The following is a 144,179-nucleotide window of genomic DNA, read 5'->3' as shown; positions in this document are numbered from 1 at the left end:
GAAATGCTTGTTTCTCTCTATATAAAATACACACACACACACACACACACACATATATATTAACATTAACATTCATATTTTCTTTTTTTAGGGAGGGGCTCTGACATTGGCAGTTTGTTTTATTCTTATCAGTAAAGGTTCCTTAAACTAAGGCTTTCCAAATTTGACCCTTAATATGATGGGAATATGATTTGTAACCTGTCCTCTGTTTTTATGTTTTCTATTTTCCTAATAGGTAACAGTGCAGGTTAAGGGCAGTAAACGTACTCCCAGGATGGAACAGAGGAAGGTGGAGGGAAGGAGAAAGAGAGGAAGAGACAACCACACTGTCATCTGTCGGAGGAAGAGGAAAGCTGTAGCTCAACGACCCCAATCAGAGGTAATTTCTATGTCCAAATCGGGTCATCCCAGATGAGTTACTCTCCTGACCTCACCCCAGGCCAAGATATTTCAAATAACAAGACACGTACAGCCCAATGAACATCTCATCCCTTCCACAGAACAATTTCCCCAGCGCAGACACCCACCTCTTCTGAACTTATGCCCCATGTTCTTGTTTCTCCAAACTTCACTCAGGGACTCCTGAGAGAAACTCTTCTTTGCACGAGGGGTCACTGAATGGTTTGATGAGTATGAAAAGTATGTGAATCATATGCTATGGCCTTCACAGTCAACCCAATTGAACACCTATGGGAGACTGTGGACCGAAATGTTAGACAGGGACTCCTGAGAGAAACTCTTCTTTGCATGTTATTTATTTGTTTACTTTTTACGTTTGTTGCTTTTTATGAACAAGGTTCCTGGTTTTCTGGGATTCACAAAATTAAAGTTCCACGATTAAAATAAAATGTAAACATTTCAGATTGTTAAACCAGAATATACACAAAAACAATATATTGAGTAAAACAAAATGGTTATTATTCAAATGTTAATAATCAGAGACCATAGAGAACCATCACCCTAAATAAAAAAAATAATAAAAAAATGAAACAGGCTATATACATTTCAGCAAACAGTATTCATTATTGTCTTTTGGAGAGAGAAAAAAGCATCGTTTTAGTATACAAACAGAAATAGATGCCTAGGAAAATGCCTACCACAGCATAACAGAATCTCCAGACCCCCCTCACTGTAGGGGTCCAGCAGTCAGGCCTGTACTGTTCTCTTGGTGTCGAGAACACTAACCAGTTTTTGTGACTGAAGCGGCTGCCATTCATGCCCCAATAATAACCCCTCTTTTAAAGTCATTACAATATTTGTCATTTAGCAGATGCTCTTATCCAGGGCAACTTACATTTGTACCCATTTATACAGCTGGGTATTTTACTAGAGCAATCTAAGTGAAGTACCTTTTCAAAGATCCTTTACTCTTCTCATCTTGATCCAAAATCAAGGTCTGGGCCTGCTCAACATTTTTATACATGCCACAGAGCATGATATGATGTTGATTGCATCATGCAGTACACCTCTTTGGAGTCATCTGCATTCATTATGCTCCTCCACTCATTTATTTTTCCTTTAATTTGTCACCTGTCTGTGTGTGTGTATATATATATATATTGAACCCATGACCCTCCACTCCAGAGTCCAGAGCCCTAACCACTACTCAACACTGCTGCTATATATATATATATATATATATGTGTGTGTGTGTGTGTGTGCATACGTATGTATATGTGTATGTATATATATATATATATATATATATATATATATACTCACCTAAAGGATTATTAGGAACACCTGTTCAATTTCTCATTAATGCAATTATCTAACCAACCAATCACATGGCAGTTGCTTCAATGCATTTAGGGGTGTGGTCCTGGTCAAGACAATCTCCTGAACTCCAAACTGAATGTCTGAATGGGAAAGAAAGGTGATTTAAGCAATTTTGAGCGTGGCATGGTTGTTGGTGCCAGACGGGCCGGTCTGAGTATTTCACAATCTGCTCAGTTACAGGGATTTTCACGCACAACCATTTCTAGGGTTTACAAAGAATGGTGTGAAAAGGGAAAAACATCCAGTATGCGGCGGTCCTGTGGACGAAAATGCCTTGTTGATGCTAGAGGTCAGAGGAGAATGGGCCGACTGATTCAAGCTGATAGAAGAGCAACTTTGACTGAAATAACCACTCGTTACAACCGAGGTATGCAGCAAAGCATTTGTGAAGCCACAACACGTACAACTTTGAGGCGGATGGGCTACAACAGCAGAAGACCCCACCGGGTACCACTCATCTCCACTACAAATAGGAAAAAGAGGCTACAATTTGCACAAGCTCACCAAAATTGGACAGTTGAAGACTGGAAAATTGTTGCCTGGTCTGATGAGTCTCGATTTCTGTTGAGACATTCAGATGGTAGAGTCAGAATTTGGCGTAAACAGAATGAGAACATGGATCCATCATGCCTTGTTACCACTGTGCAGGCTGGTGGTGGTGGTGTAATGGTGTGGGGGATGTTTTCTTGGCACACTTTAGGCCCCTTAGTGCCAATTGGGCATCGTTTAAATGCCACGGCCTACCTGAGCATTGTTTCTGACCATGTCCATCCCTTTATGACCACCATGTACCCATCCTCTGATGGCTACTTCCAGCAGGATAATGCACCATGTCACAAAGGTCGAATCATTTCAAATTGGTTTCTTGAACATGACAATGAGTTCACTGTACTAAACTGGCCCCCAACAGTCACCAGATCTCAACCCAATAGAGCATCTTTGGGATGTGGTGGAACGGGAGCTTCGTGCCCTGGATGTGCATCCCACAAATCTCCATCAACTGCAAGATGCTATCCTATCAATATGGGCCAACATTTCTAAAGAATGCTTTCAGCACCTTGTTGAATCAATGCCACGTAGAATTAAGGCAGTTCTGAAGGCGAAAGGGGGTCAAACACAGTATTAGTATGGTGTTCCTAATAATCCTTTAGGTGAGTGTGTGTGTATATATATATATATATATATATATTATATATACACACACACATATATATACATATACATATATATATATATACGTATATATATATGTGTGTGCATACTTATATATATATATGTGTATATATATTTATACACACACACATACATACATACATATATATACATTATATTTTATTATACATATCAGTAAATATTTCTGTTTAATTGTAAAGATAGATTCAAACTATTTTTATTCATAAGAACTGAAAAATGAACTTTGTGGACAGCATAAAAATGATCTTGAACTGAAACTGATTATCCCAGTTATTGGGGACTTGCCTTGGTGAGTAATTTTTAGAGTTCCCCTTGTTAACTTCTTACAATTCCTGTACTGTGTATAAGTGTATGCGTGCCAGCTATGTGGGTGTGTGTATATGTTTATGTATGTGTGTGACCTAGTGTGTGCATACTTGTGTTACAGAATAGCCTTTTATATCTTTTGTCCTAAATGCACCTTCTCATTTAGACATACAGATGGGTGACAAATTAAAGGAAAAAACAGAATAAATGAGTGGAGGAACATAACGAATGCAGTTGTACTGTATGATACAATTAAGCAATTAACATCCTACCATGCTCTGTGGCATGCATAAAAATGCTGAGCAGGCGCAGTTGACCTTGATTTTGGATCAAGATGGCAGTGCAGAAAACCCCTCACTACAAAGATAAATGCACATTTGAGAGGTCAGTGGTGCAAAAACCATAGGCACTGATCTACAGAGATGTGTAAAAAAGTGATATGGTCAGATGAGACATCCTTCACCATATTCTCGACAAGTGGGCGAGTGCATGTGTGGCATCACCAAGAGAACTGTACAGGCCTGACTGCTTGGCCCCTACAGTGAGGGGGTCCGGAGACTCTGTTATGTTGTGGGGGGCATTTTCCTGGCATGGTTTGGGTCCACTTGTCCCCTTAGAGGGAAGGGTCACTGCAAATCATGATAAAGTTATTCTGAGTGAACACCTTTATCCTATGGTGAAACATTTCTATCCTAATGGGAGTGGTCTCTTCCATGATGACAACACCTTACTGAGACACTTCATGTTGGTTTTTCCTTTAATTTGTCACCAGTCTGTATGTCTTTCCTAAATTTTGACTGCTACAATTTGCATTTTGTCTTTTATTTTCATCTATGTAGTCTTTTTATTGTGTGAAGAGAGTGACAAATCAACTTCATTTCAATATCTTTCATTTAATTAAACATTTTATTAATTGGACTGTTTGTCTTCATTTTGGAAATACTGATTTGACGTTAAAGATGGCTATATGTCCTGCAGGCTGTCATGGAGTTTGCCCCACTGCCCTACTGTCGATCCATTAATATGACTGAAATCAATCCCATTCAATCCAGTACAGTACAGTCAAATACAGTCTAGTACAGTGCTGAACAGGAGTTTTGTTTTTTCTTCCAGCTGAACTCCTACTGGAATCATTTAATAAATTAAACCATAATTCCGACGCACTTTCACATTCACACGTTCATTTACATTTGCCCTCATCGGCTATGGTGGCAGCAGCGTCAGTATTCAAGACTTCCTGGTTACGTATTTTCCTGTCCGTGCAATGTGATTGATGTTGGCAATAACCAATATTGTCTGTGTTCATACGCCCCTGCTGACCAATCGAAGCAATTTAGCAGATTACCTCCGTGTTGTCCGCTTAGATTTGAAGGGGAGATGGGTTTGGGTTTGGGTTTGGGCAAACGAAACCGGGCTAGGGGATGACTGTGTGGAAGGCGCACTGCAGGATGGCGATGCCTGGGTTATGTCAGTGTGTCGTGTTCGTGCTCCTGCAGCTGGTCCGGACCGGTACAGGTGAGGAAAAACCGCTGCAGTCGCTACAAACACAAAATAGTAACTCAACAATGTCACACACACAGCGGTGCTGAGACGACTATGTGTTACACAAACATAATCATATTATTATTATTGCTAGGTAATTCTGTTGTAGTGTCATTGCAGACAGAAACCGCACACTAGCAATTATCGCGATCATAGCCGATGTAATCCACGCAAACCTCTTTACGTATCAGGCCCATTGGCTCAATTGTTTGTCGGTAGTAATATTATTAATCTGCACGGAGTGTAATTAAGATGCTTACAAACAACGTTGCCACGACGTTGTAGCAACGTAATATTAAGTCAGGCATGTCTGTGGCAGGGTGCTATACATTATGCAGATATTAGAGCTCTCTCTTATTTCTTTCCCCCAAACATTTCTCCTCCTGGCTCTAGAGCTGAAAAGCCTCTATAGCAGGGATAGCGAACCTTTTTTGGCTGGAGTGCCCAAAGTCTGGTTTGTATACTTTGCCAAGTGCCAAAGGGTGCCAATAATAAATGGGATATAAGGGTTTACAAAGGGGCTAAAGGGCTTTTTTTTTTTTACCAGTGCATGATATATATATATATATATATATATATATATATATATAGTTGTAATTAAGTTATTAATCAAACATGCTAACAAAACAAACCACAATATAGAAAAATCTAAAAACTATGGACAGAGAGGACAATCCCAGCCACCCGCCACCTTGAACCCCCCCCTCACCCCTAGTCTGAGAGCAAGTGCAGCTCCAGTCTGCTAATGGGAGTCTGCTGCAGAATATGAAGCTGAATGAAGCGAGGCACACATTCTTCCCAAAAAATATTATAAATATGCAGGTTCCATTTTTCACAGATTATTGTCAATTTACAAATATAAAAAGCAATAGTAATAGCACTTCACTAGCTCGATCATTTTTGGAATATGTCCCTTTTTATTTTGGACAATGAGAATCTTTAATTCTCATTGAAATTAAATCAGTCAACCTTAATTGTATATAGTGGAACACCATGCCAAAGCATGTCACAACATTAAAGAATAAGTGCATCATACAATGAATACATCATTTAAATGGTGCATTAAGTTTGATGATTATAATGCTAAAGTACATTTAAAACCCACAAATCACAATCTACCCCACAGGTTCTCCCACTGCCCTGCCGTTACATATTAGTATACGTTTGTACATGTGGCTGCATTAGTAACCCTTCAATATTGTTTTGTTTTGTTTGCACTTGCACTCAGTCATTACCAATGCACATTTTTTTCAACGTATATTTAATATCTACTGCTTTTACATTTTGTAAAATAACTAAAACTGGTACATTAATATACATTTTGCTTGCAGTGGTATCAATCTACCGTGAGTACGAGTGTGCACAAATGTACAAATCAAAGGCATCAATTTATTTATTTTTGAGAATTTACAGGTTTCTTTTTGCAATTTTATGAAGACTTACAGTTTGTCATCTTCCTCCCGGTCCCACAGCGCCGCACCGCACAGTCATCATAACATTAACACCTCGTCTGTGAAGTGCAGCTTTTCGCAGTTCTGCGCGGGTCTGCGCAGCTCCACCAATGGGACAGCAGGATTCTGTAGTTCTGCGCATAACTGCGAAAAGCTGCGCACAAGAATCCCACCTAAAACATGAATATTCAGACAATAACGTGAGCGCTGTTCAATTACTTGGGGTCGGTGTCGTGACTGACAAATATACTGACTGGTTGTCTAGTGCCAATCAGTTTATACTATTGAGGGGCGGGCTGGCAAAAGATAAATAAAAATAAAGGCACATAGTCGCTCGCTTTGCGTGCCAACCTATAGCGTCTGTTTGTCAGAGAGGTCCTGTCAGCTGTCTCTCACAGTGCACAATGAAATGTCTTGCTTTCTGGTCAGTTCTCCTCCTCTCTTTGTGAAAGCAGTCCTGGCTGTGAACGAGCTGCTGTATTTCCGAGTCCTCAGTCCTGAAGACATTGGCTACATCTTCAGTGCAGCGCCGGCGCGTGATTTTGGAGGGGCCTTTGTGAGTACTTGCCCTGTATCTCTGTCTGTTTGTCTGTCTGTCTGTCTGTCAACTTGTAAGTCTGCCTGCATTTGTCTAACTGTCTTATTCAGTTAGCCAGTCTGTGAGTCTCTCTGCTTATGTCTACCTATGTGCCTTACTTGTGCCTGTCAGCATGTGTGTGAATGTGTTGTAACACACCGTGGGGTGGGGAGTGTGTGTACACCATCCATTAAGAGTAGTGTGGCAAGCAAAGGAAATATATATATATTTTTAAAACTACTCCTTTGAACAAGTCAATCCACAATCCAAGTGGTGCAAGGGGTCTTACACCAACCACCCTCCTTGACTTTTTCCACATGTAGCTTCAGACAAAGACTCTTTCTTACATATCCAATCCCAGAGGTGTGTCAGACTTGTGGAGTGAGAACCACAGAGGGCAATGCATTGACTCTTGCGAGGAGAAGAGATCCACCGCACAATCTGCACCAGGACATGCTTACCCCTGAGAGTGGTTAACATATCTTGAGTTAGCTGATGCTCAAACACAACGCTGTTGGTAGAGTGCTCTTTTTAAAATCACAACATTCTGCTTGTATGGCCTCCTCAGTTTACAGCAGTTGAACACTATACCAGGTTGCTTGGTTTGTCATAAATAATTGCATGCCATTTATCTGCAGGGATTTCAAAGGCATCAAGTGCCTTGTTTAAACTCTGAGCAATGCTAACTGCCTTTCAGATAACTCCTTTTGAGTTAAGCACTTCACAGGGGAATTTGAATTATAATTAAGTGGTTTAGCACAGTTTTCATAATAAAAAAAATATTAATCAGTGTTAATGCATAGGCTACTTTGAGATTTTGTGCTGGTGCAAATTTCTGAACAGTTTATATAGAATGTATTGTTTATTGCAAATGGTTTGCATCTATGTCTGGAAAAATAAGACCTCTGTTCAACAGTTCAATACATCTTAAATAGTGCACAATTTCCCACTGACATCTGACGTGTGATTAAGTATTGTTCCATGGTTATATATATTTTGTTTAATGCAGTGTGAAGAACCTTCAAAGGTTTTAAAAACCTTCCAAGGTGTAAGAAACTTTGAGACCTTCACAAACAAGAAGATTTGAAACATTTGAAACAAAACCTTCTTACAACCTGACAATTACAATCTTTTTGTATTTAGAAATATCTACAAAAGCATGAAAGAGGAATGTTTCTCTGACTTTAAACTTCAGTATGCTTCTGAAGTGTCAGTTAAATAAGTATTGGAATTACAATTTGAAATGGGTATATTGGGAAAGCAAGAAAATAAATCAGGTTTAGCTCCTCTTGCCCTCTCCTCTTACCTAGTGGGGAGAATATTATTATTACAATTCATGAGTTAAATTGTATATGACAGCTAATAATTTGTTATGCTGCTTATTAAAGCTCTTGGAGCTAAAACTAATGCAAAGAGCTTTTTTCAATACTACAACAGCAATAGGTCAATAAAGGAGGAAGTGAAACAGACAAAAATGGAAGTATCTTGGGAAATTAACAAGATGTGGCAAATGTTCTAAGTGAGTATTTCACAGGATTTTACAGAAGAAAAAACAGATAACACCACGGGTTATCAATCAGTCCAGTCAAACCCTAAGAGAGATCAGCATAAATGAGGAGGAGGTACTACAGGGACTAGCAGAATTAAAAACAAACAAATCACCTGGGCCAGATGGTATATTTCCAACAGTACTTAAAGAAATGAGGGAATTATTTATAGGCCACTAACTCAAATATTCCAATTGACACTTAGCACAGGGGATTTGCCAACTGACTGGAAGACAGCAAATGTCATACCATACTTTGCTTTTTCTAATCTATATTAATGATCTGGACTCTGACATAGTTAGCAAACTTGTCAAATTTGCAGATGATACTAAAATAGGTGGCTCAGCAGATATAATCTCAGCAACACAGGCTATTCAAAGGGACTTAGATAATATTCAGTTGTGGGCTGACACCAGGCAGATGAAATTCAGTGTGGACAAGTGCAAGGTATTACATGCAGGTAACAAAATTTTCCACTATAATTACACTATGGGAGGAATAGAACTAGATAGGACACCAAACAAGCATGATGGGTCGAATGGCCTCCTCTCATTTGTAAACGTTCTTAAAGAAAAACACCTTAGAAAGTGTAACGGGGGCTCATTGTGTATATGAGCTTTTTACGGCGAAATAACACCTTTGTGAGATTAGTAGATCTCCCTCCTGTGTCCCTCCCTTTTGGCATAGCGAGTTTCACTCTTCTGTACTGTTGTGAGGTGCTGAGCTCTCGGAGGAGCACCTGTGCAAATCCTGAGTGGGGAGCTTCGACCTTCACTCGCACTATTGCTGCCCTGATGTAGATTTTCCTGTCACTGAGGTTGATGCAGGTGAAAGGAGGAGGAGTTTAGAGGTGGAGTGTGTAACGGTGCTCATTGTGTAGATGAACTCGTTACAATGACATAACCCCTCAATGAAATCAGTGCAATGTATAAACCTCCAGCATTTGCATTTGTGTATGTATGTATGTGCTCATAGTTGTGCTGACCAGGTATTTCAGCTACTTTGCTCTCAGATCAGTCAGCACTGTAAAGGGGATTGGTTGTTATTGCTGTTCTATTTTCTCCCCCAATCCTCAGACCAGTCAGTATGAAGAGATATTCCTGGTGCCAGCTGACCCTCCTGATGGCTGCTCTGAGCTGAGGAATGCTGAGCTGATGCAGGGACAGGTCACCTTGCTGGAGAGAGGGTACATTGCAGCGGTCTCTCTCAGACCCCCTTCCCTTTGTATCTCTTTTTCTCTGTTTTTGGTTCTTTTGCTCTTTAGATAGGATTTGAAACTTGTAAATTACAAGTTGAAATTAAGTTTAAAAAGTATATGCTATAGAGGGGATACTGATGCATTGTATTGATACTACACTCACCTAAAGGATTATTAGGAACACCTGTTCAATTTCTCATGAATGCAATTATCTAACCAACCAATCACATGGCAGTTGCTTCAATGCATTTAGGGGTGTGGTCCTGGTCAAGACAATCTCCTGAACTCCAAACTGAATGTCTGAATGGGAAAGAAAGGTGATTTAAGCAATTTTGAGCGTGGCATGGTTGTTGGTGCCAGACGGGCCGGTCTGAGTATTTCACAATCTGCTCAGTTACAGGGATTTTCACGCACAACCATTTCTAGGGTTTACAAAGAATGGTGTGAAAAGGGAAAAACATCCAGTATGCGGCAGTCCTGTGGGCGAAAATGCCTTGTTGATGCTAGAGGTCAGAGGAGAATGGGCCGACTGATTTAAGCTGATAGAAGAGCAACTTTGACTGAAATAACCAGTCGTTACAACCGAGGTATGCAGCAAAGCATTTGTGAAGCCACAACACGTACAACCTTGAGGCGGATGGGCTACAACAGCAGAAGACCCCACCGGGTACCACTCATCTCCACTACAAATAGGAAAAAGAGGCTACAATTTGCACAAGCTCACCAAAATTGGACAGTTGAAGACTGGAAAAATGTTGCCTGGTCTGATGAGTCTCGATTTCTGTTGAGACATTCAGATGGTAGAGTCAGAATTTGGCATAAACAGAATGAGAACATGGATCCATCATGCCTTGTTACCACTGTGCAGGCTGGTGGTGGTGGTGTAATGGTGTGGGGGATGTTTTCTTGGCACACTTTAGGCCCCTTAGTGCCAATTGGGCATCGTTTAAATGCCACGGCCTACCTGAGCATTGTTTCTGACATGTCCATCCCTTTATGACCACCATGTACCCATCCTCTGATGGCTACTTCCAGCAGGATAATGCACCATGTCACAAAGCGAGTCATTTCAAATTGGTTTCTTGAACATGACAATGAGTTCACTGTACTTGGCCCCCACAGTCACCAGATCTCAACCCAATAGAGCATCTTTGGGATGTGTTGGAACGGGAGCTTCGTGCCCTGGATGTGCATCCCACAAATCTCCATCAACTGCAAGATGCTATCCTATCAATATGGGCCAACATTTCTAAAGAATGCTTTCAGCACCTTGTTGAATCAATGCCACTTAGAATTAAGGCAGTTCTGAAGGCGAAAGGGGGTCAAACACAGTATTAGTATGGTGTTCCTAATAATCCTTTAGGTGAGTGTATATAGGGACTATAGAGGGAGTGTTGACATATTTTATGCCCCTGTGCTACAGAGGATGCTCATTCGTGTCAAAGGCACAGCGAGTGGAGGGAGCAGGAGTGCGGGCGGTATTGATCGCGGACAACGCCCCCGACAATGATAGCCTGTACCTGGACATGATCACTGATGGCCAATCAGAACTGCCAAGCATTCCAGCCCTGTTCATACTGGGCAGAGATGGGTGAGATACTGTATACACTGTACACACTACACACTGTATATTAAAACTATGCATTGTATACACACTGAGCACTGATGTATGCAATGTGCACATTGTACATGACATCCCAGCACTCTATACTGTATTTACACTGTACCCTCAGCTCTCTGCAGTCACCACTGTATCAGACTTGCAGTCCATGCTCTCCTTTCTCCCTTCTCAGGCTGATGATCCGTCGCTCACTGCAGAGACACTCACTACCCTGGGCTGTGATCTCTATCCCAGTGAATGTGTCTGGGCTGGCCTCCTTCCCCCTGAGACAGCCCCCCTGGACAATTTGGTAGAGTGCTGCACCAGAAATGTGACACTTTAACTGTCAATCTTAAGAAAGAGGAAAGAACAGACAAAGACCAGCCAGCAGAAGCAATAAAAGACACATTTTGGTGAAGCAACTTTTATTATAAGTTATTGTTTGTATATATGGAGGAGTACCCAATGCAGACTGAGACATGGAAATGGCAAGAGAGAGGTCCACAGTTTGCCATGTGCAGCCTTCTGCCAGGTGGTATCTGGCACCTAGGAGCCTGACAGTAGTACAATGATGGGCAAACAGGGTTGCCACTCTCGTGTTGTTAAAGAGCAGGACTGACTGAACAGCCTGGCAGCACAGCACTTCACTGTCTTTTTTCACTGAGACTGAGGGAGAAGAGTTGCTCAGATCTCCATCCCCAGGCTAGATCTCTTGAGTATGTGCATTCATGTCTTTTTGTTGCGTGTCAGCCTGTGTATGGGTCACCGCAGCCATCACAGGCGAGTCGCTGAGACTAAACTGACTGGTCCCAAATCCCAGGTCTTGTTCTTTGTTGTTTTTAATCTTGTTTTCACTATCTCAAGCCTTGAATAATTCACGAATAAAGAAAAAAAAAAAGAAAATCAGTTCCATTTATTTAAATTTACTTTTTTGGTATGACTATTGTACACATATGGCCAAAGCATTTACAGCTGTAAATCCAGTGCAGTCACAACAGTGCAGAGATACCATACATTACATTTTCAGATGTTGTAATGTAACAATCTGGAATGAAAATGTATTTGAGATTCTCTCCCTTTGATTAACACCACATAAAAAAAAACCTTGAAGGAGCAATAAAAACATTTTTTACTTTTTTGGTCCTCAATTTGCCAAGTTTGGTACAAATTTCTCCTGAGCATCTAGTAGTATAATAATCTATTTTCTGTATGCAGTGTGCACCAGTCTATCATTGCTATCAAGTCTACCAAGTACTGCCTAATATCTTCCAAGTTTAAAGTCCATAACGATTATGGAGTCACTGCACAAACATTACACCTAATGCTTTCCTAGTGAAAAACAACCCTAGGTGGAATTATCACAACGGCAATGTGCTGCTTGTGCATGAGCTGTAGTTTCAGGTATGAGACAAGGACGTGACATACGATGAACAGTTAGGCGACTGCAAACTGTATCCCCACCAGGGCTGCCACTCCTCAAGATGTCACCTGTCATGCAGTCCTTCCCTGTCATTTGTGATGACTACCTCATCTACCTCCCCAACCCCTTAGTCCACCCTGCTGGCAGATCATTGCTACCCTGCAAAGTGTGCTTTTTTAATTAGTACAAAAAATAATAATCTATATTTAAATCAGTGTTTAAAGTGCTAAAACATGACCATCTATTACAAATAAAATAAATTAGGTCAGAGAAAGAAGGAGAACAATTTGCTAGTAAATATGAATTAATGAAACAGGAATTTGGGGTATTTTATTCGGTGTGGGGGGATCATTTTGAACTTGCTTAAGAAAATAATTCAGCTTTTCTCTAACTTTGGAAGTAAGGTTTGCCTTAAAAAAGTATACATGTTGTTTGCAAACTTCAGAATATTATCTTATTAATCACAATATTGCACTTTTATTATTGATAGTTGTCAGTTATAACTGCCAATCCAGAAACAAACAACTCTTTCTAAAATGTATCAGATAGAAAACTTGCTTTTTCATGATTATCTTTCGTGTGCATCAACCTCTGTCCACATTTGCACCAATTAAAATCTGAATCTCTCTCCCAATTTCAAATTTCATAAACATAGGTGCATTTAGGAGAAGAGAGAAAAATCAATCCACTAAAAAAATGCACCAGTTGAAAATAATTTTAATAGACTGACAAAGATAACATATTTACACATTTATATTTCAATATTGCTTCCACTTAGCATTCACAGGTACAATTGGTACAGTCAGTTCCAGTGTTTGTGTGTAGCCTCAGCACAGTGCTGGGAGTGTCAGGGTAACTGGCCATAGTGCTCCCAGAACTCCGCTTCTCTTCAAGCCTCTGGGACTGAAGGAATGTGTGGGTTTTATTTCAGCCGTGTACATATTTGAGATGGATGTTACTTATAGTTAGACAGATTATACAAACAAAATAAATTAGAGGATGGAGGTTAAAGATTAGAGATTTGAAGATATCTATCATTCTATCGAGAGAGCGAGATTGGTAGAGAAAGAGGAATGGGGTAGGTCAGCAGCATGTTGCAAGAGTCCTCAGGCCAAGTTGGCGATGACGGCTCTGGTGAACTCGTCACAGGATGCATAGCCGCCGAGGTCTCCAGTGCGCACCTGTCATATGGAGAAAGAATATTACACAAAGTGACGGAGACCGAAAATTACAAATGCAAGGACAGATACACACAGTCAAAACACATGGATAAAGTTACACAGTCATAATTCCAGAAAGTCAGATTCACAGCCACACTCCAATTGGAGAATGAGACAACACTGAGGGACAGCAGGCACAGGTCTCAGCTCATCTGCACACTTTAATTCAAGGTATTAAAAGTGCTATGCCACAACTAAGCATACAGCAACTACAATGGTATATGCTAACCCCTAATTTAGCAGCACAATACTATATGGAATGATACTGTGATTCAACACAGAATATCATATTAAAGTATAATATAGTTAGGGTGATGTGTTTCTCTCAAATTGGGTTTGTAACCTATATTTTAGTCCTCCAGCACCAATGCAGCCAGTATAGGCTCCTCCTACAACCATTTATTGAACTATCATCATCTCAATTTGTCATTTTGTTAATGCAAATTATGCACATAGCTTAACAGCAATGTACATGGCTACTGACACAGCTAACCATATGTCAACTTTATTCAAAGGTATTACAATGTGTCAATACATTAAAATGTTCAAGAAACACAAGCTTACAAGTTTTCTTTTTTTAAGGTGGAAATTACTTGTATCAGAAAATCAATATAGTAACATATTTAAGCTTCCCAGTAAACTATATAAATATAATGTAAAGCTTAAAAAAAACTTGTCACTTACAGTTCCTTATTAGAAATGAGGTAGTTGAATAAAACATTTTATTTTGTCATTGACTGGGGTTTTAGGCTGGATTTAGTTTTTTTTCAAAAAGAAGCACTAGTCTGCATATTTCTTCAACTTTACTATTATGATCATGATATTTATTTGTGACTTAACAATAACAATATTCTTTGTTTAAATGTATAAACCACTTATATACTTATATGCTATATACTTTGCACTGCAACTCTTAATCTCTCTTTAAACAATACAATACTCATCATATTTTATTATTATTATTAGTCAGATCTTAATGTGTTAATTTCTTTACAACCATTTGTAGTTCCCTACAGGTGACACTTGAAGGACAATATACACGGTTCGTACAGCTTTTCCAAAGTCAAATTCAAACACCTTTCAAGGTGCATTGTCAAAGCTTTTCCAGCACCTCAAGGGTTTGGTCAAACTAAACCTTCTCATCTAAACTGCACACTTTTCTGCACTGAACTAAGCCCATAAAATTATAATTTTACCACAGTAGGTAAGATGTTATTGTGCTGTGACACCCATGTTTCATGAGAGCCTTCATGTAGGCTTGGCATTCTGTTATGTTATCTGGCTTAGGCCAATCATCACGCAATCAGTGAAACTCTGTGAATTAAATCTGACAGCAATATGCAAAAAAATATATACCAAAAGACTATATATTATTTATATCAATTATCTACATTAATTGAGTAACCTAATCATTGTACACCAGAACCATATGTGAGTAGGCTAACGTACAATAAGCATGAGCACTTAGTCCCATCTGTGAGCGCTGCCAATGTTAAGGCGGTCACAGGTGCCATTACATAAACACCTTAACAAAAGTGTGACTCCACTCTTCATATTGTTTTTATTCCACTGGTAGGCTACAGTATATTACATGTTTCAAAAATGTAATTATTAGGTTATAGGCCTGCAGGTGAACCACACGTGGTGGGCCAGTTGCGTGTGCAGTGCACACACCAGAGGAGGCTGGTCCATAGAAGCAGAGGAGGTTGCTCTTCCTCTATTTTTGAGAGGCAAGAGGGAGATCAAAATATAAAAAAAGAGTAATTGGTTGAAATAAACTATTACCAAATCTCAGTATCATTTTTTAAAATGATTTCTCTCTTCTTCAGAAAAAATCCATTATTGAAATTCTGATTAAAATGCTTCAACAGCGACACCTGCAGGCAGAGGGGAAGGGCAGGCTGTGTGAAGTGGTGATGGGGGGCAGAGGAGGACGGGCTCCTGCTGTCCTCCTTAGGGTGGGATCTCATATATCAATTTAATGTACTTCATTTTTTTTTTCATTCTAATCTGTTATTGGCCAAAACACATAAAATGATGCTCCAAGGGAGGACGTCCTCCATAACCAATCAACAACCAGAATTGTATTGATATTGATATTGCGTTCATCCAATGATAATTTCCAAATTTCATCTTCAATTCTCTACCACTTTATTGTACATTAGTGTGACGAAATGGTGGTAAAGCGATAGATAGCCATAGATACAGTACCATATTAGAAAAGAGAAATCGTAAGTGCAAATTGCAAACCACTTTTAGATTTTTCAGATTTACATTTCCCTTATTTTTTAATCGAGAAGTAGCTAGGTAATGTTAGCTTGTTGTGGCAGCCCTGAAGGACCGTTAGGCCAACGGCTAGAAAGGATGCTAAAGAGGCAAATAATGGCAGCCTGAGTGAGGGGGTCACAGAGAGGCATGGAACCAGAGAGTGGGATAGTGAAGAACCACTTGTGGATTATTTGTTGTCACAGCCATTCCACAGTTTGGATTACACAGCAAAGGTAAGGATTAAGACTGCTGGACGATCGATTCCACAAATAACGATGATCAAAAATGCTAAACCAGGTCACCAGAAAGATTAAAAGCTGAATAAGGTCTGGTATGAGAGATATTCTTGGCTAACGGGCAGTCTCACGACTAACTGACTGTATTGTTGGCCATGCCTTCTGATGGGGAACCCTAAAGCTCACTTTAAGACTTGGTCTGCTCAAGGATTCTGTGATGTTAAGAATTTAGATAGGGCTATGAAAAGGCATGACAAGTGTTTTGACCACATCGGCGAGAATAGTAGGCTGAAGCTTTTTGGTCGGGTGCCCATCAACGAGTTGATTGACGAGGGAACACGTTTGCAGAGAGCAAACTACAATGTTAAAGTGAGACGAAACAGAGATGTGTTAATCCGTCTCATTGATGCGACGGCTTATCTTGAAATGCAAGAGCAATCTTTTAGAGGGCATGATGAGAGGCAGGAGTCGGCTAACAAGGGCAACTACAGGGAGTTGGTGGACTTGATAGCACGCTGTGACAGCATATTAACGGAGCATATTGAAAATTCTAGTGTGTTTGATATCAGCAATTGCATCAACAATGAAAAAGGAGATGTGGATGCAGCTCCCTTTTTTGCATGGCAGATTGACGAAACAACTGATGTGAGCCGTCACTCTCAATTGTCTGTTATTGTCCGTTATATAGACGATAATGGTACAATTCAGGAGTGCTTTTTGGGCTTTTTTGATGTGTCCAGTGGACAGGATGCCCAGTGCATTTTTGAACTTTGTGGAGAAGTTCATTGCACAGACTTATGATGGCGCTGCTGTTATGGCATCAGATCTTAACGGCTAACAAGCTAAGGTGCGAGCGGTTGCCCCCAGTGCAATCGTTGTGCACTGCTATGCACAACGCCTTAATCTTGTCCTCAGCCAAGGATTGAAAAGCATCCCCAAGGCCAAGATTTTCTTTGCTACTCTTGGTGGGTTCAGCTGTTATTTTTGCAAATCAACCAAAAGAGTAATGATGCTGGAAGAATCTGGGTGTTCCAAAGTGCCAAGAAGTGCACCCACATGTTGGAACTTAATTTCTCGTATTGTCAGTACAGTGGCTCTTAACAGAGAAAGCCTGATAGACACATTCACTCGCATTATCGATCATGATGATGATGAGTCTATAAGAACAGCAGATGGGCTGAAGACAAAGTTAGAAGATTTTGAATTCATGTTTTTGCTTTTTACATGTGAGCAGATTTTCTCCCAGACAGATGTTGTGTTTGACGTGTTGCAGACAAAAGCAATGGATGTTTCATTTTGTAAAAGGAGTGTTGAGAGGCTCATGGACACTATGGAGGAGTTAAAGTCAGAGGAGGCATTTGAGAGGATTTTCAATAGAGCAGCAGATGTTACAGAGGATCCGGAGCTCAGGCACAGAAGAAAACGTAGACAAGGTAATGAGGATCCCAGACAAGTTTATAGGTGACTGTATAACTCCATCCATGCAACCGTGAAAAGTCAGATTGGGCAGCAGTATCAAAACCTTGAATGTTTGAGATTCATGGAGCTTCTAGATTTTGGCAAATTTCCATTGTTCAGAATAGACTTTCCCTTTGCTGCATTCAGAAGTCTGACAGATAACTGGACATTTCTTTGACCTGGCAAAACTTTAAGAGTTGCAGGTGTTTTACAGTGACAAGACAATCCAAGGTGGCAGCATTAAGCTTTGTGATTAATTTCAGTCAATGAAAGCCAGTGGACTGAATGATGTAACGCCTGAATTGTACAGACTTAGGTCTCTCATCGCCACAATCGGGGTTACATAAGCTGGGGTTGAGAGGAGTTTCTCTTGTCTGAAGAGACTGAAAAGTTACACAAGGAACACAATGGGACAAGAATGACTGAGGAACTTGGCAATCCTTGCAATTGAAAGGAAGATTCTAAAATCTCTTAGAAAGAATGCTCACTGGTATTTGAAGACCATAGACATCTTCGCCACACAGACTTCAAGAAGAATGGACTTCTCTTTTAAATAAATTTGTCACTCTGCCCCTCTCTCATGGTCCTGATGACAACAGCCTGATGACAACAGCCACTCTGCCCCTCTCTCATGGTCCTGGTGACAACAACCATTCTGCTTTGTGACCTTACAAGATCCAAAGAAAAGGTATTCATAGCTCAAATAAGTTTTTTCCCCAGTGCTTTTTCAATTACTATTCAACTTCCAAAGCTAGATTTGTGTTGATATTTTACGGACTAGACTTATTCTAACCTTACAAGATCCAAAGACAGCCAGCCTTTACTTCTTTCTTGTTCTTGGAAGACTGGATGCAACAACAGGCCAGCTATGAAGATAATCATGTAAAGTGAGTGGAACCCTCCCACAGGCAGAAGAACTCATAACACTTCATTTTTGCTTTGTTTTTAATAATTCCAGATTTTCATGGTTTTTGTTTTTCCTTTTAAAATCAGAGGGTGTTGTGTAAAATTCCCACCGTAATGTACTGGGTGCTGCATCACCCTTAATTGGACTGACAGGCTTCTAGTGAAACATTACACACACACGAAAGTCATTCCCATCCAGAGCCCACAGTGATTAGATGTGTCTTTCCCTCTCGTGCACCTGGCCCCTTTTTTATATTCATCCTTTGTGTTGGAATATGATATATGATAATATGGTATTTGTTCCTTATGGAAGATGGGGATCAACTTTGAGTGCATTATATTACCTTCGTTGTATAGCAAGTTTGCATTAGGTTACTAGTTGGATTATTGCTACATCTGAACATAAGAACATAACGAACATAAGAGACAGAAGTAGCCAACAACTGTAAAATAACAACGCAGTGGGTTGGTTTTCCTCCTGTCCTCCCCAATTTTTTGAGTCATCAGCTGCCACTGGCACACACACATGACAATGATATGCAGATAAATTAATGTGCACAGAGAGAATAATTGTCAGCATACCATCAAATACGGGCCTAGAGTTGCCGTTCCCTGCGGTTTACCTTTGGCATGACTCGACAGCGAAAACTCTCCCGGAGTGACAACTTGAATCTTTCTTGTAGACCTAGTTATATCTAGTTAATTTAATCAGATTGCCGATTTGTTATGACAGTAATTAACAAAATTCAACCTGAAAAAACCACCTTCAAATTCAAGCATTTTCAAGGAATTCAAGCACCTATAAGAACCCTGAATATATTAAATATAGGTCATGAAACAGGTCGACAAAAACTCAGTGCCTTAAATATAGTATAATGCAGTATGATATAGTATAAAAGTGCCATGCCATGGCATTACAGTATAATGCAATACAGATTCTGTATTAGAGTCCTGTACAGTACTATTGTAGAGAACATGATGGCACAGGATGGACACCATTAGTCCGTTAGTTGACTATGGTCGTTGTTCATCTTGTACACACACCGTTCCTGCCTCCAGTACAATCCTGTGGACCATAATACAAGTCAGTTCAAACAGTGCAGGATTCCTAAACAGTTCTAAGAGTCCTGGATGGTCTGTAGCTGCAGACATAATGGGAGTTCGAGAGAGAGGGCAGCGGGCAGCCGGCAGCCGACTGCTGTCGGAGTGCACTAATAATAACTGGAGAGACTAATTTCTCTACTGGACCGAGATCAAACCCACTTGTTAACTTTTAGGATTCCTAAAATACTGAGACGGGACACAGCAGGAGATGGTGCTCTGTAAAACAGACTCTGTGATTTCCTGAAACATACAAACAAAAAAATCCTGATTTTAATGTTAAGACAAAGATTAATTAGTGGGTAAAGAGAGAAATTGAGGAGCAGTCAGACGAGGGGAGCAGAGAAAGGAAAAGCACTGTTAGCAGTAGGAGTGCAATGGAGGGAGGAGAGAGGCATACAGTCAAGAGTTAGGGGTGTCAGGATCAGCAGTCAATTCCCTGATTAAACTGTCCATAATTAAACTAAACTGGCTGAAAAACTGCACAGGCCAGGCCATTTCTCTAGAAACAGAGCTAGGGGAGTCCATTTCCAGTATTCCAGCAGTGATCTGAGCTACTGAGACACACACACAAACCGTAGTTTAAGCACAATTGCCCTGTGAGAGGAAATATTCCCCTACATAGAGCAATCCATTCATGAGATTTCACCAGGTAATTCAGGGATTACTTTGTTAAAATGGACAAAAACTAAGAATTCTCTCACTTATATAATATTATCCATCTTTAATTTAAACTGTTTTTGTTGTTGCATTTGATATCAGACTTTTCTTCAAACATAAAAACAAAATTACACCCATAATATACAGTATACCTTCAGAAATGTTTTTAAATGTGCAGCAAATGTAGTAAAAATGCATCAGAGTGCGTTGTTAAAATATAGAGTGTAATGTAACAGCAATAATAATTTAATTTAAACATTGCATTTATGCAAATACACATATATGGATATAATTGTACAAATGTACTTGAAATGTGCTTGAAAATTGTACATATCTTCCACAGACCTATATCTTCAGTCAGCACTCACTATTACAGCTACAGTTGCTCAAGAGCAGCACAGAAATATGCACTGATATGTTGCTAGTAATGAGCATCTATTGTATTAAAGTAATACGGTATATAAGGTGAGTATCTATTTATGCTTATTTTATGGTAAGTGGAGGCTAACAGCACAGGTCAGTGGAGACTAGTACATACACCCTCTCTCTAGTGGAACATGAATAGAGCCCACCACAGGTCAGGGTCCACAGTGACAGTGATTTAGGAGGGCCTGGAAGGTGTGTGGGTGGGGGCAGCAGGCAGTGTCCAGGTCAGTAGGGTCAGAAGAATGTCTAAGGCTTAGTGGAGTCATGGAGTAGGGGGTGGGGTGGAGGGAAGGGTGGAATTGCTCCTGGTCATCAGCGCAGATGCGGGGGGTGAAGGCTATCGATGACTGAGCAGACAAAATCACCAGTGGTGCAGTAACCCCCCAGATCTCTGGTCCGTACCTGGGAGGGATAGGGAGAGGTAGATGAACGGGGAGGGGGAGAGTTAAGAAAGATGATGGAGGGTGCAATTTCAGCAATGGATAAATTCACACAGCTGTGGTAGTGCTGTTAAATACAGAAAAAGCAGAGCGAGATGATGGCAGGTGAGCATCTAGACACCCTTGAATAAAACACACACTGCACTGCACCTGTCCAACCAAGACCCAGCTCACTGCTGAAAGATACCTCCTTACAACACCCATATCATCAGTGCCATGACCTCACTGGGATTGCTGTAGCCTGACAACAACCAGGTCTAGCTGAAGTCTGGTATAATTAATTGAACCTATGGAGGAGGCCTGTCGCTTAATGCATCAGAGTGGATCCAGTTAATAAACGCCATCACCTGACTCCCCCCACTCAGCAAATGCTCCCACAATCACTGTCACGGGGGTTAGGGAGCCACAGCAGGGCAAAGACAACACAGCAACAGATTCAAAACACACAGACACAGACTTTTACCTTGCCAAGTTTGATGACCCTCTTCACAGCCTCAGTCACAACGTGAGAGTGATACTCCAGACTGCAACAACAGAGCACAGTCAGCAACACTGATAGTTATACTACTCTTTACTAAATATTATTTTTATTATATTTATAATATAGTTGCTTAGCATAAGAAGGCAATGGAAACACAATACTAAGTGCAGGGTATAATGCCAAAAAGGATCTAATTCAATTTATATTTTTTGTATCACTCCAAAATGGTTATAAGAACAAAGGCTCACTTGAGGTGGCGAAGCATGTTGGCGGCGCTCAGCAGCATGGCGGTGGGGTTGGCGATGTTCCGTCCCACGGCCTGGGCAAAAGGGTGCCGCGCACCCTAAGAGAGGGAGAGATAGAAATGATTAGAGCAAAGGTGGTACAAGGACAGACAGACAGGATACACAAGCATATACACACAGGTACAAAGAAAGGGACAAAGAGAGACCACTGCATGGTGACTCACAGGTTCGAAGACGGCATACTCAGCGCTGTAGCTCTCTCCCGGGACTACACCTGCACCCCCCACCAGCCCGGCCGCCAGGTTATCAATGATGTTGCCATACAGGTTGGGCATCACCAGAACATCAAACTGGTATGGGTTCTGCACTAGCTGGGAGAGGACATGGACAGACACAGAGAGAGAGGGCTATGATTGCAGCACAATACATCATAGTATCCCATAATGGACACCACATAACCATGTCTCATGTCTGTATATTTATTAGGGCCTGACAGATATATATCGGAGCACTGATATTAAATCGGCTGATACTGTCAATTTACAGAAAAATCATACACCAAATGTTTGCTGAAGATGTTGACTGGATATCAGCAACCAAAAATGATCTCCAAATGACAAGCAAGCTCGCATCACATTAAACAATCTAAACCAGAGTTTGGCAACTGGTGAACCGCATGCCCCCCAAAGCCCTTTCTAAACTAAATGAGTGGAAAAAATTCACCTCTCAGACAATGTTGAATAAAACTGAAACTATTCATGATATTTATCTATAACCTACATCATGGTTTGGATATGATTCATATTGCAATAGTTTTAACATACCCAAATAAGTTGTACTTTTGAGGTCATTTAAAAAAAATACATAACAAAACTGAGCTCCCTCTTGGGAGAAAATGCACAGAAGCTGTGCTTCCTGCTCTATAACCTGCCACTGTTGGACTGGCAGTATTGAGGACTAAGAAGGACTTGTGAACCTGAGTAGAAACCTGACATGTACAAAGCTCCTGAGCTAGGCCAGCACTTAACACGATTTGTGGTTATTTATGATGAAAATTCACGTTAACTTGCCTTCATTGCACATTTGTCAGTTTCTCTCCAAGAGCCAAATCTGAGGGATGCATGTTAGAAAAATGTCTGTTTTGAATGCTAACAATTTCGGCAGATACATCGGTAATCCGTAAATTGTGCTCTCCAGTTATCGTTATTGGACCTGTATCAGTCAGGTTCTAATATTTATATACAATATCTGAACAGTTGCAGGGTCTGAATATTTTTCATTATCTTAATTTTATATGCAAATTATTTTGCAACAAGGTCATAGACTTGACATGCCAATAGTTTTGAATTTGAACTTAGGAGAGGGACAGTAATTTAATTTGCTTTGGTAAGCAACTAATTTTCGTCCTGCAGACAGTGAATGAGAGAGAAGGACAAGGCAAAGAACAGATGTTGTAAACAGGAAGATAAGACAGCACTGAAAGAGGTGTGTGACAAAGAGAAAGGAGGGAGGTCTGGATTGTGCAATTGAGTAAGTGCCTGAGAAGTATGTGGATGTGAGGGAGAGTGGTGTGTACCTGCATGCAGCAGTTATCGATGATCATGGTGTCGTATTTGATCTTTGGGTACAGCTCAGCCACTTCCGCACAACTCTGCAGGAACAACCCATCACCCAATTTCCTGCAAAGAGAGACTGTGGAGTCACACGGGGAGACACTTACTAAAAGAGTCACTTCCAGACAGACATGCAATATGCATGCACACAGACAGACAGACGGAAGCGTGCACACACAAAGACTGACATTATGTTGGCCTTGTGCACGGCAGTCACTTTGCTGCGACCCTTCTTGGTGGCATAGTCGAAGGCAAACTTGGCGATGCGTCGAGACTTCTCCCGGGTGATGATTTTCAGACACTCGATCACCCCTTTCGCACTCTGACAGGGAAAGAGTGGGAGAGGAAAAGTGAATTTAGAATTTGCATATAACTATATCTTTAACTTTAGCTTCATACCTCTAGAACTCAGTCTGAAGTGTAGTCTATTATCGTACTACACTGCACCACATTGTAATACATAGAGGTACCATGCAGTGTAGCAGCATATTACAGCGCAGTACCTCATGTTCCAGAGAGCTGTATTCCCCCTCAGTCTGCTCACGGATGATCACCAGGTCCAGGTTGTTGTGCCGGGTGTTGTATCCTGGCAGGCTGTTCACATGTACCACATTTGCAAACAGATCCAGTTTCCGCCTAAGACAAAGAAAGTACAGAAGAGCTCAGACAGCTCAGTACAGAGTGCATTATAAAGCACAGTCCTACATGGACACATCTCGGTACAGATTACACTACACATGCATGCACAGGCAGGCACACAGGCACATATGCACACACACAACACAGCCCCTACACAACACAAAAGAATCACTCCATACAATGAGAGGAAGTTCCTGTTACTTGATTCTCTGTATTAGCCTGTTTGCTGTTCCAACACCTGTCTTTTCTCTTTCTAACTCTTTCAGTCCTCTTACAGTCTATCAGGTTTTTGGTTACTGACCGCAGTCTCATCTCATATGAAGCCAGCTCCCCCTTGTACTCCATGGGTGTGTGGATCTTTCCTGCCGAGAGACAGAAGTAGGGAAATAAAGAACAAGTGAGAGACAAGTAATTGGAGTACGTGAGGGACAGAGAGGAAGTGAAGGAGTGAATGAGGTAGCGAGTGAGGGTGAGTTGTAAGTTCAGATCCAGTTGCCCTGAGATGAGAGAGGTACATTTCTTACAGGTCTGACACAGTTATGTGGTTATGCTCACCTTTGATGGCCACCCTGTTGTTCCTCATGGATCCCAGCACCTCTTCCAGTTTCTCCTCACTTGCCATGTTCTGCACTTCACTCAAATGAAACTCCTCAAACTCCACTGGGACATCCCCCGCCTTGGGAGGAGAGAAGACAAACTGCTAATCGGGCAGACAGCCAATGTATCTGTCAGTCAGAACCAGTCTCACCATTTATTAGTCAGTCCAAGTATTAGAGAGCTGGTCAATCAAGCAATTCATCATTCGGGCAGTCGGTCGGAAGTCAGTCACTCAGTGTGTTGGGGAATGAGTCAGTCAGTTAGTCAGAGCAACCTGTACCTTGAAGACTTCCTTGACAGCGCTCATGAGCTCTGGCCCTACACCATCACCAGGGATCATGGTGACTTTAAACAGGCTGTCAGCACGGGCAGGTGGCGCCTCCACACTTGTAGGGGTGGGACTGAGCAGGGCAGGGCACACGCTGAGACTGCGGGAGCAAAGCGGGAGCCATGGGCTGCCCAGACCCTGAAAGAGAGAGAGGGAGCAAGGATGAATAAAAGGTCGTGAAGTGAAAGGCAATATTCCCTTCATGGGTTTGAAAACTCAGATGGACCAGGACAATTCTAGGTGTATACCTAGGCATTTTCAAATGAATTCATATCACAATGACAAATAATCCAAATAATCCCAGAAAGCCTGTAATATTTACATTTTAATTCAAATTAACAGAAAAAACAATAATCTGATTAATTTACAAACCAAATACAAAAAGTACATGGTGTAAAATTCGATTTGTTAACAATATTATTTTTATTATAGGGAGATTTATTTTGTCAGAGACTTAATTGTACCAATAATTGTACTAATAACACACAACCTTGTGTGTTAGCTGATGGTTTTTGTAGCGGGAAACAATTGACGTGCTGCCTTGGTTTGGTCTAGGGGTGGAAAAACAGGCAATCATGAATTACACAAAACAATTACAGCTATCGATCCATCTATAGGGTTGTTGCGATACTAGCATTTTGAAATTCAGTTTCACGATACTAGATACACTTGTTTGGTCCCTGTAATGCTTTTCAATTTTTCATAACCTTCAGAAAATTGAATTGATAAATGGTGATCATATTTTCAATTTTCCGTTTTTTTTTTTAGAAAATTGAAACATTAGAATTTTGGAGAAACTTTCATATTTTATTTTAAAAATATTCTATATATATATATATATTTTAGAAAATCCAGTGTGTGGTGTGGAATTTCTATTTTTTCTTCTACTGAAAGAATGAGAAACGGAACAGTGGCTGAAGTGAGAGGACACTATCTGAGAAATAAAAGGCTCAGAGACGTGCTGGACCACAGCGGCGGCGGAGGACGCGTCTATACTGCAGTCACCTCCAAAATTATTGGCACCCTTAATCAGCTATATTCTCATAGATTGTAAATTAATGTTTCATTGGAATCAACCAAAATAACACATCTCAAATTAATAATTCATTTCCAAAAAAAAAAAAAAAATAAATAAAAAAAATCAATTATTGACACCCTTGATATCAGTACTTTGTGTACCGTCCAAGATCCGAATACATAACACCGAATCAGTTAGGCAGCCAGGCGAACAGACAGGCAAGCTTTCTCAGTTACACCTACACACAGGTACAGGAATTGGTACATTATTATTATTATTATTATTATTATTATTATTATTATTATTATTACTCCATTTCTTTGCAGACACCCTCATCCAGGGTGACTTACAATTGTTACAAGATATCACATTATTTTTTTACATTTACCCATTTGCACAGTTGGGCATTTACTGGAGCAATCTAGGTAAAGTACCTTGCTCAAGGGTACAACAGCAGTGTCCCCCACCTGAAACATGAACAGTGACAGTCCGCACTAACACTGCCCCATCTTTACACTCGTCCCCCTGCACATCTCTCTCTCTAACCCCCAGTCAATCCTCAGCAGCCTCACCTTGGTCAGAACAGAGAAGGTCCCTCTTAATGCAGCCGCCATGCTATCTATCTGTCGAAATGTGTGAATGTGACCCTGACACCGGAAATACAACCGCGCAGCTTCCGGGTCACGGTGGCTGCGTTATCAGAGACACCATAGAATTATATTGTATTGTGTGATGTCTTGATGAATGGCTGCGTTCACGACAGTTTTCTGCCGGCTAGATTTAAGACGGGAGTCTGCGCCCGACGTCAGGGACGCATATAGACAGCTTTGGTAGTGGAAATACATAGCAGACTAATCAAATATGCAGACAGCGTTGAGAGCAATTATAATAGCTAATCTGAAACGCACGAAAAATCAAACAGCAAAGTAATATTAAATCCTCCCTTAGCAAAGTATAAAATATATTCCTGCCTACAAATGTATTGTTAGCACTTCCATTACTGCGATTTCTCCTATGCCTTGCCCTCCTTTTTAGCCAATACCCAGGACTTAACTATAGGTTTGCACTTATAATTAGCTAAATGTACTATGTATTCTTTTTGTACGGATTGTATTACTGCACCTTTGTAATTATTGTTTATTGTCTGATATTGTAAATCGCCCTGGATACGGTTGTCTGCTAAGAAATTAGTAAATAAATGGGTACTACGTCTACTAATACTAATGACAATAATAACTATAAGTTTCATGTAACTCTTGAGGCTTCCAAGCTATATCAGTAGGTTTCCGATTTTAGCAAGCATTTGTAGTTTAAATGCTTGTTATTGTATGCATTTCATTGTCAATGGAGTGGGCTATAGTATACAATTATAATTTTCAGGTGTTTGCCATTTGATGCATGTATTTTAATTTAAGTGGAATGTAACATATTTCTCGATTATATGCTTTGCTATTTAATGTGTTCAATTTAATTTTAATTCATTTTAGCATATGTGTAGTTTTCATGCTTGTGTTTTGCAAGACATTGAGAGCTATTTCAAAACTTGGACACACGATGGAGCCAGAGGTCTATGTTAGGAATGTTTACATGTATTCGCTGCAATATAAAAAGCTGTCAATTAATTGTGTGATGCAACATGGCTGCCATACCATGCATGCAATAGACTTCCTGTTCAGAAGTCTTACAGTAAATTATAAGAGAAGTTCACATTATAAGTTTGGCATGGGTAGAGTAGGTAGTTTTAGCAAAACAGGTTGCTGCAGCGCATAACCAATGGTGACGAAATATACCACAAACATGCATATCATCGCCATTTAGTATTGTACCAATTTTAGTGAGTTTTTTCTTTTTTTGCTGATTTGATACATAGCTTAATCAGGGTGACATATGCAAAGTTTCGGCACACTGGGCCTTACAGTTTCGGAGAAGTAGCTGTTTTAATATGCTCACGTGTAAAACATATAATCCAATATGGTGGCCTAAACTTCATTTTCTGGTTGTAGCTTCAAGGCATGGGCATGAATTTCTGTGTAAAGTTTCATGTGTTTACTGTATTCCATTTTGCAGAAAATGTGTAATGTGTGTGATGCACATTTTTCATTTGTCCATGGCAGCCATGTATAGCAACTCGCCAAAGTTGGTAGTACTTTTCTTAAATTAAGAGGGGAAGAAGTTAATTGAAGCAGTTTATAAGTGTGTATGTGTGTGTGTTTGTGTTATATACATGGATTCACCAACCAAAACAACTAGGAGTGATTTGGAGGTAAAGCATTAGATTGATTCTGGAACACAACAGCTTTTTAACACAGCCGAGCTGATGAATCAGAGGTGTATCAGGAGGGTTATCAGGTAATCAGCCAATCAGATGCGAGAAAAGACCTGTTCACCTGGAGACAATCCAACAAGAACCTGCATTTTACACTGGCTGTGTGGACGAAAGAGTTTTCAAGTAAGACTTTATTTATTTTTGTATGCGCTATTAGAAATGTTGGTATTTGCTGCTTAAATGTTTAACTGCTATATATTGTAACACATTGACAAAGGTAAAACTAGTATTTAAGCATATTCCTATAGGAATTTGAAAAGCATTTGTTAATTTAAATATAAAATTACAATATGACAAACAAATGTAGTTATATACAGCTTATTAATAGCACATGGTACTCCTTTAAATAAAGTAATTTGAACCAACAATCTGTTTGTATGGGGTTTTTATTCTAGGTTCATCCAACAGATATTGGTTACATTTTGCTGATTAAATTGATGTTGAACCAATGTTGACAATTCAACATTGATTCCATTTGCAAACCCAACCAATTTTCGACAAAATTTAAACATTAATAATTCAACATTGAATCAACGTTGACAATTTGACATCGATTCCATTTGCAAATCCAATCAATTTCACTGTGTAACAATTTTTTTTGTTTGTTCGTTCTGTACAATCGTAAATCTCGAAAAACTACTTGCTTCTAAATCTTTTGTAGTAAATTTTGTATTACTTTAGTATAAATACATGTTAATTTGGATTCATATGTTTTTTTTTCTGACTTTATGTGAACAAAAAGACACAAAATCCGTTTTCTCATTGGAAATAGGTAAATTTCAAAGTATCACTGTCCTGGTCACAAAAGCAAAGTTTGTGGGGAATAATAGCCATTTTCTATACTTTTGAGTCATAAGCAATTAGGAAATAACACTTACTACCCAGGAACAAAAATTGTGTTGCATAGTGTTTTCAATGTAAATTCAACATGGAAAAAAATGTTGAAACAACATTGTTTTTAATGTATTTTCCCTGCTGGGATAGCTACACCACTAAATGCAATATGGCGGCAGCACCATGTGATGAGCATGTGCAATTTTCACTCAGAATGTGGGCATCACATGGCTCTATAATACTGCCAAGTATCGTGAGTTTTCATGGAAGTGTTTGCACTGTAGAGGTGTGAGAGAAAAATAAAATCCTAACAAAAACAATAGCCTTCCAGCACTTTGTGCATGGTGCAATTTACACCCTCAGTAGTAAGTGGAGTGAGGTAAAACCAACTGTTTAGTCATAAAATGACACATATCTGCAAATATATTGAGATAACATAATAATAACAAAATCATTTGAAGAGGTAATACTTTGTAAATGTGAAAGGTGTCTTGCAAAACGATCATTTTTTATGTTTTGACCTGAGCGTGGTATAAGGCATCACTCATAGAGAGCTGAACAGTATAGAAAACTTAGCAACAAACCTTTTGTAGGTCACCTGGATGAAAACATCATTGTTATACATTCAAATTATAATCACACCTATGGGATGACTCAGTTTAAGTGCAAGCATGTACCTTTTCTATTCCATTTGATTGCTTTCCCTGCTCACTACCTCTGGTCATGCAACCAAGTTAGGACTACTGTAAGCACATAAAACAACAACATTCCACAAACCAACCAACCAACCAAACAAACCGTACAGTATACTACAATGTTCAAGACAGTGTTTACAACAGCAAAACATGTTGTATACAACCATTTTACACAATGAATTGCTTGCTGATGTTATAAAGTAATTATAAAGTAATTATCAATTAGATTCATATCACGTTTCTATTATTTTATTTTATTTTATTTTAATTACAAATCAGCAACCCCATCTCCACACCTCTCTGTAGGTTTTTGCTTCTTTTGGAGGTGTTTGTCTCGGAGACAATAGCGAGATTTCCATCCACTTATCAAACATGTTTTATGCAACAATTCTTAAGTTTGCATTAAAAAGTATATCCACATTATCCACACAAGCCAAGGTGTTTCCATCCAAACTGACTTATGAAATATGTAAAAATATAAAAATGTTGACATAATTTCTTGCAAAAGCACATTGTCACATGCATTCTGTATTGTCAAATAAAATACCAAAAATGTTGAGTTGATTTCACCTAAAAAGTTTATTTGTGCATAGAAATATTGTCGACACACTTCGACCTGTAGGTACTCCTGATGGCTGGCCAGTTAGCCCAAGGCCCACAAAATGTAGAATGTATTAATATTGGGCAAGTCAAAATATTGATGTGTCAGTTGATCATGCAGGTACATGACAACAGTGCAGTAATACTTTGCCAGATCATGATGCAGGCAATGGACATTTCAGAATGCTCAAGCCTACCTTAGAAAGTTTGTGCCGAGTGATGGGACCTTTTGAAGGGCTGAGAATGCCAAGCCACCTTCCTCCAGTTTCAACCCGAAAGTGCATAGCCTTTGTGCCCTATAAGTTGGCCAGTTGCACAGAGTACAGGGTGGTAGAGGCAATCGGAGTCCGCAAGACCACAGTTCACCGTTATGTATATGTGGTGTGCACTGCTATACGGGAAAGGATGATGAGCAGCTACATCAAGTTGCCTGTAGTAGCAGAGGCACATGCCTGGACATGCATTATCAATCACAGCCACCTCATCTGAGCTATGAAGGTCCACCCAATGCTGAAGCTGTGGCAATATGGGACACACTTGTCCAACACGTTGCACACAGAGTCATCCGCCAGTCCCAAAATGACAACTTGTAATCAGAAGGCAAATCTGAATTAAAGTATTATTTCCATATGCGGAGAGAAACATTCAAGAAAGACATAACATAATGTAGTACCTGGGGGGGGTTCTAAGGACTCAGGCCAACTCAGCATTGTGGGTACAACAAGTCTTCTTTATTTGATTATCCACTGCAACACTGTCCACATTGGCACACTAACTCACTCTTACACTCTGACCCCTCTCTTCTGCTTCCTTTCTCTTTTATCCCCTTTCTTTACGCTACTCCAACTGTACTGCCTTTATCCATTAACCCCTAGTTATACAATTCTAGTATTATACATTAATAGAATGAGTTGCGTGCCGAGTTATCCATTGTGTATTCACTATTTAAATATTATTCCGAGGGTTGTTTTCTAATATTTAAAAGATAGTCCCCAAAACCATTCCTGCTCCTGTTGAAAGTAGAAAGGATCCCCTTCTAAAGGACAGTAGTTTTATTTTGGGGAGCAATTAGTGAAACTGTGAATAGACACCCAAAGCATGTGTCCCCCATGCCTAAATGCAGTGTCTTACAATGGAAAGTGAGCGTTCAGTGGCTGGCTTTTTATTAATTAACAGAACGTCCCCAGAACCATTTTAGGTCCTTTGGATAGTCAAAAGGATCCCCTTTAAACCTACACTAGTGTCAAGCTGGGGAGACATTTATGGGACTGGGAATAGACAGCCAAACTAGTGTCCCCAATGCCACCAGTTTGTGTCTTAGATTGGGTTGTTAGCTTTCCAAGCGTTGCTTTCTAATATTGAAAAGAAAGTTCCCAGAACTATTTTAGGTCCAATTGATAGAAGAAAGGTGTCCCCATCTAAAGTAAAATAGTCTTATCCTGGGGAACTATTTATTTGAACTGGTATTTCTCACCCAAATTGTTGTCCCCTATGCCACACATTTGTGTCTTAAATTGCATTAGGGGTCCTCTGCATACCCCTGAAAGTAAGCAGAAGACCCCCCCTGGCCACAAACTAGATGAGGAGAAGGTTACTGTGAAGCTGAAAAGCCTGTGTGTAGCTGTATAACTGAAATGTAGGTACTAAAGTACTACTGTAGAAGGGGACCCTTTCTACTATCAAAGGGAGCAGGAATGGTTTTGGGGGACACCAGTTTGGGGGTCTATTCCCAGTTCCACAAACACTGCCCCAGCATGACACAGGTTTAAAGGTTTAAATACTATCAATTGGACCAGAAATTATTTTGGGGCCATTCTTCTAAATGAGGGGAAGCAAGCCTTGGAATGCTCACAATGCACTTAAAAATACTCAAAATTCAAAATTAACTAACAAAAGAAAGGCAAACGAATACAAACGAACATACGTAAACGTTTTCTGGCACTCCAAGGGTAACAAAAGGCAGAGATGATCAGGGGGGATCTCCCTAAAAGAATGATGAGGGAGGTTAAATATTTGAGGCACAGCTTTGGTGAGAGCGCCGATTGCTCTAATTTAAGGATGCAGCCTCAGGGCCGACCTGCCACAGCAATTTAAAGCGAAAAACATAACATATTTTTCACAAGTAGGAGGATGTAGCATGTCACTTACAGTTTCATGAAAAACATCCAGTGCATTATATTTTGGTATTTAATTTGAGAAATGTAACCCAGTCTTTTTAACTGGATTGAGATTGTTGTTTGAAAACATTCACATATGAAACAACTTCCTTCATCATCCATAGAATTGGTAACAATTGGTATTTTGTTCCTTTGTTAAATTGGGAAATACCTTTTCAGTATTAATCCAAAATTCAGTGATAGGGTTTCTAGATACAAAGTCCACACTAGATGTGGGTCAAATATCCTTATTACAAATTTGTGAGCTGATTGAATAAAACATATTTTCTTTTTGCAATGTTCAGGGTTGTAGTTTTCATTCATTTTTGCCTCAGAGGAAATGTAAAAATGTGTATAAATCACCTAACAAAGCCTTTCTAGCTTTAATTGCTATATGCTTATACCCAGACTAAAAAATAATGTAGTGCTGGATACTGCTTTTGTGACACTGCAGCTACAGAGAGAGAGTAGTCTCACGTTTTTTATTGAATGGACATTGAAATGAACTACTTGTTTAGCTACAGACTAGTTTGATTTTAGACACATCTGTAGGACAACAAATGGATTACAGCTAAAAAACAAAAAGCAAACAAACAAAAAAATTGTCCCAGACTGTAATTGGAGGGCAGTGCTGGACTCTGCTGCACTGCAGAGCCACCTCTCTCCTTTGGGATCCACAGTCTCAGAAAACTTTCATAGACAGGGAGCCACAGTAAACAGAGCTGGAGAAGATCAAATGAGAAAGTACTGTAGTCATCATGAGGTGACTGAAGATTAGTGATTTAACCTTCAGTAGGCATTGACTAATTGACCCTAATAGGTTCAAGGTATAAATAATATCAAGCTGCTTGATGAATAAGAGACACTGTACACAGACACTGCATACAGACCCACTCAAATACTATGCAGAAGCACACACATACTCAGATCATTAATAATGAGTGTGTAGGGTAGAGAAGGGATATAACGTAAAACTTCCAATACTCGCCGGGTCTCAAATAGCAGCTGGTCTCCAATAGTTGCCAGGTTTATTTGCATAATCATGTAAACAAAAGGGCCTATAAAGTCTATAATAAACGCCGGGTTACTTGACAAAGGGAAATCAATACAGTTTCTAAATATGCATTAACACATTTGAAAGAACCTTCCACAACATATTTACGTAAAATTTTATTTTTAGTTTCTGCATCTCTCTTGTTTTCAGTAAATATATATACCGTATATTAATTTTTAAAAAAACACCATCACGTGTGTTTTTTATTTCTCACTTTAACTATATATATATATATTGCTGTATATTTGTATTGCTGTTAATTGTAGTGATTTAACTGTCAATTGCAACATAAACAATGCATTAATGAAGTATAATGTTGATGGTTTGGTTTAAAGCGTATTTCCACAGATTTGTTGAAGTGCTTTATGTCTATTTAGCGAGAGCTCGCAGTATATCGCATCTTAGACTGCTAACAGAATGAACTTGTTAGCAGTCCAGGTTAAGTGAATAACACTGATAATCTCGTTATCATGGCACCTGTCAGTGGGTGGGATATATTAAGCAGCAAGTGAACATTTTGTCATCAAAGCTGATGTGTTAGAAGCAGGAAAAATGGGCAAGCGTAAGGATCTGAGCGACTTTGACAAGGGCCAAATTGTGATGGCTAGACGACTGGGTCAGAGCTTCTCCAAAACTGCAGCTCTGTGGGGTGTTCCCAGTCTGCAGTAGTCAGTACCTATCAAAAGTGGTCCAAGGAAGGAAAAGCGGTGAACCGGCGACAAGGTCATGGGCGGCCAAGGCTCACTGATGCACGTGGGGAGCGAAGGCTGGCCCGTGTGGTCCAATCCAACAGACGAGCTACTGTAGCTCAAATTGCTGAAAAAGTTAAAGCTGGTTCTGATAGAAAAGTGTCAGAACACACAGTGCATCGCAGTTTGTTGCGTATGGGGCTGCGTAGCCGCAGACCAGTAAAGGTGCCCATGCTGACCCCTGTCCACTGCCGAAAGCGCCTACAATGGGCACGTGAGCATCAGAACTGGACCACAGAGCAATGGAGGAAGGTGGCCTGGTCTGATGAATCACGAGTTCAAAGTGTTGACTTGGCCTCCAAATTCCCCAGATCTCAATCCGATCGAGCATCTGTGGGATGTGCTGGACAAACAAGTCCGATCCATGGAGGCCCCACCTTGCAACTTACAGGACTTAAAGGATCTGCTGCTAAAATCTTGGTGCTAGATACCACAGCACACCTTCAGAGGTCTAGTGGAGTCCATGCCTCGAAGGGTCAGGGCTGTTTTGGCGTCAAAAGGGGGACCTACACAATATTAGGCAGGTGGTCATAATGTTATGGCTGATCGGTGTAGTTCACCATACATTGAATGTGATTTGTTTGCATCTTTGGAAAACAAATTATATACAAAAAATAATAATTAAAAAGAAAATTAAATTAAAGCCTGAGCTATTAGCCTACTTCTATAATTAAGCAATGTTTCAACGCTCTTCTTATCCTGCATGAGTCCGCAATGTCTTTTTATTTATGAATGTTTAATACAATCGCCAGATTACAATTGACACAGGGGCTTCTTGCAGTTATTTGGAATAAACGCTGGGGGCGTAATATAAAGGCAAGAATACCGAGGCTGTTTGTTCCTGACACTCTGGACTCAGGACTCTTTCAGCCCAGCTAATTTCCAGGCTGTCCCAACCAGAGGGAGGAACAGAGCAAACTGTTTGTCTATCTGTGTCTTATCCATGTGTATGTGGCTTTGATTCCCTTTTCGTCTGTGCCAATCTCTGTGGAAAATCAAGGGTACTGGCACATGTCTCTCTTTCTTTTTCTTTCTTTCTTTCTCCCTCTCTCTCTATCTAGTGTACTCATGAATCTGCACACAACTCAGCAGTAAGACAGAGTGAGATGAAGAGGGGGAAGGGAAGTAGAGAGAGATATAGAGGGAGAGAGGGGATGAGGGTTTGATCTTTTACAGAAATAAGCATTAGATAAGCAGCAGCTGTCACATCACATCAGGCTCACCGTCTGATTAAATTGGACTGGATTGTGAGGCCTAGTCTAAGTACAGTGGGGTGGACTGGAGTGCAAGGTCTGAAAAGACCAAAACTGTGGAGCCTAACTCAGCCCATTCTGCACACTCAGGAAAACTGGTGCATTTACTACATTGTGGGTCACAGCAGAATGTATGTGACAGTCATACCATAGAGCTCAGCCAGAGTTTGAGTTTCAGATGGTGAGCAGACAGGCAGCTGTGAACTGAAGGTCGTCCTATGTCAGTACCCTAACACCTAGCGTGGACACAGCTTACTGCCCCCTACCTGACCCTGCTTTCTTTGTAGGTAAGGTTGTTCGGCTGAGTTGCAGGAGAGCTGGTTTGGGGCTGTGATTGGCAGGAGCACAGGTCAGCTGGACATTACAGAGAGGGACAGGGGAGTGGACAGACTATCCAAGGCCTAAGAAGTCCAAGGTCAAATCAATTCTATACAAACAAGTGAATGTACAGGAATTGCAGGGAGGAGATTCCTTTATTCCATTTAGAACCCTTGTTGAAGCATTGGCTTTGTGTTAGTGTCAGTCCTTCAGCCTGTATTTTCAACAGGGATCCCTTTCCTCAGAGGCCCATAGACCCAGGGCATTACACAAAATAGTGCATTACTGTGATCATGCCAAAGAGAGTGAGATACAGTCTGTGTGTTACAGCCTCATCCTTAGAGGAGTAATGAAAGTCATCTTCATATTTAATGGAACATAAAGGTAAGTTAGGATGATGTGATTTTTTCGGTATAATTCAATCCAAGACACTTAAACTCAGGTATAACAGCTCAAGTTTGGTTGTAATAGAGATTACCTCTATTATCTCCCCCACTCCTCATATGCAGCAGATCCTAATAGCCTAGTATTCTGACCTCCATCTTGTCACAGCACAAGAGGGGAGTTTAGCTAGCTGGTTACTTAAGGGCAAGGCTGAGTGTGTAGTTACATTTACATTACAGTTGCATTTTAGCCACACCAGCCCCCATACCCAAACCATAAACAACCATCAAGGTATCCTCTTTTAGGTTTATGTCAGATGGTGACTGTTGAACACTTGCTACAATTACATTGTAATTATTGTTTTTTGAGAAATGCTTAAATAAAGTTTTAAAACCAGGTCTGATAAATATAATACAAATTATAAATTAATTGTCAAAATAGTTATATTAGGTTTTGATTTTATTTTGCGGTCTGCATTGTCTTTTGTGTATGCTGCCACTTACCACCCACAAACTATCTTGACAGGACAGAACATTAGAAATCAGATGCATTTTTAGGATTCGGGGAAGATGGATCAGTGCAAACAATAGCATGCAGTAACATCTTAGTGTAACAGTCAAGGTCCTAAACAGAAGCCCTTCGAAGCAAAAGGGTCTGAGACCCAAGCGCGGGGCAAAATGTAAAGCAGAAAGTAAAGTATAGGAAACAGCAAAGGTACAAGAGGGAGTCCGAGAGTTGTAGTTTACAATCAGGCAGGTGGTCAACGATCAGGCAAACAGGTCAGTATAGGGTAGGGGTATTCAACTAAAATTTAAAGAGGTCCAGTTAGAGAAAATTTCTTGAAGCAAAGGTCCGGAAGATCATAATGTCTAACTATTTAGTGTGATATATATTTAAGTAGCCTAGTAGTTGTATCAACATCTGCATGTAATCAATACCTGCTACTGCACTCATGCATTCTTTGACAACCCCTCCAACAGTAAATGGCTTTTTATGTTGACCCAAAATCCAAGCAACTCTGAGGGAACACTCATGAGTACGTTGTTGGACAGTGAATGTGTGGCTCAGGATCTATTTTCTGTGATCTCACTTCAGATTTGAGTGGGTATGTTTCTTCAAAACCTTTATGTTTTGTCTCATAATGGCGTTTCACATTGGCACTTTTTATAAGTGCCACGGATTCTGAACATATGAGACACACTGGTTTAGTGCTCCCAGTGGGAAGTATGAACTTTTCACCGTCCACTTTTCTTTTTTGGAGAGTGCCATTTGTTCCTTATGTTTCTCTCCCTTTCTCCGTCTCACCTGTCTTTTTCTCAACTTTTTCTGGCGTACTCCCTTTGTTTTCTCTACATGTATCGATATCTTTCTTTTTCTTTCTACCGTCTTTTCATGTGTAACTTGCGTCTAACTCTCATCTGTCTGCACTGTAGAGTCGCAATGTTTACCGGCTGGAATGCACAGACTTGATTGGCTGAGTGGTATCACGTGGGATGGCTTAACTCGCATGCAATTGGTCTGTGCGTTTCCTCATCCACTAAACCACTACCGTAAAGACTACAAAAGCTGCGCCGGTTAAAATAGAAGCGCCCCGTCAGGTTTTAAATCATAACCTTCTGTTTTAGCTGTAGGTCCGGGTCCGTATGGGACAGCTTCTGGGTCCAGACCCGGACCGCGGTCCGCCTGTTAGTGACCTCTGGTATAGGGAATCCAAGAATAGTCAAAAAGAGTACAAGCTGAGGTCAAAAACACAAGAGATCAGTCGTAGGGGAAAAAGGCTCAGAATTGTCACAGGATTGTAGGAAAGATTCACATTTGTGGAACTTGTGGAACAAAGGGGTTTAAATACACAACCCAAAAGGGCGTGAGCTATTGAGACCAGGTGTATGTGATAATGACTAATTAACCTGACTTATTACAGTTAGGTCCATAAATATTTGGACAATTACACAATTGAACACCAAAAGGCCCGGAAGACCATGGAAAACAACTGTAGTGGATGACAGAAGAATTCTTTCCCTGGTGCAAAAAAAACCCTTCACAACAGTTGGCCAGATCAAGGACACCCTCCAAGGAGGTAGTCGTATCTGTGTCAAAGTCAACAATCAAGAGAAGACTTCACCAGAGTAAATACAGAGGGTTTATCACAAGATGTAAACAGGAAACAGGAAGACCAGATTAGAGTTTGCCAAAAAATATCTAAAGAACCCTGTACAGTTCTGAAACAACATCCTATGGACAGACGAGACAAAGACCAACTTGAACCAGAATGATGGGAAGAGAAGAGTATGGAGAAGGGAAGGAACTGCTCATGATCCGAAGCACACCACCTCATCTGTGAAGCATGTTATGACATGGCCATGTATGGCTGCCAAGGGAACTGGTTTATTGAAGATGTGACTGCTGACAAAAACAGCAGGATGAATTCTGAAGTGTTTATGGCTCTATTATCTGCTCAGATTCAGCCAAATGATTCAAAACTCATTGCATGGTGCTTCACATTGCAGATGGACAATGACAAAGCATACAGCGAAAGCAACCCAATACTTTTTTAAGGTGAAGAACTGGAATGTTCTGCAATGGCCAACTCAATCACTTGACCTGAATCCAATTGAGCATGCATTTCACTTGCTAAAGGCAAAACTGAAGGCAAAACACCACCAAGAACAAGTAGGAACTAAAGACAGCTGCAGCACAGACCTGACAGAGCATAACCAGGGATGAAACCTGCAAAGGATTTGCAACCAAGTATTGAAACTCACAATTTAATTCATGATTATGTTAGTTTGTCCAAATAATTTTGAGACACTAATATTGGGGGGAACACATATAAAAATGGGTGTAATTCCTACACCGTTCACCCAATTTGGATGTAACTACCCTCAAATAACACTTAAAGCACATCTTGATCATTTCCTTTCAAATCCATCATGGTGACGTACAGAGCCAAAATGATGACAATTATATCACTGTCCAAATATTTATGGACCTAACTGTAAGTAACAAGGCAAAGCACAGCTCAAAACCAGGAGGAAAAGTATCTAGAATTTGGGTGAATACATGACAGTACCCTCCTCCCCATGGACGGATCCAGACGGCTCCAGACACCACATGTTGTCTTTGGTGCGGCTGTCCACGAGATTGGGGGGCCAGGTGTGTCAGATGGTCCCTGTGAAAGTCCTTGATGAGTGTTGGATCCAGGATGTTGGCAGCTGGCACCCAGGAACGCTCCTCTGGACTGTAAACGGCAGGATCTGAGTAGGGCCTGGACAGAATATGCAGGTCCATCCTCCAGTTCTATGGGAGGTGGAGGAGCTGCAACGGGGTTGGTGACTGGAGTGGCCTGAAGAGTGGGATCAGAGAGTACTGGCTTGAGAAGGGAAACATGAAATGTAGGAGAAATCTTGAAGTGGGAGGGAAGTAGCAGGCGATAAGTGATCGTGTTGATCTGGCACTGAATCTTAAAAAGGGCTATGAAGCGAGGACTTTGTTTACGTGACAGGGATCAGGGAAGCTTCATGTCCCTTGTGGAAAGCCAGACTTCTTACCCAGGCTAATGCTGAGGAGACAATCTCCGATAACGTTCTGCCATGGACTTCTGGCAGTTAATGGCCTGTTGGAGGCGTACATGATGGGCTGCCTGTCAAACATCCTCACTCCGTCTGAGCCAGTCATCAACTGCAGGAAAGTCTTGTGAGTTCTCCTGTCCATGCGAACAATGGGGGATGATAGCCCGTGACAACTTGAAACGGTGTAAGACATAGAGGAACTGGTTAAAGAGTTTTGGGCATACTCTGCCCAAGGCAAAAAACAGCTCCATTCCTGCTGATGGATGCTACAATAGGAGAATAGGAAACATTCTATCTCCTGATTGAGTCTTTCAGTTTGCCCATTGGATTGGTGGTAACCAGATGAAAGACTGACATTTCAGAAATGCAGACCAGACCCATGACGTGAACTGGGGGCTATGATCAGATACAGTGTCCTCTGGCAACCCGTGGAACCTAAACATAAGAACATAAGAAAGTTTACAAGCGAGAGGAGGACATTCAACCCATCATGCTCATTTGCTGTCCATTAATAACTAAATGATCCAAGGATACTAGCCAGTCTATTTTTAAATGTTCCCAAATTTTCAGCTTCAAACACATCACTGGGGATCCTGTTCCACACAACTCTCTGTGTGAAGAAGTGTCTCCTGTTTTCCATCTTGAATGCCTTGAAGCCCAATTTTCATTTGTGTCCCCGGGTGCATGTGTCCCTGCTGATCTGGAAAAGCTGCTCTGGTTTGATGTGGTCAATGCTTTTCATGGTTTTGAAGACTTGAATCAAGTCCCCACATAGTCTCCTCTGTTCCAGGGTGAAAAGGTTCAGTTCCCTCAGTCTCTTAGTAGGACATTCCCTTCAGACCTGGAATAAGTCTGGTTGCTCTCCGCTGAACTGCCTCTAGAGCAGCGATATCTTTCTTGAAGTGTGGTGCCCAGAACTGTACACAGTTTTCCAGATGAGATCTAACAAGTGCATTGTACAGTCTTAACATTACTTCTCTTGTTTTAAATTCTACACTTTTGACAATATACCCTAACATCGTGTTTGCCTTTTTTATTGCTTCCCCACATTGTTTGGATGGAGAAAGTAAGCAGTCCACATAGACTTAATTAATATAGATTAGAAAAAGCACAGGCCCTAGTACTGATCCCTGTGGAACTCCACTAACAACCTCACTCCAGTTAGAAGCAACTCCTCTTATCGACACCCTCTGTTTCCTATACATCAACCAGTTCATAATCCATCTACTTATATTACCCTGAATGCCTACAGCTTCCAATTTGAGGATCAGTCTTTGGTGTGGTACCTTATCAAAAGCTTTTTGAAGTATATCATATCATATGCTTTCACATGATCTACAGCTACAGGCAGTTCAGAGCAGAGCAACCAGACTTATTCCATGGCTGAAGGGAGTGTCCTACTCGAAGAGACTGAGGGAACTGAACCTTTTCACCCTGGAACAGAGGAGACTACGTGGGGACTTGATTCAAGTCTTCAAAATCATGAGAAGCATCAACCACATCAAACCAGAGGAGTTTTTCCAGATCAGCAGGGACACACGCACCCAGGGACACAAATGGAAATTGTGCTTCAAGGCATTCAAGACAGAAAACAGGAGACACTTCTTCACACAGAGTTGTCACAATCTGGAACAAACTCCCCAGCAATATGGTTGAAACTGAAAATTTGGCAACATTTAAAATCAGACTGGATAGGATCCTTGGATCACTCGGTTATTAATGGACACCAAACGAGCATGATGGGTTGAATGGCCTCCTGTCATTTGTAAACTTTTTTATGTCCTTATGTTCTTATGTTCTTATGGGTGCAAGCGCTAAGCTAGGTGAGGGAGAAGAGAGAAATGGGGAAGAGGAAGGTTTCTTTACATGATTTTATGGAGCAGGTATTTGCTCTCACTGCCATTATGGCTTTAACACTCACAACTATTAATGTGAGAAGCATTGCTGAGAGGAAGAAGAGGGACGACGTTTTAAACTCTCTGGCTAGCATGAAGGCCGATATCATCTGCCTCCAGAAGTGCGGCATTCCCTTCCAAAACGAATATAAAGATCTTTGGGACAGTTGGACCCCTGGGACGTGTCCCGAGTGGATGGGATTTGCCGTACTCCTGTAGAACCCTATTACCAATACCCTAGGGTATTGAGGCTGGTAAACGTCTATACCCCCACTAGCCAGAGAGAGAGAGTCCTCTATTTGCCTAAGCTATGCCTGCTCCTGATCGGCACTTTACTAGTTGTCATTTTAGGTGATTTCAACTGTGCCCTGAGGGATGTAGACTGTAGTAAGCCCCGTAATGATAGATCCAGCAGGGATCTCACTGCATTCATGGAGGACTTTCAACTCTGCAACACAGGTTTGGACCTGGTGCCCCAGTTCACCTGCGTGAGTTCTTCTGGCTCCTCCTTCTACAGGATAGATCTCGCCCTCCTCGGCAAGCCACTGGACAGGACCGTCATGTCATCAGAGGCGGTCTTCTTTTCAGATCACAGGCTCCTGGCGACAGAGGTGCTCATTCCGAGCATATAGGAGTTGGGGCCTGGGGTCTGGAAGCTCAACACCTCTCTGCTCGATGACCCTTGTGCCGTTAAGACCTTTGGCAGATGCCTCGAGGAGTGGAGGACCCTGAGGGACCTTTTTGATTCTCCCATAGAGTGGTGGGAGATGGTGAAGGTTAGAACCAAGGGCTACTTCATTCAGCTAGGGAAACGGAAAGTTCACGAGAGGCAGGTGAGATATTCCCATGTGAACGCCCACCTCCAGCGCCCGAGTCTGTTACAGCTCAGAGGCTACGACCTGGCTGATGAGGTGGCCCAGGTGATACTTAGCCTCTCTGCCCTGTATAGCGAGGAGCAGGAAAAGATCAAGGTCCTTTCCCAGGGTCTGTATCATGGAGGACGATGAGAAATGTAGCCGCATCTTCTTCAAGAAGGCGAAGGAGAGGCGGCCTACAATATCCTCCATGATCGACTCCTCGTGGCAAGAAGTGGAGGGCAGAGAGGCTGTCGAGACAGTGGTGCGGGACTTCTACAGGGAGTCTGATCGATCTGATCCATCACTTTCTGTCCCTGTTGGAATCCCGCAAGGAGGGGGACAAAGAGGAGGAGGAGGATCCAGAGATCACCACCACGGAACTCTCCCAGGTGATAAAGAGTCTCATCTCTAGAAGGACACCGGGTCCCGATGGGATCCCTGCTGAATTCTATAAGATCTTTTGGGAGGTGCTTCAGGAAGATCTGGCACAGCTCCAGCTACAGCATGGGTCATGGGTCCCGACCAGGTCTGTGATGACCAGGGGAGATCGGCGGCTGACAACACCATGCTGCTCAGGGACATCGTGGCCTACTCGAATGAGAGAAGGCTTCCCCTGGTCCTGATCAACTTGGACCAGGTGAAGGCCTTCGACAGAGTGGGCCACGAATACCTGCAGCTAGTGATGGAGAGGATGGATCTCGCTCTTGGCCTGAGGAGATGGGTGAAGATCATTTACAGCAGCCTAAGCAGCAGGGTCCTCGTGAACAGCCACCTGACCAAACCATTCCCGGTCAGGTAGGGGGTTCAACAGGGTTGTTCCCTGTCGGCCCTGCTGTACGTCCTCTGTTTGGAGCCATTCATGCAGGTTTCCATCTCCCGGGCGCTGGCGGAGAGCAACTGAAAGCCCTGGCCTATATGGCTGTGGTCTGCACATGCCGTCCATGGCCAGGGTGGAAGAACTGCTGGACGGCTTCTGCAGAGCAATGGGGGCTGCTGTCAATAAGGCCATGAGTGAGGTCTACCTCTCTCAGGCATGGCCTGTCAGCCGGAGCCCACCGACCATGTTCCCTGTGAAGACGGCCATCAAGGTTCTGGGGATCATGATCGACGGGACCAACACAGGCACCCGCAGCTGGGAGGAAGCTTTAACCGAAGTACAAAGGAAGCTCCACGGCTGGAGCACAAGGACCTTGATGATGACTGGTGCTGGTCGTAAAGGCCATCTTCTTCCCTATTCTTCTCTATGTAGGCATGATATTTCCCCCAGACAGCCATACCAGTAAATTGATTACAAGAATCAATTTCGGTTTGTGAGGGCGGCACAGTGGCGCAGTGGCGCAGTGGTTAGTACTGCTGCCTCACAGCTTCAGGGGTCCCAGGTTTGAGTTCTGGCTTGGGGTGCCTGTCTGTGTGGAGTTTGCATGTTCTCCTCGTGTCTGCGTGGGTTTCCTCCGGGCACTCTGGTATCCTCCCACCATCCAAAGACATGCAGGTTAGGTTAATTGGCCATGCTAAATTGCCCTGTAGGTATGTGTGTGTGTGTGAGTGTGTTGCCCAGTGACGGCCTGGCGTCCCGTCCTGGGTGTATTCCTGCCTTGCGCCCTATGCTTGCCGGGATCGGCTCTGACTTCCCTGTGACCCTCCCAGGATACATGGTTTCGAAAATGGATGGATGGAATTCCGGTTTGTCTGGGGGATTAAAATGGAGAGGCTGAAACGAGTGCAGATGGTGAAGGGCACCTTGGATTGAGGTTGGGGTGTCCCTGATGTTGTGAAGTTCATTAAGGCGCAGGGGCTGGCATATGTGGTTAACAACATCCAGGCTTCTGGCAAAAAAGTAAGTTTTATAAACCACTTTTACTTTGTCAGCAGCCTGAGACCACTCGGCCTCTGCACCATGTATAACACCAGGCCGCACTTGTGGGATCCCCTGCTGTTCTATAGGGCGCTCCGAGCCTTTGCACTTGAAGTAGGCCTCCACAAATCCTCACTGGTATAGCAGAATAGAAGATTTTCCTCCTGAAACCTGCAGGGATATCTGGGCTAATGCTACGCACGTTTTGCCTCACAAATATGCAGAAAGATGTCTCCTGGATGGCTGTGAGTCAGTGTCTCCCCACTCGAGTGTTCATATACAGAAGGGGCTTGGCCCTGTTTGACACCAGCCCCTACAAGGGCTGCCTGGGAAGGGAGACGGAGGCTCATATTTTTAAGGAATGCCCCTCCACTTGCAGGGTCTGGCTCTTGTTTGCCCTACCTGCGCAGCAGATCCTTTTTTTAATAAACAGGAGCTGGACCCGAAAGTCATCGCACAGAGGGGCATGGTCCTAGTACCAGATCATGTCAATCTGGAGATCCACCAGAGGGGCAAGGAGGAAGCCTTAAAGAACTGGAAAATTCAAGATCTGGGGGAGATTAGAATCCGATGATGGGATACCACCTCTGGGGACGGATACTCCCCCTGCTGGAGCCAAGTGCTTTTAAATCTATAAATGAATGAGTTTTTATTTGTCTTTTAACCGTTTTAAATAGAAAGACTTCTTTGGTTGTTTGGTGGTTTTGTTTTCTTCTTTTGTCTGATGCATTGACCCTTCTTATTCCTTTTAAATGCATGAGATTGTATAGTTTTTTGTTTTATCTGATGCATTTCCCATTAATTTCAATGTATTAGGCTGTTTTGTTTGTTCTTTTGGCAGTTTGCCAAATTTAAACGCAAATGTATTGTTTCATGCTTTGATGTATTTGTTTTGAACTCACTTTATATTTTGTTTTCTAATCACTAAGATTTTAACAATTCAGACTTGATTTTATAATTGGATCTAATTTTTTTTTAATCATGAGCATTACAATTTTGAATGTTTTTTAATTGTAATGTAAAATACTTTAAACAATAAAACTGTATTTTACTAAAGACTATTTTTTGGTAACTCTGCTTCACTGTGGGGTTCATCTTGCTGGCAAATGATATATCTAATCTTCTAATCTGGCATTTGCTAGAATTAACAGATGGCCAATCCGCCTATGTGTAGAGTGCACATACATGCCACACTGTAGAGTGTCTGATTAGCAGTGCTGTGTGGAAGTATGTCTGTTTCTCCAAGTCTGATTGATTGCACTCCCTTTGTGTCCAGGATCATGGGTGGAGGTGCAAGTGGGAGAGATGGGCGGCAGGCGGGGCAGTATGCTGGGGCCAGAGCGTGCCTCCTCCCCCATCCTACAGGGGGAACTGGAGAGGATCTTGCTGGAGGCTCAGCTGGAGTCTGGAAGAAGCAGCTCCCATGGGAGCAGCCTTACTGGTAGTGTAATCAATAATCACAGATTGATCAGAGAGAGAGAGAGAGAGAGAGAGAGAGAGAGACAAGGAAAAAAGGAAAAAGATGAGAGTGTGGAGTTTCAGGTGGCTTCAGTGTCAGTACTTGCATGAGACATGTTTTGACAGTACGAGAGTGGCACGTCCTGAGAGAAGTGAGACTTCTTTATTTACCAGTCATTATCATCAGAGCTGCAGAGCATCATATATCAAACAAAAACTTCATTATTGTAATTCTAGTAAGGAATGCTTTTGTTGATAATTATGTATTAATGCTGTTCAGTTGAGCTTGTATGGTACTAATGTTGAAACTGTGGTGCTTCTGAGTGTCTGAGCCCGTGTGCCCATGTGAAAGAGCAGGACAGCAGTCAGGGCTGTGAGTTTGTCTTGGGGCTGTGCCCAAGTCCTGCCTCTCACCTCCCTCACATCTTAGCTCCGTGAAGTTGGCCACCCCACTTACAGCACAAACGATAAATTCCATATAATTCGTGTGTGCTACGTTTGTGTCGGTTTGTGCCATGTTTCAGCTATTCTAATATTAAAGATATAACAAAATTAAATTATAATTACATTATTTTTGCTGAAACTCCTATTGCATATGAATAACAAACACAGAGGCTACAGTCCTAGTACTAACAGGATCAAAAAACAATCGGATCCGGGCTGACTAGATCCGGATCATGAAAAGGCTTTGTACAAAGCAGATCGATATCCGGCGGCACAGATCCGAGTGTTTGATCCAGATATTAACCAGCGCGTGTGGTGACTATGAGTTCCCTATTAAACCAGCTCGTGCCTGACTGGTGTTGTATCTGAATATGGCTCTACAGCTACAGTGAAAGACTGAATAATACAACTTTCACAAAACTAACGGGATCCGGGCTCTGATTTTGATCTTGATCTCAATTGTGTTGTACTAAACGGATCAGAGCTCAATCAGAGCTCCGACCTGATCACAATTTGATGTGATTTAATTTAGTTCACCAACGTCACGAATACCACGGATATATAAACACAGGCAAAACCCTTTAGAGGTTTTTGTTGAATAAGGTGTTCGAAAGCAGTATATATTAACACCACGTACCAATGTCACGGAGCTTCACATCTTTTTCTGTCTCTGCAGCCCCTCAGTAGTGCTTAACCCCCGGACAACAACCTCCTCCTGCTCTGAGAGTGAAACAGGTAGCAGCACAGACCAAAGTACTATACAGGTACAACATTATCTATACAAAGCATTATACAGGTATTGTACACAAACCATTGCACATTTTATACACACCACAAAACAGGTAGCACACACTGTATTCACACCACTGTACAGATACAGCACATTGTTTATACAGGTTCTGTATATATACAGTGAGGGAAAAAAGTATTTGATCCCCTGCTGATTTTGTACGTTTGCCCACTGACAAAGAAATGATCAGTCTATAATTTTAATGGTAGCTGTATTTTAACAGTGAGAGACAGAATAACAACAAAAAAATCCAGAAAAACACATTTCAAAAAAGTTATAAATTGATTTGCATGTTAATGAGGGAAATAAGTATTTGACCCTTTCGACTTAGTACTTGGTGGCAAAACCCTTGTTGGCAATCACAGAGGTCAGACATTTCTTGTAGTTGGCCACCAGGTTTGCACACATCTCAGGAGGGATTTTGTCCCACTCCTCTTTGCAGATCCTCTCCAAGTCATTAAGGTTTCGAGGCTGACGTTTGGCAACTCGAACCTTCAGCTCCCTCCACAGATTTTCTATGGGACTGTACAAATTAGCTAAAACAAGTACGGAAAACAATTCCATACCAGATGTGAACCAAGGTATCGAGGCAGAGAGAACACCAGGTGAGCAACAGAGGTCTGGATTAACTGGATAGACATAAATATTAATATTACAGAAGCAGTTACAACAAAATGATTTAAAGTGCTAAAAATACACACATAAACAGGAGAAGAAGGGAGCATATCAGTTCAATAAGAAAGTGTATAAAACAAGATTGATGAGATATCAAGTAGAACTTGGTTGCGGTTCTACAAGTACAGTGTGAAGAGATGGTATTTTCACCATTTAGTGTGGAGAAGGAGTGGACTCTAGAAGAAGGGAAGCATGACAATTTGTCCCCGTCAATTCGTTCTGCGATAATTGGTCCCTGCGACAATTAATGTTTTAGAGGGAAACCCAGATCTGCTGTATTTATGTATTCATTAATTTAACTTGTAAATACGCACACGTTAACTAAATTGTGTTTGCCTTCATACTGATTGTCTCTGAGGGGCTGTTATAAAACAGACCTGCAAGCCATTCACAAAACAACACCGTCCAGATGTTCATAAAATATTAATAAAATCGGCTGCTACTGCGCCAATTATTATCCTTCAGTTTATTTTTAACTAGTCACGGCACTGCACTGGGGTCCTGTGAAAGTTTTTAATACACTTGGATATTAACTGTAAGCAGTAAAACATTTCATTGTTTCTGTATGTGGATTTCACTCCATGCTGCTAATAAAACTGTAATTTCTTCTGTAATCCCAAATGGCATTTGAGATGATATTTTCTGACATAATGTAGCTGATCTCTTCCCTGACTGTCTACAAGTCAAGCACACATCTCCGCTTCTGAAAGTGAAGTATTTCCTTAGTGGACGTGATGGATGCTTATGGCAACGTCTGGCAGCAGATAGTTAACCATCCATAAAACCTGGACGCGTCCAGACGTGTTTCCAGGGGGCATGAGTGAAAGCTCTCACGTTATATACAACAAAGCAGCCTGGCACTATATTATCTGTCATTGACATGTGACTGGAAAAAAAAGTTATAAAAATTAGGTAAGCATAATGCCTTTTCAGACACCACAATTGGTCACAAGTAATCAGCCATTTTAAAGTAGTTGGCAGATACCGATTATTCAATTTCTTGCCTATAATCTGCCGATACCAATTGCTGGCAGATTAATCGGTGCATACCTAGTTATTATCATCCCTGAAAAAGAAAGACAGCCATTACCTAATGGGAAGAGCCTTCTGACCTGCCAGTCATTGCCGGTGCGCCACATTGAGATGGTGGAACCTTGTGAAGGTCTGTTGACCAGACCAGGTCGCAGCATTGCACAGATCTTCAAGTGTGGCACCATGAAAGAGAGCCCATGACGTGGCTTGTCCCCTCAGTGAGTGTGCTGAGATGTGTTCAGGCATGGGAACATTAGCAGTCTCATAGGTGAGACGGATCTCGTCTGCCACCCAGTGCGCCAGTCCCTCTGGTGGTGGAACCATAGCAGACAAACAGCTGACTGGATTTGCGGCTGTGCGCAATCCTTAACATATACAACCTCAAGGCCCGGACAGGACAGAGTGTGTGAAGTCTGCAGTCCTCATCCGATGGAAAGACTCCAGGAGAATAGGTTGGTTTATATGGAACGCCGACACGACTTTGGGCAGGAAGGTTGGGTTCGTCCTGAGAGTGACTCTGTCGTTGCTTTCCGAGAAGATCAGACAGGCTTTATCCACAGACAAGGCATGAATTTCACTAATTCTCCTTGCCGACATTATCGCTACAAGGAAGGCTACCTTGAGCGAGAGGAAGTGAAGCTCCATTGTGGAGATGGGCTCAAAGGGAGCACTGCTCAGTCCTTGCAGCACAAATTCCAAGTCCCAGGCTGGAATTGTGTCCTTTATCGGTGGTCTCAAGCGTCTCGCACCTTTCAGAAACTGGATCGCCAGGAAATGGGTTCCTGGGGAGACACTGTCATGGTATGTTGAGATGGCAGCCAGATAAACTTTCAGCGTGGATGCAGATTTCCCGTCTTCAAGCAGCTGTTGCAGGAATCACAGGATTGTCGATATGGAGCACGACACCGGATCCACACGGCTCTCTAGACACCAGTTCTGGAAAACTGACTACTTATAAGTATATTGGGCCCTGGTGGAGGGGGCCCTGGCCGACTGCAGCATTTCCACAACAGCGTCACAAACCACAATTGTCTCGGCCACCGGGGGGAAATTAGGAGAACTTGAGCTCCTTCCTGGTGAATCCTCTGCAGTGTCAGTGGAAGAGGTGGCAGTGGGGGAAGGCATATAGCAGCTCCTGCGGTCATGGGTGAGCAAACGCATCCACACCCAGGTGGCACTCTGATTCACCTGGATGTTGATGTGTGCGGCTGTAGTGAGGCCGCTCCACACTCCTTTGACTCCCATCCCATTCCAGACAGCGCCCCAGCCTGTTACGGAGGTGTCTGTGGTGATGACTTCCCTTCTGTGCGGGTATCCGTTGAGGTCACTGTCAGTGGGTGGTGTTTGTGTCTTGCTGGGTGTAGCTTGTGGACGTTTACCCAGCGTTGTAATGCCGACATCAGCAGCCCTAACAGTTTTTGGCAGTTGACCAGCTGCATATTTGGATGATGTCTCCTTCGCCTTTACCGACCGTTTGATAGAGAGATCTACCGTCTCACCAAACCCCGGTGATGGGAGCATCGAGGAGGACTTCTCCTTGTCCTGGAGTTTTACCTGTGTCAGCCACAGACGGCTTCTGGCTGCTACCCATGGCCTTCACCCCTTCTCGTAGCAAGTCCGTCATGTAGGCATTCACCAGTTCCATCTCCTCCACATCTGCCATAGACTGCCTGTGATAGACAGGCAGAAGGACTTCGCCAAAGTCCTCCGTGCAGCTGCTGTCCCCCTCTATGTTAGTGTTTAGGTTGTTGACGTCGAGGATCGAGAGGTCGACATGGGTGTCCAGAGGTCAATAGAGGGTGTTGACGTCGAGGTCGAGAGGTCTATAGAGTGGCACGAAGGTCGATGGATGTGGTCGAGCAGTCGACGAAGTTAGTCAAGGTCAACAAGGGATGGAGGAAAGGTGAAAATCCGAGGTTGAGGTTCGACAGAGAGGTCGAAGGATCGAGAGAGATGGTTGATATCGACAGCGTGGTTGAGGGATCGACAAAGTTGGTTGAGGTCGACATTGTTGGAGTTCGATGTGTCGAGTGGTTGAAAGTCCGCCGACAGAGGTCAAGACGGCAGAGAAGATCAAGCGGAATGGTCAGCCGACCAGCCACAGGGAGGCTGCTCCAGCCAGAGTAGTCTCCTTCTTCCCTTCTTCTCCTTCATCTCTCGAATCTGTAAAAGAAAAACGGAGGTACAGGAGGTAATAATCGTACAGCATATCTCAGTAGAGGGACCAAGGCCGGCTCCGAGAGAGACTCCTGCCGCACACTTACCTCTGAAGAGAAGCAATCCCAGATAGCACAGCAGCGTTGGGCCAACGTCAGCCCAATGGATCATGAGTGGTCGGACCGACGTTGGAAGACGACGTTTGGCCGTCGTCTTTTTGCTCATCGAGCCAACGTTGGCCCGGCGATGTTGGCCCGACATAATAGCGTCTACGTTGGCCTGATGAGCAAAACAACATTTGTGTTTTGACCTGCAAATGTTCAGCCCCAAAAGTATCCTTTGCTATTATCCTGTATCCAGTGTTGCTCGTCCTCATCCTGTACCCCGCAGTGTTTCCAGAGCCCATTCTTGATGTTGTAGAAATATATTGCAGAAGAGCAGAACTACAATCACACTTTGTCAGTGCTTCGTTTTCTCTCTTCCTGTGAGGTAAGGATGCAGGAAGCTTGAGAGAGTATTTCTAAAATTTGTATTATCCAATACACAGTTATTTAAAAAGCTGATGTCTTATACATGCTCAACAGAACCAAGCCCAATTAAATAATACATTTGATATTAAATAAGTAAATGTGCAGTAGCCACTTACAGATCCCCAGATCAAAACACAACAGAAAGACATGTAAGATCGTATATTCAAATCACTCAGCAGAGGCATTAAGGAATAATTTACACCAATTTTATTCACAAATAGTAGATGAAACATTTAAAAGAATAAACGACAAACATCTGATCTTGCTTCTCAGTGATCGAGTTCCTGAATCCTCTGGACACGTCTGGCTCAATTCTAGATAAACAGATAAACAAAACAAGAGGCTCAGGAACAATTTGTACCAAAACTTAGCAAATTGAGGACCAAAAAACAGTGGCCAAAATAGTTTAATAGAGGTATGCAAAAAAATATCAAGAGGAAGAAAATAGAATAATACATAGAATATGTTGAGCTGCAAAGAGACCTTAAGAAAGGGATCAGGAAAGCAAAGAGGGAAATAGAAAGAAACATAGCTCTTGGAGCTAAAACTAATGCATAGATCTTTTTTTAAATAAAAAAGCAAGAGGTCAATAAAGGAGGAAGTGAAACAGCTAAAGGGCAAAAATTGAAGTATCTTGGAAAACGAACAAGATGTGGCAAATGTTCTAAATGAGTATTTCACAGAGGTTTTTACAAAAGAACAATCAGTTAACAATCAGTCCAGGGAAATCCTAAGAGAGATCAGGATAAATGAGGAGGAGGTACTACAGGGACTAGCAGAATTAAAAACAAACAAATCACCTGGGCCAGATGTTTCCAACAGTACTTAAAGAAATGAGGGAAATTATTTATAGGCCGCTAACTCAAATATTCCAATTGACACTTTGAACAGGGGATGTGCCAACTGACTGGAAGACTGGAAATGTCATACCAATCCACAAGAAAGGGGACAAAACTGAGCCAGGAAATTACAGATCAATCAGTCTCACCTGCATTACTTGTAAAATGTTGGAAAAAATGATTAGACAGAAAATAGAGGAGCATCTTAATGAAAACCATATTCTTGGAGATAGTCAACATGGGTTTAGACGAGGCAGATCATGTCTTACTAATTTATTAGAATTTTTTTAACATGCAACTGCAGCTGTAGATCATGTGAAAGCATATGATATGATATACTTAGATTTTCAGAAAGCTTTTGGATAAGGCTCACCAGAGATTGATCCTCAAATTGGAAGCTGTAGGCATTCTGGGTAATGTAAGTAGATGGATTATGAACTGGCTGATGTATAGGAAACAGAGGGTGTCGATTAGAGAAGTTGCTTCTAACTGGAGTGAGGTTTTTAGTGGAGTTCCACAGGGATCAGTATTAGGGCCTTTGCTTTTTCTAATCTATATTAATGATCTGGACTCTATGATAGTTAGCAAACTTGTCAAATTTGCAGATGATACTAAAATAAGTGGCTCAGCAGATCTCAGCAACACAGGCTATTCAAAGGGACTTAGATAACATTCAGTTGTGGGCCAGCACCTGGCAGATGAAATTCAATGTGGACAAGTGCAAGGTAATACACGCAGGTAACAACAATCTCCACTATAATTACACTATGGGAGGAATAGAACTAGATGAAGTATTGCATGAGAAAGACCAAGGAGTCTATGTGGACTCCTCACTTTCTCCATCCAAACAATGTGGGGAAGCAATAAAAAAGGCAAACAGGATGTTAGGGTATATTGTCAAAAGTCTAGAATTTAAAACAAGGGAAGTAATGTTAATGCACTAGTTAGACCTCATCTGGAATACTGTGTGCAGTTCTGGGCACCACACTTCAAGAAAGATATCGCTGCTCTAGAGGCAGTTCAGAGGAGAGCAACCAGACTTATTCCAGGTCTGAAGGGAATGTCCTACTGAGATACTGAGGAAACTGAACCTTTTCACCCTGGAACAGAGGAGACTATGTGGGGACTTGATCCAAGTCTTCAAAATCATGAAGGGCATCGACCACATCAAACCAATGGAGCTTTTCTAGATCTGCAGGGACACAGAGAACCAGGGACACAAATGGAAATTGGGCTTCAAAGCATTCAAAACGGAAAACAGGAGACACTTCTTCACACAGTGAGTTGTTACAATCTGGAACAAACTCCCCAACAATGTGGTAGATGCTGAAAGTTTGGGAATATTTAAAAATAGGCTGGATAGTATCCTTGGATCACTTAGTTACTAATGGACACCAAACGAGCACGATGGGTCGAATGGCTTCCTCTCATTTGTGAACTTTCTTATGTTCTTATGTTCAATCATTTAAATAATTTGAAAAAGCCACACCTTATATCAATTGATACCCCCTATTTAAGAGTCAATAATCAATCAATAGTAATTATTCAATCAACGTGCAAATGATTATATCAACAATAAATATGTAAATGTTGTTATAATTAGTCTGTATACCCTAATCTCCATATTTCACCCCTTAGTCAATCATGATCATTCAATTATATTTAGATTAATTCATCAATGATTTCAGGGATCAAGTTCAATAAAATAATTAGCATCCATTACCATAAATAAAAATTATATTACAGTACAACATTACATATATTACAAGAGCATTAAATAATGTGTATGCATATATCTCCTCAGAAGTACAAGATAAAACTAAATTAGCGGACATAGATTGATATCATTGAGACCCAAAGGTTCCAGTGTGTCAATCCAATGTGCTTCTCTACGTAACAGAAAATATACCAAGTTTCCCCCTCTAGCCGGTACATTGACGTTCTCTATGCCCACGAATCTCAGTGAATGCGGAGTAGATCCATGTCCGGCCTTAATATAGTGCTTTGCCATTGCATAATCTTGATTCTGGTTTCGAATAGCTGCTTTGTGTTCTGCAATCCATATTTTCAGATTTCTTTTAGTTTGTCCAACCTGACCTGACTTCTGTTTTTCACTTATGACAAACTAGTTACAAATTCAGATACATTCGCTGCATAATTAATTACTCAACTGGCTATATAATATTGTCATTTACACTTAGGCTTCTAATTTTCTGTATTGTGGAATGGCTATCATTGATATTTTAAAAATGTTATTTTGAAAACAAACACAGTTAATGTGTCATACATAAAACCTGGTACTTCAGACAATTACATATTCTACTTTTTAATACATTTAAACAGTACATTTATATATTTTAATAATAGTTGTGAAGGTGAACTTACTTTCCAGCAGCTCTTCGCTCTGACGTCATCTGAGGAGATGCCTGTGGCCTTGAGGAAGAGCGCTTGAGTGCTTTCAAATAACGAAGCTGAACATTCTGACATTATCAGATATATTTACTATGATTATTATTCATACGCATGATATTTTAAAGTTATATAGGTCAATGCATTAAAACAAGTTGCACTGATATCGTATCTGTCGGCATTTAGTCGGACATGATCCATCTCGACGACCGTAACTGCAGTCCGACCATGCCAACCATACGCTGACATCGGTCATCCTCCACCTCCCCGACCTACTGCTGTCCGAACATGCCAACCATAATCCGACGTAGGCTATACATCACCCCCCCAACCATACTGCTGTCCGACCAAGCCAACCATATGCCGACGTCGTCTATACATCACCCCCCGACCGTGACTGCTGTCCAACTATGCCAACCATATGCCGACGTTGGCCCAACGACCAGTGCTATCTGGGATAGCACTTAAAAAGACCGTAGTCTGAGCTCCGAAGAGGCAAATAACACTCCTTGGAGGATTTAGCAAAAATTAACTGAACTCCAAAGAGCAGGTGAGCAAACTTCTCAAAACTTTAAAGCAATCACAAGCAAATGGCAGTAAAGCACAATCACTGGCAGGTGAAAGAAGAAATGGCAGGGAGTTGCAATTAGGAGTGGACTTTTCACAGACACCGGGGGTGGGTCTTCCTCCTGCCTGCAGGGCCCTTATTGGGCAGCTTTGGTACATACATCCAATGTTTGGCAGGTCAGAATGCTCTTCCCATTAGGTAATGGCTAACTTTCGATTTGAAAGGGGACTATATTTTGTTCCACAACATAATACATAAAAAAATGCCCCTTCTTCTCTCCCTCTCTCTCAGGATCTATATAGGGAAGCGTCTTGTGGCTTCATCCACTGGAACACTGTGACACAGCTGGGCACTCTGATTCACCTGAGCCAATAGGATCATAGCTTCATCTTTGTTGTCACCTCCTCTCTCTGTGGAGCCACAGGGAACCAGTCTGTTTGTTTTTCTGTACGTCCATCTGTCTCTCTGTCCCCGGGCACCGGTCTCTTTGTTGCTTTCTGTATTGTAAACACACCTTAGCGTAGCAGCCCCATACTCCCCCAACCTGTTGTATCTGTATTCCAGATTGTAAAAAGAAATGGAGACTGGATCATACTCACTGGAGAAAGAGGGAGAGATAGGGCAGTGTGCATGTCTGTGTTTGTGTGACTGTGACTGTGTGTGTAGGGTGGGGGGTACTGCATAAAGTACAGAACCTTTTCCCTCACTCTCGTCTGGTCTTGAAACAAAAACAGAGAGACAGAAGGAGGAGAGAGTGCGAGTGTGCTGAGCCAGATAGGTTAGTGCTTCACTGTGGCACTGTTCAGTAGTCAGCAATCAATTGTGTGTGTTTGGTCCCCACTTCCCACTGCCTGACCTGACACAGCCAGTGACAAATTAAGATTGAAGGAACAAGACACACACACACACACTTAAACAAATAATTGGTGCTAGAAGTGACCACAATATAAATAGCCTCAGTCAGCTCTACTTGTCACCTTTTGTGGTTAGGAACAAGGAACAGCTGTGATGGACAGGGGGGTGGGAGCTGGGGGGGTCAGCAGTCTGAGTGTTGTGGTTTGAGTGGAGTGTGGGAGGACAGGGTCCCTGTGGTGTAATAAAGCTCAGGATGCTTCTATGCTGGCCAGTACTGAGCTATATTAAACTTGAATATACTATACTATACCATGCTGTACTGTATTGTATTCATAGGCAAATGCCAGAAGGGACAGTCCATTCTTTAGTTTGGTGGGCTGGACGATTCCCTTTGACAACCCCCCCTGGGCCGCACTTTATTGGGACGCAGACTTCACCAGCCATCGCCCCCTGAGTAAAAGTCCAGGTCCGCTTTTTGGTCCCAGTTTGCCCCTGATTGTATTGTATTATGGTGTACTATGCCACAGCTTTTCTCTTCATAAATACCTTTGCCACTGACAACTATTCATCAAGTGGACTCCCCTTTTCCTCGGTCCCTTTTACACAGGAGCTAATCTCCTCAGTGTGTTTGTCTGCACATTGTTTAATACATCAGTACAATGTAGTACATTACATTATATAATCTACATCCTGAACAACAATATAACTGCCCCCCCACAGACACAGAGCTGACACAGAGACATGATAAAATGTCAAGCACTTTTATTAGGTCTGAACAGTATGTTGCTTAGAAAGGCCATTTGGCATTTACACACACACACACGTACATATGTATGCATGTATACATATACATACATACGTGTGTGTGTGTGTCTGTGTATATGCATGCATGTATGTATGTATGTATGTGTATATATATATTACACATATGTATATACATATACACACACACGTCTTAGACATATACATACACACACACCACATTTTGATTATGATCACTAGATCATAAAACAAAAACACTAGAAAACAATATGTTTTTCTTAAAAAGACAATTAAAAAAACAAAACAAAAAAAACATCTCTGATACAATTAAAAATGGTCCCGGTACAATATTTTATATTTATATAAAACGGAATAAAAGGCAGCAAACTGAAGAATACAATATAAATACCCCTCTGTACACAGCCCGATGAGGGGAGGGAGGGTGGAGACTGCTCTAGTTCTGAGCTTTGGGTGCCTGGAATGACCTCTTCTTCCCATCCCATCTACCACGAAAAACACAGTCCAAGCCAAATGCGGGACCGCTGTGGGCTACAGCTGGACTGGTCCCAAAATAGATGGGGGTTGGGGGGTGCCTCAAAAGAAATTAGCAAACAAACTACAACAGCCAGACTGATTGACTGACTGAGGAACATGGGCTGGAATGGCAGAATTAGAACTGGAATAAGGAACTGGAATAACTGGCACTGCAGAGGAGCATGGAGAGACAAGGAAGCTTCAGAGAGAGACAAAAAGGTGCCATAACTTCCCATGTAAGAGAGGCTCTGCAGTAGAATTGGAGAACTAGAGTAAGGCAAGGGGGCTGGAATGGCACTGAACTGGGACCCAAACTGGTCTGGTACAGGTCTGGCACTAGAAACATAGAAGAGACAAAACTACACCCCATAGCTTCCCCCATCCAAAACTCACACATCATAACTACTCTGATTCAGTGACATCTCAATTGCTCAATGTATGCCAATACTAATTACCCTACTCCATCATGCACACCCAAATCATTAAAATGCAAGTGATCTGTCTCTCTGCACCCTCCCAAACTGCAACACATCCAAACTATGCTCTGGCACTAACACCCCCATCAGTGACCCTTCCTCAAATTACACTTCATTATTGACCCTCCTAAATAGAAATATCACTGCTGCATCCAGACAGCTCCCCATTACTGACACCCCAAAATGAGTACACCACCAAAACACAACTGGTCACTGAGCCCCCTCTGGAACAAACCTTAATCTCATAACAACACTATATTATAACCTATCAATACAATAAAATAACAGTGCATGTGATCACCCCTGTCTGTTATAATGTCATTTTATAATCCTTAACTGGGAAGCCATGGCTCAGTTTATGAAAGTTACACACATACGACATACCCATAGAATGTTCATACAGTGCTTTGAGTCCCATGTGAACCAGCCAATGTCCAGTACAGTACAATGTAGTACATTACATTATAGTACAGTACAGCAGACAGCAGAGCAGCCCTGTGCAAGACAGAACACTTGTGACAATGAAACACTCAGTCCAGCTGGGTCATGGGAAAGGAACACTTACACATCAGTACACAGCTGGGCTGAAGAAGTGGAGGGTGTTGCTGTGGCCGGGCAGGGTAAGGCAGAACACCAGTTGAAAAGGGTCAGCTGTTCGACAGGCTTGAGCTAACACTTCACCCTCCTTCAAAACTTTCCCAGGTCATGGTCCAAATACATGTGGGAGTGAAAAAAACTGAACCAAAATTTAAATACCCATTCCACTCCACTCCCACTCCCCCCCCCCACACACCTCCCCCTCTGAAATCTCAAAATAAGCCTCTATGATATAATATATTTATATATATACCAACACTATGCTACATAGAAAATCTCCACCTAATAATGAAGCCTAACTGTACCAGCCTCTGTAACTGAAAAGGGAGTATATGTACACAGGGTGGAGGCATATTAACAAGAACAATATTACAAAATATTCAAGAAGGCATCTCTGATCTGAACTGATACTCCACAGCACTGGCCTTCCTCTGGTCTGTCCGTCTGACCATTTGTCTGTCTGTCTGGCCTTAGGGACAAGCATCCTGTCTCAGGGTCTCTATTTGAAGTTGGCGTAGTCAGAGAAGGCGTCAATGTATTCCTGGACCACCTTGTAACAGAACTCGTACTGTTCCTGAAGGGGAGAGAGAGAGAGAGAGAGAGAGTCTGAATAACTGGGCTGTCCTGTGCTTGGCTGGACTGATAGAGTTTGGAGTGAGGAGGATAGTAGAGAGTAGTGTAGTACAGTATAACGAAAATGTCATACTTTCATATTTTCAGATACTAAAAAAAGCAAAATAAAAATTATATGGTTTGATACTAGAATTTTTGTCAGTAATTCTCTCAAATGCGTCTCATTAGTCAGAGAATCGAGTCAGTCTATTAGTTTCTCAGAATCAGCGAGAGTGAGTTTTTTTCAGGCTCGTGTATTATTAATATTGCAGACATTTACTGTATTTACAGATGATTATAATAACTGCTTATATGTATTTAAATGATCACTGTCAAAAAACTAAAAGACAAAATAAACATGTATTGATGATAATACAATTACTAGATAGAATATGCTCACACAACAATAAAAATACCATAGAACAACCACAAGCAAGAGAGATGCACCGATACCTTTGCTGCGGCGGGATGTAATTCAGAACTCACACAAAGCAAAAGCATGAAACAAAAACACAAACAAAAAACCTGAGCTTTTGAAATGAGGTCTTCGTTTAACCCCAACAAAACAAAATAATCTGTGCACTACAAAGTATTTACAGTGTAATTTGGATTGGGCTGGGGGAGGAAGTAGTGACAGTTTACAGTAATGCTTCAGCGTGTGGAATTCCTTAGCATGGATTTTAAAAAATATTTACTTTTCGCTCAACATTTTTCATCTGTATGCGAACATTAATCAGCATATTGAAAACTAAAGCCCAGTGGTTATTCTGTGACTTTGGCTAATACGTTGGTTTAATTCTTGGTATCGAGTATCATTTCGGTATCAAGTATTGTGATACTAAAACCAGTATTGGTATTGAAGTCAAAATTCAGGTATTGTGACAACACTAGTAGATAATAGTGCTTACCAGTGTCTGCACCATGTGTGGTCTCTGCAGTCGGAGGCTTTTTACAGTCTGAAAAACATCCAGGATTCCTTCAGCCTTCACTCGCTCCAGCACTGTGCTCAGAGCACAGAACGTTCCTGTCCGCCCAGCTCCCGCACTGAGGGGCAGAGAGGATTGTATCAGTGAATTGTATAGTACAGTGCTATACAATTCTGCTTCACACTGTGACAATCACTACAGTGCTATACAGACCTGCAATGCACAATGATGGGGTGGTTGCCAGACTGCTGCTGCTGTTTCTGTACGGCTGCAATCAGGTTGATCATACCCTTACCATCTGCAGGGATGCCCACTTCTGGCCAGCCATGGAAATGAAACTGACGCACCTGCCGAGCTTTGTTCTCCTGGGGAAAGAGAGAGAGGGTGGGAGAGGAAGAGGGAGGGAAGATAGGTTCAGGAGAGAGGGAACATATTGATAAACATCTCAGTGTGAACCTCAGTAATGAAGAGGAACTGAAGTTTAGCCAAACAGTGAAAAACAAAATCATGCTAACACTATTGAGTCTCCAGCTAGCTTGTTCGTGTGAAACACTACCTTGTAGTTATCAAACCCAGCACTGTTCTCACCCTGTTGTTGGTGACCAGCAAATCCCTCACAGTGTAGCTCTCATTCTCCTCCTCCCTCTTCAGCTCAATGGCCACGTCACCACATAGCAGGCAGCCATCGCTCGGCCAATACTGCGCACACTTCTCCTGCAGGCATGAACATTGAGAGGGATCACACTGTTATACACAATGAGCACAGACACACACACACTATTATAAATACTAAGCCCAGATACACTGCTGTACACACACACAGCACAGACACAGACCCTTTTCCCTCATTCTCACCCCCCCATAATGACTTTATTATGGCAAAATAGTATACATTAATATATGCATATATCCACATACACAATTTGGGCAAGTGTCAAACAATTGCTATTACTCCTCAGTGACAAAACACTCAAAACTCATTATATAGCTCATAAACCAGTGTAACAAACCACATACTTATAACAGAAGCTATAGTTAGCTACTTATCTTATCTTCTTATCATCAAACAAAGTAAAGGAACTAATAACTAAATGAATGATACTAATGTAATTCAAACTCAAAACCAAATTTTGATAAACATGTTTGATTTTAAAACAAAAATCATTGAACAATTTAATCACTGGACGAGTTACATTTCACATGCCATAGAAAACAAACACTTGGCAAAGCAATTATGAAAGTGCCAATTTCCCTTTAAGATCCTATCACTAAAATGATTAGTGTATGTTTTCATGTGTTATTAGGAGTGGATAAGCAAGGTATCTGTGATTATTCTGTTCCAATCTATAGTTTTATTAACTTCAAAAACTTAAAAGTATAACTTACATCACAATGATGGATACTGTAAATACCCCAAAAGAGATCTCTTTGGTGTTTCAGGATGTGATACTTCAATACTTATCAGATAGCAGAAAAGATAGATAGGTATATTTTGTCAGGGTCCAAATTTCTTGGTCAAGGTCCAGACATCAGTGGGGGTCACACCTTCAAATGACCCTTTCCAACACACACACACACACACACACACACACACACACACATACACACACACAATTCTGTGAATTAGTAATATACCCTATTGCTTATATTTAGTACATTCATTTGACAAAGTACAAAAATAAAATGTTAAAATAAATGCATATATTAGTATTAAAATGGTTTCAGACCACTTACATTTTAATTTGTTAAAGATTATTGTCATATAGATAAACATAATAGAAACTTTCAAGCATTTTGTGTCTTATTAGATTCAAGTATTTACCATTTTCCCTTTTTGACCCACTGTGCACTGCACAAAATTAGTGTTGAAAAATGAGTGCAAAGACGATTGAGTAATTCAGGGTGGGGGGTCTGGGGGTCTTCCCCCATAAGATTTTGACAACTGGAGACCTGAAATGAGTGATTCCCAAGTAATTTCGAAGTCAAAAAACATCTCAAAATCTCCATGAAATCAGGCAGATTTGGAATCAATAATATCTTTGCTTCACAACCACATATCACCAGTGAAAAATCCCATATCAACCAACATTATATATGCAAACTAGATGCGGTTTCTGGTGTTTGTCAATCACAGATCTATTTTGGCGATCTCTGTAATTGAAACAGGTGAGGATGCACAATTCTTGACTTGTGCGCCTGCTAGAATTACGCGTCTTCACTGGAAATCATTTGTTTCCACCACTGACGTAGGAGTTTCTAGGTGAACACAAGCTATGGTACCGTGAACCCCTCGGTTGTGTGTATGCACTTTTATATTTTAGAGGCGAGGTTGACATATGTCCACAGGACAAACGATGCACGTTTTAGCTGCTTATTTATAGAAATCGGGAAAACCGAATACCTGTTTTTGTTTTGTTTTTTGAACAAGTACAAACTGATGCTCTTGCCCCAGTCCAGAATGTGTACAGAGATGCCCGAACAGGGAATCTGCGAGCTACCTAACTAACTACTAGCTAAAGGGAACACTAGCTCTATATAGGGCACCCCATATTAATACGTAACATCCTATTGGCTAATAACCAGGAATCGCTGCGACTAGGTTCCACACTATAACAAGCACTGAGTGCAACAAACCTCCGTAACAATACATTAAAAAAAAATATATATATATATTATAAAAAGTTAATAAAAAATAATTCTCGCGGTCCAGTCAAAAGCGTCTGGCACTCCGGATTTGGCCCACGGGCCACCTATTGACTACCCCTGGTATAGAAAATGTGAACTAAAACAAGTACAAAATACAGTACAGTGTTACATCCATTATTCTTGTAGTGGGTAGATCATTCAATCTGATTCAATCTTTGCGGTTTTCTACTCCAGACCACTAATGTCCACTGTGCCACAAATTGTCATGCATGACTCTAGTACAGAGTACTACCAAGGTTGTTAAAGGCGAGTTGCCACAGTGAAAAACATGGGTGTCGTGAGCCAATAAAAGGAAACGTGTCTGATGGCGATGCAGAGCATACATTATGCATTTGCATAACGTGAAACTCTACACATATCTTTATGCCTATGCCTTGAACATAAAACTAGAAAACGATCTTCATGGTTAAGTGCGAATATGAAAACGGCTACTGCTCTGGAACTCTAAAGTCCAGTGCCCTGAAACTTTGCATATCTTACACAGATAGTGCTATCTATCAAATGTGCAAGAGGCAAGTGACTGCATGCAAAAACATGGCAACCACAAGCAAATGAATGTGCATGTATGCAAAATACATGTGTTTATAAAAGCATGAAATTTGACCCCAGAAAAAACCCATAAGCCATATTCAAAAACTCACCAACCTTGATACAATAAAAATTACATTGTTATGCTTGATGGTGGTGAGTTATGTCATCAACGGTGACACAGCGCGGTGGCCACGATGCTTAAGGCCATGTCACATACAGCAGTGAATATCTTCAGAACAGTGAAGCCTAAGGCGCTTAAATTTTGAGTGATTAAAACTAGTACAAACATCTGTCAAAGTTGATGAAGCCAAGTTGATAGGACACAAAACATGGCTGCTGTACACCAATGAAAATGACAGCATTTCATGTCAGCCACATCCTGACATTCCTTATGTAGACCTCTACCTCCATCATGTGGCCAAACTTGGAAATTGCATTCTGCATCTTGAATGCCGAAAACTTGAAACTTTCAAATGTCCCTAAAATGCTCATATATCCATGAAAGCTCACGAAACTCACAAGTGTTGTAGAAACCACTTATACCTACAAATATATTGAAAACTACACTTGCTGGTATCATGGTGTTGCCGCCATATTGCGTTTAGCAGCGAAATTGTGAAATGCCACAAAAATATAATTCTCCAAAACCAACTGACATATGCATATGACACTTCATACGCATGCATACCTTATGCCCCACTATTAGGCTTGTTCATCAGACGTTGCTCGGTCTCACACTTTGTCCGCCATGTAGCGTTCTCTGATTCAAACTATGGTGCCTTCTACTCCATGGCACTTATACCCACTCTGACATAATTGGCACGCATGACACTAGTACAGAGTACTACCAACGTTGTTAAAGCCGAGTTGCCACAGTGAAAAACATGCGTGCTGTGGGCCAATGAATAAGAACGCACACACTGGAATGCAGTAAACACGAAACTCTGCACATGTGTGTTTGCCTCTGCCTTGAACAGAAAACCAGAGAATAAAGTTTGTGGGGTACACGGGTAAGCCATAATGTTGGATTTAACATGACAACGGATAATGCTCCGGAACTATAAAGCCCAGTGCCCTGAAACTGTGCATGTATTACATAGATACTGCAATCTATCAAATCTGCAAGAGACAAGTGACTGTACACGTATGCAAATTACACATATTTATAAACATGCATTTCCAAAAATGTACAAGTCACATGGTGTGGCCACCATCTTGGATTATGCTGAAAACACCTCAGCCACGATTTCTCATAAACCCCTAAACTGGCTGATGTGTGCTTTGGTATACAGTATCTTTGGACTGTGTTCTAGAAATATTCTAAAAGAAAAGTTCCTACATAAAGAAACATGGCAGTAATAAACAAACAATTTAGACTTACTGTAAATTTTGTTCAATTTTAAGACTGACAATTTTTAAGTCTTAAAATTGAACAAAATGTACAGTAAGTCTAAATTGTTTGTTTATTACTGCCATGTTTCTTTATGTAGGAACTTTTCTTTTAGAATATTTCTAGAAGCATATACCACAAACAGCACTGAGAAAAAAGACAAGCCGCTATTTGCCCCTTAGTGATATACTTTGCTTTTCCAGGTATAAGTATATATAATGCACACATCATTAATCAATGTGACAACCAAATGAAACATCAAATAAACATCTAAATAAGGTTTAGAAGCAGTTTCAAGCTGCTTACAGTTTATTTTTATTTGCTTGGCTTGTTTGTTTTCTAAACTAGTACACAAATGAGAAAGGGATTCTTTCAGCTCTAGAACATAGTCAAAAAAATACCAGAGACAAAACGAAAGTGAAACTAAAAACTATAATTAAATGTAATTAACAACACACAGGAATACTTAGTTATTGTTATTGCATGAAGAGTGCATAAGAACATAAGAAAGTTTGCAAATGAGAGGAGGCCATTTGACCCATCATGCTTGTTTGGGGTCCATTAATAACTGAGTGATCCAAGGATCCTATCCAGTGTGATTTTAAATGTTCCCAAATGTTCAGCTTCAACCACATCGCTGGCGAGTTTGTTCCAGATTGTCACAACTCTGTGTAAAGAAGCATCTCCGGTTTTCCATATTGAATGCCTTGAAGCCCAATTTCCATTTGTGTCCCCAGGTGCGTGTGTCCCTGCTGATCTGGAAAAGCTCCTCTGGTTTGATGTGGTCGATGCCTTTCATGATTTTGAAGACTTCAATCAAGTCCCCATGTAGTCTCCTCTGTTCCAGGGTGAAAAGGTTCAGTTCCCTCAGTCTCTCAGTAGGACATTCCCTTCAGACCTGGAATAAGTCTGGTTGCTCTCCTCTGAACTGCCTCTAGAGCAGCGATATCTTTCTTGAAGTGTGGTGCCCAGAACTGTACACAATATCCAGATGAGGTTTAAATAGCGCATTGTACAGTCCGAACATTACTGCCCTTGTTCTAAATTCTACACTTTTGACAATATACCCTAACATTTTGTTTGCCTTTTTTATTGCTTCCCCACATTGTTTGGATGGAGAAAGTAAGCAGTCCACATAGACTCCTAGGTCTTTCTCATGCATTACGTCACCTAGTTCTATTCCTCCCATAGTGTAATTATAGTGGACATTTTTGTTACCTGCATGTAATACCTTGCACTTGCCCACATTGAATTTCATCTGCCAGGTGTCAGCCCACACCTGGATATTATCTAAGTCCCTTTGTAAACTTTCTTATGTTCTTATGTACTGTTCCATAAGAACAGGGTGACTGTGGTCTTTGCTTCTGGGCAGCCCAGATGTGGCCCCAAAGGGCCCCTGTGGTCTCTATTGAGAGCTGGTTCATCGAGGTCCCCCTAGTAGCCCTTACCAGCTCGCTGCCTCCTCCCTTGCGATGGTTTGGTTATGCTATACCCCCTCCCCAATTTGCAGTGCTTCCGACTCGAAAGACAACAATAGGTTGTGAATGCAACCCCGCTCATCTGAGAAAGGAAGCACTGCCCAAGGGTTGCAAGGTCTCTCAACAAAGAGGAAGTTCCTGTGTGTGCGTCACATTATATACAAACAGGAAACAGGAAGGGGACTGTTTGAGTGACACAGGGGCGAACAGGTAGCATTGATGGAAAGATGTTCTGATGACATTCCAATGGAAACAAGCTAAAACCCCTCCCCCTTGGGCAGTGTTTCCTTTCTCAGATAACCAGGGTTACATTCGCAACCTATCATTCTATTATGCCTCTTTGAGAGAGCCATGTGTGGTGGATTAAAGGTGGGGTATCATCATTTTTTACTTTTTTCAGATTTCACTTTTCACAAGTACTGCTGGTAGGTCAAAACAACTATCTGTGTAGTTTTTATGTGTAGGTTTAAACGCTAAGTGTATTAAAAATACATCTGAAATTGACCCCTCTGTGAAAAGTCCAGCTTGCTTGAAGCTACGGCTAATTTATGCGTGACGTCACACCGGGTATTGCTCGCTGTTTTGCTGCATTGATGCTCACAAAAACCTGTTACCAAACATAATAATAATAATGCACCCAGAGGAGAGATACCATGGTAAATAGGTGTATAATATATGGTTGCATCCAGGAATGTAACAGCGTCTCTGCATTATTAAAGCCTTAAAAAAACGTACAGTGAAAAAACGACAAGCCATTTTGTGCAGATTCCCAAGCTGGGAGAGGCACCTCTCTGTGATGCGCTGTAGAGCTGCCACCTGGACCCGCAATCCCGGGACATTGAGACAGGACGGGGTTCAAAATTAGCTGCTATATTTAAATAAATTAACGTGTTAATTATCCCTACACTTGAATCCGGTTTCTGAATGACTGACGGTGCAACAAATAAGTAATTGTGGTGATCAGTTCAACATCCCGCCTCTGAGCAATGTTACTGACTGGGAGAGTAATTGCAATTTTTAATACAGTTTAACAAACAGAAACTAAACTACTTTAACATATTAGTGTCTGCATATGAACAATGGAAATGTTATTATGATTAATGAAAACCTTATCACGTATATTGTAAATATATTATATACATTATTATTATTATTATACCATGATTTGCCATGCATGACAATTAAGCGCTATTATTAATTTGAGCGAAGGTGTAGGAGCTAATTATCAGGTTAATTTCTTTCAGGTAAGGAGTCTGTCTCAGGGTGCTAGGATTACAACAGTGCCCCACTGCATATTAATCAAATACAAAGAAAATAAAAAGTGTATATGTCATCCTGGTCTCCTGTATTTGATGTCAGGGACTGTGGGGTGAATTGTCCTCAAATCACACAAACCTCAAAAATCACACAAAACATCCAACCCAGTAGCATCGCTTTCCTCGTCATCTGCAATTGACCGCCAGTGGCTTAAATCAGTGAAATACCTAGTGTGACGTCACACACTCTCACTCTTCCAGGTACAGGAGTCAGGCTTTTTTAAAATGGTCTAACAAAAAAATAGCTTTTTTTCTATCTTATAAGCAACTGATGTTAATTAAACTTTCAGGGCATATTTAAAAAGTATAGGTACAACTTTTAATGTAAAGAAAATAATAATAATTATGATTAACCTTTAAGGAGCCGCATGCAGCTCAGGAGATACCCATTGGCCACCACTGAGCTAGATCAATATTATAGCCTTTACAAATTCAACCATTAAATTCTATCCATCTTCTGTTAATTTGCATGATTTTATTTTCTTAAAATTATACATTCTATGAAACAAGTCACGCTCAAAGTGAATTAATGCAGATCAACCTCTCCACCTTTCTCCCCCCTCCCCATGTGTACCCCACAATCTCAACTGTCCTCTCTTTTCCTTTCCTCTCTGCCTCTCTCACCTGTCCTCTCTCCTCCAGCTCAGTCAACATGACAATGGAGCAGCTCTTCCACTCCCACACCATCCTCCAGAAGTCCTCAATGGTGTGCTGCAGGGGGCCCTGGCTCGCAATGTATGAGTCTTTCTGTCTGTAGCCCTGAGGGAGGGAGGTAGGGAGACAGTGAGAAGAAATTCGTTTTTAGGAGGAAATTGATTCAGGGTATGTGAGGATGCAGTATATCAGGGTGTCACAGTATTTTGGAAAGTGTGATATTTAAGGTATCCATCTTGGAGAGTCAGTAATTTGGGGTGTCAGTGTTTTGGGGTCACTCACATCAATGAAGGATGCGTTGACGTAGTCTGTGTTCTCCTCTCCTCTCTTCACTGGAATTATCACTCTGTTAAACTCATCTGCAGAGAGAGAAGGGGGGTATGGAGAGTGACAGGGAAAGAGCTGTCAACATATTGCTGTGAGAGCAGTCAGATAAACAGGAGAGTCAAGAGAATTCCCTATCCTCCCTCTTTTTCCTCATCCTCCCACCCCCTCCCCTCCACTCCTATCCCCTCTTTTGTTTCCCATGAGTGTCTCACAGGGTATGATTTGCAGCACTCTGTTCTTCTTCATGTTGGCTGGCAGGTTCCCCGTCCTCATCTTATCGTTCTGGATCTTGATGGAGGTAAGCTTCTGCGGGAAGGGGGAGGGCAAGGAGTCAGGCAGGCAGCCAGTGTGTCAACCAGTTTGATAGTCAATCAGGGGTTCTTTTTCTAATCTCCACACCATCCAGAGAAAGGTGAGACCACCAGGCAGCTTATTCCAGTTCAAACCCCTATTTGATGTTTATAAAATACAATCCTGCTACCTGCATTGAGTACACTGCATTGGTCAGCATTATATACAATGTCCTCCCAATTAATGAATACCCTTGATAAATTGTAACAAAACAAAAATGTTTTGCAGAAATACAAGAAATGCACGAAGTGCTGGAAGCCTATTGTTTTTGATAGGATTTTTCTTCGACCAGAAATTTCAAATGCCTCTAAAACGCTCATACATGCATGAAAACTCACGAAACTTGTAAGTATTGTAGAAACCACTAATACCTCCAAATGCTGTGGAAACTACACGTGCCGATCACATGGTACTGCCGCCATAATGCATATTGTGGAAAAGTTTGAAATCCTACTTCTCCAAAACCAACTGACACATGCATATGCCACTTCATACTGATGCATACCTTATGCCCCAGTATTACGCTTGTTCATCAGAAGTCACTTGGACACACTCTTTTGCCTTCTACTCCAAAACTGCAATTCCCACTGTTCCACAAAATGGTACACATGACACTAGTACAGAGTACTACCAAGGTTGTTAAAGGCATGTGTATGTTTGTGTCTTGAATATAAAACCAGAGAATGAAGATCGTGGGGTACATGGTTAAACCGCAATGTTGGATTTAACATGTCCGTGTGTGAAAAGGAAAATGGCGACATTGAAATACACAATTGAAATTACAAAAGATTGAAAACCTTAAATGTATACCACATTGGATTGAAACTGATAATTACACATTTAATAACACATGCATTTAAACTACAAATGCCTGCTAAAATCTGAATCCCACTGATACAGCTTGGAAGCCTTAAAAGTTGCATGCAACTTCTAGTTATTATTTTTCCGCTGTTTTTATGAAAAGCCTATAAAAACCAAACCGCTGGACGAAAGGTCATGAAACTTCACACAGTGATAGATGGCTATGTAGAGCTATGCCATATGCAATATGGAGGCCATATGTCACATGGTCTGGTGGCCATCCTGGCTTAAAAATCTTTGACGAAACCGCTAATGGGACAGATATGCAACTTGGTGTGTGTTATGTTATGGTCTATATTCAGATTTGTTCAAGACATGTCACATGGTTTGGCAGCCATATTGGATTGGCCGAAAATCTTCAAAGATCTTCTTCTCTGAAACGGTTTTGTTTGAAAACAAAATGAAAACTCATGAAACTTCATCAAATTGTATAGGCTTATGCAGAGCTATGCCACATGGAATATGGTGGCCACATGTCACATGGCATGGCATCCATGCCAAGTTTGGGTAATGTTCAAACATCTTCTCTGAAACTGCAGGTCCGATTGGTGTGAAATGTTTTACACATGCCCTTGGCTGGGTCCTCCATCAGATTTGTTACTAGCAATGTGATTGATGAAACAAGATGACTGCCATGAGCAATTCAAATTTCAGCAATGGTTTAATTGCCTAAGGTGTCAAACTTTAGTTCTGAACTGCATCAGAATGTGTTTGACTCTGCGGTTCTGTGTAGATCTGTACTTGGCCCCCTGCATTGCTGCTTGCAGCTATATTTTCATTATTATTATTAATTTCACTGAGTAGGATAGTCCTCCCCTTCCTCCTGAGAAGCCTCCTCTGGTATGACTACATTTGGAGGCCACTGTGTATACATTATACACATTGATTGAAATTAGGTGTATATTATCTTGTGTTAGAATGGAGGGTGGAGATGTGCACAGTGGGAGATTGCCACTTTGTTCCAGTGGCCCTTGAACCCTGAACCTTGACCCCTGACCTTGAACTCTGCTTCCAGGCCGTTGCAGCCTGAGCTGGGGGGGTGCGAGTACAGCTTGGAAAGGTGCGTCTCTAGAGAGGTGACCTCCAGCTCTGTGTCACCATACAGGTAGTGCTCCAGCAGAGCCTGGTAAATAAACACGTACTGCATCTGTGACAGAGCAAGGGAGAGAGAGAGGTGAGATCAACATGTTGCGGCTGTGTGTGTGTTGTCAGTGTTGTGTATATGTGTGTCAGTCCAATGCGTCACTGGACTCTGGTGTTTGAGTGTGTGTGGTGTACCATACTCACGTCAGTCTGCACCATCTGGCAGCGCTGGGCTCTGATGCGCGTCACCAAGCCGAACACGTCCACCTTCTTCTCTGCTGCCATCATGTCCAGCATCGCGTCAATCACCATGAACGTCCCTGTCCGGCCCACTCCCGCACTGAGGGACATACAGACCAGCAGAGAGAGAGGGGGGAGAGAGATAATGATGGACAGACAGGGTCCTGCACTGCTTCAGGGCAGACATACGGACAAACAGACAGACAGACCAACAGACCGACCTGCAGTGTACCACGATGGGACCCGCGTATTGTGGGTTGCAGGTCTTGACCTTCTTGAGGAACTTGAGCATGCCAATGGGGGTAAAGGGCACGCCGAAGTCCGGCCAGCTGGTAAAGTGGAATTGAGTGACCAGACGCTGTGGTTTCTTCCCTGACACATCACCCACCTGGTGGGATAAAACAGTGACTACAGTGAGATACAGTACAGTGCAGTAACTATAGGGATATTAACAGGGTTCATACACTTATTCTTATGAAAAATTCAAGGACTTTTCAAGGACCATCGAGGACTGCTGTAACAATTTTCAAGAATCCAATTGAAGGAGTTTAAAAAGTAATTGAAGGCAATAAAGTCTTTACTTCCCTAACTTAGCAGCTTTGCAGCTGCTGCAACTTGCAGAAGACCAGACCAAGTAGTACTGTGCAGTGTTAAAATGCATATTTGAATTATATTAAATGTAATTAGCATTTTCCATTAAGTATAAAATATAGCATTTCCCCTCGCTGTCCTCACCTACCATCCTCCTGGGAGACTTCAACATCCACCTCTCCAACCCCTGGCATGCCGCCTGCTAGACCTCATCTTCTCTAGAGGCTGCTCCCTTTCAACACTCTGGGACACCCATGGACATCTCAGACCACCACTTCATCTCCTTCTCCCTTTTTCTTCCCTCCCTCCCCACCCCACCCCACCCACTTCCTCTGTCACCTTCCGCCATAATCTCTGCTATGTCTCCCCCTCCACTCTCTTACCTTCCATTGACTTTTTCCCATCTATCTGTCAACTGTGCTACCTCCCTCTTTGTTCTCCTCCCTCACCTCCTCCCTTGACTCTCTCTGTCCTCTCATGTCTCGTCCTTGTCCGTCCCTCCCCTCCTCAGCCTTGGATCTCTTCCGTTCTCCGCTCAACCCGAACTAGTCTGTGTGCCACCGAACAGAAGTGTAAAAGGACCAAACTCCCAGCTGCCCTCGAACTCTATGGCTCTCTACTGTCTACATTCTGTGAATCCACTATCAACAACCCCCGCAAACTCTACTCCACCTTCTCGTCCCTCTTTGCCCCCTATCCCCCTCCTCCTCCTCCCTCGTCTCTAACTGCTGATAATTTTGCCTCCTTTTTCTCCTCCAAGATCGCAGACATCCACAAGCTCTTCAACAGTCCTCTCCCATCGCATCCAAACCTCCCACCAACCAAGCTTCCTTTTCTTCATTCTCACCTGTATTGGACTCTGAAGTTTCCTCTCTCCTGGTACGTCACAAACCTGCAACGTGCGGCCTGGACCCTCTCCCTTCTCACCTCCTCCAAGTGACCGCTCCTGATCTACTCCCCTTCATCTCCTCCCTCCTCAACTCCTCACTCCTCTCTAGCTGTTTCCCCTCTGCATTTCAACAAGCTGCTTTCATACCACTCTTCAAGAAACCAACTCTTGACCCCACCTCTTCTCAAAACTACCATCCTGTCTCCCTACTTCCCTTCCTCTCAAAGACTCTTGAGCGGGTGGTCCACCGTCAGCTCTCTGCCTTTCTGTCCCAACACTCACTCCTTGATCCTCTGTAATTCGGCATCCGCACAGCTCACTCCACTGAAACTGCTCTCCTGGCAGTCACTGACTCCCTCAGCTATGCTCGGGCGACCTCCCTCTCCACAGTCCTTATTCTCCTTCATCTCTCTGCAGCATTTGACACCGTCGATCACTCCATCCTCCTCTCCTGCCTTGCTGACCTTGGAATCTCTGGAACTGCTCTCACCTGGTTCTCCTCCTACCTCAGCGATCGGATCTCCTCTTTTTTTCCCCCCACTCTTCCTCACCGTCTGCTGATATCTCCATCTCAATCCCCTTGGAATCCACCACACTCTCTCCTTCTTCGTCCGCTAAAAATCTAGGAGTCACCCTCGATCCTGCGCTCTCCTACACCCAGCACATCAACACGCTGACACGCACCTGCAGATTCTTCCTCAGCAACATACGCCAAATCCGTCCCTTCCTCACCAACTACTCAACTCAGCTGCTCGTCCAGTCACTGGTCCTCTCCCGCCTGGACTACTGCAACTCCCTCCTGGCCGGCCTGCCTGCAACTACTACCCGCCGCTCCAGCTCATCCAGAACTCTGCGGTTCGCCTGATATTCTCTCTACCCCGATTCGCACAGGCTACTTCACTGCTCCGCTCCCTCCACTGGCTCCCAATACCGGCACGCATTCAGTTCAAGACTCTGACCCTCACCTAACGCGGTCTTGACCACACTGCACCAAGCTACCTTCAGTCCCTCATCTCCTCATACATCCCCTCCAGATAAACTGCGCTCCTCCAGTGCCAGAAGACTAACTCTGCCTCCTCTCCACTCTCCTTCCTCCAGAGCCGCTCCTTCTCATCCCTGGCCCCTAAATGGTGGAACGACCTTCCCACCGAAGTCATAACAGCAGAGTCCTTGACCTCCTTCCGGCACTTACTCAAAACACATCTTTTCAGACAGTACTTGTAATATTATTCCTTTTACTCTCCTGTAAGATAGTAACTCAAGAAGCATGGTAAAATGTTGTGAAGTGCTAATACTTGTATTATTGATTTCCCCCTTACTCCCTTTCCCGTAGCCCTTGACTGTGACCTAACATCATGACAGCACTTAGCTTTTACTTTCCAGGATGTATGACCTCACCTATTGTATTTACTTGTGTAAATTGTAATTTGTAAAATGTATTATGCTTTGAATAATGTAAATTTCAATTTGTAATGTTTGATGCCTTGTACTGAACTGTATTCTTGCACTTTGTATTGCGCTTATATTTTGTAAGTCGCCCTGGATAAGGGCGTCTGCCAAGAAATAAAAATAATAATAATAAAGCAGGCAAGGTATAAGCTGCAAATAATAATACATTCAAGTACTTTCAAGCACTGAGCAAAATAAATGAAAAAACAAACAAAGTACATCCCCAGCCTTGATTTTGGTATTTGTAAATTCAAGTACTTTCAAGCACAAATAAGAATACACTAAAGTGCAATGACTACAAAGATAGTAATAAAGACAGGTACAGTACAGTGGTTATATAAAGCTATAATCCCATTTGTCGCAGTGCTATGAAACAGTACCTGCTGGATGCAGAACTTGCGGATGGTGTAGTCCACCAGAACCATCATGTCCTCCACTGACACACGTATACTGCCATAGGTCCAGCAACCCTGATCAGGCCAGTACTGAGCACACTTACACTGCAGAGAGAGGGGGAGAGGTAACAGTGAAAACTGAGTAACTAATAACATCATAGGAATGTCTGGTTTACGTGTGTGTTTAATATTGATTATGTCTTATTTTCTTTGTGTGTATCTGTAGAAGCACACTATTTTAATCATTTAGTGTTCTGCATGCACTTGCAACCATAAGGCTAAGGGGATCAAGCCACTGAGAATAGGATCTAAGCAGATCTGGCACCCTGTTTTAGATCATCTTTTAGTAAAGAGTAAACAAGTCTGGTGGAAAGTATCCAACCAGACATTTCCGAATAAGACCATGCAACTTTATGATTGATTGCTCTAATAAGAAGGGAGAAGACACCCCTCTCCCTCTGTGATAAGCCCCTTCTGATGGGTAATATAGCTGTTTGAAACTAGGAACCCTGCATATTTCTGTTGGCTAAACTTGCTGTATGGTCTCTTTGTGGATCCACTTGAATAAAGCTGACTGACTACAGCTCCTGCCCCAAAGTTTCATTCCAAAGTAGTGACAAAGTGGCTCCCTGATATACTCTTAAGTGGTGACGATACATTGAACTACACTCAGTAGCTATTGTTTCACAGGGCAGTGCCTGTATTTTATTATTAGGATAGTATACAAGTCTCAAGTAAGCACCAGAAGTCAAGTCAACCAAAGCAGGGGTCAAGCAGAGCATGTTCTTACTTTTCTTTGTCTGCAAACACACAGAGCCTACTCCTCTACTAGCACAACCTTTCCCTGTTTCAGAGTGTACCTTATATAGTCATCAGTTGTCAATTCCTGACAGGTGTGTCTGCTTCCCACCCTGAAAATGTCCATATGCTTTCTGGGAAGTGTAGTTTCCTAAAGGCATCTATTTTCAGATTTGTAGTTTTTAGGCAAAAGGCCATTTAGTGCATGGGCAAAGAACCTCATGAATATTCAACCAATCTATTACTTCTACCTCCCTCTCTTTCCTCTCTCTGCTCTCCCTCACTCACCTCTTTGCGCTCCTTCAAGTTGGTCACCATGACAATGGTGGCAGTGTTCTGCTCCCAGATCATCCTCCAGAAATCATTTACTGTCTCTTCCTTTGGCCCTGAGAGAGAGAGGTATAAGGAAAGGAGGAAAGAGAAATGGAAGGAGGGAGAGAAAGTAATGTGATTTGCTGTGCTCACTGTGAGATTGGACTGCGCGTGGCTATGCATATGAATGAAAGCAAGAGATATTAGACACGATGGGTATTAACAGTTCAAGGTTTTACAAGTGTGGGATATTAGCGATGGGTGTATTACCTTGTGCTGCGATGAACTTGTTCTTCTCCTGGTATCCCTGAAAGCAGAGGGGCAGATATTACTCCTGCTGTGATGAACACTACTCTCAACAATACCACAATCTACAATACTACAATCACCCAGATTTTTTCCTCATTTTCCACATCACTCCCTCTGTCTTTCCATTCTACTTCCCTTTCTCTCCCTCATCTGTCTGTCTCCTGTCCATACTATATGTCCACCCCAATGCCATCTGTACTTCCCTCTCTTCCCCTGTATTCTCACCCTCCTCCTTCCTGTCACTTACGTTGATGTAGGAGGCATTGATGAAGTCTGAGTCTGGGACACCCTCTAGTGATGTGAGGTGGACGCGTGAGTGGTCATCTGAGAAGGGACGAGAGATGATTCAGAGTGATACATCTGGTGACTATTTGTTGAACCTCCTCTTAGGAGGTGACGACATATAATGTTACTGTGCAGGGACAGTTTATGCACGGGGGGTGGAACATGAAATACAAAGTCAGACTTTACAAACCCAACAAAATAAGAATTACTATCGCTGTATTGTGAATGAAGCAGGTCTATATGTGCAAAAAATAACACATTTACAGATAAGAAAACATGCAATTTTTCCAGTACCAAGAACAGGGAATGTTGCTGTTGCAGGGAATGTACACCTTTAAGCACTGAGAGCACGAGATGCATCAAATAAAAGCTTAATATAGAATAGACAATGCCATTGTGTGCTATCTGTTTGCAACAGCAGAGCTAATAGCAGGTGTATCGGATTCAGCCGTAACATTTGGATGGCTCCCAGACGCAGACCCTTGCATGAGGTAGCTTCTTTGTGGGACTCACTCACAATTACACTTTTTTTGTCTCGATCCTTACGTTTCTGGGCACCAGACTTGTACTTTCTATCAATTGTTCCTACAAGTTTTAGCTAGGGTACACTAGCTAGCTACTGACATGCATGCAGCAGACAATTAGACTGTAATAATAAATTAACTGTAATAAAATAAGTGCAGCAACAAGGATATTAATACCCCCCCAGCTCCGCTATGGTTACTGTGTGAAGGAGTGCTTTCCAGTACTTTTTAGTCTGGACTTGTTGAATACTGCTAAATTCATACAGCTTGCACATTGTAAGGATCAAAGTACACATTGTTGTTCAAATAAAAATAATAATACTTGCTTTGCAGTGTTCCTTAAACTCTAGTTAGTTCAAATTAATGAATGCATTTTGATTTTACTAAAAGCTATAACTGCATGACAGTATTGCTATTACAGTGCATTATATTGTACAATATTTCACTGTACATTACTGTATGGTACTGATTAGGAGAGGGGGAAAAGACAGGGGGACAGAGTGGAAAAGAGAGGATTTAGAGAGGGTGGCAAAATGAGAGCTAGGAGGAGGGATACAGACAGACAGGGAAAGAGGAGTGCAGACTCACAAGGCAGGATGTTGACATATCTGTTCTTCTCCTTATTCTCCTCTTTAGATGCAGCATCACAGGAGGCCTGGATAGGACACACTGGCAGGGCCTGCAGACAGACATTGAACCACTATGTCTGTGTGCAGTATAGTGTTGTGTACAATATAATGTGGTGTAGTGTACAGTGTAGTAGTGAAGTAGTGAAGTGTACTGTGAAGTGTCTAGAACAGTGTACGGTGAAGTGTGTAGTATAATATATAGTGTATATTGAGCCTCACATTGAATTCTTCTCTGAATAGCTTGTTGTCATCGGCCATACGACGGTTGATCTCCTCCTCCAGCTTATCCACAGGGATGGGCGGATATTTCCTGTTAGTACTGGGGGAACGAGCCAATAGCGGCATACTCTGGAGCTCTGAGAGAAAAACTGGAGTTTAGCTGAACAGTGTTTCTCAGTGGTGTCTGAGGTAGACAGACAGACAGACAGACAGACAGACAGACAGACAGACAGACAGACAGTACCTGTGTCATCTGCTCTCCCATTGGGCAATCTGAAGGAATTTGAGTGGATTCCAGCCTGCTTGTACTTTTTAAACCTGCAGAATACAGGCGAACAGCACTAGACATGTAGTAATCTTATTATGAGTGTCAGTTTATCAGTGTATATGCCGTGTCTTAATATCTCAGTGTGTCATGCCTCATTTCAAGACCTGGTGCAGGTATATTGGTGTTTCCTCACTCTGAGCACTGCCATAAGTGTAAGTTCTTTTTTAATAACAGTATGATTATGAAATAGTATGGTGGTGTCTTAAAAAAAAATATATATATATATATATCTGTATCTTAGGGTTGTCAGGTGTTCTGCCGTTTCAAATAAATAATATATATATACGGTTTTAACTTAAAACGTTTTTCTTACATTTAATACCATACCAACCACAGTCTTTTTTTTAAATTATTGTATGGTTTTCCACATACATGATCAGTTTTGTATACTTAGATACAATTATGTTTAATTACTTTTGTTTTGTTCAACAAGTAGGCTAATCTACCTTTTGACTTGATCAAGAACCATGGATAAAAAAAAAAATGTATACTACATGAAAATGATGTCTCTTTCTAAAATAAGAACATTGTTAGTAACGGCATGACTATATTTGGTTACCCGACGGTATTACATTTTATTGTCACAATAAAACAATGGCCAGTCATTTCAATGAAATACAAAGGGCAAAAATAGGTTGAGGATTGCATAGCAAATTTTAATGATTCAAAACAATTTGTTTCTTAATAAATTAAATATAGTACATTTACCTGACATATTGCAGATTGTATCATTATTTCTCTTGTACACAATATTATCTTAGGACAGCAAAATTGTCATCTGCCTAGCTAATAGACATCTGTCCAGCTACATAGTGCCTGATTTACATATTTGTTTAATTAGCAATTGTAAACCATAAATCTGATATAAGTTTGCACTCAATAACACTGAATTATACTTTAACATACATTTTGAAGGTTCGTGTTCCATAAATGAGATTGAAATATCCAGATGAAAATATTAAACTTTAGCATCGAGATTCTGATGACAATACAACATTTTTAGAAATTATTAAAATTATTAAAAATAATTGCATGGATGTTTGCATATTATTAATATTCTTAGTATTCATCTGCTATGGATATAGCTTCTCTACATACAATTTAGATGCATTTTGTGTTTTAAAACATAATAAATCAACTGCCTGAAGTATAATGGTTAACAACAGTTATACAAATTATGATTTTTTCCATCTCAGTTAATCAGTTAAATAGTATTTAGCTAATTTTGTCACTCTACCAATTTAGAGGTGGCTATAATTTGTGCATTTATTTAATATGGGCAAATTGCATAAAATGTCTTGAATAAAGTCGTGCATTAGTAACATAGGCTATGCATTTTCCATTATTTTCAGCAGGATATTTCTTTCTTAAGTATCCAAAAAAAAAAAAAAAAAAAAAGGTTGTGCACTGCAGGATAATTTTAATACCCTACACACCTTACACCTACAATGGCAATGAGACAGCAGTATCAAAGTGTGTCAGTCTTACCTGAGCATGTACAGCACAATAATGATGAACACAATAACCAGCAGAGAGGACAGAGCCACCGTTACTGCGATTATCGGGGTATCATCTGGAGAACAAGGGACAGGAAGAGAGGAGATGAAAAAGTGAGAGAGAGGGTGAAAGAAGTACAGAGTGAGGGAGGAAGAGAAGGAGCTTGAGCAACACCTGTTTTACTTGTCAAAAAATGTATCATTTGAACTTGAACATAAGACAGAAGGGGGGCACAGATCTGGAAATGGAAAAGGGAGTGATTAATAGACAGATGTACTCTTTCCCTCTATCCGTCAACTGAAAGAGAAAGAGCACACACACAAACCTATACCAGCTGTCACTCACATTCACAGCTCAGCATGGATTGTAAAACAGAAAGAGAGAGATAGGAGAGAGAGTAGTTCTCAGCCCAAGCACTTAATGAATCTGACTCATTCGCAGACTCTGGCAGAGGGAGAACATCGGGAAACACATCAAAAGAGCTTACTTATAATGACACACACACATTATCTCTAGCATGGATGGCAGCCCGTCAGTGACAGGGCAGTGTACTATGGGCAGTTTCTCTTACCTGAGGTGTTCTCCCCATCTGTAGAGAAAAAAAAAACAAGCATCAGGGATCAGCATATCACTTTAGAAATGCTTACACAGCAGGGCAGAGTTCCTTGTGACAGCAAGTTCTGCTATTACCACAGCATCCTCCAGCTAGGCAGTTTAACATAAATAACTTTTTGTCACGTCACTGAACTCTACTGCCTCCTTCCTGTTGAGGAACCTGCAGCTCATACAGTACTGTGCAAAAGTTTTATGCAGGTGTGAAAAAATGCTATACAGTAGGAATGCTTTCAAAATAGACATGTTAATAGATTATATTTATCAATTAACTAAATGCAAAGTGAGTTAACAGAAGAAAAATCTACATCAAATCAATATTTGGTGTGACTACCCTTTGCCTTCAAAACAGCATCAATTCTTCTAGGTACACTAGCACACAGTTTTTGAAGGAACTTGGCAGGAAGGTTGGCCTAAAGGGAAACTACATCCCCAGATGCTCCTCTCTCTTCATGTAATCCCAGACAGACTTGATGATGTTGAGATCAGGGCTCTGTGGGGGCCATACCATCACTTCCAGGACTCCATGTTCTTCTTTACACTGAAGATAGTTCTTAATGACTTTTGCTGTATGTTTGGGGTCATTGTCATGCTGCAGAATGAATTTGGGGACAATCAGATGCCTCCCTGATGGTATTGCATGATAGATAAGTATTTGCCTGTAATTCTCAGCATTGAGGAGACCATTAATTCTGACCAAATCACCAACTCCATTTGCAGAAATGCAGCCCCAAACTTGCAAGGAACCTCCACCATGGTTCATTGTTGCCTGCAGACACTCATTCGTGTACCGCTCACCAGGCCTTCGGCAAACAAACTGCCTTCTGCTACAGCCAAATATTTCAGATTTTGACTCATCAGTCCAGAGCACCTGCTGCCATTTTTCTTCACCTCAGTTCCTGTATTTTCGTGCATAGTTGAGTCGCTTGGCTTTGTTGCCAAGTTGGAGGTATGGTTTTTTGGCCGCAAGTCTTCCATGAAGGCCACTTCTGACCAGATGTCTCCGGACAGTAGATGGGTGTACCAGGGTCCCACTGTTTTCTGCCAATTCTGAGCTGATGGCACTGCTGGACATCTTCCGATTGCAAAGGGAAGTAAGCATGATGTCTTTCATCTCCTGCAGTAAGTTTCCTTGGCCGACCACTGCGTCAACAGTCCTCAGCGTTGCCTGTTTCTTTGTGCTTCTTCATGAAATGCCTGTGTGCCTTGAAATTTCTGCCTGGGAGAGACCTTGCTGATGCAGTATAACTACCTTGTGTCTTGTTGCTGTGCTCAGTCTTGCCATGGTGTATGACTTTTGACAGTAAACTTTCTTCAGCAACCTCACCTTGTTAGCTGAGTTTGGCTCTTCCTCACCCAGTTTTATTTCTCCTACACAGCTGTTTCTGTTTCAGTTAATTATTGTGTTTCAACCTACATATTGAATTGATGATCATTAGCACCTGTTTGGTATAATTGTTTCATCATACACCTGATTATATTCCTACAAAATCCCTGACTTTGTGCAAGTGTACCTAGACAAATTGATGCTGTTTTGAAGGCAAAGGGTGGTCACACCAAATACAGATTTGATTTAGATTTTTCTTTTGTTCACTCACTTTCCAATTTGTTAATTGATGAATATAATCTATTAACATGTCTATTTTTGAAAGCATTCTTACTTTATAGCACTTTTTCACACTTGCCTAAAACTTTTGCACAGTATTGTATATTACACAATAACTGCACTTTCTCCACAACCTGCACACAACTGTGTTGGTCCATGAAGAGAAAGTGATGGAAATCATCTTACTTGTTGTAGTAGAAGATTAAATATCACATGGTTTAACACAGGGATCATGAGAAACAGAGAGAGAGATGATTGTAGTTATGGACTACTTGGACATAAGATACAGCTTTATTTTCCTCCCATTTCTATTTCTATAGAGAACTTATAAACTACATTGATAAATATGTTGGTGTTAAGTTTTTACATTTAAGTCTCTATTTTTATAACAAGTTCTAGGATTGCTTCTTATGTTCAGAAAAATGCACCATTATTTACAGTTCAGAAATTCATAAAACTAGAATGCATAGTACAGACAATATCAAAAAAATATATTTCTACTGGGGGATTTATTTATTTATGTATTTAAAATAACTGCTCAAACTTAAACTTTAATTTTCAAAGGTTGGATACCGATATTTCTCACTGCCCAAATGTTACATTAACCATTATGAATAAAGCTTAAATGTCAGACTGTTTCCGATTAGCTAAAGTAATATATATTTTCCAAATAATTTAAATATACCATGATTATAGATAATGTCCTATGTATGTCCTATTCATAAACAATATAAAAAATGATAACGCCATGATACAGGTGGAGCAGGTTTACTTTAAATAAATCATACTGTATCATATGTTGAGCAATGTTAGTACAAACTAGCCATGACAGATAAACTGTCTGTGAATTACACGTAAGCGCAAATATACAACTTTGGACACCCCAGTAAGACTAAAAGAATATAGGCTATATACACTCACCTAAAGGATTATTAGGAACACCATACTAATACTGTGTTTGACCCCCTTTCGCCTTCAGAACTGCCTTAATTCTACGTGGCATTGATTCAACAAGGTGCTGAAAGCATTCTTTAGAAATGTTGGCCCATATTGATAGGATAGCATCTTGCAGTTGATGGAGATTTGTGCGATGCACATCCAGGGCACGAAGCTCCCGTTCCACCACATCCCAAAGATGCTCTATTGGGTTGAGATCTGGTGACTGTGGGGGCCAGTTTAGTACAGTGAACTCATTGTCATGTTCAAGAAACCAATTTGAAATGATTCGACCTTTGTGACATGGTGCATTATCCTGCTGGAAGTAGCCATCAGAGGATGGGTACATGGTGGTCATAAAGGGATGGACATGGTCAGAAACAATGCTCAGGTAGGCCGTGGCATTTAAACGATGCCCAATTGGCACTAAGGGGCCTAAAGTGTGCCAAGAAAACATCCCCCACACCATTACACCACCACCACCAGCCTGCACAGTGGTAACAAGGCATGATGGATCCATGTTCTCATTCTGTTTACGCCAAATTCTGACTCTACCATCTGAATGTCTCAACAGAAATCGAGACTCATCAGACCAGGCAACATTTTTCCAGTCTTCAACTGTCCAATTTTGGTGAGCTTGTGCAAATTGTAGCCTCTTTTTCCTATTTGTAGTGGAGATGAGTGGTACCCGGTGGGGTCTTCTGCTGTTGTAGCCCATCCGCCTCAAGGTTGTACGTGTTGTGGCTTCACAAATGCTTTACTGCATACCTCGGTTGTAACGAGTGGTTATTTCAGTCAAAGTTGCTCTTCTATCAGCTTGAATCAGTCGGCCCATTCTCCTCTGACCTCTAGCATCAACAAGGCATTTTCGTCCACAGGACCGCCGCATACTGGATGTTTTTCCCTTTTCACACCATTCTTTGTAAACCCTAGAAATGGTTGTGCGTGAAAATCCCAGTAACTGAGCAGATTGTGAAATACTCAGACCGGCCCGTCTGGCACCAACAACCATGCCACGCTCAAAATTGCTTAAATCACCTTTCTTTCCCATTCAGACATTCAGTTTGGAGTTCAGGAGATTGTCTTGACCAGGACCACACCCCTAAATGCATTGAAGCAACTGCCATGTGATTGGTTGGTTAGATAATTGCATTAATGAGAAATTGAACAGATGTTCCTAATAATCCTTTAGGTGAGTGTACAGTTGTGTTCAAAAGTTTGCATACCCTGGCAGAAATTTTGAAATTTTGGCATTGATTTTGAAAATATGACTGATCTTTTATTTAAGGATCGTGATCATATGAAGCCATTTATTTTCACATAGTTATTTGTCTCCTTTTTAAATCATAATGATAACAGAAATCACCCAAATGGCCCTGATCAAAAGTTTACATACCCTTGAATGTTTGGCCTTGTTACAGACACACAAGGTGACACACACAGGTTAAAATGGCAATTAAAGGTTACTTTCCCACACCTGTGGCTTTTTAAATTGCAATTAGTGTCTGTGTATAAATCGTCAATGAGATTGTTAGCTCTCAAGTGGATGCACTGAGCAGGCTAGATACTGAGCCATGGGGAGCAGAAAAGAACTGTCAAAAGACCTGTGTAACAAGGTAATGGAACTTTATAAAGATGGAAAAGGATATAAAAAGATATCCAAAAGCTTTGAAAATGCCAGTCAGTACTGTTCAATCACTTATTGAGAAGTGGAAAATTCGGGGATCTCTTGATACCAAGCCAAGGTCAGGTAGACCAAGAAAGATTTCAGCCACAACTGCCAGAAGAATTGTTCGGGATACAAAGAAAAACCCACAGGTAACCTCAGGAGAAATACAGGCTGCTCTGGAAAAAGACGGTGTGGTTGTTTCAAGGAGCACAATACGATGATACTTGAACAAAAATTAGCTGCATGGTCGAGTTGCCAGAAAGAAGCCTTTACTGCGCCAATGCCACAAAAAAGCCCGGTTACAATATACCCGACAACACCTTGACATGCCTCACAGCTTCTGGCACACTGTAATTTGGAGTGATGAGACCAAAATAGAGCTTTATGGTCACAACCATAAGCGCTATGTTTGGAGAGGGGTCAACAAGGCCTATAGTGAAAAGAATACCATTCCCACTGTGAAGCATGGTGGTGGCTCACTGATGTTTTGGGGGTGTGTGAGCTCTAAAGGCACGGGGAATCTTGTGAAAATTGATGGCAAGATGAATGCAGCATGTTATCAGAAAATACTGGCAGACAATTTGCATTCTTCTGCACGATAGCTGCGCATGTGACGCTCTTGGACTTTCCAGCACAACAATGACCCTAAGCACAAGGCCAAGTTGACCCTCCAGTGGTTACAGCAGAAAAAGGTGAAGGTTCTGGAGTGGCCATCACAGTCTCCTGACCTTAATATCATCGAGCCACTCTGGGGAGATCTCAAACGTGCGGTTCATGCAAGATGACTAAAGACTTTGCATGACCTGGAGGCATTTTGCCAAGATGAATGGGCAGCTATACCACCTGCAAGAATTTGGGTCCTCATAGACAACTATTACATTATGACTGCACGCTGCTAAAGGGGGCAATACACAGTATTAAGAACTAAGGGTATGCAGACTTTTCATTTTTTCATTTCATTTTTTTCGTTGTTGCTATGTTCTGTTTTATGATTGTACCATTCCGTTATAACCTACAGTTGAATATGAATCCCATAAGAAATAAAAGAACTGTGTTTTGCCTGCTCACTCATGCTTTCTTTAAAAATGATACATATATTACCAATTCTCCAAAGGTATGCAAACTTTTGAACACAACTGTATATATATATATATATATATATATATATATATATATATACATACAGTGAAGGAAAAAAGTATTTGATCCCCTGCTGATTTTGTACGTTTGCCCACTGACAAAGAAATGATCAGTCTATAATTTTAATGGTAGGTGTATTTTAACAGTGAGAGACAGAATAACAACAAAAAAATCCAGAAAAACGCATTTCAAAAAAGTTATAAATTGATTTGCATGTTAATGAGGGAAATAAGTATTTGATCCCCTATCAATCAGCAAGATTTCTGGCTCCCAGGTGTCTTTTATACAGGTAACGAGCTGAGATTAGGGGCACTCTCTTAAAGGGAGTGCTCCTAATCTCAGCTCGTTACCTGTATAAAAGACACCTGTCCACAGAAGGAATCAAATAATCAGATTCCAAACTCTCCACCATGGCCAAGACCAAAGAGCTCTCCAAGGATGTCAGGGACAAGATTGTAGACCTACACAAGGCTGGAATGGGCTACAAGACCAATCGCCAAGCAGCTTGGCGAGAAGGTGACAACAGTTGGTGCGATTATTCGCAAATGGAAGAAACACAAAATAACTGTCAGTCTCCCTCGGTCTGGGTTTCCATGCAAGATCTCACCTCATGGAGTTTCAATGATCATGAGAACGGTGAGGAATCAGCCAAGAACTACACGGGAGGATCTTGTTAATGATCTCAAGGCAGCTGGGACCGTAGTCACCAAGAAAACAATTGGTAACACACTACGCCGTGAAGGACTGAAATCCTGCAGAGCCCGCAAGGTCCCCCTGCTCAAGACAGCACATGTACAGGCCCGTCTGATGTTTGCCAACATCTGAATGATTCAGAGGAGAACTAGGTGAAAGTGTTGTGGTCAGATGAGACCAAAATCGAGCTCTTTGGCATCAACTCAACTCGCCGTGTTTGGAGGAGGAGGAATGACCCCAAGAACACCATCCCCACCGTCAAACATGGAGGTGGAAACATTATGCTTTGGGGGTGTTTTTCTGCTAAGGGGACGGGACAACTGCACCGCATCAAAGGGATGATGGACGGGGCCATGTAGCATCAAATCTTGGGTGAGAACCTCCTTCCCTCAGCCAGGGCATTGAAAATGGGTCGTGGATGGTATTCCAGCATGACAATGACCCAAAACACACAGCCAAGGCAACAAAGGAGTGGCTCAAGAAGAAGCACATTAAGGTCCTGGAGTGGCCTAGCCAGCCTCCAGACCTTAATCCCATAGAAAATCTTTGGAGGGAGCTGAAGGTTCGAGTTGCCAAATGTCAGCCTCGAAACCTTAATGACTTGGAGAGGATCTGCAAAGAGGAGTGGGACAAAATCCCTCCTGAGATGTGTGCAAACCTGGTGGCCAACTACAAGAAACGTCTGACCTCTGTGATTGCCAACAAGGGTTTTGCCACCAAGTACTAAGTCGAAGGGGTCAAATACTTATTTCCCTCATTAACATGCAAATCAATGTATAACTTTTTTGAAATGCATTTTTCTGGATTTGTTTGTTGTTATTCTGTCTCTCACTGTTAAAATACACCTACCATTAAAATTATAGACTGATCATTTCTTTGTCAGTGGGCAAACATACAAAATCTGCAGGGGATCAAATACTTTTTTCCCCCACTGTGTATATATATAAGGGCTTCCTCGATTAATCGACTCTATTATTCAACTAATAAATTGATTGACGATCAATATTTTCTATTTAATCAAGCAGATTATTATACAAAATATATATTATAATGACTGGCAATTATATGGATTATACATTTCAAACTACCTACAAGAGCCAAAACCACTTATTTTAACCGATAGCTCTTTAAACGCTGTGGTATATGAAAGACAAATGATCTAATAAAACTAGCAACAAATGGAGTAGGGTATATAAATGGAAATATGACCATAAGACATTAAAATGATTGGTATAAATAACAAAATGCTTTTTTTCTAAATGTGTTTGCACAATGAAAACAAATAGGTTAAATGAAACAAGTGATTATTTGTGGCGTAATGCTATACAATGCATGTGTTTTCAAGCACATGAAAGACTGTAGACAGGTGAGAGACTGCGATTTGAACTTGATTTGCATTTATGTAGCTAAAACGCAGTAGGCATATTTAATACACATATATAGGAAAAGTCACGAACAGGTATGCGCAGTGTATTCAGGAACACAGAGTAATTAAACTGACCACCTCACCGTTTCTAGTGTGAAATTATAAAGGTGAAAAAGTACAGTCTAGCTTTGGATTCAAACTGGATTGGTAAGGAAACATTGAAGACAAAGTAAAGTTCTTCTGTTTCATTTGCAAGCAATGCTTTTCTTACAAGGGCAATGTGAGTTTACAGTATCATTTGTGAACAGACCATTCATTTGCTGTAGCAATTATAATTTAGTTTGCTGATTAAAATTATTTAGGTTGGGTTTTGTTTATATACATTTCAGTTTTTTTTAACCAATCAAATATTTTAAAATTGACAGACATATATATATATATATATATATATATATATATATATATATATATATATATATATATTCTCAAGAATTAATCAATATTAATCAATATCAATCACATATTTGCCATAGTTGCAAGAATTTTCTGGTTCTTTAGTATAACTATCCTGAAAAAGGTGCCCTGTAAATGCAGTTCAATAATCACATTAAATTAAGTATACTGTGCATTGTTCTTGCTGAGATTTTTTTGTCTTCTAGTTTGAGGCGCAGACCAGGCACATTGACCTCCACCCTGGAGTGGTGAGTGCTACATTACTTTTATTTTGTGCATTATTTATTTTGTATGATTTTGTGCTTAATCATTTGTATTGTGCTGTGCTAATTATTCGGTTTAATGTTATACTGCAGTATTTTTAAAATCCAATACCGGATACAAATGTACGGTGGCTCGTTGAGGACATTAAAAAAAGCCCCTCTGGTTATCTCGTGATCACGACATAATGAGTTGTTATGTCATGATCACGAGTTAACGTTACCTCTTGCTATCAGAGAAAGCGGAAGTGCTGTCAACACATTCGGGTTTATTGAAGGACTACACATCAAAGCAGTGGCCACCCCTTCACTGGCGACATAGGGGCTTTAAATACTCTATTCAATTAAACATTGAACTGCACGGGCACTGGAGGGGAGAACACAAAACGTGCAAATGTGATATAGGTGTATTTAATGATATGTTACATATGTAACAGTTAAAACTGTATAAAACCATACACAAACAATGTCATGCTTATCAAAAGGGACCACTGTGCGGTGATTCAGACCACTTGGTCCATGTGGTCCGGACCTCAGCAAGTGTACACAGATGAAGGCTTAAAATATATAATTTCAAGCAGGCATAACTATACTCAATGGTTAACAGACTTAACCCCACTATTGTACGGAAATAATAATAACAGGAAAAGCATAAGTATTATAGTAATAACAATAAATACGCATTTGACCGATGCCCCACTTGGGATTCAAACCACGTTCATTTAGTGTCTTCATCTACACAGCACTGCAGCCCGCTACAACACGGCACATAACCTTAGGTTTAAAGCTCTTCTGAGGGGTTACGTCATATGTAATGTGTTCATTATGTAGAATGAGTGTATTTACAAATAGGCACATGTAAAATATGCTAATATGAACATGTGTATGATTATTATAATTGTAGTTTGGAAAGTTTTTATGAATTGTGTCAAGAAAACTAAAACAAATGCCAGCGCATTCAGTTTGCTTTAAGAGCAGTGCGCAGTGGTCCCACTCGGCCGAACCCCTACTGGCACCGCGGACACACACGGACAACGGTCACTTTTGAGTGACAATTAACCTGAACCGCATGTCTTTGCACTGGGTGGAAATGGGAGTAAACCACTATACACTTAGAAAAGAAGCGAGATACGGAGAGAATAAGCAAACTTCACAGAAGCTTAAATGCATTACGCAAATTTCATTCCAGTGGGTAGCCTATACATCAACCAAGAAGTTGTGTTGTAATGAAGTTCGCGACAGTTTCAAGATCACTTCAATTATTGAAAGGCATAAAACAATGTGTCTGCATTAGCCTTGTTGAAAATAAAACCAAATGTGTTGACACAGCACTGCCCCAGTCTCAGCACTGTCTCATGAAAATTACATCACTTCCGCTTTCTCTGATAGCGAGAGGTAACGTTATCTCGTGATCACGACATAACTTGTTATGTCGTGATCACGAGATAACCAGGCCTACTGTACAGCAATGAGGTACAGGGTTCATTGACCTAACCTGACCACAGCAGGTGGGAGAGCAGCCCAACCAAGAGATTGCAAGTGCAAACACCTATTCCAACTACACAGGAGTCCAGCTAGTAGCAGCTGAAGGGTTGAAGTGGTCCGTTTTCCTCTGCTGATCACTGTGCACAAGAGAGCACCGAAATACTGGGCCCACCTTAACAACAGCAGCTAACACTTATACTGCACTAAAGAGCCAAGAGCTCACCCCCAGACAGTATGCCTGCAGATCACTGGCATAGATTTTCAATGACAGAGGCCACACCATCCTGAGTGGACAAACAGTGGGCACTGCAGTATGAATATATATATATATATATATATATATATATATATACACTCACCTAAAGGATTATTAGGAACACCTGTTCAATTTCTCATTAATGCAATTATCTAACCAACCAATCACATGGCAGTTGCTTCAATGCATTTAGGGGTGTGGTCCTGGTCAAGACAATCTCCTGAACTCCAAACTGAATGTCTGAATGGGAAAGAAAGGTGATTTAAGCAATTTTGAGCGTGGCATGGTTGTTGGTGCCAGACGGGCCGGTCTGAGTATTTCACAATCTGCTCAGTTACTGGGATTTTCACGCACAACCATTTCTAGGGTTTACAAAGAATGATGTGAAAAGGGAAAATCATCCAGTATGCGGCAGTCCTGTGGGCGAAAATGCCTTGTTGATGCTAGAGGTCAGAGGAGAATGGGCCGACTGATTCAAGCTGATAGAAGAGCAACTTTGACTGAAATAACCACTCGTTACAACCGAGGTATGCAGCAAATCATTTGTGAAGCCACAACACGTACAACCTTGAGGCGGATGGGCTACAACAGCAGAAGACCCCACCGGGTACCACTCATCTCCACTACAAATAGGAAAAAGAGGCTACAATTTGCACAAGCTCACCAAAATTGGACAGTTGAAGACTGGAAAAATGTTGCCTGGTCTGATGAGTCTCGATTTCTGTTGAGACATTCAGATGGTAGAGTCAGAATTTGGCGTAAACAGAATGAGAACATGGATCCATCATGCCTTGTTACCACTGTGCAGGCTGGTGGTGGTGGTGTAATGGTGTGGGGGATGTTTTCTTGGCACACTTTAGGCCCCTTAATGCCAATTGGGCATCGTTTAAATGCCACGGCCTACCTGAGCATTGTTTCTGACCATGTCCATCCCTTTATGAACACCATGTACCCATCCTCTGATGGCTACTTCCAGCAGGATAATGCACCATGTCACAAAGGTCGAATCATTTCAAATTGGTTTCTTGAACATGACAATGAGTTCGCTGTACTAAACTGGCCCCCACAGTCACCAGATCTCAACCCAATAGAGCATCTTTGGGATGTGGTGGAACGGGAGCTTCGTGCCCTGACTGTGCATCCCAAAAATCTCCATCAACTGCAAGATGCTATCCTATCAATATGGGCCAACATTTCTAAAGAATGCTTTCAGCACCTTGTTGAATCAATGCCACGTAGAATTAAGGCAGTTCTGAAGGTGAAAGGGGGTCAAACACAGTATTAGTATGGTGTTCCTAATAATCCTTTAGGTGAGTGTATATATATATATAAACATATAAACAGAGACAAAGAGAGTTAGGTGTACCTGGGGTGGTGCTGGTGTGCACGGTGGTGTATCCAGCAGTAGGCAATGTGGAGGGGGTGTAGTCAGGGGTGGTGGTGCTGTGTGGCAGCCATGTGAGGGTTGTGCCATTGCCCACCTTCCCCTCATCCTCAGCAGAGGGTGAAGGGCTAGCGGGAATGGAGGAAGGGGCTTCACTGCTGTTGCTGTTACTTTTGGTGGGATGACTGGTTGGCACGGTGACAGTTGTTGCTGAAGTGGCCCCATTACTGTTGGCGACTGTAGTCACAGACAGGGTGGTGGATGTCGTTGACAGCGTAACATTGATTGATGGAGTCTCAGAGTTGAGAGGAGGCGTGATGGAGCTGTTGGCTGGGGCAGAGGGCTCTGAGAGAGAGAGAGAGTTATGTATTGCCAAAGGTACAAAACACAAAATATAACTACAATTAATGATGTTGAGATATACACAGTCTCTCACACTGCGGTGAGGTGGCAATATGTGTATGTAGGTACATGTATGAGTGGGAGTCCATATCATAACATTACTACAAGAACATGACGACGACATCATCACGTGTCCAATTAGTGCCGACCATTACAGCACCTGCCCATCACCAAGCTGACTATTACAGTGCCTGTTCTGTACAACAAATCACCAGAACTGTCCAACCCCATTAAGACCCAGCAACTATATTTACTAATTAATATGGAATAACAATAACAATCTGTCATGTTTGTAACACTGTTTATTTCCACACAGTGCTTCAATAAGTGAAATGCCAGAGAGATGTACTGTATATGGAAATATCCTTACTAATCTGTTGATGTTGATGTTAATCTTTTTCTTGGGAATGCAAATTTAGCCTTTAAAGTAAATGTGTACCAAACTACAGGTCTAGGATTAATACATGGTATAGCTGTTATTAAACCAAAGCAGATGTTAAAAGCACTCCCACATAGTGAATACATGAGGTGAGGAGTGATGACAGTAAGGAGCCTTATATTTCAAACAGACAGGGACTTCAAACAGCATTTTAAGCAACATTTTCTGTTTATGTACACACCTACATTATGTGTGTTTTGCATATGGACCAAGGAATGGACAGTACTTAAGAAAAAACAAATGGCAAATTCAAGCAGTTCTTAAAACTGTCAAATAGCTCCAGTATTGAAATTAAATACTGACCTGTTTGCATTAATACTACAGTATTTGATGAGGAAATAAGGTGCAAAACAGAATTATTTTTTAAATTAATTAATAGTTTAATTATTTAATAGGCAGGTCAAAAGAAAATGCACAATGGACATTACAGCCAATAGAACATAGCATAATATAAGTTAACCGATGTGCACATTGTGTGTGTGTGTGTGTGTCAGGGTAACGATCATATTATTTAATTAATTGTGATACAAAACATCTTATGAAATGTTCTCATATTAGGCAGTAACATGCACAGGACATTAAGAGGGCAGGGGCTCGACCGTGGGGGGGGGTGCTGATGTAGTGCTGAAGGGGGGGGCGGTGAAGTGCCTACTGTGGGGACGAAGTTCCGACGGTGGGGGGAGAGCGATTGCTGACGTGGGGGCTGATGCAAGTATTAATACCCGGGTGGGGGGCATGAGGGCCCCCTCCCCCCTGCATGTCAGTTATATTAGGTATTAGGCCGAGACAGAGTCCTTAGGTGGCAAGTCTGACACCATTAAAATCTGCACTGATTTTATATATATATATATAAAACCTGTATATGTATCTATACCAGAGTATATGATTTATATGATTATATCAGCACATTTTGTGAATCAGTATAATTAATAAAAAAATGCAATAGCTGCATCTGCAACCAAAGGCTTAGATTCACTGATATTTGTTTAATTGAAACACTGTAAAATACATTAAAGATTATGTTATGTATATAAACACTCATGTGGTACTATTTTAACATCTTTAACTGTTCTTGCCCAGACTCTGCCATCATAATGGATTTGGGCACCAAGTTCCCCAGCAATATTCTTATGCTATGCAGTACGACAATCTATAAAGCAAAAACAAAAACAGCACCACAAAATTGACAGACATCATTATTATTATCACAAAATAAATAGTAAGTACAATTTTTGTGTCTTAATTGGGTTGTATATTGGTTGGTGCAGTGATGGTGAACACAGTGTGGTGGTGAAAGACAGACTGTTATGGTTTATGCTGTATTTAGATTTGCAGTTGAGTCTTAGCAGTCATGTATGCATACAAATCCTGCCCCCACGGAATGGTGATCTCACTTTGAGGGAGTGTGGGATCCTGGGCTGAACTGAGGGCTGCTACAGCCATAATGAGGAGCAGGAGCCGGGAACACACACCCATATTGCCCTGAGAGAGAAAGAGAGATGGAGATAAAGAATTAGACACACAACTTATGATTAAAAAATAATGATGACATCATAATAATACTAGGTGCTCAAAGAGGAGGAGCTTCGATTATTAAAAGTACTAACTTAAAGGGTAAGAAAAGCCATTTCTAAAATTCATGATTTTGGGTGTCTTTATGTGTTGTTATAGCGTATACGTAAGATACATACTATTCTTCCAGTTCAATTCTATCATATAAGCAACTTTTAAGATTAAAACAAAATTAAACTTACCAAATAATGTCAAGCTGTATACTTCTTCAGTTCTACAATACGTGTTGTCATTTCTCCATGAATTGTGGAAAACTACAATATTACCAGATTTGTCTTTCCCACGACATCTCCAGTGACTAATATATTAACTGTGTGTTCATGTTTTTTTAAAGTCTTACTCCTTGATAGTAATTATCGTTTCCATAGACAACATGATGGGACAACAGTGAAGACAGCATTATTTTATTCTACTTTCCAACAAACAGAGGAGATTAATCTGCAAAGGAGATTATTTGTGCAAGAACATAAGAAAGTTTACAAACGAGAGGAGGCCATTCAACCCATCATGCTCATTTAGTGTCCATTAATAACTAAGTGATCCAAGGATCCTATCCAGCCTATTTCTAAATGTTCCCAAACTGTCAGTTTCAACCACATCGCTTGGGAGTTTGTTCCAGATTTTAACAACTCTCTGTGTGAAGACGTTTCTCCTGTTTTCTGTCTTGTATGCCTTGAAGCCCAATTTCCATTTGTGTCCCCGAGTCCGTGTGTCCCTGCAGATCTGGATAAGCTCCTCTGGTTTGATCGATACCTTTCATGATTTTGAGTCATGAATCAAGTCCCCACGTAGTCTCCGCTGTTCCAGGGTGAAAAGGTTCCGTTGCCTCAGTCTCTCAGTAGCACATTTCCTTCAAACCTGGAATAAGTCTGGTTGCTCGCTTCTGAACTGCCTCTAGAGCATCCATTTATTTATTGGAGTGTGAAGCCCAGAACTGTAGACAGTATTCCAGATGAGCTCTAACTAGTGCACTGCACAGTCTGAACATTACTGCCCTTGTTTAACATTCTGTTTGCCTCTGTATTGCTTCCCCACATTGTTTGCATGGAGAAAGTGAGGAGTCCACATAGACTCCTAGGTCTTTCTCATGTGTTACTTCATCTAGTTCTATTCCTCCCATAGTGTAATTATAGTGGACATTTTTGTTACCTGTATGTAATAACCTGTGCTGCCGAGATTGTATCTGGTGAGCCACCAATTTTACTATCATCTGCAAATTTGACAAGTTTGCCATCTCATGGAAATGTTTGGAAACTGAAAGATAACTTTAATTACTACCAAGGAGTAACAGTATGAAACACTAACACGGTTGATTTGTGGTAATTTATGACTACAGGAATTTATGACAACACATCCTGAATAACTGAAGGAGCATACAGAATGTATTTAGCCATCGGACATTATTTGGTAAGTTTAAATGAGCAGCGTGTTTACAAAAATAACAAATGTGTATTACTTCTCCCTGTATCATGATCCTGATTAAGATTAACCATATGTTAAGTATCCTAGATATTTTTCATAATTATTTATCTGTGCGAGAAATAAACTATTCCAATATTAAAAGTGCACGTTGTATAAATCTGTTCTGTGTATATATAGCCGTGTGTTAGCATATCAGTATGAAATATACAGTTGCAGCCTATGTAGCTAACTGACTGTAACTTGGCAGAACTGATTCTTAAGAGTTTTCAGTTTCCAGTTTCCCCGCTGTTTACGGCTACTGTCTCGTACACACAAAACTGTGGGACATTTAGGGTTAGGATTTTTTAGGTTCCCAGAGTGCGGCCCTCGAGGATGTTTGGTGCAGCCCCCCCAAAGCAAACCTTCAACCACCCCTGTTCTGATCCTTTGCTATATTTTTACACTTTCTGAACATTTTCTGTTACAAAATGCACGTGTAACTTGGGGGAAAACAATAAAACAACAATTAAAAATAATATATGTTCCCTAACAGAAGTGTATAGGAAATAAAAAGGTATGATTTGGGACATATTTAGTTTTCATCTGTGGTTAATTTTCTACTGTGACCCCCCCATCTCATGCAACCTCCATAAATTGTCCCTCCATTATGGGCTCAAATTAGAGCCATAAGTAACTAATTCAAACTGAAAAATATTGTAAACAACATAAAGTTGAGAAAAATGATGTTGAGATTTTGAAACAAAATGTATAGAATTGTAAACAAAAAATATATATTGAAAGGAAATAATGTTAAACCGAGAGCATTGGAGTGAGTCCCTGTCTTTAGTTGTGATGCTGCAATCCTCACTTTCGCCGCTAGTTTCTTTGCTTTCGTTTTTTTCTTTTTCTCATTTACGTTTTGGCACTGTTTTGTAGTGAGGGCGAGGCTTAGAGGGAGGCATACGTCATGGCTCTCCATTGGTCCACTACGTTTGAGTGACGGTTCTTCCTAACCCAATCAGTGATCAGGGTGGGTGGTCTGCGTTGGAATTCACGGTTCTCAGGTGATTTCTGTGTGAGATGATGGTCATGGTTTCAACAGCACCGCCGATTCTAGCAACTCATTAGAAACATCCTGGTGTGTTCATAGCCCTTCAGTCAAAATCTGGAAAATCAGTGGATCCCACCGCCTTCTTCAAACTATCCTCCCCCCATACAGCACTGAAGCAAAACACAGGATTCACCTGCTACATGCAGAGTAAAATGTTCAATATCGTGTTCATATTAAATTAACCTGCGGGAGCACTTTAATTCAGCTCCTCTGATAACACAGTGCCGACTGACCTCACATCATTTAGCAAGAGGCAAATGCAGGGGCATCATATTCATTAAGAGCATGTGATGTCCCAGTTAACGTTTAGGTAAGAAACGCACACACACACACACACACAGTCACCTACATAATTACTGGCACCATTGATAAAGATGACAATAAATGTTGTTTAAAAATAACACATATGTAATATGTAGAAAACAATTGTCTATAACGTTCATTTAAAACATGCATTGTTTATAATTAAATTCCAAAGCCATGTAGTTGCACCCACTCCGTTGCATAGTGGTGACTGTCAGATCATCTCACTTGCTCAATGATTGGCTTAGGAAGAACCGTCACTTAAACCTTGTGGGGTTTTTTTTCAACATTTATAAAGATTTTTTTTTTTAATAAATACTTAAATAAATGCTTAATCTCCATTTTTGAAAAATATTTATCATTTGATTAAATATTTAACTAAATCCAGTCACAAAATAAATATATAGTTTTTAAATAAATATTTAGTCTAAATATTAATGTTAAATATAAATGTAAATGTTAAATATAAATTTGAATGTTACATGTAAAAGTTAAATCTAATGTTAAATATAAATGTTAAATGTGGAGTTTGCAAAATAAATATATAGCTAACTTGCAAATGTAATCCCGCCCCTCTGGTCAGGTCAGCCTCTCACAGCAGTGGGCGAGATTTCAGTAACCCATGTAATGTGAGCTGTGTTTCAGTGCATCATCGGGGCATCAAATTGTCGGATTGCTATTCCGTGGAGCTAGTGGTCACTGATCACTGAGTGGACACTGGCTCCCAGTAAAAACTGAATTAAAAACAATCACAGAGGGTCAGGGCAGGACTTTATATACAATGAGCGGGCAGCGGAGCAGCAGCCCAGGGTGTGAAGTATAAACTCGTGGAGAATAGTTTCCCCCTTTGAGACACTGGCCCACAATCACACCAACATATTGTATTTATAATGAATAACAAACAGTCCTGGTCATCAGTGTTCATTCTTATTGTATTTATAATAAATAACACACAGTTCTGGTCATCAGTGGTCCACTCACTGAACCAGCGCACTGTGAGAGTGGCCGGGTCATGCCTGTAACCAGATGAATTGAGGGATATTCGTGTATAAAACACTCAATATAGGAAAGATCGTGAGATTCAGACGTTTAATTTAGAATGCCTCGTAAGATATGCATTTATGAAGTTTCAACATGTTTTTAATTTCCCCAAAGTTAATTTCATAACAGAAAAACTGAGCTTTGTGGGCTGCGCTTCCTAAGCACTGATGAAAGCTGAAACGTTTGCTGCTATTTTCTCTTGAGCCTTTAAGACCTGATTCCACAAATAAATAAATGTCTGACTTTGTTTCCTTTTCAATGCAGTGTGCGGAAAGGATCTCTTTTCTTAATAACAGAACACATTATACACTGGACTCGCTGTCACTACACTACACCACTGCCATTTAAGGGATCACGCCCCGCCCACTGCTGTGAGAGGCTGACTGACCAGAGGGGCAGGACTGTATTTGCATGATAGCTAAATATTTATTTTGCAAACTCCACATTTAACATTTATATTTATATTCAACATTTATATTTATATTCAACATTTATTTTAGACAAAAATGGAGATTAAGCATTTATTTAAGTACTTATTTAAAAAAACGAAATCTTTATAAATTTGGAAAAAAACGGCTTAAGTATTTACTAAATGTGGAAAAAAACACAAGATTTAAGTTAAATGTTTTACATTTGGTGCCCCATAATGCCGGCGAAAGCAAAGATTGCAGCATTGCAACCACAGACAGGGACTCCAGTTTCAAAATGCACCGATTAGCCATAACATTATGACCACTAGGCAATGGGCAAGCGTAAGGATCTGAGTGACTTTGACAAGGGCCAAATTGTGATGGCTAGACGACTGGGTCAGAGCATCTCCAAAACTGCAGCTCTTGTGGGGTGTTCCCAGTCTGCAGTGGTCAGTACCTATTAAAAGTGGTCCAAGGAAGGAAAAGTGGTGAACAGGGTCATGGGCGGCCAAGGCTCACTTATGCACGTGGGGAGCGAAGGCTGGCCCGTGTGGTCTGATCCAACAGACGAGCCACTGTAGCTCAAATTGCTGAAAAAGTGAATACTGGTTCTGATAGAAAGGTGTCAGAACACACAGTGCATCGCAGTTTGTTGCGTATGGGGCTGAATAGCCACAGACCAGTCAGGGTGCCCATGTTGACCCGTCCACTGCCGAAAGCGCCTACAATGGCCGCATGAGCATCACAACTGGACCACGGAGCAATGGAGGAAGGTGGCCTGGTCTGATGAATCACGAGTTCAAGGTGTTGACTTGGCCTCCAAATTCTCCAGATCTCAATCCAATTGAGCATCTGTGGGATGTGCTGGACAAACAAGTCCGATCCATGGAGGCCCCACCTCACAACTTACAGGACTTAAAGGATCTGCTGCTAACGACTTGGTGCCAGATACCACAGCACACCTTCAGAGGTCTAGTGGAGTCCATGCCTTGAGGAATCAGGGCTGTTTTGGGACCTACACAATATTAGGCAGGTGGTCATAATGTTATGGCTGATTGGTGTATATAGTGTATCGCCCAAACTTCTAAAAATATCAAGATATTATTTTTAAGTCATGTCGCCCCGCCCTAATACCACCTCATCTGTGAAGCATGGTGGAGGCAGTGTTACGACATGCGCATGTATGGCTGCCAAGGGAACTGGTTCCCATGTATTTATTGATGATGTGACTGCTGACAAAAGCAGCAGGATGAATTCTGAAGAGTTTAGGGCTATATTATCAGCTCAGATTCAGCCAAATGCTTGAAAAATCATTGGAGGGCACTTCACAGTGCAGATGGCCCGAAGCATACTGCTATAGCAACCCAAGACTTTTTTAAGGCTAGAAGTGGAATGTTCTGCAATGGCAAAGTCAATCACCTGACCTGAATCCAATTGAGCATGCATTTCACTTGCTAAAGGCAAAACTGAGGGCAAAACACCTCAAGAACAAGCAGGAACTAAAGACAGCTGCAGTACAAGCCTGGCAGAGCATCACCAGGGGTTCCAGACTTCAGATTGACTGCATTGACTGCAAAGGATTTACAACCAAGTATTGAAACTCACAATTTAATTCATGATTATGTTAGTCTGTCCAAGGGTGGGGGTCAGGTGCGATGCCAGATTGGCAATGGTAGGGATGGACCTGGACGGACTGGACCTATGCGATGGAGACTGGCTTGTGGGATATGGAATGTCACGTCACTGGTGGGGAAAGAGCTGGAACTTGTGGAGGAGGTGGACAGGTACCGACTAGATACAGTTGGTCTCACCTCCATGCATAGCATTGGCTCTGGAACCAAACTTCTTGATCGGGGGAGTGGACCTCCTTGGGCGGCCCCGGGCGGTTGTGGGGATACTCAAGTCCCAGGCTGGGTGCCACACAGTTGGAGATTGTCCCTGTAGACGAGAGGGTTGTCTCGATGAAGCTTCGTGTCTCAGGGGAAAACATTGACTGTTGTCTGCGCTTATGCGCCGAACAGTACTTCAGAGTATTCGGCCTTCTTGGAGAAGGTGGGTATGGTGCTCAGCACCTCCAAATCTGTGGCCATGGTCGCAAAAGAGTGGATTGCCATCTCCAGGTTAGGGGGGAGCAGCTGCCCTTAGTGGAGTGCCTCAGGGTTTTGTTCATGAGTGATGGAAAGGGGGAGCGTGAGATTGACAGGCGGATCGCTGCAGCATCTGCAGTATTGTGGGCGCTGTAACGGTCTGTGGTGGTAAAGTGGGAACCGAGTCCTCGGCCAAAGCTCGCGGTTTACATGTCAATCTGCCTCCCCATCCTCACCTATGGTCATGAGCGTTGGGTAATGACCTGAAAGGACGAGATCGCGGGTGCAAGCGGCGGAAATTAGGTTTCTCCACCGGGTTGCTGGACCCATCCTTTGGGATAGGGAGAGGAGCTCAGTAATCCGGGCGAGCCTCGGAGTAGAGTTGCTACTTCTCTGGATCGATAGGAGCAAGTTGAGTTGGTTCGGGCATCTGGTAAGGATGCCCCCTGGGAGGCTGCCTGTACAGCTCAACCGGGCATGCCCCACTGGGCAGAGACCCTGAGGCCGACCCAGGGCATGCTGGAGGGATTATATCTCCCAGCTGGCCTGGGAACGCCTGGGAATCCCCCAGGAGGATCTGGAATCTGTCACTGGGGAAAGGGAGGCCTGGTCTGCCCTGCTTAGTATGCTGCCACTGCAACACTCACCAGGACAAGCTGTGTAGAAAATGGATGGATGGATCGTTAGTCTGTCCAATTACTTTTGAGCCCCTAAAATTGGGGGGGCCACATGGGTATAAAATGGGTGTAAATCCTACACCGTTCACCCAATTTGGATGTAACTACCCTCAAATTAAAGATGAACGTCTACACTTAAAAAACATATTGATTGTTCCCTTTAAAATCCATTGGCGTACAGAGCCACAATGATTACATTTGTGTCACTGTCCAAATATTTATGGACCTAACTGTGTGTGTGTGAGAGTATATTATATACACTCACCTAAAGGATTATTAGGAACACCATACTAATACTGTGTTTGACCCCCTTTCGCCTTCAGAACTGCCTTAATTCTACGTGGCATTGATTCAACAAGGTGCTGAAAGCATTCTTTAGAAATGTTGGCCCATATTGATAGGATAGCATCTTGCAGTTGATGGAGATTTGTGGGATGCACATCCAGGGCACGAAGCTCCCGTTCCACCACATCCCAAAGATGCTCTATTGGGTTGAGACCTGGTGACTGTGGGGGCCAGTTTAGTACAGTGAACTCATTGTCATGTTCAAGAAACCAATTTGAAATGATTCGACCTTTGTGACATGGTGCATTATCCTGCTGGAAGTAGCCATCAGAGGATGGGTACATGGTGGTCATAAAGGGATGGACATGGTCAGAAACAATGCTCAGGTAGGCCGTGGCATTTAAACGATGCCCAATTGGCACTAAGGGGCCTAAAGTGTGCCAAGAAAAAATCCCCCACACCATTACACCACCACCACCAGCCTGCACAGTGGTAACAAGGCATGATGGATCCATGTTCTCATTCTGTTTACGCCAAATTCTGTCTCAACAGAAATCGAGACTCATCAGACCAGGCAACATTTTTCCAGTCTTCAACTGTCCAATTTTGGTGAGCTTGTGCAAATTGTAGCCTCTTTTTCCTATTTGTAGTGGAGATGAGTGGTACCCGGTGGGGTCTTCTGCTGTTGTAGCCCATCCGCCTCAAGGTTGTACGTGTTGTGGCTTCACAAATGCTTTGCTGCATACCTCGGTTGTAACGAGTGGTTATTTCAGTCAAAGTTGCTCTTCTATCAGCTTGAATCAGTCGGCCCATTCTCCTCTGACCTCTAGCATCAACAAGGCATTTTTGCCCACAGGACTGCCGCATACTGGATGTTTTTCCCTTTTCACACCATTCTTTGTAAACCCTAGAAATGGTTGTGCGTGAAAATCCCAGTAACTGAGCAGATTGTGAAATACTCAGACCGGCCCGTCTGGCACCAACAACCATGCCACGCTGAAAATTGCTTAAATCACCTTTCTTTCCCATTCAGACATTCAGTTTGGAGTTCAGGAGATTGTCTTGACCAGGACCACACCCCTAAATGCATTGAAGCAAATGCCATGTGATTGGTTGGTTAGATAATTGCATTAATGAGAAATTGAACAGGTGTTCCTAATAATCCTTTAGGTGAGTGTGTGTGTATATATATATATATATATATATATATATATAGCCTATTTGAATAGTATTATAATGTAGTTTATTGATATATAGTTAGTCTGAAAAAATACGAAGGTTTTGGGCTTTTAATGGGGCATTTAAAATCTGGTTCTGTTGGGAAATGAGGTCCATCTGCTCATAATGTCATATCTTAATGTTTCAGTGTTCCCCTCAGCAATATTAATAAAAATGGGTGCTTGAACGTCAAGAACAAAGTACAAACTTGTAAAACAAGTTATCCACCTAAATAGAAAAATCCGAAATCAGGCAAAAACAAATCCGAAAATTCAAAATAATAAAACTGATTTGATATAGCCCTATACATTGGCAAAAGCCATTCTTTAAATATTAAATAAACATTAAGTAAATGTTTTCCTTTCTGTCTGGTATTTATAACCTGACATTTCGTTTTCCTCAAATCATATTCGTGTATCTTAAATGCATGGGGTTGCTCTTTTTCACAGATCTTCTAGTGTTTTGATGTTACTGTGTTTATTTTACATATTTGCCCAACAATTACATTAAAAGTGTTCTACATTTGTATTTATAAATACTAGTTTGTATGGTAAGTTAGCCTTGTTAGTCTTTGTTCATGTCCTGCAACCGAACCCTCAGATTGCTTTTTTAAGGTGGCAAAAGCAATATAAATCGATATCTTCATTTTGGGTACAGTAGCTAATAATAATACAAACCATACATTTAATTACAATAACACACACACATATATATGAAATTGAGCAATTGCACACAATTGTATTTCATGCAATACTACAAAGTTGAACACAATTGAATTGCAAGAAATCGGATTTCATGGAAATTTCATAGTTTATTGCGGCATTTGCAACAGTGCTCAGTCCCGGTCCTGGGCACCCCCCCAGAATCTGATGTAACTGAGAGCCCAGTTGGAGTAAAATTCAGCAGACACAAGACCCAGGACCGGAGTTGTTAATGACTGCTTTAGAAGTGTAAAACCACAGTATGTCAAGGATTTTTGAATTTTTCAAGCTTTCAAGTACAATGAAGGTGTCTGTAAAAACTAAACAATCATCTCTTCAGTTACAAATCAAGAAAATAAACCCAGCATCTGAAAACATTGTATCTCCTTTCAATTATCTCTTTACTATGCTACATATAGCCTACATTCATTTTATTTAAATCAAACAACTTAGATTTTGTCAAAAAAAAAACATAACTGAAAGGGTTGAAAACTGTTATGATTAGAATTAGCCTAGTTGTATACTTGAAAAAGAAATTTACAAAAAAAATCATTGTCTCACTCCAGATGACTTCATATTTGAATTGTTCTAGCTTTTGCAATTCACATCTTTGACAAAATGAAAAATCTATGGTTTTAGTTTTAGACTTTATGAAGTTTTAAAGCTCTCAGTGACGTAATTCGCACAATTTAATCGATGACATCACATTAGCAACTAGTGTATAGATTTAAATGGAAATCTGATTTATTTTTACAGGTAATCCATATAAACAAAATAACATATCCAATTCTAGTATAAAATCTCAAATAGTAATCATGTTTTTATTTATTTTTACAAGCACACGGTTTTATATATAGGTATTGATTTTACGTGCATAAATCATGTTAACCTTCCTAAGCACCTTACTCATAATAAACTGTATGCGCGGTGAACCCCTTAATGAATATACCCCTATATATACAACTATAATGAAAGTAGTAAATACTAAAGACACCGCAATACAGAAACCTTAATATTTAAGTTAATTATAATAAAAATACTCCCTTCTACAGTTCAGAGTTTGTCAATATTATACCTTGATCCCACCAACCCTTTATTTGGTACAGTATGGTACAGTATTCAAACACTATCAATTTCTATTAAAAAGAGAAAAAAAAAATCTATGTGTTTGTCACGTGGCAAACCTTCGATGATCTGTAAAAAACCTCTGAAGGTCTGGAGACCGAACGAACCTTCGAAGACAGCCCTAAGTTGAATTGACTGCAGGAATGTCCACCATGGCTGCAGTCAGGTCAAGACCATGGTGAGGATGATGAGCAGACAGATGAGTTTCCCTAAGACAGTTCCTGACAGTTTGTGCAGAAATTCTTTGTTTGTGCAAACCCACAGTTTCATCAGCTGTGTGGGTGACTGGTCTCAGATGAGGTAAAGAAGCCGGATGTGGAGGTCCTGGGCTGGCGTGCTTACACATGTCTGCAGTTGTGAGGCCGGTTGGACGTACTGCCAAATTCTTTAAAATGACAATGGTGGTGGCATATGGTAGAGAACACTCAATTATCTTCCAACAGCTCTGGTGGACACTTAGCATTCCAATTGCACGCTCCCTCAAAACTTGAGACATCTGTGGCATTGTATTGTGTGACAAAACTGCACATTTTAGAGTGGCCTTTAATTGTCCCAAGCCCAAGGTGCACCTGTGTAATAAGCATGCTATTTAATCAGCTTCCTCATATGCCACACCTATCAGGTAGAGGGATTACCTTGGCAAAGGAGAAATGTTCACTAACAGGGATGTAAACAAATCTGTGCGTATAGACAATTTCTGGGATCTTTCATTTCAGCTCATAAAACATGAAACTTCAGGTCGCGTTTATATTTTTGTTTTGTTTTTGTTATATTTTTGTTCAGTATATATATGTACAGTGGCTATCAAATCTTGCAGACTTCAGCAGGTTTTCTTCCAGGATTTCTCTGTACTTTGCTGGATCTATTTTGCAGATCTTTACAAGGTTTCCAGGCCCTGCCACAGATGCTGCCACCACCATGCTTCATTGTAAGGATGGTGTTCTCAGGATGATGTGCATTGATAGGCTTGTGCCAAATGTAGCGCATAACATTGAGGCCATAAAGCTCTATTTTGTTCTCATCAGACAATAGAAACTTCCTCCACTTGGTCTCAGAGTCTCCCATATGCCTTCTGGCAAACTCTAGCTGAGATTTGATGTGAGTTTTTTTTCTCTCACCCAGATATTCAGTTTTTGAGGACAGTCTGATCTAGGCAGATTCACAGTTGTGCCATATTCTCTCCATTTCTTAATAATGGACTTTACTGTGCTCCGGGGGATGTTCAATGACTTGGAAATGTTCTTATATCTTAGCCCTGATTGGTGTTTTTGAAGAACTTTATTCTGGATTTGCACTGAATGTTCCTTTGTCTTCATGATGTAGCTTTTGAAAGAAATTGAACTAACCAACTGTGGGACCTCCCAGAGACAGGTGTATTTAACCTGAAATCATGTGATGCACCGTAGTTGAGGAAAATTAATTACGTGACTTCTAAAGACAATTGGTTTCACCACAGCTCAATCAGGCATGCCATAGCAAAGGGGGTGATTACTTTTATTTACAATTATTTTCTGTTTATTTTCATTTTCAGATTATATTTTTCACTTTGACATGATTGACATTTTCTGTGTTGATCAGTGGCAAAAACTCCTGATTAAATCCATTCTGATTTCACACACAATGAAGTGTGTAATAGTCCAAGGGGGGTGAATACTTTTGAGAGCCACTGTATGTGTGTGTGTGTATGTATATATATATATATATATATATATATATAGCTCTGGAAAAAAATGAGACCACTTAACATTGATTTCTGAACTTGGAGTGGTCTAATTTTTTTCCAGAGCTCTACATATGCAGTAAACACAATGAGAGATCACTGTGCTGAATGCTCTGTAATTTGCACCTTTATCAGGGTTAGACAGTAGTGGAGTAGGCTGCAGTACTACAGATTGGTCACTAGGTGGCAACAGAGGTATCCAAAGCAGCATTGAGGAGCAAGAACAGGCAGACTGCTTGCAGTGCCCTTGAACACTGAGCACCCCACTGCTTACGTGTGTTTTTTGTGTCTGTGTGCATGTGTGTGGGGTAGTGCAGCAGATTCTGTACAGAAGACTGGGATCACTAAGCAGCTAACTTGCTTCCGTAATGGATTGATTGATTTTATGGTTGAGAAGTGCACTGTCATGTGGGATGACTGGATGTTTGTTCCTGTCATTGACCATGTGATCAACCCTGTCAATAACAGTAAGCCACATGGAAAGCCACCTCCCATCTGTGTCCTCCTATTCCCCCCCCCAACACCCTTCCCAGTTTCTGTCAACAAGAGAGACTACAGGAAGTCAAAATTCGCAAGCTCTCTTCAGAGACAATTCTCCTTTGCCTCTCCGTAACACTCACGGTTCACAATGAATAAAAGTGCAAGACCCCACAGGATGAACCACATCTCTCTTACAACAACAGTCACACAGCCTTCAGACTGTTGTCCCAGCCCTGTGCCTATCCCACTCATGAAGCCCAGCCCAGTCACTAATAAACCAAAGGTTAGACAGGCTGCACACAACCTCTCAGGATACAGCAAAGTGGCTCTCACACACAGCAGCTCAGAGACTAAAGACTGACTAATTTGGCACAAAAGAAACAGCATTACTGCTCTATATTGCCATTGACAGACCGACAGAAAGACAGAAAGACAAACAGGTAGGTCTTACCTTGAGTCTCAATGCTGGCATCAGTCAGTCATCCGCACAAACACCCGAGTCCTGACAGGGCTGACCGCCCCCTGCAGACAGATAGACAGACAGACACATATCAATAGGATACTTTAACAGGGCATGCACAAAGTGGACTGCACATCACTCAGGGAGAATGACAAAGTCACTCCACATGCCCTGTCCTGATGTCTCTCTCTTTCAATCAGTCTCAGAAACACACAGAGCAAGGGGTTTTGTTTCACTGTACCCTGACACACTGAGAGAGCAGACAGTAAGTTAGTCAGTCAGGGTATCAGTCAGTCAGTCAGTCAGTGTTTTCGTTAGTCAGTCAGTGAGGGGAGCTGTGCCTAGGCCGGCCGGAACTCCATCAGCATGGTTTGGGAATCATTAGGCCTTTAAACGACTTCCTGTAATTAACTCTCATCCTGTTACACATGACTGAGAGACAGGGAGAGGGGGAAGCAGTGTGTGACAGGGAGAGAGTGAGGGAGAGGGAGGGTTGCAGGGAAGATTAGAGAAATTAGAATAGATTAATTAGATGAGATGTGTGGTTTGCAGTTGTGCAATAGAACAGAGGAGTAACCACAGACAGACCAGAAACCACTCCACACTCAACCCCCACTAGTTACAGATTTGGTATAAGTTCTGTATTTATTCTATTATTATTGCCTCATTCTCTTCAATGTACACAGTGAGACTCTCTGTAAATGCTATGGCAAACTGGTACAGAGGAATGCAGGAGAGGTTCATTTGCACAAAACCAAGGCAGCTCTACACCAGAACAGACAGCTGCAGTGTGTCTGTGCCCTGTTGTCCCCTGAGTGGGAGTCCCACAGCTGCTGCCTGTTCTTTCACCCAGCCAGCTCCCTCCCCACACACCACCCACACAGCTGCAATTACAGTGCTACCTAGAAACCACCCAGCCACCTTGCACTCACAGAACCACACACAGCCCAGAGCAGGACTGTATATAAATGCAGAAAACCACATTGTGTACTAAACACAGCACCACCATATACACTGAACACAATATGCCATTCTGCACACTGCCCAGTACACACTGAACACTGTCCACCACACTGCATACCCTGGTAGAAATCTTGACAGAATCCTGTAGGAAAGGGATCCTGGCCTAACTCCTGTTCAGGAACGGGATCCTGGCCTAAATCCTGTTCAGAAATGGTATCTTGGGTACAACCCTGTGAGGAATATGATTTTATACCAATCATAATATTTATGATAATTATCAGGATTTGTGATATTTTAGGAACTATCAGGAACACACACAAGTTGGATTTATCAGGTTTGGGAACAAAATAAGCAATACAAGATAAAGAACCTTGAAGATCAAGTCAAAGGAATTAGCCTAATAACAAAATAAAATTCAGTCACATTAAAAATGTTAGTTACAGTTACAGTTACAGTTGTTTTAGGCTCCGTTTTCAAGTACTTGTACAGCACGTCTACTTTGTTTTGGTCAACAAATTCCTTGTTGATGGGAGAAAGGACCAGTGTATGTATGTAATCGGCTTGGTCACCTTTAAAAAAATATATATAAAAAAATCCCACTGTAGTTTTTTTCACTGACAGATTCTGAGGTAATTAATGACAGAATGTCAGAGAACACTGCATTCTTTCAAGGAAGATTACTACATTCAATATCGAAGAGAATCTTATTACAGGTAATCTACTAGATGTTTTGTGGGTCTGGTCACAGAATGTGACTGAGAATTTCGAGGTGCTATTTCTTTGAAAAAATGATGATGCCGGATTTGTTTATGTCTTGCCAGCAAATGAAGACAAAGGCTGGATTGGGGCTGAGCAGGTTGTCAGGAAACTTATTCCAGTTGTCGTTAACCGAAACGGATTTCACTTCAGTGAAGCAGTCCTGGCTGAATAAGTTTTAAATGTTTTGGAAGCTATAAAGCTAACCAAGAAATAGCAGTGTTGGGGAAAATGCACCAGTATTGAAAGTTTTTATTGATTAATTTACACCAATACTCCTTGCTGATTTGTTTAAGCCTTAATTAAATTGTATTTTAAATTAAATTGTTACAATTAATTGTATAGGACACATGCAAAACAAATAGCCTAGGATAAATGGGATAAGTGTTTCCCATTTATTATGTGTGTGTATATATACACCGATCAGCCATAACATTATGACCACCTGCCTAATATTGTGTAGGTACCCCTTTTGACGCCAAAACAGCCCTGACCTGTCAAGGCATGGACGCCACTAGACCTCTGATAGCGCTTTTCCACCGACAAGGAGCCGGTGCTAGTTCGGAGCCGGTGCCTAATTTGGAACAATTTTTTGTTTTTTCACCGCAAAAGAACAGGCTCGGTGCCGGCACGGAGCCACTTTTTCTGGCACCAAAAACGTGCTGGTCTGGAACCTAAGAACCAGTGACGTCAGGAGTGTGGGGGGGGGGGGGGGGTCAGAGACGCGAGCAGTCAGGAAAGTTTTGATTAAAAATGAGCGAAATCAGCAGCAAACAGCGGTCTGTCAGAGAGAGACACTACAGTAACATTATGGTCTCACAGATCAATAACTAGTTAGGAGTTGGCAAATGGCAGCAATGAGAGACGACTGAGCACAACTTCCATGAAAGGAAAGACGTGTTACAGCGATATTATGATGATGAGAGTTAATGCGACGATACAGATTGAACAGAAATGTAGTTTGTTAATGAACTGGTCATTAACTGGTCCGGTGTTACGCTGAATCCAGCGCCCCTACGAGTCATGTGTCCCGGGTTGGTTTGCACATGATTAATAATTTATGAATAATTTCATTTTCTTAGCACAGGGCGAATTACACAAAACATACATATTCTACAGTAAGAGAAGATCAAATACACAGTAAGATCTGTTACAGTGATGAGCTTTGTGCTCACACGCCAGCAGTGCTGACAGTTGATTATTATTATTATTATTATTATTATTATTATTATTATTATTATTATTATTAATAATAATAATAATAATAATAATAATAATAATATTGTGGATCTGTTAGCAGATGCTCTTATCCAGGGCGACTTTCAAAACAGGAGCATTGCTGCGTGTCTGGCAACAGGGACAATGCAACATTGATTTGGGACCATCATCCCAGACTTCATCAATAAGCACAATTTCCCATCAAACCATTAACATCACCTGAGATCGTCCGACAGTTTATTGATCTGCCCGCGACTGCGCCGCAAATACCTCCTAAACTGCCGCATCCATAATCAATAGGCTAGCCTATAGTCATTGTTTTCTTAATCAAGAATAAAAGTAAAAATACGCCACAAAATTAATGAAAATGTGAACTATGTGCGCGGTGACGAATGCATGTTAACTCGAACTTGTAACTAACTTTTGTCAATACAGTAAAAGTGTCTGAAATAGCGAATCGGTGTGAATCCATTAATGCGTCAATAAAAATAAATACAAATAAAAGCCTGAGTTATCTTATCATATTCGTATAGTTGTATTTTCGTTTCTGCTACATGTGTGATCTCGTGTTACAAATGTATCTGTGCTGTGTAGACGCTGAATGAGTTTGATTGTGATGTTAAATAGGGTTTAAAAATGCAGTCGCCTTGGTGCTTATTATTATTGCTGTGTTTCTCACTTCTACTCCGTGCTTGGGAACGCCCACATCCAGTGACGGCAGCGTTCGGTTCCAAAACCGGTGGAAAAGCGGGCCGGTGTTCGCAAAAACATCAGCTGCTTCCCAGGCCGAGCACCGGCTCCGGCTCCAGCGCCGGCTCCTTGTCGGTGGAAAAGCGCTATGAAGGTGTGCTGTGGTATCTGGCACCAAGACGTTAGCAGCAGATCCTTTAAGTCCTGTAAGTTGCGAGGTGGGGCCTCCATGGATCGGACTTGTTTGTCCAGCACATCCCACAGATCCTCGATTGGACTGAGATCTGGGGAATTTGGAGGCCAAGTCAACAGTGAACACGTGATTCATCAGACCAGGCCATCTTCTTCCATTGCTCCGTGGTCCAGTTCTGACGCTCAGGTGCCCATTGTAGGCACTTTCGGCAGTGGACAGGGGTCAGCATGGGCACCCTGACTGGTCTGCGGCTACGCAACCCCATACGCAACAAACTGCGATGCACTGTGTGTTCTGACACCTTTCTATCAGAACCAGTATTCACTTTTTCAGCAATTTGAGCTACAGTGGCTCGTCTGTTGGATCGGACCACACGGGCCAGCCTTCGCTCCCCACGTGCATCAGTGAGTCTTGGCCGCCCATGACCCTGTTCACCGCTTTTCCTTCCTTGGACCACTTTTGATAGGTACTGACCACTGCAGACCGTGAACACCCCACAAGAACTGCAGTTTTGGAGATGCTCTGACCCAGTCGTCTAGCCATCACAATTTGGCCCTTGTCAAAGTTGCTCAGATCCTTACGCTTGCCCATTTTTCCTGCTTCTAACACATCAACTTTGAGGACAAAATGTTCACTTGCTGCCTAATATATCCCACCCACTGATAACGAGATTATCAGTGTTATTCACTTCACCTGTCAGTGGTCATAATGTTATGACTAATCGGTGTATATTGATAGGAAATAATGTTAAAGCGAGAGCACTGGAGTCCCTGTCTGTGGTTGCAATGCTGCAATCTTTGCTTTCGCCGGCATTATGGGGCACCAAATGTAAAACAGCACACTTTTTTTGAGTGACTTTTTTAAATTTTAAAACTTAAATCTTGTGTTTATTTCCACATTTAGTAAATACTCGTTTTTTTAAATAAGTACTTAAATAAATGCTTAATCTCCGTTTTTGTCTAAAATAAATGTTGAATATAAATATAAATGTTAAATGTGGAGTTTGCAAAATAAATATTTAGCTATCATGCAAATACAGTCCTGCCCCTCTGGTCAGTCAGCCTCTCACAGCAGTGGGCGGGGCGTGATCCCTTAAATGGCAGTGGTGTAGTGTAGTGACAGCGAGTCCAGTGTATAATGTGTTCTGTTATTAAGAAAAGAGATCCTTTCCGCACACTGCATTGAAAAGGAAACAAAGTCAGACATTTATTTATTTGTGGAATCAGGTCTTAAAGGCTCAAGAGAAAATAGCAGCAAACGTTTCAGCTTTCATCAGTGCTTAGGAAGCGCAGCCCACAAAGCTCGGTTTTTCTGTTATGAAATTAACTTTGGGGAAATTAAAAACATGTTGAAACTTCATAAATGCATATCTTACGAGGCATTCTAAATTAAACGTCTGAATCTCACGATCTTTCCTATATTGAGTGTTTTATACACGAATATCCCTCAATTCATCTGGTTACAGGCATGACCCGGCCACTCTCACAGTGCGCTGGTTCAGTGAGTGGACCACTGATGACCAGAACTGTGTGTTATTTATTATAAATACAATAAGAGTGACCACTGATGACCAGGACTGTTTGTTATTCATTATAAATACAATATGTTGGTGTGATTGTGGGCCAGTGTCTCAAAGGGGGAAACTATTCTCCACGAGTTTATACTTCACACCCTGGGCTGCTGCTCCGCTGCCCGCTCATTGTATATAAAGTCCTGCCCTGACCCTCTGTGATTGTTTTTAATTCAGTTTTTACTGGGAGCCAGTGTCCACTCAGTGATCAGTGACCACTAACTCCACGGAATAGCAATCCGACAATTTGATGCCCCGATGATGCACCGAAACACAGCTCACATTACATGGGTTACTGAAATCTCGCCCACTGCTGTGAGAGGCTGACCTGACCAGAGGGGCGGGATTACATTTGCAAGTTAGCTATATATTTATTTTGCAAACTCCACATTTAACATTTATATTTAACATTAGATTTAACTTTTACATGTAACATTCAAATTTATATTTAACATTTACATTTATATTTAACATTAATATTTAGACTAAATATTTATTTAAAAACTATATATTTATTTTGTGACTGGATTTAGTTAAATATTTAATCAAATGGTAAATATTTTTCAAAAATGGAGATTAAGCATTTATTTAAGTATTTATTTAAAAAAAAAATCTTTATAAATGTTGAAAAAAAAAACCACAAGGTTTAAGTGACGGTTCTTCCTAAGCCAATCATTGAGCAAGTGAGATGATCTGACAGTCACCACTATGCAACGGAGTGGGTGCAACTACATGGCTTTGGAATTTAATTATAAACAATGCATGTTTTAAATGAACGTTATAGACAATTGTTTTCTACATATTACATATGTGTTATTTTTAAACAACATTTATTGTCATCTTTATCAATGGTGCCAGTAATTATGTAGGTGACTGTGCGTGTGTGTGTGCGTTTCTTACCTAAACGTTAACTGGGACATCACATGCTCTTAATGAATATGATGCCCCTGCATTTGCCTCTTGCTAAATGATGTGAGGTCAGTCGGCACTGTGTTATCTGAGGGGCTGAATTAAAGTGCTCCCGCAGGTTAAATTAATATGAACACGATATTGAACATTTTACTCTGCATGTAGCAGGTGAATCCTGTGTTTTGCTTCAGTGCTGTATGGGGGGAGGATAGTTTGAAGAAGGCGGTGGGATCCACTGATTTTCCAGATTTTGACTGAAGGGCTATGAACACACCAGGATGTTTCTAATGAGTTGCTAGAATCGGCGGTGCTGTTGAAACCATGACCATCATCTCACACAGAAATCACCTGAGAACCGTGAATTCCAAACCAGACCACCCACCCTGATCACTGATTGGGTTAGGAAGAACCGTCACTCAAACGTAGTGGACCAATGGAGAGCCATGACGTATGCCTCCCTCTAAGCCTCGCCCTCACTACAAAACAGTGCCAAAACGTAAATGAGAAAAAGAAAAAAACGAAAGCAAAGAAACTAGCGGCGAAAGTGAGGATTGCAGCATCACAACTAAAGACAGGGACTCACTCCAATGCTCTCGGTTTAACATTATTTCCTTTCAATATATATTTTTTGTTTACAATTCTATACATTTTGTTTCAAAATCTCAACATCATTTTTCTCAACTTTATGTTGTTTACAATATTTTTCAGTTTGAATTAGTTACTTATGGCTCTAATTTGAGCCCATAATGGAGGGACAATTTATGGAGGTTGCATGAGATGGGGGGGTCACAGTAGAAAATTAACCACAGATGAAAACTAAATATGTCCCAAATCATACCTTTTTATTTCCTATACACTTCTGTTAGGGAACATATATTATTTTTAATTGTTGTTTTATTGTTTTCCCCCAAGTTACACGTGCAATTTGTAACAGAAAATGTTCAGAAAGTGTAAAAATATAGCAAAGGATCAGAACAGGGGTGGTTGAAGGTTTGCTTTGGGGGGGCTGCACCAAACATCCTCGAGGGCCGCACTCTGGGAACCTAAAAAATCCTAACCCTAAATGTCCCACAGTTTTGTGTGTACGAGACAGTAGCCGTAAACAGCGGGGAAACTGGAAACTGAAAACTCTTAAGAATCAGTTCTGCCAAGTTACAGTCAGTTAGCTACATAGGCTGCAACTGTATATTTCATACTGATATGCTAACACACGGCTATATATACACAGAACAGATTTATACAACGTGCACTTTTAATATTGGAATAGTTTATTTCTCGCACAGATAAATAATTATGAAAAATATCTAGGATACTTAACATATGGTTAATCTTAATCAGGATCATGATACAGGGAGAAGTAATACACATTTGTTATTTTGGTAAACACGCTGCTCATTTAAACTTACCAAATAATGTCCGATGGCTAAATACATTCTGTATGCTCCTTCAGTTATTCAGGATGTGTTGTCATAAATTCCTGTAGTCATAAATTACCACAAATCAACCGAGTGTTAGTGTTTCATACTGTTACTCCTTGGTAGTAATTAAAGTTATCTTTCAGTTTCCAAACATTTCCATGAGATGGCAAACTTGTCAAATTTGCAGATGATAGTAAAATTGGTGGCTCACCAGATACAATCTCGGCAGCACAGGTTATTACATACAGGTAACAAAAATGTCCACTATAATTACACTATGGGAGGAATAGAACTAGATGAAGTAACACATGAGAAAGACCTAGGAGTCTATGTGGACTCCTCACTTTCTCCATGCAAACAATGTGGGGAAGCAATAAAAAAGGCAAGCAGAATGCTAGGGTATATTGTCAAAAGTGTAGAATTGAAAACAAGAGAAGTAATGTTAAGACTGTACAATGCACTAGTTAGACCTCATCTGGAATACTGTGTGCAGTTCTGGGCTCCACACTTCAAGAAAGATGTTGCTGCTCTAGAGGCAGTTCAGAGGAGAGCAACCAGACTTATTCCAGGTCTGAAGGGAATGTCCTACTGAGAGACTGAGGGAACTGAACCTTTTCACCCTGGAACAGAGGAGACTACGTGGGGACTTGATTCAAGTCTTCAAAATCATGAAAGGCATCGACCACATCAAACCAGAGGAGCTTTTCCAGATCTGCAGGGACACACGCAACCGGGGACACAAATGGAAATTTGGCTTCAAGGCATTCAAAACAGAAAACAGGAGACACTTATTCACACAGAGAGTTGTCACAATCTGGAACAAACTCCCCAGCGATGTGGTTGAAGCTGAAAATTTGGGAACATTTAAAAATAGACTGGATAGGATCCTTGGATCACTTAGTTATTAATGGACACCAAACAAGCACGATGGGTCAAATGGCCTCCTCTCGTTTGTAAACTTTCTTATGTTCTTCTTCTTCTTCTTCTTCTTATTATTATTATTATAACTAATTGTGCATGCACGAGAGTGAGAGAGAGAGGAGGGGTGGTGTTTACAATAGGGCTACAGCACAATTTGACATGTATTTTACAACATAAAACAGTTTATACATATTATTTTATTAAACTCAAAATAATACAAATTAAATACTTTTTACTTAATACAACGTGAAAGCACATTGAAATGGCTCCATCTATTACAGCTGCATATTAATGCAGAAAACGCACTTTTCAACTGGGCAGTTTGTGTTGCATTAACAACCTGACAGTGTCTTTATTCTGTGCAGGCAGTGCTGGATGAAAGGTGAGAGGCACCTTCAGTCTTGTATAGATGCTGTATTGTAAAGCCAACAGCAGTCTAAACACTAACACCAGCAAGCCTGTCGCCAGCCCTATACCACTACAAAATATAGAATTCCAAAGGAAAGTTAGAAACTTCCTGAGCCAATCAAGACAGGCAGACGAGAGCTACGGCCTATTAGGTGCAAATCTGCTAATAAAATAATGATAATAATATGTGAATATATGATGTGTAGAAAATCACGTTTCAACAATCAACACGAAATCAAACTCTTTCACAATGACTAATGTTATTATAAAGCCCAGACTGTCGGCTATATTATATTCAGTATAGCCAACCGCCTAAACTCCAGGTCCGGCGGTTGGAGAAAGTAGCCTATTTATAACTTATTAATTTGGAAGAGTTTACAGCTGAAATGCCCTACATGCATTTAATTCAAATATTAAGTACGATATGCAGGAGAAATTCACATATGCAGAGGTATTTACTTTCGAATTGCAAAAGCCAAGTGGCTATGGAGGTTCTGGTGTTAAACTGTTTTTAATGTTATTGTCTGTTCAGTTTATCTGACCTAGGCTATTTATGAATTGTATTCTATTGTGTGTATAAACTGCTCTTTGGGGCATCTTTTTGAATTAAGTATTAATATTCTTCCTTTAACCGAAGGGGACCTGTGTGGGGTGGTTTCAGTGATGGTTAAATACTCTATTTCCCTTATATACAACATCATTGTACCAAATTAAAAAAAAAAAAAAAACACAAAATAAATAAATACATAGATGAATAAAAAAGGAAATAAATCAAAATATATACATTTATCTATTTATTTATTTATTTATTTTTTCAAGTAGGCCTATGTATTTGGTTATTTATTTATTTAGACACAAATTATCCTCCATATTTATTTACTGAATTGAATAGCCTATGTATGTTGAAAAACTGCCGCTCTAAAAGTCTGATTTGGAATCGTAGGACATTAAGGAATATTCAATCTAAATTATGATTAAATGTTTGTGATGAAGGGTCACGTGATGAAAAGTGCATGACGAAAATACGGGATCCCAATATAAGCCCATGCAGTATTTTGACCCATTTTTGTTGGAAAATAGTACTGAATGAATTTGATGCAGCAGCTGAAGATTGTTGTGTTTGTTTTGCAGAAGTACGTAAGCAGGGATGGAACTCTACTGTATTTTGTAACTTTTCTTAGCTCTCATATACTAGATTGTATGCTTATTTTGTAACATTTTGAAGAATGTTTATTATGAGAACTGTATGATGTCCTGGGTAACAACATCTGCTAAGAAATAAATAATTATAATAATTAAGGTCTGTTCTCTTGCACAGACAACGGAAGAACACAGAGCCAGAGGTATACAGTTAGGTCCATAAATATTTGGACAGTGACACAATTGTCATAAAAAAGATGTGCTTTAATTGTAGACTTTCATCTTTAATTTGAAGGTATATATACACACATATACATATATATATATACATATATATATACATATATATATATACACACACACACACACACACACACACACAGTGTAAAAGAGACAAATAGAGTGAAATACAGACTGTTACAAAGTTGATTCCCTACTCAATTTCCTTGGACAGGAAGGGAGGGAGGGTCTACAGTTTGACACTGATGACAATTTGAATGCAAAACTAGGCTCTGACCCATAATGCAGTATTCAGGAGAAATCACTACACTACCTCCTTCATCAGCTCTCTGCCTCCTTACTAGCTCACTCACCAGCCTGCAACACCCACCTAACTGTCAGCCTTTGAATGTCTCTCTCTGGAGGTCAGTTTAATTTATTTAACTCCAATTCAATTTACTCTCCACATTAATTCCTTTAGTTCAATTCCCTCTCTAGACTAATTAAATTAAGAATTCCAATTCCATGGGAGGAGTCAATCCCACCAATTCAACTACAATCAGCCATTAATTCCGTCTTCCAATTACAATTCCACTCCATTGTCCTAGTTTAAATTTCAATACTTTAAGGACTGGCTAATTAGAATGTTGTAGCAATGCATGCCGTAATGTTTAAAAATTAAAATTAAAATGTAATTTATAAAATGGTTTTTTTTGTAGAATGTGGATTTTTTAGACTTAGACTAAACTAAAGGTTACGGGTAAATGCCCTAAAAAAATTGTTGCCTTGCAAACGATAGTTATATTTGGATATGTACAGTAAACGACAAGTAAAAAAGATTTGGATTTTTGTAAAAACCTCTCTTCTTTTTCTCTAGCCATTTTAAACTCAGTTGATCATGGTGGTTAACTTAGGCCAGGGGTTTTCAAACCAGTCCTAGAGTCTTAATTACTTTGATTGAATGGTATATTGCTTTGTAAGGTCAATTAAGGATTCAGTTTCAATGAAAACCTCGGTTGGAACAAAAACCAGCAGGGCAGGGGGTACTCCTGGACTGGTTTGAAAACCACTTACTCAGGCTAAGGAACACATTTCACTTGTATAACGAGGGATTACAGTATTTAGTGCATAAGTAAGGCTACACACTTTTGTAAGCACAATAATGGTTATTATACAGCTTTTTCTGATGTAAAGTTAAATAAATTAAATTAAAAAAGTCACATAAAATTTGGAGGACATTAGTTCTAACGTTTTCAATACATCAAGATCAAAATATCTTAAATGTATTTAGAATTATTTTATAAAATTAAAAGTGGTTTCTGTTATTATATCATGCAAGGTTTTATTGAGTGCAGTTTCCTAAATGTTTTGCATATATACATTATACTTACATAGGCTACATCTTCACTAACAAATGTGATGCACAAATGCTCCATGTGCTTCCCATTCAGAACTACTGTTCTTCAGCAAATGCATACATAAATACATGTACATTCATGTATAATGGTTATTTATAATATTACTATGTTTTAAATGTATTACCAAAGTGACCATAGGCTAACATCTTAATGGTAAATAACATTTACATCATTGCTAAATTGAGTCCCAATGCAAGCAATAAATACAATGAATAGAGATTCATAAGACATCTGTAGCTAAGTATTTGTCTTCTTGCGTTTTACATTATTAATACAGTAATGCCACGGTTTATCAGTTAGGCCTATTCATAATAAAAAGCTAAATTGTCAGTTCTCTCCCAATCATTTCAGTAGCTCAGCTGTTTGTTTTACAGCACGAATAATGAATAGCTGATCAGTGTTAAACGTCAGCTCCAAAATGAATCATCAATATAAATTAAGACGTCAGTACAGGCTCTTAGAAAGCAGCCATGGCAGGATGATTTGATACGTTGGCATTATGAATATGTTTGAACACAATATAAATGATTGAATACAACCACAGCAGCAAGACAAACTTTACCTATTATAATTATTGTGTGAATTACATAGAATAACATAGGCTGACATTTATAGGCTAGGCTTGGTGAGAATACTAGGCTATATAACTCAATGTAAGGGAGATTTATGGCAATAGATTGATAAAAATAATATTGCTGTTGCTTCGCAGAATTGAAGATTACATTCATTTAAAAATGCCAGGTGCAATTAACAGCATAATCTTTTTGATGTCTCTCAGTTCCAGTACATTACAGTACAATTCCACACTTGATCACACTTTAATTGCAATTGACTATTGAATTTCATTTGAATTCAGGATTGACCCCAACTCTGGTTTCTGTGTCCCTGTGCACTGTGTGAGAGTCACAGACATTCATACTCGCACTCTAAAATCGTTGGTCTTTATAACTTTCTGTATAAAGAGAGGGTAATCCCTCATTTCACACACCTCATCATATTGTATAGGTTTAAGTGAAAGATTTTGGGGTTGTTGGATCAATCAGATTTTATCCCTCTAACTTCCTCAAGTGCACTGTCACTGTCACTTACAGGTCATGGGGCTATGTTTGTGTCCCTTCGAGGATATACATCCTTGTGTAAAAAACTGTTTGAAGAAAAAAAAAAAGGGGGTCTTTGTCTACTGGTTGAAGTTTGGGGGTTAAGGTTGTCCATGGATGCTGTAGTGAATAAAGAGAGAGCTAAGTATCCAATAGGATTAGTTTGTGCATTGTACTTGTGATCATGTGATAAAATGTGTTTTCTGGGGGGAGTTTGTTTCTAGGGTCTGAAGATAGTGAATTATGGGTGAAGGTTTTGTGTCCTAGGTTAGTTTAGGGTTAGGATTGAGATACAGGTGTCCGTTAGGGTTGGGTTTTTGGGTTTGGGATTTTTATTTGAAGTACAATTTAGGGTTAAGTTTTGGGTTGGGTTTTAGGTGTGGGGTTATATTTGGAGTTGTGTTTGGAGTTGGAGATTCAGTTTAAGTTGTTTAGGATTAAATTTATGTTTGGTTTTAAATTTAGGGTTATGTTTATGTTAGGGGTTACATTTTTAGGGTTAGATTGGGGTTAGGGTTACGTTTAGGGCTGAATTTAAGGTCATCATATTGTATAGGCCTACTGTGGTGATCCATGTGTTGGACAATTAAGACTAATTACATCAAGTATCCAAAAATAATGACATTTTTTGTCTTTCATGACAAACAGACTAAAATAAAGGAACAAAAACAAGTGGAAGTCACTTCCAGCACTCAGTATAAACAATTGCAGGTATCAGAAAAACAAATGAATCCTCAAATCATGATCCTAAATAAACAAACAAACAAATAAAACTAAATAAATTTAATTTAAATAAATAAATAATTATATTATTTATATAAAAAAAAAAAAAAAAAATGTACACGTATTAACCTCCCACCCAGCTCTGTCCTACTGACCTCCTTGTTCCCTCTTTTATACTGTTGTCAGTTTAGCCCCTCCCCCTAGAGCCAACCATTAGAAAATGGGGGCAACCAAAGAAACATTAAAAACATAGCCTACATAAAAATCCCCAGACATCTATTCCCACAAATATTTTCTTTACATGAAAATAACAAACGTATAACAGATGTAGAATTATAAAACAAATCTAAACTATAAACAAAGTAAATAACCCACTCCAAACAGTAGTATTAACCCCGTCCCCATAACAGTAGTAAGGTAACTCCGGCCTATAAAGTCCCTTACTAAGACAGCCTCTGTAATCTCCCACGGTTTTACCAAGATGGCCGCTCCTCAACACCAACCCAGATAAGTCTTTGTTTTTCTAAAAGGTTACCAAACATTTTAACAAAGGGATGGGCCTTACTATATCACACCTACACACAGCCTCTGTCACTACACTGCCATACTCTCACAGCCCTGACTATGGATGGGTCATTAGGCTTAGAGCCCATACAGGTTTTTTAGCTAAATTTCCCAATTACTGATATATCTGCCGATATATTCTTTCTTTTTTTTAGCATGCAAAACAGATATTTTCTATTTCTAGCATGGAATGCCTCAAATCTCTGCCTGTCAGAGAGAAATTGTGTCAAATATGCACTGAATGCAAGATTTTTACATTTTACATAATAAACAACATTAATTTTCAAAAATAATAACCACTAATCAAATAATCAAAATAAATAAGTTAGAATAGGGGAGAATAAAGGACAAATATAAAATTGTGCATGTTCTACACATTAGGGCAAATAAGAGTGTTGGTAGATAAGTGCTGGTGTAGTTTATATCAGTATTTTACAGGCGTCGCGCCAGGTTCTCTCAGGTTCACAATCCTCCTCAGTGTTCAATACTGCCCTTACAACAGGGGCAGGTTAGTGCAGGCAGCACAGCACAGCTGCATTTGTTTTAAAACAATGTATAAAAAATATGTAGCTTATTCACTGCATATGTTAAAAGTTATGCAATACGAATCGCAGCCAAAACACGATGTAGGATTTGAAAAAGTTTTATAAATATAATGTAGTTTCAGTTTTATCCAACATTTAAAAACAGACTGGGTAGGATCCTTGGATCACTAGCGCTTTTCCACCGACATTGTGCCTGTGCTGGTTCGGAGCCGGTGCCTAATCTGGAACCGTTCTATGCTTTTCCACCACAAAATAACTGGTTCTCAGCGGCACCAAAAACTTGCTGGTCTGGAACCAAAGAACCCGTGACGTCAGGTCCGGGGGGCGGGGTTAAGTCGTCTCCACCAAAAGTGATTTGCTGGAGTGCAGCCGCCATGTTTAAAATGCCAGCAGAGACGGGAGCAGTGAGGAGAGTTTTCATGAAAAATTAGCAGCAATCCGCGGTCTGTCATAGAGAGACACTTCAGTAACAATATGGTCTCACCAGGTCAATAACTAGTTAGAGTTGTGAAATGGCAGCAATGAAAGATGACTGAGCTCACCTTATGTGAAAGAAAAGACGTGTTACAGCGATATTATGATGATGGAGAGTTAATTCGACGATATAGATTGGAAAGAAACTGAATATTGTTCGTTAATTAACTGGTCATTAACTATGCAGTTTCTTCTGCTACTGGCAGAAATGCGGTGTTACGCCGAATCCAGCGCCCCTACTAGTCATGTGTCCCAGGTTGGTTTGCGCATGATTAAGAATTTATGAATAAATAAATGTTCTTAGCACAGGGAGAATTACACAAAACGTATATATTTTACAGTAACAGAAGATCAAATACACAATTTATGTGCCGATTAGTGCAATTTTAGCTATGTATGTATATACAGATTATCACACTACATGGAATACTTACTTCATAAAAGTATAACTAATTTAAACACATGAAGAAACAATTTACATTGTTGTTGCAGCTGTATTTCAACAATTGCACAAACAACAATCACTGCCGTGCAGAAGCACTAAACTCGCTGTTTGCAGCAGAGCTGTTACAGTGATGTGCTTTGTGCAGCGAGCAAGCAAGCAACCACACGCCAGCAGAGTGCTGACAATGTATTAATAATAATAATAATAATAATAATAATAATAATAATATGTATTTGTTAGCAGACGCCCTTATCCAGGGCGACTTTCTAAACATAAGAGCATTGCTGCGTGTCTGGCAACAGGGACAATGCAACAATGATTTGGGACCATTATGCCAGACTTCATTAATAAGCACAATTTCCCATCAAACCATGATGACATTAACATCACCTGAGATCGTGCGACAATTTATTGATTTGCCCATGACTGCGCCGCAAATACCCCCAAAACAACCGCATCCATAATCAATAGGCTAGCCTATAGTCATTGTTTTTTAAACAAGAATAAAAGTAAAAATATGCCACAAAATGAATGAAAATGTATCTACTCATACAAAACATATGCATAATAAACTGTATGCACGGTGACGAATGCATGTTAACTCTATCTTATATTGTATTAAATACAGTAAATGTGTCTGAAATAGCGAATCGGTGTAAATTCCTTAGGATAAACATCAGTGTTTCCACCTGTGGACAATTTCCTATGAACAAGGGAAGGATAAATAGTGTTCATTGTAATGTTTTATATAGGCTGTATTTATGATTGTGATTATGAATGTGAAATTAATCTAGCATTTGAATTCCATGTAGCATCTTAACATCCTTGTAATAAATGAATGAGGGGGAAAACATGTATTATTGTGCTCAACTTATAAAGAAATAGTTATCTTAGCATATTCCTATAGTATTTTTGTTACTGCTTGTCTACATGTGATCTCGTGTTTTTTTGTTTTGTTTTTTACAATGTATTTGTGCTGTGTAGACGGTGAATGAGTTTAATTTTTATGGTTAAATAGGGTTTCAATGACAGTAGTAAAGCTTGCAAATTAAGGACGTAGTCCGGCTCGGTGCTGATTATTATTGCTGTGTTTCTAGACTTCTACTCCGTGCTTGGGAACGCCCACATCCAGTGACGTCAGCATTCGGTTCCCAAACCGGTGGAAATGCAGGCCGGTTCCCAAAAAGATCAACTGCTTCCCAGGCCGAGCACAAGCTCGGAAAAGTGCTATTAGTTATTAATGGACACAAAACTAGCACAATGGGTCGAATAGCCTCCTCTTGATTGTAAACTTTCTTATGTTCTTAACATTGTCTGAGAGATGCGTTTTTCACTAATTTTCTTTACATTGTTCTCAGTGATCTGAGCTTGCTGGTCATTTGGAGACATTTGCTGATATCCAGTCAACATGTTCAGCGAACATTTACTTCACAATAGCAATTAAAATATTGAAAAGCAATTCAATTAACTTTTCAGTAAAAATGTGCCTCTATAGTATACGGTAATCTTCAGTCATGATGAACATAAACAATCAAAGCTATGGATACTCAAATGCTTTCAGCTTTCAAAAATACTTTATATTGCTTATGAGCGTTTTAGTAAAACACACGTAAGTTTGTTTTTGAGCCCTGTGTTTCTCAGTGGGGGGTGTTTGTTTCACCACGGTGCTCAGTAGTGTAGTGTGCGCGCCACGACGCTGCGCATGAGAATCACTGTGGAGTCGGAAGATTATAGCGAAAAATAAAGAACGATTACTATGTAAAAAAATAATTGTAAAAAATTATAATGACTGTAAAACCAAATAAACATGTATTTATTTATTTATTGTCTGAAGTCTGACAAAGGATTTTATGATAATTTGAAAAAACAAATTAGCCAATAGTTTGAGAAAATATATCGGTGCATTATCCGTGGGATATGTGCCGATACAGTGAAAAGACTATATCATCGGAGGTCCGATATCTGTCGGGCCCTAGTCAGGCTACCAGAGCACAGCAGTATGACCTGCTCTAACACCCAAAGCCGGGTGTATGTGACTCTTGTTGGATCATTCCTTGGACAGGAAAGCTCATAATGAAATTCTAAAGACATTTATCTTTCCACTTCCCTGGTGCACTGACACAGAAGCCACGTAAGCTGCTAAGTCTCGTAATGGATCCGGCCTCGCTTGGAAAGCCTGTATTCATCCATCAGCCCCTCACGCATCAATGAACACAGCCTGGAGATTTATCCCTAAAACAGCGCTTGTGAATTACACCGCGAAGCGTGCTGAGAGAGACGGGATTCACAAGAGCTTGCCTCAACTGTGTCACCTGACATAACCTAGAGGATGAACAATGCAGGAATCCAAATGGCAATGCTAAAGGGCCTGTAAATCATGACAGATCCCTTCATTGCACACAAATTACATCATACTCGTTACATGCCCCATCTGCTATGTATGAGACAGGGTGAACACTGTGTATTGTGTGTGTGTGTGTGTGTGTTGGGGGCACCTGTATGTTGTGTTCATATTGGGAGGCATTGATTGTTGTGTGGGTGTTGGGAGGGCACAGGCTGTTGTGTATGGGGGGGAGCCCAGGAGCAGGGCAGCATAAGGAGATAGAGGGCACTATGCATTGAGTAGGGCAATAAACCACTATCATTTGGTTTCACCCACTGTAATCCAGTATTTTATTTGTATACACACAACTGCACAATGCATTTTTGCTATTGACAACATTTTTGTTATGATTCTTGTAAAACTTGTCTTGCATAAAGGCTTTAGCTCAATTAATCAGTTAGAAGCACAGGTCCTAGATGGTGCTCTTGCCGAGTGTCATTCTTTGACATATGAAGGAACACCAATCACTTGCATCACTTTCCTTGTTACTTTCCATAGCCCTTGTTGCAGAAGTGATTCTAGGGTATGTGGGGGCCCCAGGCAAAATAATTCCAGACAGTGATGGTGCGGCAGAGTTTTCTCCCATGAGAGTGGGGGGGGAGGGGGGAATGTGGTGAAGTTTTCTACCGTGAGAGTGTGCGAGGAGAGAGAGAGAGAGAGAGAGTGTGTGTATGAGTAAAAAAATAAGAAAGAGCACAATAATAATACAGAATAATACATAGCCTGCTACAGGATGAGGGGCACTAAACAACTATGTCTCCAGACAAAAACCAACAAGCCCAAAAATGTCTGTGCTTTATATAAATATATAAAATGTATACACCGATCAGCCATAACATTATGACCACCTGCCTAATATTGTGTAGGTCCCCCATTTGCCGCCAAAACAGCCCTGACCGGTCGAGGCATGGACTCCACTAGACCTCTGAAGGTGTGCTGTGGTATCTGGCACCAAGACGTTAGCAGCAGATCCTTTAAGTCCTGTAAGTTGCGAGGTGGGGCCTCCATGGATCGGACTTGTTTGTCCAGCACATCCCACAGATGCTTGATTGGATTGAGATCTGGGGAATTTGGAGGCCAAGTCAACACTTTGAACTCGTGATTCATCAGACCAGGCCACCTTCTTCCATTGCTCCGTGGTCCAGTTCTGATGCTCACGCGCCCATTGCTCTGACCCAGTCGTCTAGCCATCACAATGTGGCCCTAGTCAAAGTCGCTCAGATCCTTATGCTTGCCCATTTTCCTGCTTGTAACAAATCAACTTTGAGGACAAAATGTTCACTTGCTGCCTAATATATCCCTCCCACTGACAGGTGCCATGATAACGAGATTATCAGTGTTATTCACTGCACCTGTCAGTGGTCATAATGTTATGGCTGATCGGTGTATAATATATATAAAATATGCATAATTTTAAGGTCTGTATATTTAATTCATTTTAATTATTTCGTTTGTAAAGTCACTATGCCAATAAAGCATGTTGTGAATTTAAATTTGAAGAGTGATGATGTAAGTGTGTGTGTGGGAGAAGGGAATCTGTCGAGTCTCTCAGCACAGTGTTGCCGAAACAGAGTTCTGATACCTGCTGTGACAAGCAGCATTAAGTATGCATCTGCAGCTCCGAAACTGGTCTGGACTGCAGCCTCTCAGTGTATCACTATAGCAGTGTGCCAGGATCTTACATTTGCACTGTATGACCTTATCTGTGTCCCACTGCTTAAGAGTAGCAATGTATTACTGGTGTGTCAATGTACATATCTATGTATATATGCCCCACATTCAGCCCAGACTTCATTAATGAAACAGACAGAGGTATGTCCCACAGTGCTGTTGTAACCTGTCTATGCAGGTCTGCCACAGTAAAGAACTGTAAAAACACCAGAATCTGGATAAGCTGGCTGACTTGCAAAGAGCCTGCAGCTAATAACACCATGAACACTGTGAGGTCATAGTGTGCAGCTTCATAATGCAAGGGGAGCCTGAGTCTAGTTCTTCACATCTCTATAGCTCAATTCACACTGAAATGCCGGCAACATTTGCCTGTGTTTTCCCTGTTGCCCCCCATTCACACTGGGTTTGCATGCCGGAAAATCGCCGGCAAGGATGCATTCACACAGAAAACGGAGATTGCTGGCAAGAGCGCTGTGGCCATGGGACTGAGATGCTACAGAAGCCTGTGTATCCGGAGAGGAGACATGGACCCATATTCTGGACATGTTTGTACAAGTGCGATCATTTCCCCGCTGTGTTATTGTATATGTTTATATAGGCAAAACAATCACCATTCGGCAGCGCAACGCTGATTATAATATTCACAAATATCGCCTATTGTTGTGTTCAATAACTGCATACAGTGTTTAAATAGAGAGTTGGATGCGGTCACTAGTCAGACTGTTGTCACAGATTCTGAAACTTAATCGCTTTGCTGGTCAGATCTGCGCACAACGTGAACGCAGCCATGTATTATTTGGTTGACTGTCAAATGTGTTAGACTACTGCATGTAGTAACTTTATTACTGTCATTATTATTATTTATTTATTGGCAGATGCCCTTATACATGGTGACTTACAAATAAGAGCAATATAAAGTGCAACAATACAATACAGTTCAAAGCATAATGCAATTTACAAACTGAAATGTACACACGTGTATAGGAAATATACAGTAAACAATACAATGTAGTCATATGTATTTGTTATTGCACACGTTATGCTGCCATTTCTTATATGCACTAATCATGTAAAATGTAAACATCCAGTGTTTTATTAATACAAAAGGAGCCGAGCTCACTTGATTATTGCAATATGATCGAAGTCCTGAGAAAACACAGAAGTGAATCATGAAAACGAACCCGAGTTAGTTTCCAAACGAACTGAGCACGTTTGTACACAAGACAAGTGTGAATGGCGAACACAGATACATTGACCCCGTTCACATATGAGTTAGGCCAGTGTTCTGACAAACTGAGCTTCCCTATCAGAATGAGCTACCCGGTAACTCAGATTGTCAGACTAGTCTGAAAAAATGCGCTACGCTCAGGATGAGCTGCCCTGATTGAAAACATTAGGTAGCTCACCCTGTCAGACAGAAAGCACCTATCAGAATGGGCTGCCCTCTGCTTTTAATTCAGTGTTGCAATATTGACCTGAATTCTGCATTTGGCTGTGGTATACTTAATTGTGCAATTGTAATAATTTTTTCATTACTTACTTGAAATGGTAAATTTTGAAGCATGTCGTCTTAAGGATTGCTTCTGTGCCTTGCTGTATTCCTCTGGATAGTCAGAGACTGAAAGGTATCTGAATACTTCTTTGTATCTACCTTCCATGTCGACCTGTGTTTTTTAGAATATGTATTTTAACTCGTCATGTCAAATGTACAGCATTCAAAGGCTGTACAAAGAAACTTGAGGTCTGTAGTGTCTATGCATATTTTTATTATGCATTTTTACATTTTGAATGAATCGGGTATTATTAATTACCACAAAGTACTAAAAGGTTAAAGTTACGTTTATCTGATAAGACCATTGATTTCTGTAAATTAAAAGCAAATGTAAGTTATGTTCCTATCCACTGCAAACCAGCCAAATATCTGAAATTCTAAAGTGATTAAAGAAGGAAATACTTTAAGGATATTCAAAAGTTAATTATGTTATATAAGGAAGTCTGTGGTACATTGAAAACTTGCCGTCAATAATAGCTTGGATTTAACAGCGTGTATGGGGTCACTACGCAGGCGCGATTTCAGAAAGCAGCACATCCTGAAAGGCAGATCAAATTGTCAGATTAACATGACAAATTGACCTGCCCAATCAAGATGAGCTACCCGCAGGTAGCCCAGATTTATTGTCGTGTTTTGAAATTGTTAATTGCGCGTGCGCACTGTTTATGCGCAAGCGCACTTTCGTTAGGAAGCTCATTCATACAAGTAGCTCAGTTTATCAGAACAGTGGCCCTGGTGTGAATGGGATCAAAGAGCTGCCTGGAAACAGACAGCTGTCTAGACAAAGAAACAACAAAAAGAGAGGGAACAGCTCAGATAGGGGACACTAGTGCAGAGTATAGGACCCCGTTCACACTTGAGATGTGAACGGGGTCATTGTTTCAAAGCAAACGAAACGACCGATTTCGTTTGAAACTAACCCACTGTGAGGGGGTAACACGTTTGCCTGTATAGAGATATTATATTTTGTATTACGTATTGGTATATAATGTGTGACAATAGTTAGCATTATATGTCAACCTGTTGGTTCATCAATAACACTCAGAAATGCTGCAACTATATTATTTTAAAGCTCCGCCATTTCTAACAACCCAGCCTGTTTCTTGTTACGGTCAAGTAAGTTCTTGTTCAAAGGTGGCTTAACCCTATAGGCGCCGCTATTCTGACTGGTTACGGCAGTACTTGACCCTGAATTTGCCGCAATCATTTTCCTGCTCCATTGAACACAGACCTGTTGCCAGCAATTAGACAGCATCGATTTGCCGGCAATAACCCATTCACACAGACCTTGCCAGCAACAAAATGCCGTCAAATTGCCGTCAATTGTTTCAGTGTAAATGGGCCGGGTTTAATAAAAGTGATGCAGCAAATGTATAATTAATATTAAGTAACTGAATAGTGGCCATTATCCAAAGCATCTTACAATTAGAATAGAAGGTCAGAGTTCTGTAGGTCAAAATGGTCAACAAGTTTGACAATATTAGGAAGAACCAATAAAAGTAGTAAACTAACAAAGACTCCTTCAGGGGCTTTGACACACTGATCAAGCCCAGCTGTGACAGAGCAGCCAGGAACTACACATGTAGCAGAGGCACATCTACCTTGCCAGCAGACCCTTTGAAACCTGCTCACCAACTATCTGTCCCTCTATTGGCTAAACACAGCGACTGTGACATTCAAGCACTGCTAAGAAAAGCAGTTATCGCCACACAGGCCTTTCTGATGAGGAAAGGTGTTTTAACTCACAGTGATGGACACAGCACCACTTACGGCTGCTTCCGTTGTGGGGGACACACACCCCATAGGCCTACACCCTTGCAGGGTTAATATTAATGTCTCAGTGGGTTTGCTGTGACAACAGTGGATTTTTGTTTCTCTGCTGTGGGAGCACAGTTGCCCCAAGCATGATCTGAGAACCAGGAATCTGGAGAGGAGGAAGAGGGAGGGGAGGGAGAAGGTGGTATTCCTGAAAGTGAATGAATGGAGTATGACAGTGTGTGTGAAAGGTAAAAGATTAGAGACTTACTCTTGCTCTACTCCCCCCACCCCGACGTCTCCTCTTCTGGAGTGATAGCACTGGAGTGTCGTGGAGTTCCAAAGGTAAACTCATTGTTTTCCCTATAGTCCGAATCTGACTGGTTATTGTGTCTTTGTGCCCTGTGAAAATACTTATGCTTGGCCTCTCCAGCTTTTCTAATACCCCCCCCCCCCACTCCTTCTCCTTCTCCTTCTCCCCCCTACTTCTCCTTCCTTCTATCTCTCCCCATCTCCTCCTCCTCCCCTCTCTCCCCTCTTTCTGCCTCTCCCTCCCCCCTCCTTCTTTCTCCCTGTCCCCCCTCCCTCTCCTCCCCCCTTCTTCTTCTCCTTCTCTCACTCACACCCTCCCTCCCAGCAAATATTGGAAATGTTATTCTTCAGACAACAGAACTGGGTGCGTTCCCTGCATTCAAGTATCTGCAGAAACCTCACTCCGCATTTTAATGGCCTCAGTCCATGTGTGGGATTATCTATGTATTGATTTATGTATTTAAAACAGCCAAAAACTCACCGCCGCTCCTGCTACGTCGGGTCAAGCTGTATTTCCCTTATATTTCCCCCGGATCTCTCTGCCTCTCTCGCTGTCTTTCTCCACACCCCAGCAACACTGGGGAGGAGGGGGTGCTCCACAATATCCAGTCGTTGATCGGAGACCAATCTTGGGGGCAGAGGCGCAGGCTAATTCCCCCACTATGTCTCGGTCCCTGAAACTCCAGTCTTGCCGGTCCGGTCTGGTTTTAACGCATAGAGAGTGTAATTATAATCCAAGGCTGCTGCATCCGGGCGAGCCAGTCGAATCTCCTATTCCGCCATGTTGTTTCCCTGTGTGTTGGGAATGGGGAGCAGTGGATCCCCAGCCCCTCCTCCACAACACGTCCGCTGGAGCATCTGCACCCTCTCCCGGCTTCCAGCGGGACAACAGCTGGGCTTCATGCGTTTTATTTTGTATAATAATACAATTAAAAGGTCTATAATGTACGCAATGGTTCCTTAATCTATAGGTTCCGAACATTAATGTGTATAACTGTAGCCCTACGGGAGGTTGAGCTGAAGCAGCGTCCGCCATCTTACAACATCCAAATAATTTTGCACCATCAGTGTTACACTTCACCAAATTACCTCAGCAAAAGTCACAAATTACACCTCACCGATTGATTTCCTATAGGGCCTGGGTAAAAACCCTGAATGAAGCAAGTGTAAAAATATAAGACTTTCAAAATAGAAAAAATACTTATTTTTCACTTTCATCAGTTTGTATTAATTTAAAATATTGTAATATACGTTATAAATAATATTAATAATTATAATTAAATAGTACAAATATGTTCTACAATTTGATAAACTGAACTGATAATACTAAATCCTAATTTCAACCACAATATGTACTATGGTACCATGGTATTTGTGACAATATGATGTCTTCACGCTAATGTACATCGTGTGACGTAGTAATTTATGGTAGTAACAGTTTTTTTGTGTGATTTTACTGTATAAAATACAACTGTATGCTGTCCAAACTGCACAGTGCTTGTTAATTTAAATGTAATATTTGTAACCATTTCAGATACATTAAAAAATGGTTCTAATATATGGTAAAATATTATATACAGACAAGTGACGAAGTAAAGGAAAAACCAACATGAAGTGTCTCAGTGAGGTGTTGGGCACCACGAGCCCCAGAACAGCTTCAATGCTCTTGGCACAGATTCTATGAGTCTCTGGACTCTACTGGAGGGATGGACACCATTCTTCCAAAAGATATTCCCTCATTTGGTGTTTTGATGATGGTGGTGGAGAGCGCTGTCATGTCAGTCCAAAATCTCCCATAGGTGTTCAATTGGGTTGAGATCTGGGGACTGCAAAGGCCATAGCATATTATAATTTTCATACTCATCAAACCATTCAGTGAGCCCTCATTCCCTGTGGATGGGGGCATTGTCATCCTGGAAGAGACCACTCCCATCAGGATAGAAATGTGTCATCACAGGATAAAGATGATCATGCAGAATAACTTTGTAATGATATGGAGTGACCCTTCCCTCTAAGGGGACAAGTGGAGCCAAGCCATGCCAGGAAAATGCCCCCCACAGCATAACAGAGCCTCCAGACCCCCCCTCACTGTAGGAGTCAAGCAGCCAGGCCTGTAGTTATTTTGGTTGTTACCACACATGCACACGTACACTTGTTGAGAAAAATTGTGAAGAATGATTCATCTGACCATATCACTTTTTTCCCCACATCTCTTTAGACCAGTGCCTATGTTTTTTTCATGCCCCAATAATGACTCCTCTTTCAAAGTCAATTAGATCCTTTCCTCTTGCCATCTTGATCCAAAACCAAGGTCAGCTGGGCCTGCTCAGCATTTTTATACATGCCACAGAGCATGATAGGCTGTGAATTGCTTAATTGTATCATGCAGTGCACCTGTTTGGAGGCATCTGCATTCGGTATGTTCCTCCACTAATTTATTCAGGTTTTTCCTTTAATTTGTCAACTGTGTGTGTATATATATATACTCCTTTCCAAAATGATTAATTTAATATGAATGTATCATTTTTAAACTGCAACTTAATTTAAAAGAGTTAAGACTAAATAGAAAATAGAAAAACACAATCAACAGTTGTCAATTGATCTTGGGGACTCACTGATGGTTTTTGATCCAATTGGATTATTAATAAATTAATTAAAATCTTAATTGAACATGTCATTTACTTCATTCAGCTTTAAAAAGGGGTTTACTTACAAAAAGTTGAAGAATAGGGGTTATTAATATTATCTCTAATGATTCAAAAATATTATTAAAATCAGATTTGGCCAATTATTAGTTCAGGAATTGAGATCTCTGTTGGAACAAAATCTACATGACACTGGGTTCCCAGGATCAGGGTTGCAGACAACTAGAATTAATTAATGTAGTAAAACTGTATACTTTTTTTTTAGGTTTTGTTTTTAATTTTTAAATTATGTTATTAAAATTCTAAAATACATACATATTCTAGGTTTACTTTAGGTAATTGACTAAAGTTAACTGAGTGCTGACCCCTAGAGGAACTTCCAGTAGACTTTTTTTCAATTGGTTTCCACTGGTGCCCTGTTGCAACTGGTTTCAAATGTGTATTTGGACAGCTGAACTGGTCTACTGGTTCGATTTGGACACAGTAGCTCTACTGGTCTGTGCTGTTAATGGCCACGCAGTAGATCTACTGGTCTCTACTGGTATTTATCTCCCAGTAGCTCTACTGGGATTTCTGTAGCTCTACTGGTCTGTGCTGTTACTGGTCTCCCAGTAGCTCTACTGGTTTGTCAGTCCCTCTTCTGGTCTGTACTGCTACTGGTCTCTCAGTAGCTCTGCTGGTTTCTGCTGGTACTCTCCCAGTAGCTATATTGGTTTGTCAGTACCTGGACTGTACTGGTACTAGTTTCCCAATAGCTCTGCTTATACTGGCCTCTCAGTAGTTCTGTTGCTCTCTGCTAGTACTGGTCTCCCATTGCTTTTATTGGACTACTGATAGTGATTTTGTCACAGTTCAAAACACATCCCCAGCTCTCCACTAGATGTCGCCATCACCCTTCTTTCCCAGTCACTTCTCCCAGCTCCCTTCATTCAATCAATTCTTGTGTTTTGTAAGTCGCCCTTGACAAGGGCGTCTGCTAATATAATAATTAATATTAATAATACAAATCTTGAATTGAGAAGGACAACATTTATATTGGAGGGGGGTGGGGAGAATCAGAATTTTAACAATAAAATATTGTTTAACAAAAAAAGATAATTCCATGATATAAACAAAGTATTTTTTTACCAAGATAATGATCATTCTGGCTTTATTTTTCTATATTGGGGTTTAATTATGAACAGTATGTTAGAATGTCAGGTCTTCAGCCATTTAAATTTAAATTTCACCTCTGCATTTTTTTTTTTATGTTGTCATTGTAAAAAAAAAAATTATCATAAATGCAACTGTCTGGTTTGATTTATAACTGTTTTAAACACCATTAAATGTATATGCACTAAATAATACATATTTAACACATTGTGTGTTTGTTCAAGGACAATACGTTTTTAACAACTGTTAAAAAGCACAACACAATAATGGGTATACAATTATGTGTATGTTACACAATATTGTGTATTTGGTAACAATATGGTGTTTTTATCAAGTGTATTTTTACATACAATTAGAAAGTGTAACAGTATTGTGTTACAAATACACGCAATTGTTGCTAAAAAATACACAGTGTTATGTTTTGGTGAATTTTAACACAATGTGTTAAATTTAAATCATGTTAAGAGTGTACATACACTTGAGAAATCTAAGTTCAATTAAAACAGTCTGGAAGCATTGTGCCATTTCAAAAAATATATATATAGCCAATTTACTTAGGGGTTCAACAAAATATGAAATGTTCAAAAATTAATGGCTATAGGAGTATCTTCAAGACATGGTCAGGTTCAAGACAAGATATCTTAAGAAAAGGAACGTGTCGAGAGGTTTTAATTACATAAGAGTGCTAAACATGTTTCAAATTGAATTACTTTTTAGAACTATAATTTTATACTTAAACCACAAATAATTCTATAATTAAAAAAATATATATATATATATGGGAGTGTCTTCAAGACATGGTCTTTTCTAAAAGCTGCTTCGGCATGATGACCTGCATCTTGAAGACATGTCTCAAGACATCTTCCAGAGTGGAAACATTCATTAACATGTCTCAAGACATCTCACGGGACATGGTCTTGAAGGTAGCAGTCTGCTTCTCGCTCATGGTGGGGAGAAGGTTGATTGTATACTGCTGTAGTCGTTGTAAGATAGCGATGAGATAGCAATGTCCATAGAGAAAACTGTGAGTTTCTGCCAGCTCGAGAGCTGTCATTTCATATTTCGACAGCAAGATAAATGCCTTCATGTTAACAAACTGGAAATACGATCTTCATTTCTAGAAGGTTTATTAACATGAAAGAGCGTGAAACAGGACAAGAGAACAATTTCTACAAATGAAACAATGAAATCTACTCTAAAGTAAAGGATAGATACATCAGTATTACATACATATTTATGATTGATTTGATGGAAAAGCAAGTTGAGTTTTACACAATATTTAATTACATAGAAGAAAAGGACTCTAGATTGTTTCTATGTAGCATCTATCATGCTTGAGCAGACCGGGGTGGTGGATCCAGGTGCAGGGGAAACAGATTAAAGGGAAGGAGAGGATTAGGATACAACACTGGCAAACTAATTAGAAGGAGAGTCCAGGAGTCGTGGTCAAAAGGCAGACAAAATGTAAGGTGATTGGGCAAACCAAGGCAGTACGGAATATACAAAAAACAGTAACGAAGAACAAGGCAGGGTCTGATACTGTAACAGGTAAGCTGCTACTTAGAGTATCTGTAGCTATACCACCTGGAGTTTTACAGAGGACAAGGACCTCCAAACCTGGTTCCCCACAGTTCTTTATCCAGAAGAAGCCAAGGCACCATACACCAGATTGTTAATTACCAAACATGCATTATATCTAATTAAAACCCATAAACTTGTAAAACAATTGGTTAAAATAAAGAGAAAGGTAAAACACAAACGTATAAAAAGTGTATTTATTTAATTAATTGCCGATGATACGAATTTGCACTCGGTATGCCGAGTACATCACAATTCAGAAAACGGATCCGTAGGCCTACCTGAGGTAAGTACATATTTTCCCTTAAACATTAAACACACGATACACTGCTAAAACAATTATAAACCATTAAAGATATTAGTAAAGGTATCCAATCATAGTGTGCACTTAGTAAGGTAATGCAGGTAATTTTTTGCAGGGCCAGATCGGTACACCTGATACTCAATTAAAATAAAGACGTTTTGTAATATTACAATTCATTGTGCTAATTTATTTCCATGGAAAGGGTGTTTAAGATGGGCTTATCTGTCTGGACGGTGGGGGGGGGGGGATTTTAGGGGTGCCCGGTTCCCGCCAGGAGAGTGAGTTTAAGAGTGAGTAGAGAGTGAGAAGGGGGTGAGAAGGGGGAGGTTCAGTGAGTGAATTCGCTCCAGCCATAAAGATTGTTCAATAAAGTTCTTGTTTTGTTTGCAACCTGCGCCTACGGTGGCCCTGAAGTGCAACTGCTGAAAAAATAAAGCAGCGGCTGCGACATTTGCAGTGGCTGTGAGATTTGGAATTGCTGAAAAAATAAAGCAACTGCTGCAGCATTTTCAGAAGCAATTACGGAAAGGGAGGTGCATTGTGAAATATATTTGACTGATGCCATTGGACAGCCAAGTCACGTCGGCCGAGCAGCTTCTCCGGAAGAATCAACAGAATTTGAGAAAGGGGCGCCAACTGCACAGTGCATGAAGTATTCATATTAATATTATTGTGATCTTCTGCTCTCTATCCACTTTGTGGTGACATATTAGGAGTTATAGGGCTGTCCTAAAATGTATTAGAAATTAATGAAAGCTTAGGTAGGAGACAGAATGGGTTTTAAAGTAGATAGATTTACTAAATTAACAACTGTACTTAATTATTACAAGGCAGTGTGACAGTGCTTTATTTTTATTATTATTCTTTAGCACTAACAGAAAACATACGTTAACAATTCCATCAGAAGGAGCAGTTTACTGATTTAATAGACAAGAGCATGAGCTAATTTGGGAAATGCAAAATTAGAGAGACGGCTTTAACAAATATGAATAACTCCAAAAAATCTAAGAAACAATAATAACACATTAATATAAAATAGTATTTTTATTTTGGGGGCGGCACGGTGGTGCCACAGCTCCAGTGGCACTGGGTTCGGGTCTCGGCTCGGGTGCCTGTCTGCGCGGGTTTCCCCCGGGTCTCCCGCTTCTTCCCACCATCCGCCAGGTTGATCAGCAAAACTAAATTGCCCAGCAATGGGCTGGCGTCCCGTCCTGGTGTATTCCTGCCGATCCCCCATGCCTGCCGGGATCGGCTCCGGCTTCGCCGTGACTCTGACCAGGATAAGCGGCTTCGAAAATGGATGGATTTTTATTTTATTACTTTTTAAGGTCTCTCTAACTTATCTTAATTCTACATGCGTTTTATACTTAATGTACTTTTCTGCTTTAAAACCATGTACTGTCTGCAGTGTTCTGTACAAAACCTGTTGGGAACCTGTTGTATTGTCTACTTCAAATAAACCATTTACAAATGTGCCTGCACAATATAAATATTATAAAGCAAACAAAATTAAAAAATGTATATAAATTAACCCATTTACACAATAAAATGGTAAGAAAAGTATATTTAATTTATATAAACAGCAACATCTTTTATTATTATGATTATTATGATTATTATTATTATTAATAATAATAATGAGTGTTATTCTATCTTTTAGAATTGATCTCAAATTAGCCTGCCCCACTTATGCGTGACCAGACATTGTAATTTACATTGGATCAGGACTACTTTACTTTTGAAACGTAAAATCTTTCAAATACAGTTAACAGAAAATAAAGCTTCTACAGTAAATTAATAACTGTAACAGAAAAAAACACCAACCGAGTACATACTCACTCTAAAAATGGAAGATTCTTTAGCGGTTCTATTTAGAACCTTTGGGTTCTTCGTGAGTTAAAGGGTTCGTTTAACAACCATAAGGTCCATGGTAAACACATGGGAGCATTTAAGAATCCTTTTTCATCATAATCGCGATTGATTTAACATTAAGGATCCTTGTTTGCAGGGAACCTTGGTAAAAGGTTCTAATAAGAACCTTAAGGGTTCCTCCACAGTATCAACCCTGGGAATCCAAAAAGGTTCTCATTAGAACCTTCACTTCTTAGAGTTTACATATAGGTACTGTAATTGTATATGAAAATATACATGTTTAGTTAAATTAGTGATACCATAAACTTTAATTAATTTCTAATACATTTTAGGACAGCCCTATAACTCTTAATATGTCACCAAGTGGATAGAGAGCAGAAGATCACAACAATATTAATATGAATACTTCGTGCACTATGCAGTTGGTGCCCCTTTCTCAAATGCTGTAGACTCTTACGGAGAAGTAGGCTCGGCCGACATGACATGCTTGCTGTCCAATGGCATAAGTCAAATATATTTTACAATGTGTAACCTCCCTTTCCATAATTTCTTCTGATAATGCTGCAGCAGCTGCTTATTTTTTCAGCACTTCCAAATCTCACAGCCGCTGCTTTATTTTTTCAGCAGTTGCACTTCAGGGCCACCGTATGCGCCTCCTCTGTTATTGCTGCACAGTGTGGTGGATCCGTGACGAGAGCTGGGAAAAGCGGTGCTCGTTACATTGGTGTCAGAAGCGAGAGATCCGAATCCATGCTGCCTCCATCCTCTCGAGAAGCTCTGGAAAGGCGCTCGACTAGCCTTCCCCATGGCGAGCACAGAGCTGACCGCAAGTGTAGTCTGGGTGCAGTTTGAAAGGGGCGCCAGCGACGAGCCCCAGCTGGAGGAAGATGAAGAGCCAGAGACTGGGCTCCAGGGACCGCGGACCGGCGGTGAAGAGCCAGAGACTGGGCTCCAGGGACCGCGGACCGACGGTGAAGAACCAGAGACTGGGCTCCAGGGACCACGGCCCAGCGGTGAAGAGCGCCCAAGGCAGGCAGCTGCTGCGCCGGCGAGCAGTGTCCAGCAACCGCGGGAGGTGGTTGAATCCAGCTGGGAAATAGTAAAAATGGACTGGGAACAGAGAACGGAGGCGAGTGGCAGGAGCGACAAGGAGAAGCTGAAGGAGCTGATGAAAAGTGAAGAGATCCAGCCGATGAGAGGCTATGCAGGGCCAGAGGGCACGGCACAACCACAGCTCCCCGCTGATGAAAAGGGTATGCAGCGACGGAGCTACGACAGCGAGGCTCCGCCGGAGGAGGCCTCCACAGAGCCGACGGGTCCTGAGGAGGAAGAGAATGTCGGCGACCAAGAGCGGCGTGAAGACATCACCGAAGTGACGCCAGAAGACAGAGAGTGGAAGAGCGGCCATCTTGCCATGAGTGTAAACAAGACGGCCTCCGGAGCTTCGTGGGAAATTGCACTGGTGTTAGCGGCCCAGATACAGATCTCCGCCGACGCTGAGGAAGCTCAACCGGGAGAGCAGCGTCTAAGGCAACCGAAACAATCCGGCGCTGACAGGGAGGCCCCACTGGAAGAAGGCTCCGCTGAGCCGCCAAGACCTGCGGAGGAAGGGGGCGTCGGCGACCAAGAGCGGCGTGACGACATCACCAAAGCGACGCTGGAAGACAGAGAGCAGAAGAGCAGCCATCTTGCCATGAGTGTAAACAAGACGGCCTCCAGAGCTTCGCGGAAGGTTGAGTCGGCCTGCGCAGCCCAGCTACAGCTCCCTGCCGAGGAAGAGGAAACTCTAGTGGGGAAGCAGCGGAAGAGGCACTTCCAGCAACCCAGCTACGATGATGAGACTCCGCTGGAAGACGCTGACGTGGTGCCAAAGTGCCAAGAGCAGCTGGCGACGCTGCGGTTCGCATTGCAGCGGCTGATTCGATGTGCCCGAAAGAAGGCCACAGTGGGAGAGCGGATGGGTGGTGGACGAATAAAAGCACCACCCCAGTGGCAGAGGGTGGTTGCCCGTGCAAGGGCGCCGCCCGAGCGTAAGAAGAGTGGTGTCCGAGAGGGGGGCCCACTCCTGCGGCTGATTCTACGTGCCCAAAAGAGGGGCACGGTGATAGGACAGATAGTGGTGGCCCTTACGAGGGGTCCACGTAAGAGTAAGGAGAGTGGAGTCCGAGAGGGGGGCCCACTCCAGCGGCAGATGGTGGTCACCCGTACGAGGGGTCTGGCCAGGCGCAAAGCGACAGGAGGCCAAGGATTTGACCCAGCGCGGCAGCGGTGTCTGAGGCAGCAGAGGACCTACGCGCAGGCCACCAAGATCCCGGGGAAAGAAAAGATCAGAGGTCGCGGAGGGGTCTGCGGGCTCGGGATGGCCCACGGAGAGGGAATTGCCCTACCTACCAGAGGCAAGCCAAGAGAGAGCTCCTTCGGCATTGGGACCGTGATCGGAGCTGGGTTTGCCGACCTCAGCCCGGACATTGGGCCAGCGGGGGAACACGGGGCGCTCCGTGATTGGGGTTCCCACCAGGAGAGGGAGTTTAAGAGTGAGTAGAGAGTGAGAAGGGGAAGTTCAGAAGGAAAAGTGAAGTCACTCCAGCCATAAAGCCTGTTCAATAAAGTTCTTGTTTTGTTTGCAACCTGCGCCTCCTCTGTTATTGCTGCACAGCGTGGTGGATCCGCGACGAGAGCCGGGAAAAGCGGTGCTCGTTACAATATATATATATATATATATATATATATATACACTCACCTAAAGGATTATTAGGAACACCTGTTCAATTTCTCATTAATGCAATTATCTAACCAACCAATCACATGGCAGTTGCTTCAATGCATTTAGGGGTGTGGTCCTGGTCAAGACAATCTCCTGAACTCCAAACTGAATGTCTGAATGGGAAAGAAAGGTGATTTAAGCCATTTTGAGCGTGGCATGGTTGTTGGTGCCAGACGGGCCGGTCTGAGTATTTCACAATCTGCTCAGTTACTGGGATTTTCACGCACAACCATTTCTAGGGTTTACAAAGAATGGTGTGAAAAGGGAAAAACATCCAGTATGCGGCAGTCCTGTGGGCGAAAATGCCTTGTTGATGCTAGAGGTCAGAGGAGAATGGGCCGACTGATTCAAGCTGATAGAAGAGCAACTTTGACTGAAATAACCACTCGTTACAACCGAGGTATGCAGCAAAGCATTTGTGAAGCCACAACACGTACAACCTTGAGGCGGATGGGCTACAACAGCAGAAGACCCCACCGGGTACCACTCATCTCCACTACAAATAGGAAAAAGAGGCTACAATTTGCACAAGCTCACCAAAACTGGACAGTTGAAGACTGGAAAAATGTTGCCTGGTCTGATGAGTCTCGATTTCTGTTGAGACATTCAGATGGTAGAGTCAGAATTTGGCATAAACAGATTGAGAACATGGATCCATCATGCCTTGTTACCACTGTGCAGGCTGGTGGTGGTGGTGTAATGGTGTGGGGGATGTTTTCTTGGCACACTTTAGGCCCCTTAGTGCCAATTGGGCATCGTTTAAATGCCACGGCCTACCTGAGCATTGTTTCTGACCATGTCCATCCCTTTATGACCACCATGTACCCATCCTTTGATGGCTACTTCCAGCAGGATAATGCACCATGTCACAAAGGTCAAATCATTTCAAATTGGTTTCTTGAACATGACAATGAGTTCACTGTACTAAACTGGCCCCCACAGTCACCAGATCTCAACCCAATAGAGCATCTTTGGGATGTGGTGGAACGGGAGCTTCGTGCCCTGGATGTGCATCCCACAAATCTCCATCAACTGCAAGATGCTATCCTATCAATATGGGCCAACATTTCTAAAGAATGCTTTCAGCACCTTGTTGAATCAATGCCATGTAGAATTAAGGCAGTTCTGAAGGCGAAAGGGGGTCAAACACAGTATTAGTATGGTGTTCCTAATAATCCTTTAGGTGAGTGTATATATACACATAAAACTAATATAATTAATTACAATGCAGTAGCTTAATATATATTTTCTTATTTGGATTGAACAGTAAGTTGATTGTTGAACATCACATTGTGGAGGAAGCACTACAATAACATTATGGTAAGTACTTATTTAAAATAGTTAAACTAAATCACTAATATTAAATTTTTTTTTTGCAGTTGTACATATTGATGATTATGCCTAGATTTCTCTCGTTTTAATGTCATTTCCCTCTTTTTACTATGGTGTTATTTTGCTAAATTCCCTTTCACATACATTTCCAGGTGAGGATACAGACATAGATGAGGAAGATAATTAATACTCTGAAGCAGATTAACAGGAGGATATAATAGCAGACACTGATAATCAGGTATATGTGTATAATGTGTATTTTTTTGTTGTGCCAGGTGTAGGTTTTGCACTGTAGAGTTTGCTGCTGATGCTAATGAAGCTAAGACAGCCATTGGGCGGTGCAAGCTTTCAACAAATGCCGCTGTTTCAGTTATGTCAGAGATGGGTGTTGTGGAAAGGAAAGCAAAAGAGACAGAAACGGGCATTTTATACAATCCTCAGAATACTGTTCTGTGGAAGAGTAATAATTGAGCCCCACATTCAGGTAAGTTCTCCCTCTCTGTGAGTGTATGTGTCTCTGTTTGTCTGTCTCTCTCTCTCTCTGTGTCTGTTTATATTGTACAATCACACATACAGTACACCCCCTTCATAATACATTACTGGATGTCATCTTTGCAGACAACAGACCATTTCCATCTGGATGCTTTTGCTGTGGGGGGGTCCAGTTCAGTTGGGGCAATGCAAAACCAGCTGTAACGAGAATGCTAGGGGACAGCATTTGTTTCATTGAAAAACCACACTGGTTTAAACAGGTAAAATCAATTCTTCTAGGTACACTTGAACAAAGGCAGGGATTTTGTAGGTATATAGTCAGGTGTATGATTAAACAATTATACCAAACAGGTGCTAATGATCATCAATTCAATATGTAGGTTGAAACACAATCATTGAAACAGAAACAGCTGTGTAGGAGGAATAAAACTGGGTGAGGAACAGCCAAACTCAGTTTACAAGGTGAGGTTGACGAAGACAGTTTACTGTCAAAAGTCACACACCATAGCAAGACTGAGCACAGCAACAAGACACAAGGTAGTTATACTGCATTAGCAAGGTCTCTACCAGACAGAAATTTCAAGCCAGATGGGGGTTTCCAGATGTGCTGTCCAAGCTCTTTTGAAGAAGCACAAAGAAACGGGCAATGGTGAGGACCGTAGATGAAGTGGTCGGCCAAGGAAACGTACCATACCTCTGATGTGGCTACAAGGCCAAGCAACTCAACTATGCACAAAAACACAGGAACTGGGGTGCAGAAATATGGCAGCAGGTGCTTTGGTCTGATGAGTCAGAATTTGAAATATTTGTCTGTAGCAGAAGGCAGTTTGTTCGCCGAAGGGCTGGATAGCAGTACACGAATGAGTGTCTGCAGGCAACAGTGAAGCATGGTGGAGGTTCCTTGTAAGTTTGGGGCTGCATTTCTGCAAATGGAGTTGGGGATTTGGTCAGAATGAATGACCTCCTCAATGCTGCAAAGTACATCAGATACCTATCCATCTATCAGGGAGGCATCTGATTGGCACCAAATTTGTTCTCCAGCATGACAATGACCCCAAACATACAGTGAAACTCATTAAGAACTACCTTCAGCATGAAGAAGAACAAGGAGTCCTGGAAGTGATGGTTTGGTCCCCCACAGAGCCCTGATCTCAACATCATTGAGTCTGTCTGGGATTACATGAAGAGAGAGAACATAAGAACATAAGAAAGTTTACAAACGAGAGGAGGCCATTTGACCCATCGTGCTTGTTTGGTGTCCATTAATAACTAACTAAGGATCCTATCCAGTCTATTTTTAAATGTTCCCAAATTTTCAGTATCTACCACATTGCTGGAGAGTTTGTTCCAGATTGTCACAACTCTCTGTGTGAAGAAGTGTCTCCTGTTTTCTGTCTTGAATGCCTTGAAGCCCAATTTCCATTTGTGTCCCTGCTGATCTGGAAAAGCTCCTCTGGTTTGATGTGGTCTATGCCCTTCATGATTTTGAAGACTTGAATCAAGTCCCCACATAGTCTCCTCTGTTCCAGGGTGAAAAGGTTCAGTTCCCTCTCTCTTAGGGTTTGACTGGACTGGTTGTTAACCTGTGGCTTGTTATCATTTTTTTATTTTGTGAAAACCTCTGTGAAATACTCATTTAGAACATTTGCCACATCTTGTTTATTTTCAAGATACTTCAATTTTTGCCTTTTATCTGTGTCACTTCCTCCTTTATTGACCTCTTGCTGTTGTAATATTGAAAAAACCCTTTGCATTAGTTTTACCTCCAAGAGCTATGTTTCTT

At 41.1% G+C, this 144,179-nt stretch overlaps 3 protein-coding genes across 6 annotated transcripts; 1 reads left to right on the top strand and 2 right to left on the bottom strand.

The window, feature by feature from the left end:
* The first annotated feature begins 4,569 nt into the window (after positions 1 to 4,569).
* Positions 4,570 to 12,097, top strand: LOC136755311 (protease-associated domain-containing protein 1). 2 transcript variants are annotated; one of them, XM_066711783.1, is made up of 5 exons: positions 4,570 to 4,794; positions 6,702 to 6,828; positions 9,473 to 9,582; positions 11,018 to 11,185; positions 11,388 to 12,097. In XM_066711783.1, exons 1-5 carry the CDS (start codon positions 4,745 to 4,747, stop codon positions 11,506 to 11,508), a joined length of 576 nt encoding a protein of 191 aa, XP_066567880.1. In that variant the 5' UTR covers positions 4,570 to 4,744; the 3' UTR covers positions 11,509 to 12,097. The 2 variants fall into 2 exon arrangements, with proteins under 2 accessions (XP_066567880.1, XP_066567881.1); XM_066711784.1 differs by having other exon boundaries at positions 4,574 to 4,794; positions 6,728 to 6,828.
* Positions 12,098 to 13,315: 1,218 nt separating this feature from the next.
* Positions 13,316 to 26,927, bottom strand: idh3b (isocitrate dehydrogenase (NAD(+)) 3 non-catalytic subunit beta). 2 transcript variants are annotated; one of them, XM_066711781.1, is made up of 11 exons: positions 26,823 to 26,927; positions 25,185 to 25,370; positions 24,863 to 24,983; positions 24,609 to 24,669; positions 24,172 to 24,304; positions 23,857 to 23,990; positions 23,632 to 23,734; positions 22,280 to 22,426; positions 22,059 to 22,153; positions 21,793 to 21,853; positions 13,316 to 13,795 (listed from the first exon to the last, which is right to left on the bottom strand). In XM_066711781.1, exons 1-11 carry the CDS (start codon positions 26,862 to 26,864, stop codon positions 13,721 to 13,723), a joined length of 1,158 nt encoding a protein of 385 aa, XP_066567878.1. In that variant the 5' UTR covers positions 26,865 to 26,927; the 3' UTR covers positions 13,316 to 13,720. The 2 variants fall into 2 exon arrangements, with proteins under 2 accessions (XP_066567878.1, XP_066567877.1); XM_066711780.1 differs by lacking the exon at positions 13,316 to 13,795 and adding an exon at positions 20,508 to 21,291.
* A 30,365-nt stretch (positions 26,928 to 57,292) lies between these two features.
* Positions 57,293 to 131,061, bottom strand: ptpra (protein tyrosine phosphatase receptor type A). 2 transcript variants are annotated; one of them, XM_066711778.1, is made up of 23 exons: positions 130,739 to 131,061; positions 106,905 to 106,975; positions 93,717 to 93,804; positions 91,464 to 91,826; positions 80,193 to 80,210; positions 79,613 to 79,697; positions 78,041 to 78,114; positions 77,797 to 77,933; positions 77,537 to 77,627; positions 76,387 to 76,463; positions 76,101 to 76,137; positions 75,807 to 75,904; positions 74,706 to 74,825; positions 71,618 to 71,784; positions 71,361 to 71,496; positions 71,071 to 71,220; positions 69,074 to 69,167; positions 68,817 to 68,893; positions 68,505 to 68,639; positions 61,048 to 61,173; positions 60,673 to 60,824; positions 60,442 to 60,577; positions 57,293 to 59,495 (listed from the first exon to the last, which is right to left on the bottom strand). In XM_066711778.1, the coding sequence occupies exons 2-23, from the start codon at positions 106,923 to 106,925 to the stop codon at positions 59,421 to 59,423; spliced, it is 2,457 nt and encodes an 818-aa protein (XP_066567875.1). In that variant the 5' UTR covers positions 106,926 to 106,975; positions 130,739 to 131,061; the 3' UTR covers positions 57,293 to 59,420. The 2 variants fall into 2 exon arrangements, with proteins under 2 accessions (XP_066567875.1, XP_066567876.1); XM_066711779.1 differs by having other exon boundaries at positions 69,074 to 69,164.
* Positions 131,062 to 144,179: the final 13,118 nt, after the last annotated feature.

Source organism: Amia ocellicauda, chromosome 8 (assembly GCF_036373705.1).
Source record: "Amia ocellicauda isolate fAmiCal2 chromosome 8, fAmiCal2.hap1, whole genome shotgun sequence".
Lineage (NCBI taxonomy): Eukaryota > Metazoa > Chordata > Actinopteri > Amiiformes > Amiidae > Amia > Amia ocellicauda.
Note: the sequence above shows the minus strand (reverse complement) of the source record. Positions and strands in the feature narration are given on the sequence as shown.

Coding starts and splice junctions, on each gene's coding strand:
- idh3b (XM_066711780.1), bottom strand. CDS start 26,864: ATGGCGGCTGCATTAAGAGGGACCTTCTCTGTTCTGACCAAG. Junction 21,854..22,058: donor AACATGCTTCGCCACCTCAA/GTGAGCCTTTGT, acceptor CTGTTGTTGCAG/TCTGGAGTATCACTCTCACG. Junction 21,292..21,792: donor GGGTCATCAAACTTGGCAAG/GTAAAAGTCTGT, acceptor TATCCCTCCCAG/GTACGGACCAGAGATCTGGG.
- LOC136755311 (XM_066711784.1), top strand. CDS start 4,701: ATGACTGTGTGGAAGGCGCACTGCAGGATGGCGATGCCTGGGTTATGT. Junction 4,795..6,727: donor GCTGGTCCGGACCGGTACAG/GTGAGGAAAAAC, acceptor TTGTGAAAGCAG/TCCTGGCTGTGAACGAGCTG. Junction 6,829..9,472: donor GTGATTTTGGAGGGGCCTTT/GTGAGTACTTGC, acceptor CCCAATCCTCAG/ACCAGTCAGTATGAAGAGAT.
- ptpra (XM_066711778.1), bottom strand. CDS start 106,925: ATGCCAGCATTGAGACTCAAG. Junction 76,464..77,536: donor ATATGTCAACATCCTGCCTT/GTGAGTCTGCAC, acceptor GTCCCTTCTCAG/ATGACCACTCACGCGTCCAC. Junction 71,221..71,360: donor GCCAGATGGTGCAGACTGAC/GTGAGTATGGTA, acceptor GCTCTGTCACAG/ATGCAGTACGTGTTTATTTA.